General features: G+C 40.6%; 1 protein-coding gene and 2 non-coding genes across 11 annotated transcripts; all 3 read right to left on the bottom strand.

Annotated features, from left to right (window-relative positions):
• Positions 1-257: 257 nt before the first annotated feature.
• On the bottom strand, positions 258-109,092 carry UBAP2 (ubiquitin associated protein 2). Of its 9 annotated transcripts, none has more exons than XM_053205001.1 (29): positions 109,068-109,092; positions 79,749-79,888; positions 73,411-73,488; positions 70,299-70,409; positions 64,882-65,035; positions 62,955-63,032; positions 49,739-49,793; positions 47,092-47,195; positions 41,039-41,104; positions 35,729-35,784; positions 30,739-30,806; positions 28,234-28,423; positions 24,687-24,900; positions 21,344-21,618; positions 20,568-20,737; positions 18,968-19,181; positions 14,681-14,720; positions 12,356-12,539; positions 11,116-11,185; positions 6,521-6,716; positions 5,585-5,676; positions 5,257-5,304; positions 2,836-2,914; positions 2,410-2,615; positions 2,012-2,111; positions 1,820-1,927; positions 1,596-1,663; positions 1,319-1,510; positions 258-1,237 (listed from the first exon to the last, which is right to left on the bottom strand). In XM_053205001.1, the coding sequence occupies exons 2-29, from the start codon at positions 79,845-79,847 to the stop codon at positions 1,142-1,144; spliced, it is 3,411 nt and encodes a 1,136-aa protein (XP_053060976.1). In that variant the 5' UTR covers positions 79,848-79,888; positions 109,068-109,092; the 3' UTR covers positions 258-1,141. The 9 variants fall into 9 exon arrangements, with proteins under 9 accessions (XP_053060976.1, XP_026895096.2, XP_014928763.3 ...); XM_027039295.2 differs by lacking the exon at positions 109,068-109,092 and adding an exon at positions 108,744-108,886; XM_015073277.3 differs by lacking the exon at positions 109,068-109,092 and adding an exon at positions 108,744-108,886 and having other exon boundaries at positions 35,729-35,781.
• Positions 13,160-13,242, bottom strand: LOC113593718 (small nucleolar RNA SNORD121A). Its single transcript, XR_003414026.1, has one exon. It is a non-coding gene; the product is annotated as a small nucleolar RNA SNORD121A (small nucleolar RNA).
• Positions 28,033-28,115, bottom strand: LOC113593717 (small nucleolar RNA SNORD121A). The gene has a single exon (XR_003414025.2). It is a non-coding gene; the product is annotated as a small nucleolar RNA SNORD121A (small nucleolar RNA).
• Positions 109,093-109,417: the final 325 nt, after the last annotated feature.

Here is a 109,417-nt window from a genome sequence, read left to right as displayed (position 1 = left end):
GAGAATCACTGCCCCTGCCCGGTCAGGAGGGTTAGCAGTATTTTCAGCCTTATCATTTACCTTTACACCCTCTGGATGCTGACCTGGCCGAGGCGAGAGAAGGAATACCAATTTAAGCCTTTACACCCTATCGTCAGAAGACTGACTACACGGGCTATACTTCAGCCCCAGCCCTATGAAGTCCAGGCTGCCCAGAATAATAATGAAGACAGCCTCCACCCTAAGCTGCCCTTGAGTCACACCACACAGAGACTGTGCATGCTCTCAGAACTTTATTAGGTGGAGATCGGGCAGAAGAGAAAACCCCTGAAACAGTCGCCCACCTGGTTCAGGACAACTGGCATAGAGGAGCCTTTGCTTGGAGACATGTTCTCACTGAGGTGACAGCGTATCTTTGATTTGATTTCTAAAGGGAGCAGACTGACAACATCTCTGAGTGCAACTTCAGACTGTTTTTAAAAAACGGTCAGCCAGAGGAAGGCAAGTCTCTTGGGGACAAGACCAGAAGCAGAAGCCTCTGCTCTATATGCAGACAAACAGGTGCCACTTTCACGCTGGGCAGGAAGGATATCTCTGCTATTCCCAGATCAAGATTTGGCAGGAGAGGAACAGGGCAAATGACAAAAGGACCAGTTTCTCAGAAAGCGAGGGCTAAAGTAATTACACAGGGAAGGAAACCTCAAATAATGGCTTACAAGGGAGCAAAGTAAGTCGTGATTCTTCATTGGTACCTGACCCCAAAACCCAAACTGCCTTCAACCAGCCCTTCCACACACTGCTCCCAGCTGCCCGCTGGCTGGGAGGCTATACAGAAGGCCTAAAGGCAGAAGTGGAAAGAGGGGGTTATTTGCTACAGTGAAAAGGGGCTGTAGTTGGGAGAGCAGGCCTGGCTAAGAGTAGCAGCTGTACCACCCCCCCCCCCCCACTCTCCCAAGACTTCTATCACATTTACAAATACATACATAAATACATTACATACAAGAGCGAGTCTGGGAGGCAGGCTCCCCACAGAGGCTCGGCTGACACAGTTACACGTCTCAGGAATTCTAGGAAAGGGTGCTGGGCTCCCAGAGCAATGGGCTCCGCATGTTCTCTCCTGCCCAGGGTAAGCCCCGCCCTAGCCCACCCCTCTCTTCAGGGTTCAGTTTGTCCAGTATGGAGAGTTGCCGTAGGCAGGCTTGGAGGCTTGCGACTTGGGCTGCAGGGAGCTGGGCTGGCTGCGCTGACCCGAGCCACTCTGAGGAGGAGAGAAGGCTGTAAGGGGTGGAACAGAACCCCCAGTCCAGGGCAGGTTGGCTGCCTCCATCACTGGGCTCACCTGGGCATCCTGTGGAAGGTGGTGGTGGAGCAGCTGTGAGTGAGGCTGCTGGTGGGCAGGCAGAATGTGTAAGAACGGTGGGGGCGCATAACCAGGGGCTGCTCCAGCAGCCAGGGGCCCGGTGGAGCCCAAGGCCGAGGGCAGGCTGAACGGTGGAGGAGTCCCTGCATGAAATCCCTGCTTATCAAAAGTCTGCAGGGTAAAGAAACAAAGGTAAGGGCCAACTCGGGCTGTACCTCCCAGCCACCCCCTTGTCCACCTGAATCCTTCCCCTCACCTGAGTCTTGCTGTAGACCGAGCCAGTCATATCAGGCAGGCCGGTGGTGCTTGAAGACACAGACACTCCTAGGAGGGAAAGCAATTGTTTTTCACACCAATTGGGCCCAGGCTCTAGCCTCCCCCACACCTCCAAGGACTCTCTGGGACAGCCTTGCCTGAGAAAGAGTCAGTAGAAGACAACTACTCTGGGCCTCAATCCTGGAAAGGAGGGGTAGACGCTACCTTTGCCAGGCCCAGAACCTGCAGACTTGTTTTGTGCCTGCGATGATCCACCATAGCCACCCTTGGTGTAGTCTCCCGCTGCTGTCCCCTGGGTCAGGTCATCATAACCTAGCGTGGCAGGGTACAAGAGGTACGTGTGAGCTAGGCAAGCCTGTCCCATCTGCAGCTCTCCGTGCTGGGAGCACCCCTCACCTGTGCTGTAGCTGTGCTGGCCATAACCACTGGCCTGCTGGAAAGGGGTGGTGGGGGTGCTGAGGTTCACACCATGCTGCTTGGCTGAGGCGGGAGGGACCTGGTGGGGAAGCAGGAGAGGTATCAGTGAAGGGCCAGGGCAGGGGGAGCAGGTCAGGTACCCACCAGCTTATTAGCCCTAGGCAGCAGGTAGCACAACCACAAGGGACCTGTCTGTGGTCACTAGTACAACACGTGCTAGCAGCTATAAAAATAGACGGGAAAGTAGCTTTGGCTTCAGCCTAAAACATTCCTGAAGGCCAAGTGAGACTGAGTAGGGTCATGTCCCTCTCTCCCTGCTTCTCCCCAGAGCTGGAATACCACCACCACCACCACCACCCACACACACAAATACTCACAAACATGGTGGGCCCATACTGGAAGGCACTAGGCACGCCTGTGTAGTAGGGGAGGCCAGTGTAGCTGTAGCCGGGTGGCAGCGCAGGATTCAGAAAGGGCTGCTGGGCTGTGTGGTGGGCTTGGGATTGGCTCTGCTGAGGCTGAGCCAGCGTGGTGGGAGGCGCGGGGGATGCAGAGTCACCTCGGCCAAACTTGGTGACATCACCTAGGAGAAGAGGAATCATGAACTACAATCACTGCCCCCACTCCCTCCTTATCCAACCAGGAAAAAAGCCAGACTGTCTCCTGCAAACAGGAACAGGTCTGGCTGCCACCTCAACAACAGGAAGCTCACAGGCCTCTCTCAGCCCTTCTGCTTCTGCTTCCAGATTCCTAGGATTAGCTACAGTCCCATGCCCCACTCCCCACCCCCTGAACAGACTAACCTGAATATGGGTTATTAGCTAGGCTCCCATCTCGGCTGGCCAAAGCTGTGGGTGTAGCGAAGGGAATTCCATAGTAATCCTAGGAGAGACCAGGGAGGCTCGATCAGCAGAATGGCCTTGTCCCAGGCCCAGGAGAGCAGGGCAAGCAGGCAGCACAGGCCATCCAGGCAATGCCATGCTCCGCGGACAGGCCAGACTGCAGCAACACATGCATACCTCCAGCGGGCAGCACTCAAAGAGAATTCAAAGTAAATGGTGTCCTTCGGAGTTGTGCAATGTGGCAGCCACAAGTGTGCAGACACACTGACAAGGCCGTCAGCCTTCACCAGGCAGAGCCACTGGAGGCCCAATCTCACGTGTAATTTACAGCACAGATGGAAGCTGGTAAATGCCACCGGCAAACTCAAGTGGCTTTTCCTATGTGACAGATTCTATGAGGAGCTAGGAAAGCACCCTGAAAAGGAACCAGCAGGAGAGGAGCTATCTGACGGTTTAACAGGGGTCAGAACCGTAAAGCCAGGTAAGTACAGGTACAAAAGATCCCAGATAAGGTCCTGAATTGGCCCCTCACCACCCACTCCGTCCTGACAGCACTGAAAACAGAGGAGTTGGGGCAAGTGTAGATGCCAAGAGCACAAAACATTGGAGCTCTATGGAGAAGGGGAGGTCTGACCTGGCCCTTATTCGCCACCCAGGGCTTTGCCAGTCCTAGACATATTGTACCCTGGCCCCTAAACCTCAGAGGAAAGCCTTCCTGCTTTCTTTGTGGCCAACAGTGCCTGGTCACAACCAGATGGGAGCCATCCTGGCAAGGAATGACACTTACATCCTCCTTCGGCCTCCTCTCCACCTAACTTTCAGGAAACCCATAGCTTCCTCAGCCCTGAACCCCAGAAGGAGGCAGGACCGGGAAGTCACAGACCTAGCAAGTCACAACTGGAGGCAGGCCTAGAGAAAGCCCAGGAGGGGGAGCTCTTTCAAAGAAAAAAGAAAAACCAAAGGCTGGAACTAGACACAAAAGTACCAGAGGCTAATAAATGAACAAAGGGGAAAGTGAACACAACGTATCTCAAAAGTAGGCTCAGAGGGGATTTCTTTTAGGGCACAAAATGATACAAAGACTACGAGGCAGGATCCCAGAGCTGGGATCCCAATGACACACTTCTAAGGACTCCACCACGACACCCTCTTATATTCCACCTCTGATGCCTGGAGATCCTGGGTCAGATGGCTGTAAGGGGGCCAGGGCCACTTCTAGCTCCTCTGCAAAGTCCTAAGCCTCAGGCAACCCCCAGACACCCTAAGTTCTGTTGACCACCTTAGAAATCTGCTATCACGTCTTCAACACCCTTTCTGGGTCCTTCGAGGACACAGGCAGCAGCTGGAGAGTCCAGCAGGCCCTTGGGCAGCAGTGTGATGGACTGCTGGTTTGCACCCAAGCGGAAGAGCTGCCCAGCTACCCCAACTCCACCTCCAAAAATACTTCAGAAGCTGGAGAAGCATTCTCCTGAAAGACAGGAGCTTCATCCACCAGGCCTGGGAGGTGGAGGAGACACCTGCAGGACCCTGAGCTCTTTGTGGGCAGGTAGAGCAGGAGGCAGTCCAGTGGGGAAGAGGCTGAGGGAGGACACCTCACTGGGGAAAAACCTCCTCCTCAGGGAACAGGAAACACCACATTCAGCAGAGGCATCTGCATAACTTTCTACTTCCCAACAATGTAACAGGCGCCCTAGGCTGCTGAAAATTCTCAGGAGTCTGGGAAATGCCAGACCAAGGAGGGAGAGGCACCGCTGCAGCCTGTAGGCTGGTCAGTCAGGAAACACCTGCCCCACTGTGGTGATGTGCCTGAAGGCCAGGAACCTCATCCTGGGAGTGAAGGTCACATTCAAGAAACTGCCCTGGCCTCAGAGTGAGGCTGCAGCAACCAGGGACATCCTGGGGCCAGTATTCTTACAAGCAAGCAGTGATGGCAGGTCAGACCCACACAGGCCCTTAGTGTCAGCTCCAGTGGGTGATTCAGCTGGGGACAGACAAGCAAAGCTGCTATCACAAAGCATCACTGATGGCCACTTAAGAGGCACTTCTAAGAGGAGGACTTGATAAAAACTCTAGAGGCAGTCAAGCACCCCCACCTTGTGTCATATGTTTTGTCTTTTTAAAAAGAGTTAGGGGGAGCTGGGGGGAGATGAAGGAAGAGAAGGACTCACATTCAGTAGGAGACACTGCCTACTGGGACCCAAGGTCCCAATGGTTTTCAAGTTCCCACGCAGTAAGCACAGGACACTCATGCCCAAGCGACAGTGGCACTAGGCACCACCCCCAGATGCAAGCAGCTTTCTCAGCAGGTGGCAGTGAAGGCCTAGGGAGGGAGGACCTGTGAAAGAGCCTAAAGCCCCCCATCCCCTGCTACATCCCACTCACCATTGGCAGCCGTGACTGTAGCATCTGGAGCTCATCATAGCCATAGATCTGTATGAGAACCAAAAAGGGTGTTAGGGTTCACATCCCATCCCCTGGGAAGCCCAGACCCATATGGGGGCCCAAAACAAGGTTGAGGAGCTAGGACATGTTCTGGAAGGGGAACCAGATCATCTGCTGTGGAAAGACACCTTTCCTTGGAGACTAGATGAGAGAGAAATAGCAGGGAAGGAGCTGCAGCAACCCAAGGCCCACCTCACCAGGTCCTGCCAGGTGTCAGCCGCTAAGGCCAAAGGAATCAGGCAGCCAGGAGCTATAACCATGCACTCACGGGATAGGCAGGAAGCAGTCCTCCCGGGCCCACGAGGTACTGGTTGTGCAGCAGGGGAGGTACTCCCTGGGGCAGGTTAGGGGGTGCTTTGCCTGTAAAAGCAAAAATCACAGGAGTGAAGACGCCACCACAAAGAATGAGATGCCTCAGCTACTGTGGGGGATGGGGGAGTTGAGCTCACTGTCATAGTGCTGCCCCCCCATGGGGCCACTGCGAGAGGGGAGGGCAGCAGCTGAAAAATACAGAGGGCTGTGCCAGGAAGTGGGGGAGACCGAAAGCTCGTGATACCACATTCAGTCTCTTTCCACATCAGAGGGTATCCATGCCTAGACAGAAAACACCACCCCTCCACACTCCTGACCATCACTCTGCACCGAGCAAACCTGCACATAAGGATGATCTGCCTCCTCAGAACAGAAGGAAGGCTGAGCGGTCCCAGGAGAGGGGGACAGGCTATGTCAAAGGTAGCTTTTAGCAGTTTCTACCAAACCACAGTTTGCTTGGCCCACACAGACCGCCTAGGTCTGGCTGATTAGGAATCAATCATACTAAGTGGCCACAAGGAGCCCAAGATAGCTGTTCCCTGGTCCCTCCATGTCACCAGGCCATCTCAGCTCCAGGAAAGAGTGAGGATAGAAAAGACAGGGGAGCTAGAAGCAAAAAGGCTACCAGGAATCCTGCCCAGGGGGGAGTCTACCCAGAAGACTGATTTTACCCATCCCACATCATCGCTGGAAGGACTGGGCCTCAAGAGGTCAGTGGAACAAAGAGGACAAGGGAGCAATGGCAGGGCTGGAGGGAGACCAGGATGTTCCTAGGCTTTTAGCTACCCAGAATGCCTTGCAGCCACCTCTAGGCATCCTCCCTGGGAAGCCTGGGATGTGGAAAGTGCATCTTCTAGGGGCAGGGGATAGGAAAAGTCTGTAGAGCACACACCTGAGGTCACCAAGGGCGTGGCCCTGGTACTGCTGCTGGGGGCACTCACAGTGGTCCCACCCAGGCAGAGGCTGTTCACTGTGTTCATGCTGCTCGGCAGGCTGAGCCCTGAGGACGTGGCACCCGAGGCAGAGGTTGCTGCCGTTGAGAAGGTGGCTGAGGACTGGAGGGAAGGGGTGCTCTCCACGCTGGCATGCTGGCAAAACAAAAAAGCCAGGACACATGGATCTGGGGGTAAAACACAAGAGTGCAGGAGAACCTGGTCTGGCACTGGGGCCTGCACTCTGAAGACCAGTGTGAGGGGCTCCGTGCTTGGTGCTCAATGTGGGCCCCCACACTGCAGCTAGAGGAGGCCATCAGGACACAACTCATAAGCTGAATATCAAGTTACTGAAATTGAGCTTTGTGAGCAACACCCTCTTAAAAATTGTTAAAGTTGCTCAAGCTAAGGTATCTGAAATAAGGCACAGAAACTCCACCTAAACCACATATGAACTAAGACCATCTGACTGTGAGGTGAGAGCCCACCTCACAGAAAAGTGGTCTCAGGAGAGACTAATATTTGATAACAACGGCACCACAGGCAGCCCAGCCCAAGTCAGAGAGGTCTGGGAATAGCTGCCTTCTACTGGGCTTCCTAACTACTCTGATAAGGAAGTCACAGGGAGCCCTTTGCTCCAGAACCTGGGAGCACTGTGCAGGCCACCAGGACCTACCTAGAAGAGCATGGCCTGTGCTTCTGCCCGTTTGACAGGATCCACCTAGGAAAGAAGGGTGAAACCCACAAAAGCTCTGCAGAATTCTAGGAAGCCTGCCCTGCTGCTCAGCTCCAGGAAGGAACAAGGTACCAGAAAGGGCTTTAAGGGCTGTGTGGGGAGTGGGTGGAAAAGATACATCTGGGTGGGCAAAACAAGGCCCAAAGAGGGAAGAATTGGCTCTGTAATACTGAGACCAGCCTCCAAACCAGAACGTGTGCAGAAAACAGTAGTCTGAAAACTCCTGGAGAAGCCTCAGGAATAAGAAATCCCAGAAGGGGGACAACCATGCACCGTGCTTTCCACCACACAGACACTTCTGTGTAGATCCCAGCCTCAAAGGCTGCCCTACCCATCTGAGCACTGATCTTAGAGCCCTGACATCCAGAATCAGTTCAGCAAGGTAAAGACAGCTAAAGCCGTGGTCTCCTGGGACACCCCAGGACTCCGCCCCCTCAGCCTAGACTGACAGAAGCAGGGTAAGGACAGCCCCAGCACCTGCTCCACAGTCCTTTGCACACAGCCAAGCTGACCACCTGCTGCAGAATGAGGAACAGCTCTGACCACTGTGCCTAGGTATCACCGGTCATAGAACTGAAAGCTCTCTTAACCACAGGACAAAAAATTACTATTCCCTAGTCTGGGGAGAGAAAAGCAGCTTGCTAAAAAACTAGTTCTTAATTTGCTGAAAGGAACTCATCCAGCAAGCCTTTCCTACCTCCAACTGAACCTGACTGGGCTCCTGTCTCTGTTCCTCACCTCTCAAATCTGCAAGGGCCACAAAGGGCTGGCATAAATGGCTTCCCCTCCATTTAAACTGCTCGCACAGTGTCTCCAATGGGGCGGTGCAGCCAGCTCCTCAGAAAGAGCCCAGAAAAGCACAGCTGCACCAAACCTTCCATAAGGACACGAAGGGCAAGAGAAAACCGTGAGATTTCCTTTATAACCTTCAAGTGGGAAAGACCTACTTATAACAACTATGAAAAGACTGATGTATCTGACTATACAAAAGTCAAAAATGAAATGACAAACCTGGAAAAGTATGTGCACCTCCCATCACAAAGGGCTACTTACTAGTTTCCTGAACAGGGGTTCCTAGAAACAGACACCAAGGACCTGACAGAAAAATGAACAATATGAAGAGCTCACTGAAAAGGAAATTAAATGGCTTTCTAATATATGAAAGATGATGTTCAAGCTCACTCAGTTAAAAGCTGTACTGACAGGGGCACCTGGGTGGCTGAGTCAGTTAAGTGTCTTGATGCTTGATTTTTCCTCAGGTCATGATCTCACAGTTCATGGGTTTGAGCACTGCATTGGGCTCTAAGCTGACAACATGGAGCCGGCTTGGGATTCTGTCTTCTTCTCTCTCTGTTCCTCCCCCATATGCTATCTCTTTCTCAAAATAAATAGAAATTAACTGGGGGAAAAAAAAAAACTGCACTGACAGGCCATTTTTTGAATTAACACACTGGAAACATAAAAATATTTGATAACATGATTTCAGGAGGCAGTGGGGAAATAGTACATTTCATTCATTACCAGTAAGAGGTAAATAGGTTAAAATCACTGTACAGAGCAATTTGGCAATTTGTATAAAATGTTAAATGCCTGGGGGGCGTCTGGGGAGTTCAGTGGGTTAAGCTTCCTGACTCTTGATTTCGACTCAGGTCATGATCGCACGGTCCTGAGATTGAGCCCACATAGGTCATGGGATCGAGCTCTGTGTAGGGCTCAGCACTGGGAATGGAACCTGCTTTAAGATTCCTTCCTTCTCTCTCTCTGCCCCTCCCCCACTCTCACTCTCTCAAAAAAAAAAAAAGTCAAATGCCTGGGAATTCGACTTCCAGGATATACCCTGCAAACATAGCTATACATGTGAAGCAGTATGTGTAGAAGGTTATCGAATGCAATACTGTTTTGTATTCAAGACAGAAAATGGCCCTGAAGCTCCATCACTAAAAGACTGAGGGAGTAATGTGGTGCCGTAGAGCTATGGAAAAAGAAAGAATCTAGGTTTCAACACAAACATCTCAAAGATGCACTGTTAATGGGGAAAACACTGAAGGATACTATGTAGGGAATACTCCCATTTATGTTATTAATGAAAAAGGGCAAGAGGTAGGGGGAAAAGGACTTTGCATATGAATTTCCCATTTCATGTGTTAAAAAAAATCCAACTCCAGTGGGTCAAGAAAAGAGTAGGAAAAGGGGCAGGACCTAGCAGAATAAATACAGAAAAACATTTCAGTATGTACCTCTTCATACTATTCATTATTATATTAGCAATGTGGCAATTGTGTCACCTGACAGAGTATGGGACTCCCTGATGGGGCAATTCTGGTTGTGGCTATTTGGGCTACAGGATTTGGAGTTTCATACTAAAACACAGAGTACAGCTAATCCATGGAAGCAAGAGCACTGGCTCCAACGCACCAGGGCCAGGGAAGCAGGGACCACTCACAGCTCCCATCGGTCAAACAGGGGTACAGGCACTTACTCCGTAGTTACACTCTGCTTTAAATATGGTGATCTATGTGTTTTATGACAAAGAATTATGTCCAAGATTTCACTAGGAAAACGAGTTTGAAAAGCTCGATGATAGTCACTTCCTAATGGAAGGATAGAGCCAACCCTTCACCATCATCCCATTCTGCAGCAAATGACCTCGTCAGAGGAAACAAATTTCCCTGATTTATAACAACTCCTACTGATCTGTACCCCAAATGTCCTTCCCTGTTTGGAGACCTCTCTCTTCTTATCTCCCAGTGAGGGACTTCGTGGTCAATCTAGGTACCTCTTGTAGACCCCTATGCTCCAGTGTCCCCTAGCCTTGAGTTAAACACCCCACCACCACCCTGCCTCCTCACCATTTCAGCAACGTTCGTTCTTCTGCTCACCACAAGCTACACACACCCAGCATTGAAACTGCTGCCAAGAAACCACCTCAAGAAGCCACACTTCAATAACCGTCACCTAGGGTTGCTCCTTGACACATCAGGACCCTCGCCAGCTGGCACCCCACTTATACTTCCATTCCTGCCCTCCATACCCCAGACTTCCCTCTTCAAAGTCTGCCTCTGAGCTGGGGAAGGTGGTCTGCAATGGCATGAGTTAAGTGGAAAGAATACCTAAGCCACAAAAAGGAAAGTCCTCATGACCACCAACAAACTGAAATGTGGTTCCACTGACTGGGCTAAGAGCCAGGACTGTCAGAGAGAGAGAGAGAGAGAGAGAGAGAGAGAGAGAGAGAGAGAGAGAGATGCATGTGCCAAAAGATGGCTAGTCCTCACACGAGCTCTTTTTCCTCTAAGCATTCTCTCTACAATGGCATTTACAAAGTAACAGAAGGTTATCTAGAACAATGCTCTTGATTCAACGTGACTTTTGGTGGAGTCCAAGCTGAAGTTAGCAATGAGCCTACTTTCCTTGCAATGAGCCTTTTTCCTCAAAAAAGTCTGCAAATACCTCAACATGACTAATCCCAGACTAGGTCCAAAAGTCTCCCCTAACAAACAGGGAGCTCAGTAAATGCTCAGGAACAAATCCACCCCAAGAGCCCTGCCCATCACAGATCAGCTCTGGAGAGGCAAATCCTTCATGGAAGTCCCAATTTAAGAATCAAGATGTTCTCTGTGGTGCTTAAGAAAAGCAACAGCTCAAACCACATACCTAGATTGAGATAACACACCTGAGGAATTTGAGGTTATTTCAGACATTCAAAACACACGTATTAAAACCCCACCTGCAAGTGACTAAACTCCAATCACCACGTGACTAAGCTCTGTGCTCGAGTTCGCTGAGCAGGGAAGGCGATGAGGGAGCCCAGAGGACACTTACTGTGTGTGACGTGCTGGAGGAGAGTGCCGCATGTGCAGAGGAGAGGCTGCTCTGATGGCTGGAGAGGGAACTAGAAGACAAAAAAGAGCACCACATGTCCACCACACTGAGTCAACCCACAGGAGAGGCCCACATGTCCAGGTGGGCCAGATATTAAGCTTGCCCCATCCCTCCAAGGGTAGCCCCAGCTTCACATCCCTCATTCCTCATCACCTTGGGGACCAGAACAGGTTTTCTGATGTTTAGAAATGATCTAAAGGGTCATTCACCATGAGGATCTGGGACACCCTGGCCTGGGAAGGCTTCAGGGACAACTTCAGTCAACTAAAATCATTTGCGCTTTACACCATAAAAAGTTAGAACAGGAGTGCACTAACACTGCCAGTCATGGAGACACCCATTTCAACTGTATGCAAGGAAAGAAAGTTCCTATGTTCAACCCCACGTGACAGAGCCAGAGCCCAACTTCCCATCAAATCCAGAATTCAAATCAAACACTTTTATTCCTGGCTAAAGAGGGAAAGAGGCATACTCCAAAGATATAGGATGAGGACCAAACAAAACCCATTCTCCTACACCCTATTCTAGTAATTGAATCTCTGAAGCCACAACAGGAGCAAGTAAAAGACCTGCTCAGAAACCAAACATCATTCCCGGGGAACCTGGGTGGCTGAGTCGGTTGGGCATCTGACTTTAGCTCAGGTCATGATCTCACAGCCTGCAAGTTCGAGCGCCACGTCCTCTGTGCTGATGGCTCAGAGTCTGGAGCCTGCTTTGGATTCTGTGTCTTGCCCTGTCTCTGCCCCCTCTCCTGCTTGCACGCATGCGCATGCATGCTCTCTCTCTCTCTCAAAAATAAACATTTAAAAAACAAAAACAAACAAAAAACATCATTCTCACTTCACATCACTGTGACTCGAGCCCAGAGTGGGAAAGGCCAGGCCAGGTTCAAGGCACACTCCTGAGAGGTGGAGGAAAAGTAGCAGCAGCAACACCCTAGCTCCACCATTCCCAGGGACCCCAGTGCTCTGTGACAGCAGGGGCATTACATGTTGTTACACAGCTGCTGATGCTTCTGAGATAGTGTCCAGCCAAAATGAATGAGCTAAAACATTATTACAAAAGGCCAGGACATCATGCTAGAGGCAACAGGAGTTTTGTTCGTTGGAAGAGCTTTCTATAAGGGTTCAGGACATCGCACCATTGTGCCTCTCACTGTGAGCTCATATTTTCCCCATACCTGCTAAGCTGAGAGAGGGGGTTGCTTGACAGGTCACCAGGCTGGGACATGGAGGGCAAAGTGGCAGTGTGCTGGGATGCAGAGGGTAGAAGCGTAGTGCAGGAAGTGGTGCTGGGCAGTGAGCCCACAGATGGGAGGGCAGAGGGAGGGTCCGTTGTCTTTGGAGCTGGAACGGATGAAGTAGCTGTAAGAAACATATCGGTTTAGCTCCAGAACCATCTGTAAGTATGTACAATATGTTCAATATCTTGTGACAGGTCAGGGTCGGTTTGAGACACATACAAAGTTACATTCCCCAGGGAAAATGCCCAAGCATTTTCTGTCAGATATAACTAATAAAAATGACATGTGAAGGTAAGACGAACAGGATTTGGCAGAGAATAGGAAATGACAGCTTTATAATCATCAACTAGCCTATGCCATGGATATACTTCTCCTAACTAAAGGAACCTGACCCAGAGCTGCACCCCCAAAGAGCAACAGGCTAGGAGGTAAATTTTTCTGAAAAGGCTCAACAAAGGATGATGGTACAAATCTGGTAGGCAAGACCATCAAAAGGTTAGGTTTTTGCTTGTATCAGGCTGACTTGTGAAAGCTCATAGCCAATTGAGGGCACATGGGGGTTGAGAGCCCAGGGTACATATACTGTGGAGAGTTACATATGCCTAAAATCCACTGTCCAACACCCACATTCACATGCATAGTGAACATTTCCGTAAACAAACAAACAAACAAACCAAACCCTCAGAGCACATAAAGGAGCTTATTAGGCTTCCAGAAGATCATAAATGTGATCCATCCTAGCTGTAGAAAGACTCAGTTTCAGTTCTATCCACACATACAACTCAGATATGTGCTTGGAAATAAAGCATCATTGTCTTTCCCAGTTAGGAAGGAAAAGCAATCTTGACCCATCTGCAGAACTCCCTGGGAGTCTGAGGGAAAACATGCTAGTCTCTCAAAAAGACAATTTGAAAACAAACACAGTAGCAACAGGGTCAACACAGAACATGACCCATACTTAAGAGTGGTCCTTACAATCTTGAGACTTGCTTTTGACTGACGGTCTATTCCAAACATGACACCTGTTACAGAAGCCAGATAAAAGCACCACAGATGTCCCTGACCCAAAACTCAGACCTTGTAAGTTACCTACGTAGATCGTAGGTCACATTATAACAAGTTCACAAGAAGCCTCTGAAAGAATGGCAGTGGAGAGACAGATGGAGATAAAAACCTATCTAAAATGCATGCTATGTTTTCCAGACATTTCATATCTCATGATTTTATTCATAATCTCTAAATAATAATTGGGGCGCCTGGCTGGCTCAGTTGGTAGAGTGTGCAACTCTTGATCTCAGGGTTGTGGGTACGAAGCCTCATCTCCAAATGATCTAGGACACCTTGATATGTTCTCAATCTCAAGCCTGCAGAGAGGAAACTTGCCACCAAGGTTTGTGAAATGAGAATGTCCTCTGACATCCCAAGTTCTCAGAGCTACCAATGTACCTCCAAACAGTTCCGGCAGCCCAGCAATATCAAAACCAACTCTGGGTAATCACATGTGTCATTTCAATTCCAACTGAGGCCCCCTCTTGGACTGAAAAAAATCCCATGTCCACATTCCAAAAATCCTAAATAAAAGGAAAGTCTTTCTGGCTTCTATAATGGATACCCATTTGTGTTAGTGAAAAATGAATGAAAATCATCATAACCAATCACAGATAAGCCAAGAGCACCTAACAGGGATTTACCTGCAACCATCATCTCCAGGGAACACTGAGCTTACTAGAATTAATAGAATCTTATCCCCATTTTTTCCCAAGTGTTCACAGAGAGCATCATTTTATCTCTCTTCCGCACAATAGCTCATCGAATCTAGAAGGCAAAGAGCATGCCTTTCCTGAACTAGCACACCAATTTCTGCTTTAAAAGTCCTTTACAGTATTGGAATGAGAGCCCTCTGACTACACCAGAACCTGTGCCTCTAAGCAAAGCATCTTTTAAATCCATGCTACACTCTACACTTGGGGTGTGGTCTGACTAGAACAGAATTATATGAGGCTATCAATTCCTTCTTGCTGTAGCTAACATTTCTCATAATACCATCAGCAACAATCTACTCACAGGAATCTCTAGCTGAACTTGTAAACCCTACCAAAGAAATGATGCCAACAGATAAGAAGTAGCTATCAGAAAAATGCAAAAGGATTAGTTTTGCAGAATTAGTCACTAGCCTATTGTTTTCCCCATCATATTAGCAGCTATACTCTTTTTGTTTGATTTCCACCACACAAAATGAGAATAGTCAGCTTATATACTTACTGTCTATAGTCTGCTGACTTCGACCACCACCATGTCCATTCTATAAGGAAGAGAAAAGAAAGTAAGCATACCACAAAAATCAAACGATAACCTAGCTGACTTTCTATTGGGATTTAGTCAGAAATACATGAATCATAGATTGATCAAGAAATGATGTGGGGCACTGGGGTGGCTCAGTGGATTAAGCATCCAATTCTTAACTTCGGCTCAAGTCATGATCTCACAGTCCATGACAGTAAGCCTGCATCAGGCTCTACACTGCCTGCTTGGGATTCTCTCCCTCTCTCTCTGCTCCCCCCACCTAAATAAATAAAAAACATTACGGGGGGGGGGGGGGGAGATGGCTTGTTTTATTTTGTTTCTTAATAAAAGGAGAGGTAATTAACACATTCTTTAAAAATCCTAAGGAGCTGACATTTTTGAAAAACAGACTGGGTATTTAGGGAAGTAACAAGACAGACTCTAATCACAGGAAGCAAAGAAACTGTCCTAAAAATTATTAAGCAGTACAAAGAACTCGGGAACTTATACTGAAATCACCACATCTTTGTATCTCACATGGTCTCCTCAGTACCACTCAGGCAAGAAAAAAAGTTTCCAAATTAAATGGAAAATAGTTCTCAAATAAAATGAGAGGTTACTGTGAAACATGGCTTTTCTTAACTGGGTAGGGCAATAGCAGGTTAGCAGAGTGTGGTAGTACCAAAAAGAGCGGAATCTGAAAACAATTAGTTTGCATTAACCATAAGGCATTTCATTGGAAACTAGACACACAAAAGGAGGTATCCTCACAAGGAAAATTTCCACAGATTGACCAAAGCATACGGTGAATGATAGTGGGGCCTACAAGGCCCAGACACTATCCCTGGATGGGAAAAGGAAGCTGACAGAGATTTCCTTCTTACAAATGTGAAAACTTAAACTAAAGAAAAAAGACAAGCCTTTAGATGTTGCTTCTGCATTTAACCCAAATCCTGTTGTGTTATTGATAATATGTTTTTTCCTTTTTTTTAAACATTTTTTAAAGTTTACTTATTTTGAGAGAGAGACAGAAAGAGAGAAAGAGGGAACATGTGCACATGCATGGGGGAGGGGCAGAGAGAGAAAGAGAGAGCAAGAAAATATCAAGCAGACTCCACACTGCCAGCAGGGAGCTCGATGCAGGGCTCAAACCCAAGAACGGTGATGTCATGACCTGAGCTGAAAACAAGAGTTGGATGTTCGACTGAGCCACCCAGATGTCCCTAACGTGTTTTTTTCCTGAAAAAAAATTTTTGAGATTATTTACAAGAAATGTAGACAATAAAAGATTAGAACTTCAAGGAGGGGAAAAAATGAGTTAAAATGTAAGACTGAGGTCAGGGAAAGGAAAATACAATACACCTTACCAGTATATATACAGATAGGTTAGAAAGCAATCAAAATTGTACTCTCTGCCTCTCTTAAACTAGAGTTCACTATGCACTAGGGGCACCTGGGTGGCTCAGTCAAGCATCCAACTCTTGATTTCAGCTCAGGTAAAGATCCCAGGGTCATGGGAACGAGGCCCACCCTGGGCTCCACGCTGAGCATGGAGCCTGCTTAAGATTCTCTTTCTCTTTCTGCCTCTCCCCCATTTATGCACGCTCTCTCTCTCTTAAAACAAAATAAAAATTTTAAAAACATATATGCACTAAATTCACACACATGATACCAAGCATGTACCTCAAAACAGCACAAATGGTGACAAAGAAATGTTCTCAAAACCACATCATACAGAAAGAATTAAAAGGGGGAATAGAAAAGAACAGCCATCAGACCTTAGGAGTATTTTATTCCACCTTGAAAATCACGCATAGACAATGGGGGCACCTGGGTGCCTCGGTGGGTTAAGCATCAGACTCTACTGATTTCAGCTCAGATGATGATCTCACAGTCATGAGATGGAGCCTTGTGTAAGGCTCCCACCAGGCGTGGAGACTAAGATTCTCTCTCTCTCTCTCTCTCTCTCTCTCTCTCTCTCTCTCTCTCTCTCTCCCTCCCTCCCTCCCTCCCTCCCTGAGGCCTTCCCCAACTAGTACTCTCTCCTTCTCTCAAAAAAACAATGGACAAACTGATTCAACACAGAAGCCACATTATTTGGGGTGGAGGTAATTCTAGGCAGAAGAATGGTGGGAATAAAAGTAAAGAAGTGCCAAATGGTCATGAGAGATCAAAAGTCTGCAGGGTCTTAGTTCAACTAGTCAAGCAAGGAATGAGGTGGGTAATGATCTGAGCAAGCAGCATACCAGGTGAAATTAGAGCTGGAATTCAGAAGTCGAGCAGACAATAGGGATTTAAGCTTAGACAGCACAGAGTCTGATTTCTCTTTTGGAAATTATACCAATACTATACAAGGAAATGTTCAGCAATAAAGGGAATATTCTATATGCACATGAGCATGTTCCTATATTATAGCCACCATAGATACTGAACATTTAAAATTTGGTTAGGGGGCACCTGGGTGGCTTAGTTGGTTAAGCATCTGACTCCTGGTTTTGGTTCAGGTCACGATCTCACTGTTTTGTGAGTTTGAGCCCCGTGTCTGGCTCCGTGCTGACAGTGGGGAGCCTGCTTGAGATTCTCTGCTCCCTCTCTCTGCCCCTCCCCACTTGCACCCTCTGTCTCTCTCAAAATAAATAAACTTAAATAAACTTAAATAAATTAAACTAAACTAAAATTTGGTTGGTATGTCTGAGGAGCTAAAATTCTGTTTACTTAAATGAACTACTGCATGTGGCACGCCTGGGTGGCCCAGTCGGTTGTGTGTCTGGCTCTTGGTTTCGGTTCACGGTTTGTGAGTTAGAACCCCAAGTCAGGCTCTGCACTGTGCAGGTGCAGACCCTGCTTAGGATTCTATCTCTGCCCCTCACCGACTCTCCCTTGTGCTCTCTCTCAAGATAAATACATAAATTTTAATAGATAAAATAAAATGAACTGCTACCTGTGGTTAGTTGCATATTGAAAAATACAAGAATAAACTTCTTGTTAAAGATGATAGATCAGAGTATATGGCTTATAAAAAATATGTAAACCCAGTAAGACAAATACAGGTGAAACAATGATAACAAAATTCTGTAGACTAGAAAGCATAGACAGAATGGGAACTGACTTAGTTCACATGGTAAAGCCAAATCCAAAGGTAGTGTTAGGCAAATCCAGAAAATAAGGCAACTAAATCAAAGAGCCATACCAAGCAACTCAGTATTTATCTGCACCAGATAACTTTGAAAGTGGGAGTGGAGGTACAGCTAAATGTAGAAGGATTTCTTTAAAGACTGCACAGACCAGATCCCTTCCCCTCTCTCTCCATTTGCACAGCAAGGTAACTGCCCCCTCCCACCTTCTCTCTGAGGCCCTAAACATCATCAAAAGGGTTAACACATGGTCAGACGTAGTGTTAATGAAAATGATTAACACAGACAAAACAAGTATTCTGACAATAGACTTCTCTTTCCGCTAGGCTCTTAAGACACTGACAGATAGACATAGGCCCTATAGGGAAGTGACAAGAAGAGTATCTGAAAAATCTAAACAAGCTCAACAGAACGGGTCAAAGGAGCTGACAAAGGAGGTGTCCACACGGGGGGTGTGTCCACCCGCCCCCCCCCCCAAAGAAATGGCCTGCCCATGCTGTTCCACATCAAAGCCCACATTCCACTATCTACCCCACAAGCCAAAGCCCATAGTTAACCTTTTAGTGTCAAGTAGGCAGCCTGAAATCATCAGACATTTAAGGAAAACATCTAACATAAAAGAAGGAAAACAAAGAAAGGGAGGGAAAAAAATTCCTATGTTGAGATGTACAATATATCCTGAGAGTCTTAGAAGGAAACTTAAGAAAATGAACCCAAATTTCTGCTACGCCAATTCAACTATTTCCCTTATTTTCATGTTCTTGTCCACTCTTCGAAGTAGCTCTAGTAATGTTTGAACACCTTTGCCTTACAGGAAACTAAAATGTTACAAATAAGACTAGAGTACCCCCACCCCCACCCCATCCAAAATACTATGAACTTGGAGTATATCCTTATGCTTTCTGTATACTAAGTTTCTGAGGTCCATTCACACATTCCTGTGCATGGGTACCTGAAAAGCAGATTTCACACCAGATACCCACTATTAGAAAACTCAACAGACTACAAGAATTGTATTCAAAAGGTTAACTAATTTCTTAAAGAAAATGTCATCTAAAACCCTCATTTCCCAAACTAAACATGGACCTCTAAATAGGATTTTGTACAAGAAGAAACTTGAAAGACCAATTACCGTGACGGTTCCTGGAGCTGACTCCGATGGACTCACAGAGCTTTGGTATGCAATTCTGTTATGCACAGAACTCTGGTCATAGGAGGAAGACGTTGTTACTGGACTAGTGGAGCTCAGCGATGAGCTGGTCAGACTGGAGGAGGTAATGACTGAAGTTGTATAGGTGGAATTCTGTACTGCACTGGTCATCGGTAGAGAGGTATTCAAAGAATCACTAGAGAATAAAAAGATTTTGACATAAATTTATGTCGTGTTACATGGTTTCATTGAGTAGAACTATTTCATCACTTTACTGTCATACTATAAACAAACATGTCTGTACCTACACATTTACACTACATCATTCTTTAACTGTATTAAAGACGCAAATTTAAAACACCCCTCCTTTCCAAATCAGACCCACCATTTTTTAAATGTTTATTTATTTTGAGAGGGGGCAGGGGGACAGAGAGAGGGGGAAAAAGAGAATCCCAAGCAGGCTTGGCGCTGTCAGAGCAGAGCCTGATGAGGGACTAAATCTCAAGAAATGTGATATCATGACCTGAGCCGAAATCAAGAGCCAGATGCTCAACTAACTGAGCCACCCAGGCGCTGCAGACCCACCTAATTTAAATGACAGGCAGAAGGACATTTTAAAGAATCCTTAAGAATCTTTAAGGAATCCAGATGTCTGGGACCACTTGTAGAAAGAGAACCCAAACAAACATCAGGTTTTAGCACTAGAGAGCAGAAAAATTAATAAAATCTAAAATCAGGGATTCTCTACTTATAAAACAAATATTCAATTGAAGAAAAATAAGAGTTGGCAAAGATATACAAGAATTGCATCCCTCAAGGAGCCTGGGTGACTCAGCTGGTTAAGCATCCGACTATAGCTCAGGTCATGATCTCGCGATTGGCTGGTTCAAGCCACATGTCAGGTTCTGTGCTGACGACTCAGATTCTGTCTCCCTCTCTCTATCTCTGTCCGTCCCCCATTCACTCTGTCTCTCAAAAATAAATAAACATTGGAAAAAAAATTGTTTTTAATATTGCATCCCTCATAGATTATTGGTAGGAATGTAAAATGCTACAGCCACATGAAAGAAGTTTGCTGGTTCTTCAAATAGGTAATATACGGGTTACCATATGACCTAGCAATTATTAGGTCTAAATCCAAAAGAACTAAAAGGAGACAAATCTGTAAATGAATGTCCATTGCAGCATGATTCCTAATAGCCGAAAAGTGGAAACAATCCAAATGTCCGTCAACTAATGAATGGATAGACAAAATGTGATATATCTGCATAATGAAATACTATTCAGAAATAAAATGCACACATGCTACAACATAAATGATCCTTGTTATATGAAGTATCTGGAATAGGCATATCCGGAGACAGATGATTAGTTGCCAAAGGGAAAGGGGAGGGAGAAACTGGGAGTGACTGCTAACAGGCACAAGGTTCTTTTTAGGGTTATGGAAGAAAAGTTCTGCAATTAGGTACTAATAATGGCTGTACAAACCCAGCACCACATGGTGTATTGCCTCCACCAGGTGATCTCTTAGACTCCATTACTTTGCCAACAAAGGACTTAAGCCGCAGAAGAAGTTGTGTACCTTAATGACTTTGAATACAAGCTGATGGGAATCTGGTTACTATTTTCACTGCTTGCAGCTGATCCAAATTCAGAGAGAGAAGGTTCTGATCCAAATTCCAAGGCGCCAAACTGAACGTTTAATCCTGTGACATCTGCTGAACCAGGCATTTCCACTGCAGAAGCTGGGATCTGAAAAAGCAGAGCCATCACGTCAGGAATAGAGATCCCAAGTCCCAGAGGCCTGTAATACAGCCAGTGAGTACTGGCTTCCCAAAGCACTACAGGCACACTTGAGGAACATGGGGTGAGAAGCCCAGTAGTAGGAAAAAGGAACAGAATATTGCAAAAAAAAACAAAGACAAGAGAAAAAAGAGAAAAGAAAAATTAAAAGTTAACAGCAGAATGATCAATGCCACCAACTGCTTCTTACAGCAAAGGCCGAAGAAAGGGGGAGTTGGTGGTGGGTGAGCGGAGGAAGAGAGCGGGCCTCCTCTGAAAGCATCATCTGGTCAAAGAACCACTTATTCTCTATCTATGTGACACAGCTAAATACACAAGACCAGCAAATTCTCTGAGCCAGGTCCAGTAATTTGAATTACCATTCTCTAACAAAAAGCCATTCCCTCTAATATTAGCCCAGGCACTCAGAAATGGCCAATTCTCATAAAGCAGGAAGCTATGTGCATGAAAAACAAATACGATGTCACCTCTTCTGAGGCTTACTAACCCAGCCCTTGAGCTAAATGTTAAATTATATCCACTGTTGGGATTGTGACTTCTGGATGGAGAACACACCTTAGAAGCTGGGGGTATCCGCCGCTTCGGTAGTTTGACGTGTTTAGGCTGTGGCTGGTGGGCAGTCACAGCAATGTTTTCTACAGTCATGCTGGGAAGCTGCAGAAGTTTGTTCACAGTGGAGGTACTGTCCCTGGGTGTTGACTCTCGCAGTTTTACCTGGGAAGGAAAGGACTCCAACCCAGGAGGAGGAACAGCAACAGGCTGAGTGTGGTGCTGCTGTCGCTGGCTCAGTTGACTAAGAACCGGGGATGGTTCAGGTTGAGATTTGAAGTCTATTAAATATGTGAAGGGGGAGGGAAGGAAAGTAAGCAACAATCAATTATTTAGGCACACGAGCTTAGAGCTCCCTCTTCCGCCATGACTGAGAAAGAAAGGTTGTAGTTATCACTGGTTTCTCCCAACAACCATCTAGCTGAATCCCCTAAGTGGGGGGTGTGTGATATATTATAGCTAGCATATGATAAAAGAAAAGGATGACTGTATGGGCTTATAGATAAATTCTTATGCAGACAGGAGATGCAGTTTATGTTAAGTTATACTGGTTGAAAAGTGGATAAGAAAGGCAAGGAGTTGCTACACACATCTGGCCTTTAGCGAATAGCGAATTATATTTTGTTGCTTTATGAATTTTGTAACTAAATTGTTAAAAATTATTTTCCAGTAACTAATAATGTGATAGCACAAAATCCAGAAAGCAAAAAAAAAGTGTCTATGTTAACATAAATCACCCTTCCAACACTATCTGTAGATTCAGTCTACAAAGGCAGACACTGCACCCAGGTATATGAGTATCTTCAGAGACACTGTTTCAAAATACAAACATATACAGACACACACACACATACATTATATAGTTTCCTCACAAACCATTTAGTTTTCAGAAACTGTTCCACATTAATGTGTGAAGAGCTACTTCATTTTTGTGGCCACATAGTAATCCAGTGTACATAGGCATCAAGTTTTAAAACCAGTACTATATTAAAGGGCTTTTAGATTTCCCAACTCTTGCTATGAAAAACAATGCTGTAATGCACGGTTTTTTATGTAAGACATTTTGCTCAAGTGCAAGTATACCTGTAGAAGAGTTATTGGTTCAAAGAACAACTCTGAATTTTGACAAATACTTCAAGATTCTTTTCCTAATTTGAATAATGGAAAATAGCATAAAAGATGCAAATAAAAATAAGTTGGATGAAGCATCATTTCATACACTCCAATATACCTTGCCTATGAACTCTGACCATACCCTGTTGACCATTTTTTTACTTTGTTGTTCATCTCCTTGATTTTTACTCTTTTTTTTTTTAATGTTTAGAGACAGAGAGAGACAGAGCATGAGTGGGGAAGGGGCAGAGAGAGAGACACAGAATCTAAAGCAGGCTCCACGCTCTGAGCTGTCAGCACAGAGCCCGACACGGGGCTTGAACTCACAAACTGCGAGATCATGACCTGAGCTGAAGACAGACGCTCAACTGACGGAGCCACCCAGGCGCCCCTTTAGTTACTCTTTTCTATAAGGAAGTTACCCTTTGTCTACATGATTTTCAAGTCATACACGATAGAAGTTGGTAATTTTTTTCAGCAAAGAACCAGGTAGTAAATATTTTAGGCTGTGAAGGCCATCTGTTAGCAACTACTCAACTCTCCCTCTATAGACTGCAAGTAGTGCTAAGACAACACATAATGGGCACCTGGGTGGCTGAGCTGGTTAAGCATCAGAATCTTGATTTCGGCTCAGGTCATGGTATTGTGGTTCATGATTTCAAGCCCCACATCAGGCTTTGCACTGACAGTGTGAAGCCTGCTTTGAATTCTGTCTCCCTCTCTCTCTGTGCTCCCCTGCTCATGTTTGCGCCCGCGCGCTCTCTCTCTAAAATAAACATTAAAAAAAAAACATAATGAGTGGTCATGGCTGTGTTCCAATAAAACCGTATTTGCAAAAAGAGGTGACAAATCTAGTTGAAGGTTTGCCAACCCATGACTTAATGTATTTCCATCTTAGATAAATCTATTTTTGGACTTTATATTAGAGGCATGTAGGAAAAAGACAGAATTTATAAGGAACATGGGAATACCATGTGCAAATCTAAAAACCCTTATCACCCACTGCAGTGGGTCTGCAGAAGAAGATTAACACAGCACTATAGCTGCCATCAAAAATGCCACCTTGTTTAACTGGCTCTTGGCTAGTGTCTGGGAACATAGACTTTTGATATGTTCCAGGCAAAGGCTGCCAGCATTCTTAACAGTTAAAAGTGACTCTGTGCCTTTAATGTTTGTACAATGTGGTTTATAGCATACAGTTACTTTCCTTCTGGGAATGTGGACTTTTAGTATGTATTCAGCAGACGGTAAACAACTTTGGGCAATGAGGCTCTAATGAATAGATACGCCTCATTCTGAAGCCTGGTGGACATCACTTCAAACATGGGAGTGGTCTCAAGTACTTCCATTACAAAGAACTATTTCTTTGAGTAGAGAAATGTACTTCTATCTCTTTGAATAAGTCCTAAACATAAACCTGCCCAGGAAACCAACCCTATGGTTAATACAATCCTCTGCTGTTCCTTAATGCAGTGTGGCATGCGTATGTTAATAGGAAATGGGTGTTTTAACATCACAAAGTCTACAGCAGTATAGATTAGAAATTATCAAACTTACACATGGTGCCTTTATGTTACAAACCACTGACAGTAAGCCTGGCACAAATCATGATAGATACATACGAATGTTAGAATGAGAAAGCAATCCATAGGGTGTGATTTAAAATGTTGTCCAGGGGTGCCTGGGTAGCGCTGTCTGTTAAGTGTCTGACTCTTGATCTCGGCTCAGGTCCATGATCTCAGAGTTCATGAGTTTGAGCCCCGCACTGACGGCACAGAGCCTGCTTAGGATTCTGTCTCTCCTTCTCTCTGCCCCTCCCCTGCTTGTTGCTCGCTTGTGCTCTCTCTCTCAAAATAAATAAACATTAAAAAAAAATTTTTTTTTTAATGTCCACATCCCTGACTCGGTCCCCACCCTACTGTAATACAGCTTAGAAAATTCTGTTTCGGCCTTTACTTACAAAGTGTTGTTTCCATATATTTGCATGGCTTTCCCATGCTTTTGCACATCTCTTCAAAGTATGTTCTAATATTACTTCTACCACTACTACTACTACTAACTAAATACAGATATTTACACAATACAAAGCTAACGGAATTAATTCAGAAATGCTATAGAAATTCTACTAAATAGTACCTCTGGATAAATTCCACATTAGCGTTACAAGTCAACACACTCTACTAATGTTCAGCATGTCCTCACTAGGGGCAAACCACCACAGAACATGTGTACTTACCAAAATGACTAAGGACTGAGGACTGGGAAGTTGAGGACTTGAGGTCCCAAGAAGTAGTAGTTGTGGGGGGACTTGTACTATTCTGTTGTGAACTTGGGGTAGTGGTAAACTGGCCCAAACTTGGAGCTTTCAATTGGTCCAAAATCTGGGAGCTGGTGATGTTTGCCATTTTGGAAGGTGCAAGCTCTCCAAATCCTGAACCAAGGACGGATGACTTTAAAGAGAAAGAAAAAGAAAAACCTTCAGCAATACAAATTTCTATCCCAGAGTTAAAACATACCAAGTATTTTCACAAGGATTTTAAAATCTATAACCCAGAACATGGAATCAACAAGACTCACCTGAGCAAATACTACAGGAAAATATTACCCAAAAAGATCTGATTAAATCCAAGAATCAGTCCTGATTCTGATGAGAGGTTAAAGGAAGAGGACTATTTTCCCTGGATTTTAGGATAAAAGTGATGTCACAAGTTCACAAACAAAATAGTTTTCTAAAGAGAAATATCATGAATTAAATGACAAAGACAAGCTAGAGAAATAAAAATATAGTACTTTCTCAAAATATGGAACAACAATAATCATCTTTAAGTTTGGTCACAGAAAGGCTCAGCCATGTAATCCTACAATATTAAATGCAGTTTGCAGTACCGGTCTAAAAAGTTAATATTCTAAAATCAGACAATGATTTACACATGAAGTATCTGTGTACTGGACAGATACCCTGGACACTGCTGTGCTTATTTCGAGCTATTTTGATGACTAAGAACACCAAAAATGCTCCACAAGTATACAAAAGAAAATGTTACACCTCCCCCATCTATCCTGTCAGGTCACATACCAAGATCCAAAGAGAATGATATATGTAAAAGACCACTTTATAACCACTTTCTAACACCATACACAAAAATAAACTCAAAGTGGGTTAAAGACCTAAATATGAGACCTGAAACCATAAAAATCCGAGAAGAGAACAAAAACAATAATTTCTTTGACATCAGCCATAGCAACATTTTTTAGATACATCTCCTAAGGCAAGGGAAACCAAAGCAAAAATAAACTATTGGGAAAATATCCAAGGAGAATGAGACCCTAGGACTAGTGAACACAACAGCAGATCAACTTCATTTTTACCCATCAAGATCATTCAGTTTCTGAAAAAGATAAGTTGTCAAAAAATAGCTTTTCAAGGGGTGTCTGTGTGGCTCAGTCCAACTCTTGATTTTGTCATGATCTCATGGTTTGTGCAAGCCCCTCATTGGGCTCTGCACTGACACACGGAGCCTGTTTGGGATTCTCTCCCCCGTCTCTGTGCCATCTATGCTCTGAGCGCTCGCTCTCAAGCCCCCCTCCAAGAAAAACCTTTCAAAACCATTTAAAAGTTCACAAATAGAAATGACTTGCATTCTCTTAAGAGATCAGATGTAGAAAGCTGAAATAATTGTTTCTGTTAACAATATCCAAAGGCATGGAGTATCCCAGTTGTTCTAAGGAAGACCAAATTCTCCAATTTGAGTAAAACATTTAAGTTGTAGGAAGTTACTGCATATCGCACAATCTACTAACATTATTTATCACTACTTTAGAATCCTTGCTATTTCATGCTGCCAAAACACCTGTCTTATGTGGCTACAAATCCAAAAACCCAGTTCAAGCCCACTTGTTCAGTAAAGGCTTCCAGAATGATGCTTTTGGTCTTCCTCTTTTCCTACCTAATTTCTATCCTGCATTAGCCAATACTATCAAATGCAGTTTCTGTGTGTTTTACAACATAATGAAATCACGGAGTCAAGGAATAGCACCTTGCTTCAGGTTAACATTTAGCACAGGACTTCTCAATTTCACCTACACTTCAATAGATGGGGGCTTTAAAAATGTGTATTAATACACAAGTATGCCTGCACTCACATATACACAAATACACACAAATGCCCAACTCGCAATCCCAAGATTCTGACTTATTTGGTTTGTGCAGACTCTGGCATTATTTTATTATCCTTACTACTGTTGTTATTTACTGAAGTTCCCCAGTGATTATGAAAGTACAGTAGGTTGAGCACCACTCCTCTAATATGCTAAACATTACTTGTTCCAGTTTCTCAAGGTATTGTTCATTACAAAAGGCAACACACCTGAAGGCACTGTTAAAAAAAAAACACAACAAAACAAAAAACACATGTCCTAAAAAGAAAAAAACAAAATAATAAAACAAACAAAACTCATGTCCTACCTATGCTCTGAGTGGCCTGGCTAAGATTCCAACAGTTCGCATAGACATTACATCAGCAGACCAGTAGCAGATAGAAAGGCATCGGAGGAAGAAAGGACAGGGATGGTTCACCTCAAACCATGAGGGTACTGGGGCACCTGGCTTGCTCAGTTGGTGAAGCATACAGCTCTTGATCTTGGGGTTATAAATTCGAGCCCATATTGGGGGTAGAGATTACGTAAAATAAAATCTTTATAAAAAAAAAGAAAAACTTGAGACCCCCTCAAAATAGAGATAGTATCATGCCTTGGGCTGTCCCACTTCAAGCACTCACATTCTCTCGTACACAATCATCAGTGGTACTAAAAATGCCAAATTCTCAACCCAGTTATACATGACATAACGTGGCTGTGCAGAGTAGAACACCACAATGAAAAGTTTACATATTAAATTCTCCATTTTATGAAGTGGTTCAGCAAATGATTTTTGAGTCAAGTAGGAGAGAAAGATTATTATCATATTTATAAATTCTGTTTCTCAACCGTGGATTTCAGGTAAAACACAACAAAGAATGAACAAAAATAATTACCACTAGTGAAAGCTGTGGATCTATATTTGGAGGTGTTCCAACTGAGAATACCTCAGTGCCAACTGAGCAGTACCTACAGTTAGGGCCTTCAGTTCACCATTATTCTGCAACTACATTCTTTGGTTATCTTCATATCCTTCACAGTTCCTGAAGTCCTTTCTGATAGGAGCTAAATTCTCATAGGAAGTTAGAGTCAGATATGCAAGCGGCAGATGACCCTTATTTTAAGGAAAACACATCCACATTAAAAGGGCTTCTGCTACAAAGTGATGTTTTAAGGAAAGATACACTAATTTTATGAATAACAATTAAAAATGCAAAAAATAAAAGCCTTCCTAGACTTAGAACTGTTTTAGCATGATTTTAGCAAGCCAATACTGACAAACATTTGCATTTTACTACACTGGAAAACAAATGAAAATTTTAATGTCTTAAGTACAGACTTTCAAAGAAAATACAAGAAAAAAATTACTAATAAGAAGGATGCCTCAGTGATTATGACTTAAAAGATTTCAACTAATCATAAAGAAGCATTTTTTAAAAATCATTGTCCAGGAAACTCAGAGTAGTTGAATTCCACATGGAATCATCAGATATGTGCTGGGAAAGTATCACATCATTGTTTTCTGGACTGAGATCATCTAAATATTTTTGTATTTAGAAAATAATTATCAGGCATGTGTCATTCTAGAATACATTTGTTCATGGGTACAGTCCTTCAAATCCCATACTAAAACAAAAGTGAGTTACCAGACTCTGAGGAGAATAGGAGTTGACAGCAGTGGAGCTGCCAGTCCCTGGTGCCATCTGATTGTTGTGCTGAGAATTTGTGAAGACAAGGGCTTGGCCAAAGCCCTGTTGTTGGGAAGTTTCAAAGGAGTTGACTTCTGAGGCTTGACTGGGAGGAACAGGCTTCTGGAGCAAGGCTACCAGATCAATGCTAAGCAGACAAAAAGCAAATGAGGAATGAGTCAAAAGCACATCTTACCAACAATGAATTTGAGAAGTGAATCAATATAAAGTAAATTCATGTTAAAAATAATAAGTGAGGTGATCTCAGAGTCATAAGTCAAGCCCCATGCTGAATGCAGAGATTATTTAAATAAATAAAGTTTTTAAAAAGTTATAATTTAAGTGAGGAAAACTTTTGGAAACGGTAGTTTAAAGGAGCCAAAAGAACAGCATCAATGACAAAAAAAAAAAAAAAGCATACGAAGCCACAGAGACTAAAGCAGGGCTTTGCAGAGAAGAGAAATGAAAAGGTACATTGAGATAGTTCCACAGAAATAGCACAATAACAATTCATTTGAAAACCTGGAGCAAATGAGTAAATAGTATTCTGAAGTTTGGCTCATTTTCTTTAGAATACTTTGCCCCATTCATTACTTGGAACCAGTGTCTCTTCAACTTGCCTCAAAGAGGGTGAATCTCTATTTTGAGGGATTGAGAACCACAGCCATAGTAGACAATCCAAACAGTCATAAATATTTCTAAGTTCTACGTTCTACGGTATAAGATATTTAAGCTTATATAAATCTCCAATAATTTTCTCTCTTAAACATTCGGGGGAAAACACAGTAACAAATCCTCTCTAGAACACTTGTAATGTCCCCAGAAAAACAGATATTCCAACTTAAAACTTATGGCCTGAAAACCTAAAAGCCTGAGGAAGAAATGATCTTCAAGATATATATAACCTGACATGTGAGCGAACTAGCTACTAACTCCTCCACAGAAACTGCAAGGTGCTCAGAATTTACTAACAAGGTAATTTGCTCCCTTAAACCATTTCAAAGGCCAGTTCCCACTCAGTTCTCCTGTCTGAAACGCTCACCATGCCAGTGAGGCAGATTCTGGGAGGTCAAATAATTCAAGGCCCACTACTATCTAATAAAGATCAAAGTTCCTAGGCCTGTATTCCTCTCCTTATGCACTACCCACACTTACTCTCCTATAATCAGGTTAAAGTACCAGACTAGTATTTTGGATCTCCAGGTGATGTTATACTTATGATATCCTAACTCCAAGGATATAAATACAGGGTAGTTATATTACATATAACCCATCTCAAAAGATACATTATCTCTCTCTCTCTCTCTCTCACACACACACACACACACACACACACACAAAATACAGCAAGTTCTATTCCAAAAAGTTGGTAAGATGTATTAATATAGTATAGCACTATTAACCATTAAATAAGTATATTTCTTTTTTTTTTCTTTAAATCTCCTCCCATGCCCAACTGTGACCTCTGAACCCATCCTTTCCTCTGCTTCAGTGAATAGAGAAGGGGCTTCATATATTTTTTAATGTTTATTTATTTTTAGGAGTGGGAGAGAGAGAGAGAGAGAGAGAGAGAGAGAGAGAGAGAGAGAGAGAGAGAGGAGAGAATCCCAAGCAGGCTCTGTACTGTCAGTGCAGATCCTGGACACAGAGATCAGTCTAACCAACCGTGAGGTCATGACCCAAGCCATTATCAAGTATCGGACGTTTTTGTTGTTGTTGTTTTTCTTAAATAAAAATGATCCTGGGGCACCTGAGTGGCTGAGTCGGTTGAGCGTCCAACTCTTGTTTTCAGCTCAAGTCATGATCCCAAGGTCATAAGATTGAGCCCCATGTCAGGCTGCATGCTGACAGTGCAGAGAGCCTGCTTAGGAGTCTCTCTCTCCATCTCTCTCTGCCCCTTCCCGGCTTGCTCTCTCTCCTTCTAAAAATGAATAAACATTTGAAGAACAAGAGGAGAGGGGAGGGGGAGGAGGGAGGGGAAGAGGGGAAGGGGACAAGGGAGAAGGGGAAAGGGGAGGAGAGGAAAGAAATAGAAGAGCCCACATAAAATGAGAAATTTGTATTAGTATGAGAATGCCTAAATAAATGGTATTACACACAGAAAACCAAAGGTATTTTGTATTAAGTTTATCTGTCAAACAATATACTGCATTTACCAAAGTAAAAAAGAACCACCATAAATAGGCTTAATATAATCTCTATCACAAATGATAACAAATCACACACATAATTGCTATTTTAATTCATTAGTGGATACAACTAAGTAGATAATGATGTAGGCTATGTCAGTTCACAAGGAAGGTTAAGGATAAAAGAAATTCTTAGAAGAAAATAGTAAAAACAGGAAGAGATTCAAGAAAAGGAAAAAAACAGAAAGAGACCTGAGACCCAAAACAAATTTCTGGAGTAAGAAATTTAAATTATGCTTTGAATAACAAACAAAAGGGGACAAAAAGTGTTTACCTTTGCCCAGGTGTGACATGATTCTCTGCTGGAACAGCTGAGGCAGTGAAGACTTTTGTTTCAGAAAGCTGTATGGAAACGAATAAAAAAAATACTTTGCTCTTATTTTACGTAACATAGAACCCAAAATGTATCCAATTTCTGACAATTTTGGGGCACCTGGGTGGCTCGTCGGTTAAGCGTCTGACTTTGGCTCAGGTCATGATCTCACAGTTCTTGAGTTCAAGCTCCACGTCAGGCTCTGTGCTGACAGCTCAGAGCTGGTAGCCTACTTTAGATTGTGTTTCCCTCTCTCTCTGCCCCACCCCCTCTCATAATGTCTCTGTGTCTCAAAAAAGTAAATAAAAATGATAAAAAAAAATTTTCATCAAATTTCTGACAATTTTTAGTCACCAGTACTCTCATTACACTTCACCCAAAAAGTAGTCTAAAACGGAGGAAATACACAAGTGATCATAACAATTTTGTTAGGGGGAAGGTAATTTTTAGACTGACAAACCCGAAAAAAGGACTTCACATCAGAGAAACAATGAAGTCAGACCAGGGTTCAAGTCCTAGTCACGCTATTCTATTTGACATTATACAAAATGAAAACACCAGTAAAACCACCACAAATGCCAAAAGTTTGAAAGAGCAAAAAACTGATGTTTCTTCTCCCCCCAAACAGATGGTTTTAGTATTTCATTTATTAGTAATCTGTATTTCTTTTTTATTAAGTCATAGGTTTCCTTGTTTTTATAAAAACAACTTTATTGGGGGTATATCACATCCAATAAACTGCAAATATTCAAAGCAAATAACTGGGTTTTGTCATATTTATATGCCCATGAAATCATCACAAAATCATGACAATGAACATATTTATTACCCTAAAAGTTTGCTCCTGTCCCTATGTAATCAATCCCTCCCACCACTCACCTTAGTCCCCAGGAAACCACCAATGTGTTTTCTGTGACTACAGATTAGGGTTCTATTTTCTAGAATTTTAAAATATGCAATCTTGAGGCACCTGGATGGATCAGCCTATTGACCATCTGACTCTTGATCCCAGATCAGGTCATGATCTCATGGTTCGTGAGACCAAACTCCACATCAGGCTCTGTGTTGAAAGCATGGAGCCTGCTTGGGATTGTCTACCTCTCTCTGCCCTTCTCCCACTCTTGCTCTTACTCTCTCAAAATAAACAAACTTTAAAAATAAATAAGGGGCGCCTGGGTGGCTCAGTAGTTTAAGCGTCTGACTTCTGCTCAGGTCATGATCTCACAGTTTTTGAGTTCAAGCCCCGTGTCCGGCTCTGTGCTGACAGCTGAGATTTGGATTCTGTCTCCTTCTCTCTCTACACCTCCCCACTTGGGTTCTGTCTCTCAAAAATAAATTAAAATATTAAATAAGTAAATAAATAAGCAAACAATCTTTTTGTCTAACTTTTTTCATTGAACATAATTATTTTCAATTCATGCGTATCGTTTAAATGCCATTTGAAGTTTTGCGGGATTTTTTTTTTTTTTCAGAGAGAGAACATGGGAGGGGCAGAGAGAGAGACAGAGAGACAGAGAGAATGAATCTCAAGTAGTCTGTACACTGACAGTGCAGAGCCCAATGTGGGGCTAAAACCCATGAACCCTGAGATCACCTGAGCCCAAATCAAGAGTCGGATACTTAACCAACTGAGCCACTGAGGCACCCTCCACCTTTTGATGTTTTAAGGCACCCAGGATAAAATTTTTTGAAACCTTAACTGACATTATTGAAAGGTAGGCTCTTTTCACATTTTCAAAGTGGGGCATGAGCATTTAAAGGCTAAAAAGTTGATATAATGAGATAATGTAACTGCAGGAAATATTTCTCAAAGACTTCTATAATACATATTAACTCTAAATGTCTCAGAACTCTGAAATACTGGATAAAAATCAGATTGCCCTCACAAATTAAAACTCTGATAGGGGCAGAACAGGCAGTAGGTGTTCATTTTCTAGAAAAACAAATAAAAAGTGCTGAATAGATTACTGCTTGAACAAGAAGAGCTTACACCCTATTTCAAAGTAGTATCTTGAAGAGTACCAAGGAATCTATTTTTGCCTCAACTCTATCTACCATGTAAGATTCTGTAAGACACAGAGAAAAGCAATAAAGGAATAACTCTGTGAAATGCAATGACAGAGAAGATCTAAAGCCATAAAAATTTTAGTTCAAATCAAATTAGAACCACCATTAATCACTAACATCCTATCTGACCCTGGCAGAAAACAGAAAAATTAAATTCTTTCCTCCTTCTTTTTTTAAAAAAAAGGATTTGACTGGCTGTCAGTAAAACATGTGACTCTTGATCTTGAGGTCATGAGTTCAAGCGTCATGTTCGGTGTAGAGGTTACTTTAAAATAAAAATACTATCTTTGTGCGCATCTGTCTGGCTCAGTGAGTTAAGCATCCAACTCTTGGTTTCACCTCAGGTCATGACTGACACTGCAGCGGCCCGCTGGGAGCACAGAGCCTGCTGGGGATTTTGTCTCCCTCTCTCTGCCCCTCACCTGCTCATTCTCTGTATCTCTCTCTCTCAAAAATAAATAAACATTTAAATAAAATAAAATAGTTTAAAGAAAGTATTACGTAAAATGGAAGCATTCTCAGATTTCAAAAGACACAAGCCGTAATTTAATATTTAGGAAAAGAAAAAGACTAGAAAGAAATATGTAAAAATTATTTAAAGTGGATGCGGCTTTGAGCCCCATGCTGGGCAAAGCTTACTTAAAAGAAAATTTTAAAAAGGAGTAGGAAGGGAAAGGTTAATAATTCAAGTAATTTTAGATTGGCACCTTAGATTACTCATGTTTCAATAACCATGATTTTTTTTTAATATTGAGAGAGAGAGAGAGAGAGAGAGAGAGAGAGAGAGAGAGAAAGAGCGCGCGTGCACAAACGAGCATGAGCAGGGGAGGGGCAAAGAGAGGGAGACATAATCTGAAGCAGGCTCCAGGCTTCTGTCAGCACACAACCTGACGAGGGCAAGCCCACGAACCATGAGATCATGAGCTGAACCAACTCAATGAGCCACGCAGGCACCCCTGTTTTTTTAATTTTTTAGATCGGTATCAAGCCCCATGTGGAGCTCTGCACTGATAGCACAGAGCAGGCTTGGGATTCTCTTTCTCTGACCACCTCCCCCCCGCCCCGCCAAAATAATATAAGTAAACTCTTAAATAAATAAATAAATAAATAAATAAATAAATAAATAAATATCAATAAATAAAAATTTAAAGATATACTTGTGAGTACAGAATGATAAGACGGGGAAAAATAATCTCAACAATTTCAAAGACTGGGTCACTTTATATTAAAGATCGATACTTCTAGGGCCTTTACTCTCCATCATGATGTCTGCTCTACCAGTCTATCACATACATATATGTTCTGGACTTTGAGGGTCAAACAGAAAAATGATATAAAATATGGCATAGGGCTATTAGTTCAGTTACATTTTTTAAAATTATATCTTTTTTTATCAAAGAGCATGTTATGCTGAGCCCAGAGTTATAGATCAACACTGAGAAGCTAGTGTAGTACACTCGAAAATGGTTATCAAATAAATGAATATAAAAAGCTAGTCTAGTTTTAAGAAGAAGGGGTTGGGCCTAGAACCAGAATTTCAACTGTGACCCAAACACTATCTCCTTTAATTAAAATGTTATAAAAAATAAACATTCACAGGCCAGGGCAATAGTTATCAGAACAAAACAGGGGCTCCTGGGTGGTTAAGCGTCTGACTTTGGCTCAGGTCATGATCTCACAGCTCCTGAGTTCAAGCTCTGCATTGGGTTCTGTGCTGACAGCTCAGACCTGGAGCCTGCTTTGGATTCTGTGTCTCCCTCTCTCTCTGCTCCTCCTTTGTTCATGCTCGCTGTTTCTCTCTCAAAAATAAATGAACATTAAAAAAATTTGAAAACAGGGGTGCCTGGGTGGCTCACTCGGTTAAGCATCCAACTTCGGCTCAGGTCATGATCTCACCGTCCATGAGTTCGAGCCCCGCGTCGGCCTCTGTGCTGACAGCTCGGAGCCTGGAGCCTGCTTCAGATTCTGTGTCTCCCTCTCTCTGACCCTCCCCCTGTTCATGCTCTGTCGCTCTCTGTCTCAAAAATAAATAAACACTGGGGCGCCTGGGTGGCTCAGTCGGTTGGGCGTCCAACTTCAGCTCAGGTCACGATCTCACGGTCCGTGAGTTCGAGCCCCGCGTCAGGCTCTGGGCTGATGGCTCAGAGCCTGGAGCCTGCTTCCGATTCTGTGTCTCCCTCTCTCTCTGCCCCTCCCCCGTTCATGCTGTGTCTCTCTCTGTCTCAAAAATAAATGAACGTTAAAAAAAAAAAATATGTTAAAAAAATAAACATTAAAAAAAATTTTTTAACATTTAAAAACAAAAGATAAGCTAAAAAATGATTTTTAGGCCTACTTAACACCTGATCCTTTTTTTTTTTTAAGTTTATGTTTTAGTAATCTCTACACCCAATATGGGGACCGAACTCATGACCCCCAGTTCAAGAGTCCCATGTTCTTCAGACTGAGCCAGTCAGGCATCCCTAACACCTTGTCAATTTTTTGTTAGTCAGTCAGTCAGTCAGTCAGTCAGTCAGTCTGTCTGTCTATCTATCTAATCTATCTATCTATCTATCTATCTATCTATCTATCTATCTATCTATCTATCTGCAGGGCAGGCAGGCGAACATGAGCAGGGGAGGGGCAGAGTGAGAGAGGCAGAGAGAGAATTCCAAGCAGGCTCCTCACTGTCAGCACAGAGCCCTACAGCAGGACTGGATCTCACAAACCATGAGATCATGACCTGAATCAAAACCAAGTTTCTTAAAAATCTTAAAAACACGATAATCACATGTCTGAAAAAGAGCCATGGGCAACCACAAGATGTTTCCAGCTTTTTCAAAGAATGCATGCCCTTACCAGAAAACAAGAGGAAGACAGATCTAATCTGATGCTAAGTACTTACATCTTCAGTCCAGTCGTCTGTTGTCCACTCTTCCACCGAATTCTTCCAGGCCCCTGCTGACAATAATCATAGTTTACATCACAAAGTCAAATATCATCTCACTCCAACTAATTCTCTATCATATACTGTATAAAGTGTCATAAATCTTATTAGTAATTTAGTTTACAATCTAATATGAAGCTCCTGATCTATTCTCAATAAAATGCCATGTAGTCAAATTCAACTTAGCTAGATACTATCCACATAAACTGAAAGCAAAGTCTCACACTAATTTTGCTTCAGTGTAGATCATATCCAAGCAATTCTGCCATGATTAATAAAGTATGAGCATAGCACAAATACACATATTTCACCATGAGACCCTTATGATATGTAGCATTTAAAACAGAGCAAAATTCTTTATGAAGCTGGCTTGGCTGGATCTTAATTTCAGGTAGATTACTGAACTACTGAATTTATAGATGCATCCTCTTTGTAAGATATTAAAGGGGTGCCTGGGATGGCTCAGTAGAAAGTGTTCAACTCGGATTCAGCTCAGGCCATGATCTCACGGTCCTGGGTTGGAGACCCATGTCAGGCTCAACGCTAAGAGTGCAGAGCCTACTTAGAATTCTTGCTCTCTCTCTCTCTCTCTCTCTCTGCCCCTCCCCTGCTCATGCTTTCTCTATCAAAATAAATAAACTTAAAAAAGATATTAGGTCCATTCTATGGTTCCCTAATAGATCTCCAGCAAAGCTGAGCATTAGTCCTGCTCACATAAATTCTGGTGCTATATATTAATTCCTGATGAGCAGATGCAGAAGATCTGCTCAAACAATTCTTACAGAATAAATATTTAAAAAAATTTTTTTTCAACATTTATTTATTTTTGGGACAGAGAGAGACAGAGCATGAACGGGGGAGGGGCAGAGAGAGAGGGAGACACAGAATCGGAAACAGGCTCCAGGCTCTGAGCCATCAGCCCAGAGCCTGACGCGGGGCTCGAACTCACGGACCGCGAGATCGTGACCTGGCTGAAGTCGGACGCTTAACCGACTGCGCCACCCAGGCGCCCCCAGAATAAATATTTAAAGGGAAGCATTTGTATTCAGAAATGCTGAACTACATGCAAATACATACGTGCAAAAATCAGAGAAAATGATTTCATAAGAAAATACACAAAGATATCAACTATAACCACCCCCAGGAAGTAAGACTGTGCATGTTTTCATTCCTTCAACAGGGAAGAAATGAGCTGGGCATCTGACCTACGATGAGGTTTGTGTATGCAAAGGACAAAAGGAAGAGAAGAAGGGGAAAACAATTGAGAAAAGGGCAGGTAACCAGATCTAACTTCCTTAGAACTAGGTCTATAACCTAATAACCAACTGTTTCATGAATAAACAGAAGGTGTTACCTATGAAAAGAGTCCTTCCTAATGGAATTCTTTCAGGTGGATGTCCCTTGTTTAGGACTGGTTATGACAAACATAGAATTGATGAATGTATGCAGTATGGCGCTCTGTAAAACGTCCCCCAAGATATGCTACTATATAGGAGATATTTCAAACCTAAAAAACATTCCCTCCTGTGTGAGAACCCTACACACATCACTGAGAGACGTCATCTATCATCATGGATCATAGGACATATACATTAAAGGAAGGAAGAACATGGATACAGGCACTGTTTGTTCTTCTGTGCCTCTCAACTGCATGTATCCTTGAAATAATCATAAACATTAATACAGAATGTTCTGAACTGACAGTGTGATCCTTTCTACTGGTTCACTCATCATACCTTTTAATGGTTTCCACAACTTTTCCAGAAATATCATAAAACAATTAGGAATTTAAGTGGACCCAAATATCTCTTTGAATTAAAACTTTTTTAAGGTTTTTATTTTTGATAGAGACAAAGAGAGTGTGAGTGGGGGAGGGTCACAGAGAGAGGGAGACTCAGAATCCAAAGCAGACTCTAGGCTCCAGGCTCCAAGCTGTCAGCACAGAGTCTGATGTGAGGCTCGAACTCACAAACCACGAGCTTATGATCTGAGCCGAAGTCGAAAGCGCAACTGACTGAGCCACCCATTCACTCCCAATTCAAACAGCCTCTTAAAACTAGGAAGAGGTCCTAGTTTAAGTGAAAAAACACAAGTTGCAATTAGTCCCAGTCAGAAATCAGTAGTGAAAATTTGTTGTCTAGACCTCTGCCTAGGCTTCTTAGAGATCACCCTGTATGCAAAGCTAAATATATCTAAGGCAAACCATCTACCTACTCTCCACTCTTATATTCCTTCTGCAATGTGATTTTCTTCAAGGCAGTGATACATAATCCCCCATGTTTTAATAGATCTCCATCAAGACTTTTCTCTAAGTAGATATATAGTTTTAAAAACTCACAACTAGGGGTGCCTGGGTGGCTTGGTTGGTTAAGTGTCCAACTTTGGCTCAGGTCATGATCTCCAGGCCTATGAGTTCAAGCCCCGAGTCGTACTCTGTGCTGATAGTTCAGAGCCTGGAGCCCGTTTGGATTCTGTGTCTCCCCCTCTCTCTGCACCTCCCCCGTTCCCACTCTTTCTCTCTCAAAAATAAACAAACAGTAAAATAATTTTTAACTCACAAGGAGACTAACTTAAAGGGCAGCCAGTACACAGTGTTCCTGGTGCTACCTCGATCCAACCTACCCTATGGTTCATGCTGTCAAATTTATCATAGGAGACAGTACTCTAAAGATTAAGGAATCCTACAAAAAGCTGGGGTTCAACGTAAGCAGTTTTAGGAGCATTCTAATCAAGAAAAAGAAAACAACTGCAGAGGCTCGAAAATCACTCCTAAAACATTCATCTTCAAGGCCTTTAAGACTCTTAGTAGGAAACAATTTATGGTGGAATTTTTCTCAGAAACCCTTCATCATCAATCATCAACCAACCAATACTGGGTTAAAAGCCTACATGTTTGGGGCGCCTGGGTGGCTCAGCCGTCCACCTCTTGATTTTGGCTCAGGTCATGATCTCAGGATTCATGATTTCAAGTCCTTCATCAGGCTCCATGCTGGCAGTGTGGGGCCTGCTTCACATTAACACTTTCTCCTCTCTTTGCCCCTCCCCTGCTCAAGCTTTCATTCTCTCAAAATAAATAAATAAAAACTGGAAAGAAAAAAAAAAAGACTACATGTTTAGCATGATGTTAAATACCAAAGTCCTATTTCACTGGAAAGACAAAAATGTTGTGGGTGATCATGGTGTATATTTTTAAACAATAAATCACCCAGAGCTGATTAATAATTGGAAATGTGGAGGACAAAAAAAAGTTAATGAAAGCTAGAAAGGGAAGAGAAATTTTATGGGGAAAACAAAGTATAGCAAAACTCTTAGAGTTGGGGGGGGGCCTGGCTGGGTCAGTTGGAAGAACATGCAACTCTTGATCTCGGGGTTAAGTTCAAGCTCCACGTTTGATACAGAAATTACTTTAAAATAAAATGTTAAAAAAAAAATCAGGGCAGCTGGCAAGGCTCAGTCGGTTGAACATCCAACTCCTGATTTCAGCTAAGGTCGTGATCTCACAGTCTGAGAGATCAAGCACATGTTGGGCTCCATGATGACATTTCTGAGCCTGCTTGCAATTTTCCCTCTCTCTCTCACTCTGTCCCTCCCCCACCCTCCCTCTCACTCAAAATAAACAAAAACTTAACAAATCCTGAAAGCTGGAAAACAGCTGGGAAGATCCATCGATTGGCCGATCGATCTAGATTGAGAAGGGATACTCCAAAGGAGAAAAACAATGACGAGGCATTACAAAACCCTCTATATAAAATATCGAAAGTATCCTGAAATTTACAAAATACTGGGGCACTGGGTGGCTCAGCTGGTTAAGCATCCAACTGTGGGTTTTGGCTCAGGTCATGATCTCACGGTTTCATGGGTTCTAGTGCCACATCAGGCTCTACGCTCATGGTGCAGTCTACTTGGGATTCTCTCTCGCCCTCTCTCTCTCTGCCCCTCCCCAACACACACTGCCTCTCTCTCAAAAAGAAACTTATAAGGTTACAAAATATTTTTCCAAAAATTGTTGTGATAAAATACTCATAAAATTTACTATTGTGATTTTTAAATGTCCAGTTCAGTGGTATTCAGTTAAAGCACACTTTCATATATGTATATGTAAAGAGACTGACCTAACACTTAGAAGGGTCTTATGAAAATAATCACAAATTTAGACATGGAGATTATAGTTAGAATTTGAGTACATTTAATAAGAAGACAATATACGTAGTCACAACCAAGTGCAACAAGTGGTTATGTCAGACCACAGAGGAGGCAACCCCTTATCAGAAACCAGGGCCAGGGTGCCTGGGTGGCTCAGTCAGTTAAGCTTCTGACTTCGGCTCAGGTCTTGATCTCACAGTTCAAAAGATTGAGCCCTGGATCAGGCTTTGTGCTGACAGTGCAGAGCCTGCTTGGGATCCTCTCTTCCTCTCTCTCTGCCCCTCCCCTGCTTGTGCTCACTCGCTCTGTCTCTCAAAAATAAATAAGCTAAAAACCCACCTTAAATATACAGACTATAAAAATTACAAGATATTACATGTAAAACAACACAGGCTCTGATCCTAATACTATTGTGAAATATTAGGCTTTTACAATAAGACTTTGTTCCCCATTACTCACCTATAAACCTACACCTCAAACGTGGGAAAACATCAATGATATTGATTTATTTTCAGCTTAAAACAATAAATTTGAGGTGCATGCTTTATGTTGCATTTAACTTGATGTTAGCATTCTATCAAAAGCACATTAAGGTAGCCATGTAGGAAAAACGAGATAAAAATCTGTGCTGCCTTGAAGGCCAATCTGTAAAACAATTCCATAATCAAAAGTTGGTATTTAAGGGGCATGCGGGTGGCTGAGTTGGTTCATCACCTGACTTCAGCTCAGGTCATGATATAGTGCTTGGGTTCCAGCCCCATGTCCAGCTTTGCACTGACAGCATGGAGCCTGCTTCAGATTCTCTGTCTCGCTCTCTCCGCCCCTCCCCCACTCACATTTTTTCTCTCAAAAATAAACATTAAAAAACATTTAAGTTGATATTTAATCAAGCAGGTGTAAAAATATACTTTTTACAAATATTCACTTGATGAATTCTACTTAACTAGCCTTGATTAAAATGGCAGACACTGTAAGCATTTTGAAAGATTCTTTTTATTTCAACTAAGTTCTATGTCCAACAGGCAGCTTGAACTTACAGCCCCAAGATCAAAAGTTGCATGTTGTACTAACTGAGCCAGACAGCCACCCCGAAGATTTTTAACTAAAGAATTAAGAAAACCATACCTTTGAGTCCATAGGAATTTTTGTGTGGCAGATCCTGAGCTACATTATGAGCATTTGATGCCAGTTCTGCAGATCAATGTAAAATGGAAGGTTTTCACATATCAAAATAATGAAGGTATTCATCAGAAGAGAAACTGTTTAGCAACTTAACAAAATTAAAGCATCAAAGCTGATCTAGGCTGTGCATCCGAGGAGGGGGAAACGTACTGCAATCAATACTGTGACAGCCCGGGGCACCTGAGTGACTCAGTTGGTTGAGCGTCCAACTTCGGCTCAGGTCATGATCTCACAGTTTGTGGGTTCGAGCCCCACATCAGGCTCTGTGCTGACAGCTCGGAGCCTGGAGCCTGCTTCGGATTCTGTGCCTCCCTCTCTCTGCCCCTCCCCCACTCCCACTGTCTCTTTCAAAAATGAATAAACGTTAAAAAAATAAAAATAAAGAAAATACTGTGACAGCCCACTGTACCTCAACTATAAATCCTATTAGCCAGACAGCCTTTGAACATTCAATTGCATCAACTACACTTGTTCTCATCCCCATGTTCACCAAACTCCCTTCCCACTTGTTAAAACCATTACAATGTTTTACAAATATGTTTAGTATGTTTCGACTTATAAATCATTATTGTAACTATCCTTCAGTCATTCCATTTTCCATAATGGAGGGTCTGCCTCTAAAGAATGGATTTGATTACAATCCTGTCAAAAGTCATGTTTCTGAGCCTATAATTATGGTTGAGGTCCACACGCAGAACTGTATGTTTTCATTAAGAAAATGCCATTCTGTGAGGCCCCTAGAGAAACAGCCCCAGCACTCTTATCAACTGACATCCTTTAACTGTATTCTGCATTAAACACATTTCCTTGTTTTTCAGCAAGGAATCTACTACTCTAAATGCGAATCGGGGGAAAAAGGGGAAAGAGAAGAGCCCAGAGAAGACAGGTGAAGGGAAAAGAAGAGGACGTGGAGAGAAAAAAGAAAAATAACAGTTAAACAACTAATTCAACATTGTTTCGAAACCTGATTTAAAAATCAGTAAGAATTATGAATAAAACCACTTAAAAATACCATGTACAGGTTTCTGTATGGATGTTTTCTTTCATTTCAATAAAAAACAAGGGCTGGAATTTTAAGATGGGTATGACCTAAACTTTGTTGATCTTTTTCAAAATTCGTATGGGTTATACGCCAGTATCTGTACTTTTCTATAAAAACTTTAAAATCAGGGAGACTGGCTGGCTTGGCTCAGCCAGAAGCACAGGTAACTTTGATCTCAGGGTTTTAAGTTCGAGCTCTAGACTGGGTATAGAGACGAATTCTAAAAAATTTTTTTTACAGTTTTTTTTTTTTTTAATTTTTTTTTAACATTTAATTTTTTTGAGACAGAGAGAGGCAGAGCATGAACGGGGGAGGGTCAGAGAGAGGGAGACACAGAATCCGAAACCAGCTCCAGGCTCCGAGCTGTCAGCACATAGCCTGACGCGGGGCTCGAACTCACAGACCATGAGATCATGACCCAGGCCGAAGTCGGGACGCTCATCCAACTGAGCCACCCAGGAGCCCCTAACGTATTTTATTTTGGAGAGAGAGAGAGAGAGAGGGAGACAGAATCCGAAGCAGGCTCCACGCTCTGAGCTGTCAGCACAGAGCCCAACGCAGGGCTCAAATCCATGAACTACAAGATCATTACCTGAGCCCAAGTCGGATGCCTAACCAACTGAGCCATCCAGGCACCCACCCCTAGGTGTAGAGATTTCTTAAAAACTTAAAACAAAATACAAATTTCTTTAAATAAAAATTAAAAAAAAATTTTTAAATATTTGAGGGAAACAGAGCATGAGTCAGGGAAGAGCAGAGAGAGAGGGAGACACAGAATCTGAAACAAGCGAACTCACAAACCGCCAAGATCATGAACTGAGCCAAAGTCGGACATTTAACCAACTGAGCCACCCAGGCACCCTAAAATGAAAATTTTTAAATCAAATTTTCAATTTACACCAAAAAAAAATCTGCTAGGATTCTGATTAAACATACACTTCACGTAAACATCAATTTGAGGAAAAATATAACTTTTTAATAACATACTGAATCTTCAGTTCATAAGTACTGAGTATCTCTCTCTCCATTTTGGGATCTTGGTATTTCTCATCAGGTTGCATAATTTTCAGCATACAAATATTAGACATACTTTATCAGATTTAATATAAATATTGCATGTTTTTGTGTGAACTATAAACGGTACCTTTTTTTCCTTTTTAATTATTTGCAATTGTTGACAGCTCATACAGAAAGTCTTGATTTTAGGGTTGGTCACACAACTACATGCATTTGTTAGAATTCACCTACTTATAGCCCTTCAAAAGGGTAAATATTACTGCATATATAGCATATCTCAATAAACCTGACATTTAAAAAAATCAGCAAGGAAAATTTTCATGAGGTAGACTACCATTAATAAGTCCAAAGAGAGTCAGTAAAAACTAAGTTTCACAACAACCAGACATGAAATATATAAATACGGTATATTCTTTCCATTCATTTCTTCTTAAAACATATATATACAAATATGTATACGTGTGTATACACACACACATATATACATATACACACATACATACATATATATAAATTTTTTTTTTTTTTTAATTTTACAACACGGAGAGAGAAAGAAAGAATGAGAATCTTAAGCAGGCTGCAGGCTCCAGGTTCAGTGTGCAGCCAAGGCACAACTGTGGGATCAAAAACTTGAACCCAAATCAGAAGACGGACTTTCAACTGATTGAGCTTCAATTTTATATTTTAAAATAAAATTTTATATTTTACGTTTTCACAGGTAGAAGGCTGATGATCTGGCATATCGTTACACTGCCAGGCATTTGAAATTTTTTGAGGCTACAGATTTTTTTTTCCATTTTCTCTCTGTTGATGGTCTATAGAAATACATCTATTGAACTTCTATCTAGCACCTTTTAAAACTCCCTTATTAATTTTAATATTTTATCTATAGATTTTTATATCATTTCAAGAAATGACAGGTTTTTACTCTTTCAAACCCTTCGACTTTTTTCAGTCCTTATTGCAATGATTAGGACCTCTAGTACATTGGTATAAAGAAAGAGTAAGAGGAAGCCCCTTTACCTCCTTCCAGAGAAAAAACATTCAACAACACATCATCATTTACTGTAATGCTTGCTGTATGTTTTGTAGATATCCCCTGTCTAAGATTTCTTTCTATTCCAGATTTGCCAGTTTTTTAAAAAATCAGAAATGGATGTTAGGTTTTGTCAAATGCATTTCTTTAATAAGGAATTTTAAGCTTTAATCGGTTAAAAGTATAAATAATTATTTTTGTTATTGAGATATAACTCACACAAGCATACAATCCATCCTCTTAAAGTACACATTTGAATAATGTCTAGTATATTCACAAGTTATGAAACAATCATGACTATTCCAGAATTTTTAAAAAAATTGTTTTTAACATTTATTCATTTGAGAGATGGAGACAGAGCACAGGCAGGGGTGGGGCAGAGAGGGAGAGACACAGAATCTGAAGCAGGATCCAGCCCAACACAAACCACTCACAAACTGTGAGATCATGACCTGAACCGAAGTCTGATGCTCAACCAACTGAGTCATCCAGGCATCCCCTATTCCAAAATATTTTCATCACTCCAAGAAGAAATCTTTTTATTTTTAAGATTTTATTTTTAAGTAATCTCTATACTCAACATGTGGCTCAAACTTACAACTCTAGAGATCAAGTCACATGCTCTACTGAAAGAGCCAGCCAAGCACCCCATTCCAGGCAGAAATCTTGAAACCATTAGTAGTCATTCCCCATTTTTCCCCAAATGTTTCCAACCCTCAGCAACCAACAATCTACTGCTTTTTTTTTTTTTTTCTTCCTGATCTGGACATTTCCTACAAGTAAAATCATATACTATAAAATATGTGATCCTTTATAACTGACTTCCTTCATTAAGCATGATTTTTTTTTTCAAGTTAGTTAATTAATAACATACAGTGCAGTCCTAGCTTCAGGAGTAGAACGGAGTGATTCATCTCATATATGACACTCAGTGTTCATCCCAAAAGTGCCCTCCTTAATACCCATCACACATTTAACTCACCACCACCACCACCCACCCCCACCAACCTTCAGTTTGTTCTCTGTATGGTTTGGGGTGCCTGGGTGGTTCAGCCAGTAAGGCATCTGACTTCAGCTCAGGTCCTAACCTCACGGTTTGTGGGTTTGAGCCCCACATCGGGCTCTGTGCTGACAGCTCAGAGCCCGGAGCCTGCTTCAGATTCTGTGTCTCCCTCTCTCTCTGCCCCTCCCCTGCTCACATTCTGTCTCTGTCTCTCAAAAATGAATAAACGTTAAAAAATATTTAATTACAAAAAGAGTCTCTTATGGTTTGCCTCCGTTTTTATCTTATTTTTCCGTCCCTTCCCCTATGTTCATCTGTTAACTTTCTCAAATTCCACGAGTGAAATCCTATCTCTCTCATTGCGCTTAGCATAACAGCCTCCAGTTACGTCCATGTTGTTGCATATGGCAAGATTTTACTTTTTCATCATGAAGTAGTATTCCATTGTACTACACTCCATGTAGTATTCAATTCCATACATTCCACTGTGTGTGTGTGTGTGTATATACACACACACATATACATATACACACCACATCTTAATACATTTATCAGTTGATGGACATTTGGGCTCTCAGCATGTTTTTAAGATTCATTCATGTTGCAGCATACATCAGCACTTCATTCCTTTGTATGGTAGAATGAATATTCCATTGTATGGATGATACACAACAATTTACTCCTCCATTCATCCACTGAAAGGCATTTGGTTTGTTTCTACATTTCAGCCATTATGAATTATGCCTCTATGAACATCTGTATACAAGGTTTTATGTAAAGCCGTGTCTTCCATTCTCTTGAGTATATGTATCTGGGAAATGATTGATTTTTTAATGTGAAAGAACCTTGATTACCAAGTATAAATTTAACATGGTCATGATGTATTATTCTTTTCTATCTTACCAAATGGTTTTCCAATATTTTGGCTTAAGATTTCTACATTTTTGTTGAAGAGTGAGATTAGTCTGTAATTTCAAATGTTAGCACAAAATTTACTGACATGAAGTATACTTTAATGCCTGATATTAATTACAATTGTGATTATATTAAACCATCAATTATACATAATATATTTTAATTATACCTATAATATCAATATCCCTTTTCTCATTCCTATAACCAATTATGTATGCTGTTTCTCCTTCCCTTGATCAGTCTCACAGTAAGCTTATCAATTTTACTAGTGTTTTCAAATAACCATTTTTATACCTTTTGTTGATCCTTTCTATAGTATCCTTGATTTCTAGTTCATTGATGGTGTTTCTGTGGTGATGGCACAGTCCTGTTTTTTGACCAGAATCGGTGTTATATGGGTGGTTTGCTTTTACATTATTTATTGAACTACACTTTTATATTTTCAGTTATAATTCATGAATTGCCAAATTATGTTTTTATAAATATAACTGCAGTAGTTAATGATGTATTATCATGAACAAATCCTAGAAGCTCCAATTAACACGTATTTGTCCATGAGTTTCCAAAAAGAAATAATCCAAAAACATCAGGATACAGAAAAAAATCTACAAAAGCAATTGATGCCCAAACCTACTAGTCACCTACCACTCTATCTGGCCAAATTTGTGTCCATCATCAGGAATGATACTTTTCAGTAACAAACCTACCCGTAAGAAATTACATATATCCCTGACACACTGAGATTTGAGTGTGAATTTGTACTGACTTACACAGATTGATAAAAGCCTCTTCCTCAGAGTGTACAAGGGAAAAATCAAATACCTTATGGTCAATGAGATTTTTAAATGAGACCCTGGAGGTAAGAACCAGCTAATAGTCTCAGAGGTAGGACAGCAGCCTGCTTTTCATTCTTCTCCATCAGCACATCTCTGTATGTTAAGAACTCAAACATTTAAAACACATCTTTGACAATAGACACTTACCAGTCCCCTCATCTGCACCATTCTGAGCAGCTTCCCAAACTATTGGCTTTGTCCCACACCCATCTATAGATGGAGAATCTGAATAGTCCGCAGGATTAAATGTCCTTGTGTTTGAAAAAAAAAAAAAAAAAAAAAAGAATTAAAGTGCAACAATTACCAAAATCACAACATTAACCATATATCATCTTCTTCCTCTCCAAATACCCTGTCCTTCTAAAAGCCAATATAATAAAATTCACACTGGGGCAACTGGAACCCCTTAGATGGTCAGTTGACTCAGGTCAGATCTGGATGATTTGGCTCAGATCATGATCTTACAGCTTTGGGCTATGCATTGTCAGCAGAGAGCCTGCCTGGGATTCTCCTCCCTCTCTCTCTGCCCTCTCCCCTCCCTCTCTCAAAAATAGGTAAATAGGGGCAGCGTCTGGGTGGCTCAGTGGGTTAGGCATCTGACTCCTGATTTTGGCTCAGGTGGTGACCTCACTGTTTCTGAGTTTGAACCCTGAGTTGGAGTGTTCACTGGCAGTGCCCCTCCCTCACTCTCTTTCAAAATAAGCTTTAAAAACAGGTAAACAAACATTAAAATTTTTTTTTTCCTAACTTCACCATCTTTCCCCTATTTAATTATAGCTAACTCTTCTTGACTATCAGGATGTAGATTTTCTAAAAAGCAGAGGTTGCCTAGGGAACCTTCCATATGTTCTTGTATGATGTCCTTATTTCCCTAAGTTGCTGCACTCCACATTCTAAAGCAGATGTACACAACTATAACTGTATTAGGAAGAATAAGGGTTCTCACGGAAAACTTCCCTTAAAACTAAGACTAGACTTAACACAAAGTGTTTATTTCCCAGAGTAAGAATCCAGATCCTTTTTGTATAAAAACAGTGAATATAAAGAAAATGTTTCATCAAGGTTTTTTTTCCGTTAAAATTCTAAACACCCATATTCAGAAGTCTAACTAGGGCCAAATTAATACTATCTCTAAAATTTTCAGAATAGAATTTAAAATTTTTTTCCAGCTTTACTGAGGTATCTGACAAATAAAAAAATCACAAGAGTATTTTTTAATGTAAACTGAAAAAACCACAAAAGAGTTTAAAAAGCTGGTCTGGGCACACAAGGTATGTATTCCAGCCAATATGCTCCCTGTGTATCCATCTTTCCTTTATCCACAATGAGCTCAAGCAGGAAACAGAAATGGCAAGAGGTATCACCTGAAGGCAATGACCCTCCCCTGCTACAGTGCTACCCTGGAGTTAAGGGTTTTCCTGGAACCAATTCCCTTCCTTTCTCAGTTGTCATCCATATACAGATGGCTTCTATAAGCTTAAAAACTTTTCCTAAAAACCTAAGGGGAGCTAAGGCTTTAAAAGAAAAAAAAAATTTTTTTTAATCTTATTTTTAAAAAAAAATTTTTTTTAAACGTTTATTTATTTTTGAGACAGAGAGAGAGCATGAACGGGGGAGGGTCAGAGAGAGAGGAGACACAGAATCCGAAACAGGCTCCAGGCTCTGAGCAGTCAGCACAGAGCCTGACGCGGGGCTTGAACTCACGGACCGCGAGATCATGACCTGAGCCGAAGTCAGACGCTCAACCGACTGAGCCACCCAGGCGCCCCTTAATCTTATTTTTAAGAGAGAGATACAGAGTACGAGTGGGGGCAGAACAAAGAGAGAGGGAGACACAGAATCCAAAGCAGGCTCCAGACTCTGAGCTATCAGCACAGAACCCAATGCAGGGCTTGAACTCATGAGGTGTGAGTTCATGACCTGAAATAAAGTTGGACACTTAATCAACTGAGCCACCCAGGCACCCCAAAGGGGAGCTAACGTTTTAGAAGAAGGAAAAAGTAAAAGAACAACCAGAAATTATGAACAATTGATTATATCACCTGTTTAGTAATAGTATGTTCACTGTTTAGAAAAAAATAAAATAAAAATACTAACATGTTTATATAAACATTGCATTAACTCACCATTCAAGACAATTGCTGGATTTATCAACCTAACTCTTATGCAGTGGTTTTCAACAAGGGGTGATTATGCCCACCCCCCACCAGGTAATATCTGGCAATATCTGAAGATTTTTTTTGATTGTCACAACTTGAGAAAGGATGCTACTGGCATGTAATGGGGAGAGGCCACGGATGTAAAGGATACCCCACTACTTCAACAAACTATTATTCAATCCAAAATGTCAAAAAAAAGCCAAGGACAGAAAGCCTATTACAATACAATTTTATTTGCATTTCACTTTTTCACAATTTTCTTTTTTTGTGGCACTTAAAAAAATTTTTTTAGTTTTTATTTGAGAGAGACAGAGACAGAGACAGAGAGAGAGATGGGAGATGGTGAGATGGTGAGAGGGGCGGGGAGGGAATAAGAATATCTTAATCAGGCTCCACACTCAGCTCAGCTCTCAGACCCACAGTGTCTCCATCTCACAACCACAAGATCCAGACCTGAGCCAAAATCAAGAGTAAGACACTTAACTGACTGAGCCACCCAGGAGCCCTTTCTCTTTTTAATAATTAACATCTGATTCACCAGGATAAATAAATTGGGAACAGGACAGAGGCAGAAAAACCCTTGAGTAATACCTAAAGAGAGTAATAACTATAAAAATAGGATGGCTCAGACTTACCCCATGCCGTGTGTTGTGAATCTTCCTGCCCCTCTCCCTCTTCCACGTCCAAATCCTGAAAACGAAAATAGTACTATTAAATAGTATTTATACCCTACAAAATTATAATTCTACCAATGTCATTCTCTACACACCCCAAACAACACTATCACTGTTCCTAACAGCACCAACATTATTCCCATCTGGTGCACCCAACCTGCTGGTCACTACTGAAACAACTATCTACACAGTTATTTATTTTAAAGGATAGAAGGGATTTCATTCTGCTTATATAGTACTTGTGATATGTTGCAACTTAACACAGGCAGCTTATATTAAAAACTATCCTGGGGTTGCCTGGCTGGCACAGTTGGTAGAGCACCAACTCTTGGTCTCAGGGTCATGAGTTCTAGCTCTGCGCTAGGCAGGGAGCCTACTTAAAAAAAAAAAAAAAAACCTATTCTAGATGTTTTAAAATCAGTTACTGCAAATACCGTAACATTTTAAACTTCTACTATAAAATCAAATGAGAAAGAGGAAAACTGCTATGTAAGCTGAAGGTACTATTACACACTGTTTTTTATACTAGAACTTTGGTCAATAACCAAAATGGCAGCAGCAAGCGAGCAAGCAAAAAGAGATTTTATTCAGTGACTCTAGTTTTTCATAACATCCTCCACTATGGACTGAAGACCTAAATTCAGGAGCTAAAACTATACAACTCACAGAAGAAAATATAGAGCAAAAGCTTCACAACACTGAATTTGGTAATGATTTCTTAAATATGACACCAAAGGCACAGACAAAACAAACAACCAGTTGTTAGATTTGTGCATCAAAAGACAACTATACGGGGCACCTGACAGGTTGAGTCGGTAGAGCATGCAACTCTTGATCTTGGGGTTGTAAGTTCAACCACCATGGTGGGTGTAGAGATTACTTAAAAACAAAACAAAAAAAAGACACCTATATCAGCAGAATAAAAAGGCAACCCACAGAATATGTGCCCATGATACATTTGATAAAGGAATAATGTCAAGAATGTGTGAAGAACTTCTACAGCTCAACAACAGAACCTAATTCAAAAATGGCAAAGGATCTGAATAGACATTTCTCCAAAGAAGATATGCAAATGGTCAATAAGCACATGAAAAGATTCTCAATATCACTAATCATTAGGGAAACCAGTTACCATTATGATGCTTACTATCAAAAAGAGAGAAAGAGAGAGAGAGAAAGAGAACAGAAAATAACAAGTTTTGGCAAGAATGCAGGGAAACTAAAACCCTAGCACACTTTGCTGGGAATCTAAAATGGTACAGCCACCATGGTGAATAGTACAGCAGTGCCCCCAAAGAGTAAAACAGAATTATCATATGATCCTGGAATTGCACCTCTGGATATATACCAAAGAGAATTTGAAAAGAGTCTTAAAGGTATATATTTAATATTACTCAGCCTTAAAAAAAGATAATTCTTTTATTTAATATTTATCTTTATTTGAGAGAGAGAATGTATGCGCACACGGGGCAGGGGAAGAATCTTAAGGAGGCTCTATGCTCAGCACAGAGCCCGACATGGGGCTTGATCCCACAACCGTGAGATCATGACCTGGGCAGAAATCAAGAGGTGGACGCTTAATCAACTAAGCCACCCAGGTGTCCCAAGGGGAAGGAAATTCAGACACATGCTACAACATGAATGAACCTTGAGAACACTGCACTGAATGAAATAGGTCAGTCACAGAAGGACAAATATTTTATGATTCCACATATATGAGGTACATAAGAGTAGAAATCAGAGAAGGATGCTTGCCAAGGGCTTTATTAGCCATACTAATATAACTAAAATGTGTATTAATTACATATGGTTAACTTACCCCACAGTTCAAGTTAAATTATTAAAAACATGGTCTTAACCAAAATCTACTATATTCCCAGAGATGGGAGAATAGAGAGAAATGTCCTAAAAAAACAAAGAATCTTAATAATGCATATCAGTAGCTACTGCCTCTTGTAACACTGTCAAAAGGCAAAGGTAAGACTCACACACAACCACTTCCACAGCCTACAGGAAAGTCAAAACTCAGGCAGAAAGAAAACTAGCTCTAAGAAGAAAGCTTTCAAGCTACACGTTTTTGGCCAAGAATATAATCCAAAATTTAGGAAAAGGATAACTTTTAAAAAAGAAAGTCTCATAGAAGAAAAGCAATTCTCAGGAAATAGAACACTTTATTGTAAAAAACAAAACAAAAACAAAACAAAAACACAAAAAACTGACAAGGGTTGCCTGGGTGAATCAATTGGTTGAGCATCTGACTCTTGATTTCAGCTCAGGTCATGATCCCACGGCTGTGATCGAGCCCCACTTTGGGCTCTGTGCTGAGCATGGAGCCTGCTTAAGATTCTCTTTCTCTTTCTCTCTCTCTTTGCCCCTTGCCCCCGCTAAAACTCTCTCTCTCCAAAAAACAAAGCAAAGCAAAACAAAACAACAACAGCAAACAAAACCAAACAAAACTAACTAAAAACTTGTGGTATATCCATCCATACAATGGCATATTATTTGGCCATAAAAAGAAATGAATAAAAACAGCAGAATAACAAACAGAATAAAAACAGCAGAATACTGGGGTGCCCCGGTAGCTCAGTCAGTTAAGCATCTGACTTTGGCTCAGGTCATGATCTCATAGTTTGTGGGCATGACCCCTGCATCCAGCTTTCTGCTGTCAACACAGAGCCCACTTTGGATCTTCTGTCCCTACCCCTCTTTACTCTCTTTCTCTCAAAAATAAACATTAGGGGGAAAAAAAAAAGGAATGGCATACTGCTGCATGCTACAATATTGTACTGAATCCTGATACAACACTGATGAAACCTTGAAACATTAAGCTATGTGAAAAAAGCCAGGCACAAAAGACCACATATTATAAAATTTCCTTTTAAATGGGAGTGTCCAGAATAGGTCAATTTATAGACTAGTAGTTGTTTACTGCTGGGAAGGGGGTGAAAAAGATGGAGGAATTGGAAATTGATAGTTAAAGGGGACAGGGTTTCTTTCTGAGATAATAAACAATGTTCTGAAATTGATCATGTTGACAGTTGGATACAGTATATTCTATGAATATACTAAAAACCATTGAATTTTACAATTTAAGTGAGTGAACTATATGGTACATGAATTATATCTCAAGAACTTACTTTTGCTATAATGAATAGTTACCAATAAAGAAAGCAAAAGAAAAAACCACAACTGCTCTTGACAGGTGAGTTCATGTGTACCCTTTGTAACAAAAGAAATTTCATTTCATTGGTATACATGTGAAAAAAGGAACTTAACAGTAAATATTAAGACAGTGGCACGATTTTAAAAGGGGATCCTGCTCAGAAATTTTTTTTAATTTATTTGAGAAAGAGAGCGCGTACAAGGGGATGGGTGGAGGGAGGAGGAAGTGCCGGCAGCCAGGGAGAGAGAGAATCCCAAGCAGGCTCCACATACCATCTGCACAGAGCTGCATGGGAGGGACTCAAACTCACCTCAGGAATCATGACCTGAGGTGAAACCAACAGTTGAAAACTTAACCTATTGAGCCACCTGGGCACCCCTCCACTCAAAAATTATTAAACAATAATTGGAATACTTGAGCCAGAAAGCAAGATGTTAATGAAAAAGAGACAAAGGAATTTATAAAAGAAATGCATAGCCTTAGGCAAAAATTCAAGAAATTTTAGGCAAAAAATTCAAGAAATCTTCCCAAGTACCCTGGAAAAAGTATCAACTACATATATCTCCCATCTCTAGAGATCAGAAGCTGTGCCCAACTATTAACTACAAACACAACAAATATCGGAACCACATTTAAAAAAAAAATCAAACCCATTATTCCCATACATTTTTGCAAAATAACAAAACTGATCTTTCCTATTCACCTGGCTAGTAACACTACCAGTAACATTGTTTTCTCCCTACATTGTTATCTGGTACACATAGATATTTTTATCCAGCAGCTCATAATAAAGACGGGGTCTTTTAATAGAGAAAACACAAGATTAAATAAGATTATCATAAAGAATAAGCCCATATGATAATAAATGCTATTTTTTTACCCAAGAGGCCTCTCTGATGGTATCTATGTTGAATGACTGCTCAAGTTTTCAGCTGTTTAATATTTATGTTTTTTCTGCACTGAGAGCCAGAATAGAAAAGCCACTCATTTCCCTTGAAAAAGCCCAAACATAGAAAACAGCCAAACACCTCTAGTGGAAGTGGATCCTAACTATAGACATTCCCTGACCCTCCCAGTGCCAAGCATGTGTACCCTAAATAGAAACAAGTAAGGAGAATGATCCTAAGATGACAGAAAGTAATCCCTTTCCCTCAACCCCAGGAGACTATATGGAGGGCTTTGATAACAGCCAAATGTACCAGAAACTCTGTGATCTCAAATATCTCACTGCACACTCTAGGTCATGACATGAAAGATCTTTAAAGTCCTGACTAGTTCTAAGGTTCTTTGTACTGACAAAAATTCACAAAATTTCAGGGCTGGTTCAGTGATAAAAGTAGTTGCAGTGTTGACTATGAGCTGCTTCCATCCCCAGAGATTTATCCAGTCCTCACACAGAACAGGGCATCTCTGGAGCTTGCATGGATCAGAGTCTTGGGAATCCAGCAAATTGTCTCTGTTCATGGGTTAAGGTATATTCTCAGACACAAATACGACTTCCCAAACCTAAAGCAGTATGAACAAGTCAAATGACAATAGCAAACTCCCTCTGGGATTCAGGGAGGAATAAAGCTTAGAATCTACCCTCATATCCCATATATTAGTTTATCCTTAGTAAAGAAGTCTGATTATAAACGTGTTGTGGCAATTGTTTCGGGAATTAATGGATTCTCAAACTAGCAAGTATAAGTCTGATTAAAAAAAAAAAAAAGATATTTAGGGAATTCTCTGAGCTAGTTGCCCAACCCCTGGGGTGCTCTACCCCACTACGCCACCGGCTGAAGGTGTCAGTACACTGGAGAGCCATACCCTATATGCCATGCATTCTGCCTGGCAGGGGCTGACCAGGTTCCAGGTCCTTCCACCCCAGAACCATTAGAAGACTGACCCCCTTCTGGACTAGTAAACCTCCCCACTTATGGTGACAATTTGAGGAATTCCCAAGTGGAAAATAATTTCTCCTAAGCCCCATTTCAAGTAGGGCTCTTCAGGATGCTTGAAGGAAAAACCCAATTCGAATTAGTTAATTCAAAACAGACAATTTTAATTGTACGCAACTGGGGTAGTTTGGGTTTAGGCATGACTGGACGAGGACAAATACACACATACAAAAAAGGGTATTCATATATTCTCAGAGTACTTCCCTGAGAAAGTATGTATTAATTATAAAGTGTAGAGTAGTACCTTCACATAGGAGAAACTTGTCAGAAACCACCATTCCTAAATTTAATCAAAACTAACATTACTAGTAAGGGATACACTGGTATCATGTGCCCTCTAATATGATGCACTGAGAAGGTCAGTGATCATCACTTTGTGGTATTCCTATCAAAAACAAATAACAAGTTAACTTTACTGGAATTAAAACACCAGATAGTAAGAATCTATTCATGAGTAAGCTTCTCAGACTGATATAAAAGGATATTCTACAAATGCTTCTAAAGCATTAAGGCCATGAAAGACAAAGTTTATTCCAGACTGATGAACTGTTTTAGAATGAAGGACACTAAACAGACAAAGTAACTACATACAATGTGTGATCCTGGATTGGATCCTAAACTAGAATTTTTTTCTTTTTTTTTTTTTTTTTTTTGCTCTGAAGAACATTACAGGATAACTAGAATTTTTTAGATAAGGCCTATAGATTGCATCAATAGTAATTTCCTGATTTTATTATTCTAAGCTCCCTAAGACAATCTTTTTTCTTAGAGGAGATATACACTAAAATGTTAAGGGGCAAAATGGCCATTATATTGGAATTTATATTCAAAGGTTTCAGAAAACACAATAGGATGTAACATAAACAGAGAAAATGATAAAACAAATGTAAAATACTAACTTTCAGGAAATCTGAGTAAACATTATGCAAAATTCCATTGTACTTTTTAATTTCAAGGTAAAATGTTCAAACCAAACCCTGAGCACTTTTATGTATATTTTATTTTCCAGCAGGTAACTTTTAAGTCTGTAAAAAAAGATCCAAGTTCTTTTCCACATTTACATTATCAACTGCTTTTATATAGAATGTTCCTACCCAAATTTTCCCATGGCTTTCTTCCTCCTCAGCTTAAATCCCACCTCCGCTGAGAACTTCCCAAGCCACTCAATTTATAGACCCTACTGGTGTATCTGGCTGGCTCTATTGGTAGACCATGTGACTCTTGGTCTAGGGTTTGTAACTTCAAGCCCCACACTGGACATCTAGCTTTATTACTTTAAGGAAAAAAAAAAAAAAAAAAAAGGAAGGGAGAGAAGGAGGAAGAAGCCCCTTACTGACAGTTGACCACATCAACAATCAATTTCTTAAGTAAGTCAAAAAGTGATTTTACTTGACAGTCTCTTCTCCTTTCCCACCCAGAGTATGAGCAATCATGTCTTATTCACAGCTTTATCTGCAGCAATACAACAGGTATTTAAATATTAGTTGTTGCATTTAAGACTGATATGTAAGTCCAATTACATACACATGGAACTTTCTCATAAACTAAACTACCGGGGTGCCTGGCTGGCTCAGTCAGTGGAACATATGACCCTTCATCTTGGGGTTATGAATTTGAGTCCCACAGAGTGTAGAGATTACTTAAAAATATAAAAATATTCCCCCCAAAAACCCTAAACTCTTATTTTAAAAGATAATATAACATCACTATTCATTTATAGGAAACAACCCAGCGATTCATTAATACATTTAAGAACACCACATTTTGTCAAATACTTTTTGTACCAGAACCCAAGAAGCCATATAAAACAATGCAAAAATTTTTTAAATACTATGTTAGCGCACAATAGGTAGTCAATAATTACTTTCCAAGTATATTATATAGAGCATATTCATGTATTAATTTGTTTTAAAATACAGGAGCTAGGGGGTGCCTGGGTGGCTCAGTTGAATGTCCAACTCTTGATTTCAGCTCAAGTCATGATCCTAACCAAGAGGCGTGCTCTGCAGGGAGCCTGCATAACATTCGCTCACTCTCTCCCTCTGCCCCTCTCTGGCTCTCTCTCACTCTCTAAAATTAAATAAGTAAATAATGAAAACTTATTCCTAAAGATATACAATACTAATAAGCAGCATTGGCTCCTGGAACACAGAATTAGTTTCTACTAATTACTATATGTCACATGACAAAGACCTTTACCCAGAATACTCCAAATCTCAGATATTTAACATGATCTTCAATCTGAACTCAGGATTAAGTCAGTATCATTGAGGAAAACTTCCAGTCATGCAGTAGATATTTAATATATATCAGCTAAATTCCACATTTTGTACACAAAACACAACTATTATTTGATGGCCAGGTTACCTTTGAATGGTCAACATTTATATAGTTCCAAACATTTTGACACCAAAAACCAAAGACCAGGATACTTAGGACAGTGCCAGGCACAACTGCTATTTCCCTCCTCTAAAGAAGCTGTTGTTTCCTCACAAAAACACACAACTCACAAGATACTACTCTACAAACATTTAAACACATTATAGTAAAATACATTTTACAAGTGTCACAATCATTCTTGCTACTCTGAGCAAACATTCAGCAAATGGTACAGAAACACTAGGCATATAAAGGGAATTTATTTTTACTTCATTTGCTAGAGAGCTCATACTTTTCATGCTATAAAATATACTCCCATATTATACGTATGATTTTTCATTTAACACAGATACCAGATACGTTTTTGATTTTATTTTTTTAATTTACATCCAAATTAGTTAGCATATAGTGCAACAATGATTTCAGGAGTAGATTCCTTAATACCCCTTACCCATTTAGTTCATCCCCACCTCCCACAACCCCTCCAGATTTAAGAGTCTCTTATGTTTTGACCCCTCCCTGTTTTATATTATTTTTGCTTCCCTTCGTGTTCATCTGTTCTGTGTCTTAAACTCCTCGTATAAGTGAAGTCATAGTCATACGATATTTGTCTTTCTCTAATTTCACTTGGCATAATACCCTACAATTCCATCCACATAGTTGCAAATGGCAAGATTTCATTCTTTTTGATTGCTGAGTAATACTCCATTGTATATATATACCACATATTCTTTATCCATTCATCCATTGATGGACATTTGGGTCAAATTCTTAACATAAGGTATCCCAGAAATTATAGGTTACCATATTGAATCCATGCTGTTTTACAATATTTTTTTAAGCCAATACTATACAGATAAAGCAATAAATAAGTAAGACAAGTTTTATTAGCACTTTGAAATTTTAGCAAATTTAGTCACAAATGTAGATTAGTATGCTGAGCGGGAGTCAATGTGAAGTCAGCAAGAGGAGCTCACAAGTACTGTCGAAATCAAAAAATAAATGCAGGGGCGCTGGGTGGCTCAGTCAGTTGAGCATCCAACATCGGTTGAGCATCCAACATCAGCTCAGGTCATGATCTTGTGGTTTATAAGTTCAAGCCTACACATTGGGTCTCTGCTGCCATCGCAGAGCCTGCTTCAGATCTTCTGGTCCCCCTCTCTCTCTGCCCCTCCCCTGTTTGCACACACACTCTCTCAAAAATTAAAAAAAAAAAAAAAAAAAAAAAAAGACGGGGTGCCTGGGTGACTCAGCCAGTTAAGTTTCTGACTTCGGCTCAGGTCATGATCTTGCAGTTCGTGAGTTCAAGCCCCGCATTGGGCTCTGTGCTGACAGCTCAGAGCCTGGAACCTCCTTTGGATTATGTGTCTCCCTCTCTCTCTGCCCCTCCCCTGCTTGCGCTCTCTCTCTCAAAAATAAACATTAAAAAAAAAAAAAGAAAAAAAGGCAATGGAGACCGTAAAGAACCGTTTTTAAGTACACACTATACAGCTTATACTTGTTTTTAAGTATACACTGTATTTTGTAAAGTTTATTTATTTATTTTGAGAAAGATAGTGAGTATGAGCAGGGGAAGGGGCAGAGAAAGAAGAGAGACAGAATCCCAAGCAGGGTAGAGCTCAACGTGGGGCTAAAGCCACGAGATCATGACCTGAGCAGAAATCAAGAGCTGGACACAACAAATTTAGCCATGAAAGTGCCCCTAAGTACACACTCTAAAATCTGCATACTACACAACAAACCAAAAATAACTGCAAAACGACAGAAGAATGAATGGTTTCAAAAGACTAATTAAACAGACCATAAGAAAGTAAATTAAGATATTAAATGACTTACAAGTGAATTTCTGGGTTACATAAAACAAAAGACATTTATCCCTTAATTATTGAAGTGACAATTGCACCACAATTAACTATCAAACTGTACTAATATTCACTAAGCAAAATAATTGTGTTTTTGTGTATATAGGGTACTGTTTTCCCCCTCTTGCCATGTGCTGGATGTGGGAGTCAAAGCAATTGAAAGAAATCTCCAGACACAGACCACTACCATTCCAAGAACTTGCTTAAATATGTTTAAATATAGGTGTTAGGATATACAAATTTTAACTCACGTTTACACGTGGGGTATATGGTAGGCTGATTTCTTTTAAGTATAATCTGATTTATAGGGGCACGTGGGTGGCTCAGTCAGTTAAGCATCCGGCTTCAGCACAGGTCATGATTTCACAGCTCCTAGGTTTGTACTGACAGCTCAGGGCCTGTGGAGACTGCTTTGGATTATGTGTCTCCCTCTCTCTCTGCCACTCTCCTGCCTATGCTCTCTCTCCCTCTCAAAAGTAAATAATAAGAAAAAATTAAGTCCAATTTGATTTATAGAAGGTCAATCTGAATCCCTCACTCCCACTTTACATCCTTTTTTTTTTTTAAAGATTTTTTTTTTTTAACATTTATTCATTTTTGAAAGTGAGAGAGACAGAGCATGAGCAGGGGCGGGGCAGAGAGAGAGGGAGACACAGAATCTGAAGCAGGCTCCAGGCTCCGAGCTGTCAGCACAGGGCCTGACGCGGGGCTTGAATTCACAGACTGCGAGATCATGACCAGAGCTGAAGTCGGACGCTCAACCAACTGAGCCACCCACGTGCCCCTTTACATCCTTTCTTAAAAAGGATTAGGTACTGGGGCGCCTAGCTGGCTCAGTCCATAGAGCATGTGGTTCTTGATCTCTGGGCTGTGAATTCAAACTCCATTTTGAATTCCCAAATGCATAGATTACTTACAAAATAAAATCTTTCAGAGAGCTTAGGTAACTCACTCTTGATTTTGGCTCAGGTTATGATCCCAGGGTCATAGGACCAAGCACCAAGTCAGGCTCCGCAATGAGCATGGAGACTGCTTAAGATTCTCTCTTTCCCTCTGCCCCTCTACCCAGTTCGCGCGCGCGCGCGCTCGCGCGCTCTCTCTCTCTCTCTCTCTCTCTAATAAAAAAAATTAAATAGGGTTGCCTGGGTAGCTCAGTCGATTGGGCAACCGACTCTTGATTTCAGCTCAGGTCATGATCTCACAGTTCACGGAATCAAGCCCTGCATGGGGCTCTTGAGCTGTCAGCACAGAGCTAGCTTGGAATATTCCCTCTCTTACTCTCTCTGACTCTCCCCCACTGATTTTCTTGTGCATTTATGTTCATGCCCTCTCTCAAAAATAAATTTTAATGTTTATTAATGTTCCTTTTAATAGGAGCATCTGGGTGGCTCAGTCGGTTAAGAGTCCAACTCTCAGTTTCACCTCAGGTCATGACCTCATGATTTGTGAGATCAAGCCCTACACTGGGCTCTGTGCTGACAGCCCAGTGCTTGCTTAGCATTCTTTCTGTATGATGTGAAACATGACATCCTAAAAGGACAAATGACAGAGTTCTGATAGCAAATCAATGGTAAAGAGAAAAAAGAGGTGGTACAGAGATGTTAGGAAGAAAAATATTCTAGATTAAAAAGAACATGCAATGTATAAACCTTGTTTCAATCCTGCCTCAAAGAAATCAACTGTGAAAAGACATTTAAAAAAAATTTTTTTTAATGTTTATTTATTTTTGACAGAGACAGAGACAGAGTGTGAGCAGGGCAGGGGCAGAGAGAAAGGCAGACAGAATCCGGAGCAGGCTCCAGGCTCTGAGCAAGCTGTCAGCACAGAGTCCGACGTGGGGCTCGAACTCACCAACTGCGAGATCATGACCTCAGCCAAAGTTGGATGCTTAACCAACTGAGCCACCCAGGCGCCCCAAAATTTTTTACATAGTCATAAAATTTTGTAAAAAATCAGACTATTAGATGATACCAAAAGTTTACTATGACTTAAAAATTTCTGCAGACAAGGTAGGAAAGAGACATATAAAGCCAATATGGACAAAAATCTTTAGTTATTGTTGACTAAGAGGGAGTATACATATGGTTCATTTAACTACTCTCTCCACTTTTGTCTAAGTTTGAAATTGATCATAATTTTATTTTATTAAGATTTTATTTTTAAGTAATCTCTATACCCAACACGGGGCTCAAACTGACAATCTTGAGATCAAGAGTCACGCACTCCACCAACTGAGCCAGCCAGGCACTTCCGAAATTGATCATAATTTTAAAAGGCTAGAAAAGGGAATTATAATTAAAATCTGTTAGATAATTCCAATCTTATTTTGACTGTGCCTGGCAAATCAGTACACAGTTTTGCCCTTCTCTGATCTCTGGATATCATTTACCTTTGGCGTATATAGTATTTTAGTGAGTGACAGTTTAATGAACAGCCAAGGTAGTTGGTGGTAGGATATATAGTGTCTACATTATTTTCGTGCTTAATAACACTAATGATCAAAAATTCTGTCAATACGCAGTGTTTATATGGAGAACAGTCACAACTGCATGTAACAATGTATCAAACAGTGGCATCTGGCCAGGTGGCAGACCTGTAACTCTTGACTAGGAGTTGAGAGTTTGAGATCCATGTTGGGTGTAGAGATTATGTAAAAATAAAAGCTTAAAGAAAAACAAGAGGTACCTGGGTGGCTTAGTTGGTTAAGCATTTGACTTCGGCTCAAGCCATGATCTCATGGTTCACGGGTTCGAGCCCCATACGGGGCTCTGTGATGACAGCTCAGAACCCAGATCCTGCTTAAGATTCTCTGTCTCCCTCTCTCTCTGCCCCTCCCCCGCGCTCGCTCGCACTCTCTCTCTCAAAAACAAACATAAAAGAAAAGAAAAGAAAAAGAATAGGGGCACCTGGGTGGCTCAGTCGATTTCAGCTCAGGTCTCACAGTCCTTGAGTCAGAGCCTCGTGTCAGGCTCTGCAATGACAGTTCAGAGCCTTGGAGCCTGCTTTGGATTCTGTGTTTCCCTCTCTGCTCCTCCCTCACTCATGCTTTCTCTCTCAAAAATAAGCATTAAAAAAAAAAAAAACACAATTAAAAAAATGGATCAAGCAAAATGTCAATTCTGGGAGGTCATCCACTGAACCAAAGTAACATCGGCATATTACACTGTGTATCTTGATTTTAGAACCCTGGGAAAATTCAGTCACATCTCTAAAGAATATGAAATTATGTTATTAAAGTGGCTTAATGACATGCCAGATTAATGAATGTTGAGAAATGATCACTAACATAGGGTGCCTGAGTGACTCAGTCGATTGAGAACCTGACTCTTGATTTCAGCTCAGGTTATGATCTCACAGTTCATGAGACTGGGCCCCACGTCAAGACAGAGCCTGTCAGGCTCTCCACTGGCAGCAGGGAGCCTGCTTGGGATCCTTTCTCTGCCCCTCCCCTTCTCTCTCTCTTGAGCTCACTCACTATCTCAATATAAATAAACTGAAAAAAAAAATTAAATAAAACCAGTATCATATGAGTAAAACACATCTGTTAAAGTCCAACATAGAAGAATTTAGTAACTTTTTGATCAGAACTTCAAGTTTTATATTATTCATTTAAAGGGCTTTCTTGGCTTATTTGAAAACAACCACAAAATTTCCTCAAAATTACATGAATTCAAACAATTCATTCATAGCCATCAGTAAACAAATCAAAAAACTACACAAGATCAACCATTCTTTCAGAGTACACTGCCATGCCTTAGTGGAGAAGTAAGTATACCAATAGCTTGATCCTTCTTCCAAACACAACCATCTCCTTCCCTGTTATTCTGTCTTACCTCTGCCACGGGTTCGCTTGCCACGGTCTGAATGCTTGTCCCCTTGACTGCAATCAATTCCATTCTCTTCGCCTCTAACTATGGAAGAAAAGAGCACCTCTTGTATATAATCGTACGTATGAATTATCAAAGGCAAGGACAAAAGAGTTTCACCAAATGGATCAGAAAACAGGAAAAAACAAAACCAAATAAAAGTGGATCAAAAACTGCAGACAGTGGGGCACCTGGGTGGCTCAGTTAAGCGCCTGATTCTTGCTTTCGGCTCAGGTCATGATCTCAAGGTTCATAAGATCCTCACGTCAGACTCTGTGTGCTTGGGATTCTCGCTCTCCCTCTCTCTCTACCCCTTCCCCATTCGTGCTCTCTCTCAAATTAAACATTTAAAAGAAATTTTTAAAGACTGATGACAACACATCTTGTAAATTCATAACTGAAAATTCTGTTGGGAAATTAAAATGATGTACCACTTTTTCTTTGTTCTAGTTGAACTTGGCCCTCCCCTAAAGCAAGTTTGCTTCAAAAAAATGCTTATCCAGCTACATAACACACCAACATTGGCCCACTGTTTATGTTCAAAGCCTAGAAAGTCACAGAATAGTGAAACAGCAATACCAAAGAAATACTGAGTTGCTAGAAAAATTACGTTGCAGACCAGTTTTCTTAGGATGCTATCCAGAATATGTCAACATGGTCTTGTCTTCTCCTCATCCCTTTATTGGCATTAATGACTGTATAGAATACAGAAATTTCATGAGCAGTACTGGCACAGCTTTCTCTCATCTCTTTTCCCATGAGTCATTGGTGTTGTCCCGAGTGCCTTTTTTGGCTACTCCATTTAAATTTGCCAAACAACTCCCTGAGGCACCTAGGTGGTCTGGCTCAGGTCATGATCTCACAGTTCATGGGTTCGAGAGCCTCACATTTGTGCTTCACCACAGATCCCACTTGGAATTCTCTCTGTCCCTCCCCTGCTTGTTTTCTCTTTCTCTCTAAATAAACAAACTTAAAAATAAATAAATAAATAAATTTGCCAAATACCTCCCTCAAATCCCGATCTTGATGCCTTTGTTCTTCCCCATAATTTCCACATATAACATCATTAAAATGCAATATTCCTGCAAAACATGTTACTTCTCACTCCACCTACATTACAAGTTTTAGGAGAGCAAAATTTGTTTTATTCATTGCCCTATGCCTATTAGAGTACCTGCCACATTGTAGGTAAACATCTGTGGAGTAAATAAACTAGCAAACGTCTCTAAGATGATAATATTAAGTATTTACCTTTTATTCACTCAAAATTCAGCTATTTTGGTATGGCTGCACAGCAGGTAGTGTTGTTATGGGTAAATAATTACAAACTATGGATCAAATGAAAGAACAGTGAAAATCTTTCCTATTTGACAAACTTTTTATCAAACCCTTGCTTATATGAGTGTGTGTTAAGTGGGAAGAATAAACAGCATCATCTATCAGGGAATGAAAAACCTAGTTTAAAATTAGAAGGTACACCTGGGGCGCCTGGGTGGTTCAGTTGGTTAAGTGCCCGACTCTTGATTTCAGCTCAGGTCATGATCTCACATTTTCTGAGTGTGAGCCCCAAGTCAGGCTCTGCACTGAGCCGGCTTGGGATTTTCTCTCTCTCTTAAATATTAAAAAAAAAAAAAAATTAAAGGGTTCAATTGATACATAACAGAAAGCAGTCTTAAGAGACAACACAATTGCCTACAGCTCAGGTTAAGGGCTAACATAGAATTGCATCAGTTAAAATTCTAATGAACTACTTAGTTGTAGCTCATTAAGTGTTAACTATAATAATAAACACTGCATTGAGGAACTAGATTTATGGGCATTCACTGGATCACTTTCAGCTTTACGGTGTGCATAAAAATTTTCATAATGAAAAACTGAGAAGAAATGTACTTACACTCTCTCCCACGATTGCCACCTCTTCCTTTACGGTTGTTATTTCCACGTCCACGATTTATTTCTCTCTCATTTCTCTTCTCTCTATTCTCTTTGTTCTCTGAACTTTCTTTTCCAAAATTCTTCTTCTTCCCCCCTACAGTCTCCCATGAAGTCTACCAAAGATAAGAATGGTCAGAGTTGTCGTTCAAAGTGTATACACTCATTAAGGGTATGCACATGTATTTTTCAGACCTAATTACCCATGCCTTGCAACTCACTTGCCTAACATTTTAAATCTTATCCTCTGATGATAAAGACAACAAACCTCTTGCTAGGCTCCTATTGCTATATACAGCATATATATATATATACACACACACATACATATACATATATAAATATTTATGCTATATATGACAGCAACTAGCTGAATTAACATACTGTGTATTGTCCCCCCACAGAGCCTTTTCCTGTGCTTTAAGGCTTTTACCTGTGATTTAAGACTAAAGTAACTGATGTTTCCCCAATTTCCCACACAATGCCATCCTCACCTTTATCCGTAAGCCTTAAACCTATTAATAAATGGATTTGCTCAAAGAATACAAAATTACTTTTAAATACTCGATAAAATCTCAGAAAAACAACTTGCTCTATTCAGTTAACCAAAATGACCATCTAAAAAAATTTAATGGTAGGCCAAAAAAAAAAAAAAAAAAAAAAAATTTTTTTTTTCAAAGTACCCAAAGATAGTGTGGAGCCCGAGCCTGATTCAGAGCCAGTCTGTCTTTCTGCCCCTCCCCCACATGCAACTGTGTGCGCATGTGCACGCTCTCAAAAATAATTAAACATTAAAAAAAAGTAAACTACCCAAAAGTTCAACCTCAAAGACCTGTTCTAATGAGAAGTCAAATTATTTATATAACCTCCCTTCTCTGCCTCTCCTCTAATAGTACAGAAATCAGGGGCGCCTGGGTGGCTTAGTCGGTTGAGCGTCCGACTTCAGCTCGGGTCATGATCTCACAGTCTGTGAGTTCGAGCCCCGCGTCGGGCTCTGTTCTGACAGCTCAGAGCCCGGAGCCTGTTTCAGATTCTGTGTCTCCCTCTCTCTCTGACCCTCCCCCGTTCATGCTCTGTCTCAAAAATAAATAAACGTTAAAAAAATTTTTTTAAATAATAAAAAAAAATAATAGTACAGAAATCAAATCAATCATATATATGTAAATCACTGAGAAAAGAACGCTATGTTCTTGTGAAAGTGAGTATTAGGATATCAATAAAGGTATTTTACTGAGAAATCCCAAAACTGGCCCATTTGTTTCTATTTACTTTGTCATTATTTAACTCATTCTCAAGAGATTTGAAGTGATTCAATCCCAAAATAAGAGCATAACTTTATTAAGCTTAAAAAAAACTTAGCAATAAAAGGAAATTACTAACAATGTATATCCAAATAAACAAAAGCACTAGAAATTAATCAACTAAAATTAAAGAAACATAGAGGTGAATTATTTCCAAAATGGTGGAGGCCAGAATTAAAACCTTTTTTTTAGAAGGAATTTTTCTAACATCTAGAAACCTCTGCTGAACCTATGTATACTTAAATATAAAATCACTGGATATGGAAAAAATACATATTAAAACAAGTAATTTTCTGCATTTAAGCTTTGATAAATATTTTTAAAAATCAACAACAATTTCAGCATGATAATAATCAGGTATATTCACTTCTGATGAGTATGCAGCTATTTTAACCTTCCTGCAAGTCTATCTGGGAATAATACTCAAACTTTAATTAGTTCACAGCTTTTGACCCAGCAAATTTAGTTCCAGGCCTTTATTCACGGGAAATAATTTTTTAATTGTGCAAACATTTATATGCAACAGTACAAAATGGCGGGGGGGGAGGGCACAAATATCTAGCTTAAGAGACTATCTACCCTAGAACATCTATAAAGGGAAGCCACTTAAAGAGTAGCCACTTAATGTAGCCACTTAAAGAGTTATCCAGGTGTACACAGAAAGAGATCCATGACACAACTGTAGCCAGCTATCCAACAAACTGTATAAAATAGGATTACATTTTTTGTTCAAATGGAAGCCCATGCATATACTGAAGAAAGTTAGGAACAGTTATTTAAATGAGGGCATTAATCTGATTTAATTTCTTATTCTGCATTGCTTTTTTAAGTAAACAATAAAGCTTATTTAGTCCAGAAAATAATTCTGCATTGTACAAACTCAATTTATTATGTTTGCTAATATGAATAAACAAGATACATACACACACACACACACACACACACACACACACACACATATAAGGTAGAATCCTGTCCTCTTAGGTTAACAAGAGAAAAAGTAAATTACAGAGGTCCTAGAAAATTATACACAATAGAGTCAGCACAAGTTGCATACGTATACAATTTATAATGTCTTTACATGGCCAGACCTAAAGGTACTCAATCATTATAAAGGGGCATACTTTGTATATAAAACATTTGAGAAAAACATCTGAGCCCATTTCATTCAGCAAAAGATACCCATAAGCAAGTCTTGGCTTGTGAACTCTACAGAGACTGACAAGAACTTATTTGTGAGGCAAAGTAAGGAAAGCAAACTTAAGGGGCAACTGACCTAACACCACCATAAATGCTAAAAAGAAAATCTCTCATTTGACACAACAGTCCATGAGCATGCACACAAGCTTTCAACACGAACCAAATGATTATAAAAGATTTCAACAGAACTTCTGACAACCTTTGTTATCTGTATTTTGCCACTACTTGTAGAATAGATCTGAAGAAACTCTAAGAGGGATGGCCCTCCCAGACACATTTACAAATCAGAAAAGCAACTTCCCAGGCCAGCTAATTAAAATTCACTCTCCCACCTCCTATTTGCCAGGAACTACACAACAAACAAATTACGTGGAAAAGAAAAATACATTAATGCAAAAGACTGATTATTTCAAAAATATTCTGTCACTCAAAATAGCATTATAATGAAACGAAAGGTTTAGTACTTATGATCATGTTTAATGTTTTCTTTTGCAACAGCTACTCTTCCGTGAGAAAGACACTCTTCCTTAAGAAAAGCATGGACATTTCCACTTAACATTTTTTTCAGAGAAAAAATTTGGATTCAGAAGATCCTGGCCCAAAATAAGGTTAGCCAATAGGACAAATAGATTTGTTTGCATTCATGATTTAAAAAAATTTTTAATGTTTATTCATTTTTGAGAGAAAGAGAGAGAGCACAAGCAGGAGAGAGAGGGAGACACAGAATCTGAAGCAGGCTCCAGGCTCCAGCTGTCAGCACAGAGCCCGAGGCGGGGCTCATGAACCACGAGATCATGACCTGAGCCAAAGTCAGTAACTTAACCGACTGAGCCACCCAGGCGGCCTTTAGTGGTTTATTTTAAATGTTCTTGCTCCTACCAACCCTACAGTGTTTACACTGTCTAGCACCCCAGTCCAATAAATTCTACCCCAGTCAGGGGAAGATATTCCTTACAGCTGGTTAGCCATGGCTGCTGCAGACAGCAACCAGGTAGGTAGGTTCTACTATCAAAGAAAAGATGTACCACAGCATGATCCTAAACAAACCAGGGTTTCAAAAGGACTTTCCCTCTGCCTCTTCTCTCAACAGCCTTCTCATCTCTCAACAAGCATAGACCTTTTGTGTCTGTATTCAGGCCCTAATTTTGCTATTTTCTGATATGTGAAGAAATCAAACCAGATCTGACCCCACTTCATGATTTTCAGGTTCAAGATAACCAAAGATATATTCTTTATCACTCACCCCAGTACTAACTCCTTTGGGTTCAGTGCCAAATGAGCAGAGGAAGTAAAACTAACTAAAACAGAGAACTGGACATTTAAGATTTAAAAATTCACCCAACTACCACAGAAAAGGAATAAAGTCTGCTGGAGCTAACGGAAAGGCAACACAAAGTAGTCTCCTGGACTACCTGTACCATAAAAAAGAAAACAGGCCCTCCAATTAACAATTTGGAAATATTACCTTTATTCAGAGTAATTTTTTAAATATGTAAATAGGAGGACAGTTTAGCCCTTCAGCTCATTTTGAAAATAATAGAGATGGGGCACCAGCATGGCTCAGATGGTTGAGCATCTCAATCTACATTTCAGCCCAGGTCTTTATCTCACAGTTCATAGGACTGAGTCCCCCGTTGGGCTCTGTGCTGACAGATGGGAGCCTACTTGGGATTCTCATTCTCTCTCTCTCTCTCTCTCTCCCCCCCCCCTTGCCCCACTCACGTGGTCTCTCAAAATAAACATTAAAAAAAAAAGAGGAAAGGAAATTAACAGAGAGCCATTCTACACTGCAACCATTAGCAATGTGGTAAACACACTCTCTAGAAAACATAGGCCTAAGTGTCAGCAAACAAAAACTATTCAAAATTTTATTTCATCACTTAACATGATGTATTTTCCCAACAAACTGACATATTTGGTAGCTCATCATGTTGACTAGTGTTATCTTAAATGGAATTTTACTCACAGATATTGCTATACTCAAATAGTGAAATATTTTCCCAATTATCTGATTTTTATAATTACAAAAAACTCATTCTGCTTATTTTATATTAAAGATAACATGTTTTACTTTCAAACAGTTCATTTTTACATAGCCTATCCTTAAAAATGAGAACCTGACTAAACTTGAACAGACAAGGAAGGCATTTCTGGTTGCATTCATTTTTATACCCCTTTTAAGGTGCATCATTATTTGTTTTAATCTGCTCTGAAATGGTTTCAATTCCAAATACAAATGAAATATTGTGCAATCTCCATGTAGAAATCAAAAGATTAGGGCTAACAACTGCCTACTGTGGCTTTAGTTATATCCTTCCTAAAATAAAAGGGATGAGCTTTAGTGTGCTTACACATCCTCAAACTTTACTAAACAACAACAACAAAAACAACAACAACAACAAAAAAAACCACACTTTGTTTTTTCCTTATTTTATCTATCTGTCAAAATTTGTCTATAGAATATTCACACATAAGCAAATAGATATACCAGCAAATCCTGGTTTTCTGTTAGTCTAGAGATATAAGAAGTAGTAAGAGGTGACGACTGAGATGAAGAAACATGAGCAGTGAAGCCAAGAGAAGTTTTTCAGGTGGTGAAAATGTCCACAGGCCCAGAGAATTTGGAAACTGTGTAAGGCTGGAGTAGATGACCAAGTTCTCTTTCGAGTCTTCAGATTCTACAACTTCATGAAGAAACCATATATAACAAAAACAGTCATTTCAGGTTAGTGTTCTTTCTGGTCTTAAAACAAATATGGAATGGAACCCATAACCTTCTCCACCCCCACCCCCAAAAAGGTGAAGTTCAAAATGCAATATGGAATTGGAGACAAATCTTGGCACTGCAAAACAATTAATAATAATTAGTAATACTTACCGTGTCTGAATTCCCTTCCAGCAATATATTGATAGCTTTGTTCACATCTCCATTACAGTCATGTAGAGCCACTATGCACTCATCCTGATTTTTCCCCGTCACTTCCATAAGCTATCAAAATTATAAGGAAATAGTTAAAGGGACCCCAAAATGGCACTTAATATTAATTTTAAGATTCTTCTAGGGGCACTTGGGTGGCTTAGTCAGTTAAGTGTCTTGGTTTCAGGTCAGTTCGTAATCTCATGGTTCATGGGTTCAAGACCCTTGTCAGGCTCTGTGCTGACAGGGTGGACCCTGCTTGGTAATCTCTCACCCTCTCTTTCGGCCCCTTCACTGTGTGCACGTGAGCTCTATTATAAACAAATAAACATTAAAAAAAAAAAAGATTCTGGGGAGCCTGGGTGGCTCAGTCAGTTAAGCATCCTACTTCAGTTCACATCATGATCTGACAATTGAGTTCGAGCCCCAAGTCAGGCTCTGTGCTGAAAGCTCAGAGCCTAGAGCCTACTTCAGATTCTGTTTCTCCCTCTCTCTGCCCCTCCCCTGCTCACGCTCTGTCTCTCCTCTCTCAAAAATAAACATTAAAAAAAAAAGTTTTAAATAAAATAAATTTTAAAAAGATTCTTCTATATAAAAATAAAAACTACACAGTCCATCCACATGAAGATGCCCTCCTTCCAAACTCTGAGCTTATAATCCAAGGATAGGTTTACCTGCTTTTTGTAGCCATTCATTGTCTTTTTATAAGTACAGAAGAGCCAAACTACTAATTAACCCTCCTTCAAACTGACCAAGTATCAGATTATTAATCAGCAGCGCACACATACATATATACCAACATTCTCAGCATATTCAGAGTCAGCTGACTACTCTCTTAGTTCAATGGCCTGGGATTTGCAAAATTCTGAACCAAACAGTAAGTGGACTATACATTTCCCAAAGACCAGCTGTACGTGGCTACATTAACAGAACATCCAGTCCAACTATTTTATACAGAGAAAACATTCCCTATGTGGTCTATCACCCCTTGGATTAGAACACTCCATATACATACTAAGTTGCAACACCTAAAGTTCTCACAAATGAAATTCTATAGCTATGACCAACTCACTTCTAGACACAGTACTTTCACAAGCAGCTTCAACAGGGCACTATGTTTGAAGTAATCAAAGAAATCCCCTGATACATTCTCTGTAACAAGGCAGATTAAGCTAGTTAACATTTTCATCACCAAGTATAATCACAGATTAGGCACAAGACAGGTTTCTTAATTACAACTGAAATGTATAATTTACATATCTGTTGTGTTTTACATACATATAACTGTTTTAGTGTGTACTACCTGTTCAAAATGGTATGACCCCAACATCTGAAGTGCTTTCTCTAGGGTCAAAAAACTAATTGATAGCAAAGCCTACCTGGAATCTAGGTATCTTGATCTCATAAATACAGCTCTTTGCACTATACCCTCTCTCTCTCTGATTTCCTCTCTGCTTTACACAGCTAAAGTTCTACGCACTTTACAGCTTTCCAGTGCTTTGGTCTTTGGATATCTACTAGTGTCAGTTTTAATCAATGATCTGTTTTGTTGTTTTTAATGTTTACTTATTTCTGGGAAATAGAGAAAGAAAGCACGCCCATGGGAAGGGAAGAGCAGAGAGAGAGATAGGGACACATCATCTGAAGTGGGCTCTGTGCTGACAGCAGAGATCCAGATGCGGGACTTGAACCCATGAACTGTGAGATCATGACCTGAGCCATAGTTGGATACTTAACCAACTAAGAGACCGAGACGCCCCATCAGTGATCTGTATTAACACAATACCTGCAATATGCCTGTGTTAAGATGAATATTAAGTATCAAAATTACCCCCAGTGATTGAATTAGTAACAGACTGAAATTTAAACTTCTAACTCTGAACTCCTGGACCAGTGCTCTTTTTTTATGTATCTACTATGCTATTCATATAAAATGCAATATAATATGGAGCAGTATGTCTCAAACTGTACATAAATCTCCTTCCAGAAAAAGAGTTCTATAATTTTTAATAAATTTTTTGTGGCCTTCTAAAAATATTACCAACAGTCTAACAACAGCAACTATAAGTAAAAGCAAAGAGTTTACATAGTAAAGGGCAAAATAGTTTGTTAGGCAGGAAGGTAGGCATGAGCAACCTTAGATGTCCAGATGGAGAACTCTAACTGAGAAGAGTCAGGGGACCACCCCATTCCACCTATCTAGCAGTGGGTTTGTGGTTAAACATCCCAGCAGAAGAAGATTCAAGTCTGTTGTGCTTGTTGCACTTGTGTAGAAAGCAGATGTTTGTCCTTATCTGACCTATGTCTCTAGAATACAAATAATGTCATGGTTTCCTACAGGTGCAGGCTTCAAATACATCTTGGGAAAGGACCTGCATAGTTGGATAATTATTATATAATCCAGGTCTGTCACTCAAATGTTGCAACCTTAGGATTTGCCAAAAATAAAAAAATTGATGTTAAGTCCACACCCCGAGTTTCCAAGGCCAACGTCTCTCTTGACTGGTCTGTTCCTCCATGGGAGTATACTTTACTAAAATTTTGTTTTGGTTTTTTTGTTTTGTTTGCTCTTCTGTAATTCTTTACCGTGGCTGCAAAAAGAACTGAGACTTCTTTCTTTTTCCATCTAACTTTCAGTAACAAGTTCACTATGGGACATTCACTCCAAGAAACAATTACTGGTAGACCTCTACCAAGGGATGGAACAAGAGAAGTGTTACAGCTTGATTCTAGAATCTTGAAAGAAAAAGAAGTCTTATCAGGAAAGAAGATTTTGAGATTAAGATTTTATTACCAAAATGGTCTCTCAAAGTTCTAAGTGAAAACATCACCCTAAAATTTAATGTTATATTTTTCCAGCCTATGTTTGGAAGCACAACCATGTTGAAAGAGGCAATTCAGTTCTTCTTAAACAAAATTTTCTGAAAACCTGCCAAATACTAAATGTACCTTCTATTCACAGGTATAGACAATGTCAATGTGCCTTTTCACAAATGTCTACCTCATCGTTGACAACACTAGTAACTATGAAGACTCTACTGCCAAAATAACAGTATAATTTGCCAAAACATACCTGTTTAACTTTCGCTTCAAACTCTGAATCATTTTTATCGAAGATCACTTGAGCAAGACGCATCTGTTCAGCTGTTGCCTGAAAAGCACACACACAACTTTTAAAGAGCTGAGCACACAAAATAGAAGTTAGATGCCAAAATATGCTGCAAAAAGAAAAAAAGCTCTCAAGCACTACAGCACTATGTAACAGAAATACTGATTAACTAAAAAAAATAAAAAAAAGGACTCTGAATTTAGAGCTCTAAAATCTATACAATCTGTTTCCATAAGCCAAATTAGCATCAAATTAAATGGCATAAAGGTCCCATTCCTTTGGCCAAATGACAAAGTTATTATTCATCTCAACTGGCCACGTGACTCATTTAAATTTTCTTTCCCTTGAGGAAAGGGAGTGACAAGTACTAGAGAAAACTGGAAGAACAAGAAGCCATGGCAACTGCTAGACACAGGCTTAGAACCAGACTGGCTGTCAAAAAAGAAAAAGAACTCTGCTGTCAACTCTTAAAAGGTATCTTGGTCAGTACTGAAGAGAAGGGCTATATTTATCTAAATAAAAATTATGTGCAAGGGGGACGGGGGAAATGCCTGTGTGGCTCAGTCAGTTAAGTATCTGACTCTTGATTACATCTCAGATCTTGATCTCAGGGTCATGAGTTCAAGACCCACGTTGGGCTCCATGCTGAGTGGGAAGCCTACGTGGCGGGGGGCGGGGGAAGAACAGCGCCTGAGTGGCTCAGTTGGTTGAGCATCTGACTCTTGATTTCAGCTCAGGTCACGATCTCCCAGTTCATGGGATCAAGCCTTGAGTCAGGCTCTGTACTGGGAGTTTGAAGCCTGCTTGGGATTCTCTCTCCCTCCCTCTCTGCTCCTACTCCACTCTCACTCTCTCTAAATAATAAATACAGAGAAGAGAAAAGAGAAAAAGAAAAATAGAATAAGGAGCAAAACCGATGAAAACACACACACAAAAAAACCTAGAGAACAAAGCACAATTGCTATCTTGTTTCAAAACTAAAAGGCACAGAGCACAAAGAAAATGATACAATACATAAAACAACACCTAAGTTTTTCTAACTCAGAAATAAAAATGAAGACTATACACAAAGAAGAAACATAATAATAAATGTTTAACAGTTAATGTTTCAAGAGAACTAGAAGGTGAAAGGGGAAAATATTTTAAGTAAAAATTTAGGGGTGCCTGGGTGGCTCAGTCAGTTAAGCATATAACTCTTGATTTCTGTTCAGGTCATGATCTCACAGTTTGAGTTCAAGTCCCACATGGGGCTTGGCACTGGCAGTGAGGAGCCTGCTTGGGATTCTCCCTCTTTCCATGCCCTCCCCTGGCTCACTCACCCTCTCAAAATAAATAAACTTAAAAAAAAAAAAAAACAAAAAACAAAAAAAAAACTCATTTTATACTCAAGTGTGAAGGGCATAAATTGTTACCAGCACCTAATCACAAGGGAATATTATTCCCATGAGCCTTTCCTCAGGAATCAACAACAGTATTGTCCTTAGACAACCAAAATGACTACAGACATTGACATAAGTATTTTCTTAATTGTTCTTAATGTTTATTCATTTTTGAGAGATGGGGGGGGGGGGGGGTGAGGAGGGGCAGAGAGAGGGAGTCACAGAATCTGAACCAGGCTCCAGGCTCTGAGATATAAGCACAGAGCCTGTTGTGGGATTCAAACTCATGAACTGCAAAATCATGACCTGAGCTGAAGTCAGATGCTTAACCAACTGAGCCACCCAGGTGCTCCTGACTAAGTATTAATGGTGACTGCTGAGCATATACTCACTGTAAAAAAAAAAAAGGGGGGGGGAGGGCAAATGATATCGCAAAGGGAGAAAATATGCTGCACAACAGGCAACGAACAGAGTATATAGATACAGTATAACTAAAAAGAAGACGACTGGGGAATCTCTGCAACTTCCAGATGTGGCTTGTCAGCTGATTTAGGTCCCAAGGGTCCCAAAGGCTGTACCCTGAAGCAATGGATGCACCAACCTATCCTTCAGGCTGGCACTGGCTGCCATATTATCATATTTACACTTGAGGGCCACCTCTATCAAGTAAAATATGATTGTAGGGATATTGGGGTGGCCTTGTATTAGGCCTGTCGTATGGAAAAAACATGTAGTAACTGTCACATAGAACAGAGAGGCTAAGTCCTGTCACCTTTATGATAGGGACTGCCTGTATTAACCTGTACTAAATGTTGTTGTTGGGAGACAGAACTTGGCTTTGTTTTGGGAGCCTCCCATCTCCTTCAGATACCCTGCCAACATCCTATATTTTCAACCCAACATGGGGCTTGATCCCACAACTCTAGGATCATGACATGAGCCAAAAATCAAGTGTCGGATGCTCTACAAACTGAGCCACTCAGGCACCCCAATTTCTTGATTCTTATTAAGCAGTCCTGTGATTATTTTTTGTTTTGTTTTAAGGTTTTTAAAAAAAATACACTCGGTTGAGGAGTCAACTTCGGCTCAAGTCATGATCTCAAGATTTGAGTTCAAGCCCCACATTGGGCTCGCTGCTGTCCATGCAGAGCCCACTTCTGTCTTCTATCTTCTGTCCATCTCTCTCTCTGCCCCTCCCCATCTCATGAGCTCTCTCTCAAAAATAAATACACATTAAAAAAGAAAATACACAATAAAAGTATTCAGATACCACAATCTACAACTTACTCTGAAAAGGTTCAGGGGAAACGCTATGTGTAGTTTCTCCTTTGTAAGAAGGAGAAAAAGATAAAGTAAACATGGTAAAAATGTTAGCATCTAGGAGATCTGGATGCAGGATATTCAGGAATTAGGTGTACTACTCTTGCAACTTTTCTCTAACTCTCAAAGCATATTTTTTGTTTTGTTCGTTTGTTTTTTAAAGTGAGATTCAAAGAGACTGAAGTAATTCATCTAACTGGTAAAGTGGCAGGCCCACTCATGGTCTTCTCTCTTATCTCCCTCTAGTTTGATAGGTTATCTCAGAACACCTCTACCTTTGGACATTTAAAATTGAGTAATAAACATCTTACAGAATAAAGTTTTCCCCCCACCCTAGGTTGCTTCCCTAGGAAATACTTCCTAGAATGGGAGAATGGGATTAATGGATAAATGAACATGAACACAATTTTATTCACACTGCTTTGCGAAATTCTCAAACACATTTTTATTTTTTATTTTTCTCACCCCTCCCAACCCTCATCACAAGTTTTTAGAAAGGAAAATTAGGAATTTAAGGGCCTAAGAATCTTTCCTACAGCTCAGTATGCAGTTTTTTCATCGCATTGCATAAAATGAGCCATCCCCAAAAGGCCCATGGAGAAACTAATGACAACTCTTGAGAGGAAGAGAGTCCCCTCCCCTAGTCTGGAGACTGATTCACTGGATATCAGCCCAAGAAGGTTACTTGGGTCTAAGATGAAAACAATTTATAATCCTGACATTTCATGTGGCCCTCCTTTAAAAGATTACACTTTTATCAAGTTTTTCTTCTTTTTAGTTTAAGAGAGAGAAAGAGAGAGAAAGAGCACAAGCGAAGAAAAGGGCAGAGGGAAACAGAATCTCAAGCAGGCTCCATGCTCAGCAAGAAGCCTGAGGCAGGGCTCAATACCACGTTCCTAAAATCACAACCCGAGCAAAAGTCAAGAGTCAGACACTCAACCAACTGAGCCATCCAGGCATCCCTTAAGATTTTATTTTTGGAGCACCTGAGTGGCTCCGTCAGTTAAGCACCCAACTCTTGATTTCAGCTCAGGTTATGATCTCACAGTTCATAGATTCAAGCCCTGCATCGGGCCCTGCATTGACAGTGTGGAACCTGCTTGGGATTCTCCCTCTCTCTCTGCCCCTCCCCTGCTGGCATGCTCACACTCTTGCTCTCTCTCCCTTAAAAATACACATAAAATTTTTTTTAATTGTTTATTTTTGAGAGAGAGAGAGAGAGAGAGAGAGAGAGAGAGAGAGAGAAACACAAGATCTGAAGCAGGCTCTTTACTGACAGACAGCAGAAACCCTGATGCGTGGCTCAAACTCACAAACCACAAGATCATGACCTGAGTCAAAGTTGGATGCTTAACTGACTGAGCCACCCAGGTGTCCCAAAAGATTTTATTTTTAAATAATCTCTATACCCAATGTGGGGCTCAAACTTACATCCCCAAGATCAAGAGTCACATGCTCCATCGACTAAGCCAGCCAGGCATCCCTAAAAGATAACACTTTTAATCTTGACTGATTTAATAAACAAAAACAAAAAAATATTGTTTTCATCTATTTTTTTTTATTATTAGCAGGGTTGCACCTATGCTTACTTATAACTTGTATTCCTTCTTTGATAAGAGGCTGTTGATAAAATATTTTCTTAAGCATTCACCTATAAAGGGAGGGCCTATTCCAAAAAGTCCAAATTTTTCCAAAAATAGGTAGTTTTTCTTGATTATTTGTGAGGAAGTATCAGGGTAAATATATTTAGGAGTAAGCACTGTATAGATGTAGGTCTGTTGACAGAAGCAAAATACAAGGCTAAAGTTATACTGAAAAATGTAAAACAACAATTAAGTAGAGTCTACGTTCTGTGTCTCTCTTTTTTATATTTTTTAATGTTTATTTATTAATTTTTTCAGCTTTGCAAGACATAGGGTTTTTTTTTTTTAATATGAAATTTATTGTCAAATTGATTTCCATACAACACCCAGGGCTCAATGTTTATTTATTTTTGAGAGAGAGGCAATGAGAGTATGAGCTGGAGGGGGGGTTGGGGTGGGGGTGGGCAGGGAGAGAGGGAGACACAGAAACTGAAGCAGGCTCCAGGCTCTGAGCTGTCAGCACAGGGCCCGATGCGGGGTTCGAACTCACGAACCGTAAGAGAAATCATAACCTGAGCCAAAGTCAGACACTTAACCGACTGAGCCACACAGGCGCCCCTACTTTCTGTGTCTCTTAATATCAATAGGGCACTTGGGTATGAATGACTATTTAAAAAGTACCTGTAATTAGCTATCAAAGTATAGTCAAGTATCAATCTGAAATTTATGATGGGTCTCTAGAAAAAGGTTTGCAAAACTAGTCAATAACATGTATAAAATGCTCTATTTTGTACCAGGTACTGTAGTTAGCATTTTATTTAAATTGTCTCACTTCATTTAAAATAATAATATAGGGGACAGGCTCTGTGCTGACAGCTCAGAGCCTGGAGCCTGCTTCAGATCCTTTGTCTCCCTCTCTCTGCTCCTCCCTTGCTTGCTCTCTCTCAAAAATAAACATTAAAAAAAATTTTTTTTTAAAGGTTGGGGGCACCTGGGTGGCTCAGTGGGTTGAGTGTCTGACTTCAGCTCAGATCATGAGTTCATGGTTTATGGGTTCGGGTCCCGTGTCTGGCTCTGTGCTGACAGCCTGGAGCCTGCTTCAGATCCTGTGTCTCCCTCTCTCTCTGCTCCTCCCCTGCTTGCGTGCTCTCTCCCACTCTCAAAAATAAACACTTAAAAAAAATTTTTTTTAAATAATAATATAGGGGTGTCTGGATGGCTCGGTCAGGGTAAGTGTCTGACGTCGGCTCGGGTCATGATCTCATGGTTCGTGAGTTTGAGCCCCGCGTCAGGCTCTCTGACGGCTCAGAGCCTGAGCTTGCTTTGGATTCTGCGTCTCCCTCTCTCTCTGCCCCTCTCCCACTCACAGTCTGTCTCTTTCTCTCTCAAAAATAAAATAAACATTCAAAAAAATTTTAATAATATAAATAAATCTAAGGTAGAACTATTTATTTCTATTAAATAGAAATTAAATATTTTATACACATGGGCCTTATTAACTAAAAGCCATATAATATTAAAGGACTCTTTCCAGCTAACAATGCTTGAAAGTAAAGGCAGCTTTTTATAAGTGTCTTATAATTCATTCATTTCTCTACTTCAGAGTATTACTTCTCCATATATTCTGGATTCTCCAAATATATTCCAAGCACATACCTAGATTAATAATAAAGAAAAGGAGGAGCACCTGGCTAATTCAATCAGTAGAGTATGCGACTCCTGATCTTACGGTTTTAAGTTCGAGCCCCATGTTGGGTGTAGAGATTACTTAAAAATAAAATCTTACCAAGAAAAAAAAGAAAAGAAGAAAAAGGAGATAGCTAGATGCTAACAGTAGCAGAAAAATGTTCAGAATCAAGTAGTTGACAGTGTCTATGAATCACTGCTTCTCTTTCCCATTATGTAAAATCTACTTTATAAAAACAAGATTCAAAATCCTAAGGTTTCCTACAAAAGACATATGTGCTTCCTACTTAACGTAACTCTAAACAAAGCAAACAAGAGTTTCACAAAAACTTACCTGTACTACTTGTTTCTGTAGTTGTGATGCCTGTGTTCCTGAAATCTGTGTTTTTTCCCGAGAACCTCGGGAACGGTCACTGCTCACCGAAGTCATCATATACAGTATATACAAAATAACGTATGTACAAAATAGAAAATCTGCAAGAAAGCAGGCATGGTAAGCAGACATTCCAAATTACAGTATGAGGCAAGAAAAAAATCCAGGGATAAGGAGGAAACATGAGACAAAACATAAAAGTTCTCTAAAACACAAATTCTCAAGAAATAATACATTAAGGTTTTACATTTTCCTAGCAACAAGTAGACCAATTTTACTAACTAATGCAATCTCAAAGTTTAGGGAAAAATAAATTTAAAAAATGGGGCGCCTGGGTGGCTTAGTTGGTTAAGTGTCCGACTTCAGCTCAGGTCATGATCTCATGGTTCTTGAGTTCGAGCTCCATGTAGAGCTCTGTGCTGATAGCTGGGAGCCTGGAGCCTACTTCGGATTCGGTTTCCTTCTCTCTGTCCCTCCCCTGCTCATGCTCTGTCTCTGTCTCTCAAAAATGAATAAACATTAAAAAAAAATTTTTTTTAACGAAAATCTATAGTTTAAAATTATAGCAATTCTAAACAAAAATCTCAAGAGCTCCTAGGATGCTTAGTCAGTAGAGCTGACTATTTAGTTCACTTGGACAAGAGGGATCCCTCTCTGAAGGCCAGCAGAGTGAAGGAGAGGTACTACAACAGCTAAATTTTTATGATTAGGAGACAGTCAACAGTTTGTTGTATCAGTCTTTACTTTTTTTAGTAAAATAGGCAAGAACATCTGCAGAGAATGGGATGGGTAAGGAATGTTAAGAAAATGGATTCTCTCAGAATAAACTTAAAAAGGGGGGAGAAGGGCTGGGGGCCTACATGGCTCTTGATTTTGGCTCAGGTCATGATCTCATGGTTCATGAGATCGAGCCCACTGGGCTCAGTGCTGACAGTGAGAAGCTTCCTTGGGATTCTCTTTCTTCCTCTCTGTCTGCCCCTCCCTGACTTGTGCTCACTCTCTCAAAAATAAATAAACAAAACTTTTTTTTAAAAAAAAAAAGGGGGGGTCGGGGAGCACCTGGGTGGCTTAGTCAGTTAAGCGTCCGACTTCGGCTCAGGTCATGAGCTCACGGTCAGTGGATTAGAGCCCTGTGTCGGGCTCTGTGCTGACACTTCAGAGCCTGTAGCCTGATTCAGATTCTGTCTCCCCTGCCCCTTCCCCACTTGCATGCTGTCTCTCTTTCAAATATAAATAAAACATTTAAAAAAAAACTTGTTTTTTAAAGCGGGGGGGGGGGTCCAGGGGGGTCTCCTGGGTGGCTCAGTCAGTTAGGCGTCCAGCTCTTGATTTCAGCTCAGGTCATGATCTCATGGTTTGTGGGATCAAGCCCTGTGTCCGGCTCTGCACTGACAGCGAGAAGCCTGCTTGGGATTCTCTCTCTCCCTTCCTGTGCTTCCCTCACTCAAGCTCTGTCTCAAAATACATTAACTGATTAAAAAAGAAAGAAAGAAAGAAAATGACAAAAGCTTGTAATAGCTACTAAGGGAAATACAAGGGGAAGTTGATAGAAAACAAGTAGAAAGAATTGAAGAGCGACACTGAGGATCCCAAATGAAAGCAGAAATCCCAAATATATAGGTGGCATTAATCCACATATTACCATGAAAGCAAAGCTAATGTCAGAAATTGAGAATTGCAACTGAATAATCAAGGGAGATGTGGGTTAAGATGAATAAACCCCTTGTTGAATTATCTCACAAAAGAATTTTAAACCAGAAAGAGTCCATTTATTCAAGGCACAGATGACATCACCAGGTGAAGAGCTGCTCTTATCTACCTCTAACACTGGGGCCTTTCCCAGAATACGTATTTGAAAACATCCCTTCCTAAAGAATACTCTCCAGCTTATTACGATCCTGGCTGCGAGATTCACAACCTCACTGAAGGCAAAGAATAACACTTTTAAATAATGTTTTCCAGGGGTGCCTGGGGCTCAGTCAGTTAAGCATCCGACTTCGGCTCAGGTCATGACCTCATGGTCCAGGGGTTCAAGTCCCGCGTAGGACTCTGTGCTGGCAGCTCAGAGCCTGGAGCCTGCTTCAGATTCTGTCTCCCTCTCACTCTGCCCCTCCTCAGTTCACATTCGGTCTCTCTCGCTCTCAAAAAGAAATAAACATAAAAAAAATGTTATGTTTTCCATTAAAACTGTATTTTATTCTAGTATGATTGACTTACAGCCTTCTGGGTCATTAAGTACTCAATTTGATGAAAAGTATGGACTCTCCCCTCAGAAAAATGCATAGCCACATACAATGCTGCCTGAAACTTCAGGTTTACATCTCCCATTCCCTTCCCCAAAGCAATGGGCAACCCCACTCCACCCCCTCAATGCCCACAAACAGCCAGGCAAAAAGCCATGCTACAAGAATTTACAACAGCTCTCAGGGCACCTGGCTGGCTCAGTCTGAAGAACATGTGACTGTTGATCTCTGAGTCATGAGTTCAAGCCCTACACTGGATATTTTTTAATAAATAAACAAACATTTTTAAAAATTTTTGGAAAAGTTCAAAAATATAAACTATTAGGGCCCTTATTCTTAAGGGTATCCTTGATCAGGCCAATATTAAATATAACTGCTGGGGCACGTGACTGGCTCAGTCAGTAGAGCATGGAGACTCTTAATCTCAGGGTTGTTAAGTTCGAGTCCCAAGTTGAGTGTATAGATTACTTAAAATATAACTGCTCATTTGGTCATGAATCAAAATCTCATAATTATCACACTTTTTAAAGGGGTTCTCTTCTCTGCTTCCCTAAAAACCAAAAGCACCTGCTTTGCTCCAAAAGAAACAAGGGAAAACTCATATCCTCTTACATTCAATAAACATATACTTAAGTCTTAATACTTAATCATCATACTACTACCTATGTCCTCTCTAGAGAAACTGGCTATTATCAAGATCTGTGGAAATGTTACAAATATACTCGATTAATGGTAATGTTAAAAGTCATGATTTATCTAAATATCTTAGACAAATATAATTAGTGGGAAAACCTATATATCCTTCCCTCCAAATCACATTTAAGAGCATCAACTGGAACTAGACTAACCCTCTATGACTTACAAATATCTGCTTGAATCAATATGCTAAATAGGAAACATGAAACAATGTACTTCATATCAAATTTTTTTTCAATGTTGGGCCTACGTGACTAAAAATTAAAACTGGAACTTAACAGTTTACACCACTTGGGGCACCTGGGTGGCTCAGTCAGCTAAGCGTCCAACTTCGGCTCAGGTCATGATCTCACAGTTTGTGAGTTCAAGCCCCGCATCGGGGCTGACCATTCAGAGCCCGGAGCCTGCTTTGGATTCTGTGTCTCCCTCTCTCTCTGCCCCCTCTCTCTCATGTACGCACTCTCTCAAAAATAAGCATTAAAAAAATTAAAAACACTGTGTACCACTTATAAGATGATTTCATGGTGAGATGTCCAGGAAAGAGGCATTTTACACTGCCCTAATTGGTCCAACCTATCTCGGATAAGCTGTAACCTATCCATCCCCTTAAGGAAGCCTAGAAGAAGTTCATTATCTGCCATCTCAAGGTCCTCTTTTTTTTTTTTTTTTTTTTTTTTAATGTTTATTTGGTGGGGGGGGGAGGCAGGAGCAGAGAGGGAGACAGAGTATCTGACGCAGGCTCCTTGTTGACAGCAGAGAGCCTGACACAGGGCTTAAACTCAGGAACCCTGAGATCATGACCTGAGCTGAAATCAAGAGTTGGACACTTAACTGAGCTACCCAAACACCCCTAAGAATCCATTTTCGTAACATCCTATTTTTAGTTTACAAAGTATCCTATTTTTTATCTTATTGTACACCACAACAGTCTTAAGGAATAGATAGATATTATTGCTATCCCCATTCGTACATGCTGAATCAGCATGCACAAAATATTCTTTGGGAAAAAAAATGTATGAGTTGTCTCAGCCCTCAAAATTCTATGCTAGAGCTTGTAGCAAAACTTCTAAATACAAATGTGTGTGTGCAAAACAATGTACAAAAATTAAGTATATGTACCTATATGCCAGCTAAAGGGAAAAAAATAAGTCAATTTCTTAAGAAATTGTCTATGACTCCTTCTGCACTACAATGGCAGTACTGAATAGTTGTAACAGAAGCAAGGCAGAAAATATTTACTACCTGGCCCTTTACAGAAAGTGTTCTAACCCTTTTTTAGAGTTAGAGTGGTAATTCTCCCTCAACTACAGATTCAATTTAATTCTCATCAAATTTCTAACAAGGATTTTTTTTGAAGTTTTTTTTTGTTTTGTTTTTTGTTTTTGTTTTTGTTTTTTTTTAATAATCTCTACACCCAACATGGGGCTTGAATTCATGACTCGGAGATCAAGAATCATACGCTCCTCCAACTGAGCCAGCCAGGCGCCCCTCTAACAAGGTTTTATTGCCTAAAACCTTACTAGCCTGATTCTAAATTTACATGGGAAGCAAATAGTCAAGAACAGCCAAGATATTCCTTCAAAACGAAACAAAACCAAAAAGCAAAGGAACAATACTTACCTTACAGGTACCAAGGATTATAATGCTTCAGTAATTACAACAGTACAGGGATAGAAAAGCTGGCCAATGGATCAGAACAAGAAGCCCAGAAAGAGACCCAAGCATATACAACTATGGTTTCTAACAGAGATGGCATTGCATGTGATGAGAAAAGATAAATTCTTAAAGAAGTGAGGTTGAAAGAAGTGGTTGATTATACTTAAAAAAAATTTTTTTATTAGACCATACATTAAAAAAGTCAAATTAGGGGTGCCTGGCTGGCTCAATCAGAAGAGCATGCAACTCTTGATCTCGGGGTCATGAGTTCGAGCCCCACTTGGTATAAAAATCTGGCCTTATCCAATAAAGGTGAACATGTATATACCCTATGACTTACATGCTATAGAAGCTGGTAACTTTTAGAGATTAAGAATGACCTAAGACCAAATCATAGCAGAGCCAATGATTCCAAAAAGAACAATAAATGGAATTCTATTTTCTAGAACAAGCAGTTACAGAGACCTCAAAGCAAGCATTCACATGATGTGGAATAATGTTCCCCTATTTATAAATCTTCTACATCTCAAGTTAATGAAATGACACTATGTATACTAGCATTTCTAAGTATCTTTTGGACCTGTGTATACAAAAGATACTCAGAGGAGACTAACCAAAATTCAACATACCAGTTCAGGCATCACAAGAAAATTATATCCCTGAAAGTCTGACCAGCTTTTTCTGAGTTACCTATCCTAATATCATTTACTTATGTTCCCAGTAGGTCCTCTGTTAACTGGGATACTAGATAAAGGCCACAGACATATTACTGCACTGACTTTTACATCAACTATAATAGCAAATAACCAATTAACCAGAGTATTTCACATGCCAAATATGCTGGTTTAAAACTCACTATATTTCAGGGGCACCTGGAAGGCTCAGACAATTGAGCATTTGACTCTTAACCTCAGTGCAGGTCATGATCTCAGTCTGTGGGTTCGAGCCCTGTGTCGGGCTTCACACTGAAAGCATGGAGGCTGCTTGGGATTCTCTCTCTGCCCCTCCCAGCTTGCATGCACTCACACACACACTCTCTCCCTCAAAATAAACAAACTTAAAAAAACTTACTATATTTGAATCTGCCTCTCAGTAACAGTACACACTTTGAAATTTTTTTTTTTTTTTGAGTTTAACCATTTTGATATTTTGTTGGTTTGGGTTTATTGTTTTAGTTATATTACATGGAACACAGTTAATTGTTCTGTCATAATGATTTTTACAGCTTTCTCCGAGTTTAGTGTTCTCCAAAATGAATAAATACACATGAACAAATACACTTTTTTAAACTATAAAGCACCACACAAATGTTAAAACACATTAGTATTTCCCAGGGCACCTAGATGGCTCAGTCAGTTAAGCATCCAACTCTTGATTTCAGCTCAGGTCACGATCTCAAAGTTTGAGAGATCAAGCCCACATCAGGCTCTGTGCTGACAGAGCCTGCTTGGGATTCTCTCTCTCCTCTCTTTGCCCTTCCCCTGCTCAGGCACATGCTCTCCAAAATAAATAAAAACTTGGGGCGCCTGGGTGGCTCAGTCGTATAAACGTCCAACTTCAGCTCAGGTCATGATCTGGCAGTCTGTGAGTTCGAGCCCCGCATCGGGCTCTGTGCTGACAGCTCAGAGCCTGGAGCCTGTTTCAGATTCTGTGTCTCCCTCTCTCTGACCCTCCCCTGTTCATGCTCTGTCTCTGTCTCAAAAATAAATAAACGTTAAAAAAAAATTTTTTTTAATAAAAACTTTTAAAAAGTTATTTCTGAAGTAAAAGGATTTACTTGATTATTTCTAAAATCACCTCTAAGCATGATTATTCTGTAATTTTACCTTATGTATCTAAAGTTAAACATCCAATCAAAATCTTAGTGGTATTCCTAAAGTTAAAAAAAAAAATTTTTTTTTTAGTTTACTTACAGATTTCCAAACAGTTGCTTTTGTACTGAATTATGTGACCCTTTATTCACTCATCTTTTCAACTGTTTATCACTCTATGCTCTCATTTATGAAAATAATCTAGATACATTAAATATAACAAAGTAAGAATTTCTTCTTACAGGAGTGCCATCTGCTGATAAAAATCTGCATGTACAGAAATAAACATAAGCTAAGTTGAATGGATGCTAAGACTGACCTTTCTGATTTACCAAAAGAGACTTTTGTCTTCTTATTACAGCCAAACATTTTCATATAATGTACTTGAATCCCTACTTGTCAATCAGGAAAGCAACAGAAGTTTTTTATGTTTCAAACTATTACAGTTTTACTAATTCACTGTATCAGTATAAATATTAAGACTTCTATCTCCACTGCAATCATCAATCCTCAATCCACATTCCAAGTAGGTGTTTAGACTATAAATAATGTCCCCAGTTCCATGGCTGAATCAGAATTATATTGCCTTGTGAAACATGAGAAGTACACTGCTTACTTTATGTTACATACTTTTGTTTGGAAATAACCATTTTTATCCTTTAATTAAAGTTTACTCCTCTGGGTTATATATACATAAACTGTTACCACCAAACACAAATACAATCCTTGCAAAAAAAAAAAAAAACTCAAAGAAGAAAAACGATGGCCCCAGCATTTGCTTCTGAGGATGCTTAAACCAATTCAGATTAGCTTATTTTCTGTCAATATAGCTACCCATACTAACTGAAATGTCAGAATAGCTGTATTTCCACTTAATTAAAAAAAAAAAGTCTTGAGGTGCCTGACTAGCTCAGTCCGTAGAGCATGTGACCGTTGATCTCAGGGTCTCAGTTTGAGCCCACAATGGATGTAGACTTTACTTTAAAAAATTCAAAAACTGGGGCACCTGGGTGGCTCAGTCGGTTGAGCAGCCGGCTTCGGCTCAGGTCATGATCTCGCAGTCTGTGAGTTCGAGCCCCGCGTAGGGCTCTGTGCTGACAGCTCAGAGCCTGGAGCCTGCTTCAGATTCTGTGTCCCCCTCTCTCTCTGCCCCTCCCCCACTCATGCTCTGTCTCTGTCTCAGAAATAAACATTAAAATTTTTTTAAAAAAAATTCAAAAACTGAAGTCTTTTTTTTAATGTTTATATTTGAGAGACACAGAGACAGAGCATGAGCAGGAACGGGCAGAGAGAGAGAGGGAGGGAGGGAGACACAGAATCCGAAGCAGGCTCCCAGGTGCCCTTCAAAAAATAAGTCTTAATGCTTAAAATGTCCAGTGAAAAACTTCCAAAGATAAAACTGGGAATTTACAGAGCAAGCACAGAGGAAAAAATTAAAAAGTGTTACTGAAATTTTCTGGAAAAACAAACTTTCTTATATTAATTTTATATATAACTTCTGGGGGTGCCTGGGTAGCTCAGTTGGTTAAGTGTCCAACTTCAGGCTCAGGTCATGATCTCAAGGTTTTTGAGTTTGAGCCCCGCGTTGGGCTGTGCTGACAACTCAGAGCCTGGAGCCTACTTCGGATTCTGTGTCTCTTGCTCTCGCTTGCTCTCGCTCTCTCTGCCCTCCCCCTCTCGTGCTCGCTCTCTCAAAAATAAATAAGCATTTAAAAAAATTCTGGAGATAGTGAATTCATGGAACAAAGTAAAAGCATAAGTTATTAAAAAACTTATCAACCACCAATCAATTGTGAAAATGAATAAGGCAAGGAAACTAGACTATAAAAAGCAACAACTTTAACTAACATACTGTCACATGGGGAAATTCTATGTTGTCTCTTCTGGAAACAGAGCTATGTGTAGTAAATCGGAATGCTTCTGCAATAAGCACCCAGTTGCCAGGCCAAAGGAATTCAGTTTACACTTGTGTTCCATTCCCTCTATCACTCTCCACCCACAAGAACTACTACTCTCCAACAGGTTCCAAGAGAATTCTTAGAATAGAAACAGACAAGAGCAAGAGATTCTAAAAATAATCCAGCAGAAACTCAAACATACATATCTCAGGTTCTTGAACTGAAGGAAAGACGAGGTTATTTCAATCTATCCAACCAAATTTTAAAACCCATATTTACCTCACTTCATCCAAAGTAAATTAAAGATGGGATAGATTAATATCAGGTTAGAACTGCTACATTTTTAACTTCTTTAAAAACAGTATCAGCAAAATACCATATAAAACGTCCTACCTAGATTATCTCAAGTGCAGGAATAGTCTAAATTACTTGTTATATAAGGAAAGTAAGCCAGGAGAATAAACTAACTTGATTAAACTACACATTTTGTCTGTAGAAGGGATATTTTTAGAAAATGTTTTATTAACTGCTATTTTTTTCAAGGACTTTTTTAAAGATAAGATACCTCAGTGAAACAGTGGCATTTTCGAGTGAGTCTAGAGTTTAGAATTAACTGAAAACGGCTACAAGCCACTTGTACTTCTATTAAAGCTTAAGTAAATACCACAAATTCATCTTAAGAGGACGCTATCTTTAGGCCAAACAAAAAAAAAGTGGCTGGAACTTTATCTAAAAACCACATAATATCATACCCTAACAGAAAAAATAAGGGCACACTTGATCTTTCTAAAAATTTACAGAACACTTTTTGATAACATGCTAAAAACTATGAAGATGTTGCTGAAAGCACCAACCACCAAAGTACTTTATTTAAGATGGCATCACAAAGTGTCAGCATTGGAAGGTAATTCTAAAACCAGAAGGCTCACAAAACTGTAGAGTAGCTCATCTACTACATCAAAAAAATCTATATTCCAGACACAGCAAAAATACATGTTTCTTTTTCAAAGAGAATGTAATTATTCAAACAACATGAATTAGTCAGCTAAGGGCTCAACTACTATAAACAGAATATACAGTTTATGTCCAAGAAGCAAGTTTCTATCAAGAATGCTTAGAGATGCTATTCACTCAGTCCTGAGACTAACGGTGCCAGGACTATCTTAGACTGGCAAGGAAAGGGGATCCTTCATCTATATGAAGGATTTGATTTATTCACTCATTCCCAAAAGCCTAAAACCCATAAGTAGAATAATACCAGCAGCAAACACATACTGTTTAATATGTGCCAGACACTATCATACACACAGTATTAAGTCATTAAACTTCCCAACAACACTGAGGTATATGCTAATTATTACTCCCATTTTTTACAGACGGGAAACTGAGACAGATTCACAGCTAGTCAGTGGTAAAGCCAAGATTCAAACCCAGGTCATCTAGGCCCACAGTCTGTGTCCTTAACCACCATGCTATGCTGTAAGGCTAATTGCTCAATTGTAGATACACAACAAGACTCCAAGTCAGCTTCCTCTTTAAGGCAGCATAACTACAGTTGGTATCACCTGATGTGACAGATTGGGTTCTAGGTCAGAATCTCAGCTATCTTCCTAACCTTTCAGACATTCACTGGTGCTCCCCTTGCTCTATATCGTTACAGTTTTGTTACCAGTTCTGTTTCACTATGTGTATTTAACTTCCAATTTGCGTTCTTGCTTTTCCTATTAAGAAAATACCCACTGGGGCACCTGCGTGGCTCAGTCAGTTGGGTATCCAACTCTTGATTTTGGCTCAGGTCATTATCTCATGGTTCATGGGATGAAGGCCCATGTAGGGTTCTGCACTGGCAATGAGGAGCCTACTTGGGTTTCTCTCTCCCTCTCTCTACCCCTCTCCCACTCATACTCTCCCTCTCAAACATTTTTTTAAATACCCATTAAGAAAAAGAGAGAAAAAATACCCATTTATTCTCAACTGTTTTCCAGAGAAGAAATTCATTTGTTCATTTCTGCAAAGAACAGGATTGGTTTAGATTAAGAACTTCAAGGGGGTGCCTGGCTGGCTCAGTTGGGAGAGCATGACTCTTGATCTCAGGGTCATGAGTTCAAGTCCCACACTGGGTGTAGAGATTAGAAAAAGATACAATAAAATTTAAAAAAATATTTTGGGGCACCTGGCTGCCTCAGCTGGTGGAGTTTGTGACTCAATCTCAGGGCTGTGAGTTTGAGCCCTACATAAGGTACAAAGATTACTTAAAATCATGGGGCACCTGTGTGGCATAGCTGGTTAAGCATCTGACTCTTGATCTCAGCTCAGGTCATGATCTCACAGTTTGTGACTTCAAGCCCCACACTGGGTTCTGCACTGATGGTGTAGAGGCTACTTGGGACTGTCTCTCCTTCTCTCTGACCCTCCCCCACTTGTGCGCACGCTCTCTCTCAAAATAAATAAAAATTTTTTTTAATAAATAAAATCTTAAAAACAAACAAACAAAAACTTCAACTGATCTGGGAAACCCAGAGTAGCTAGCAAGAGGAACTCTATATCCCCCACCCAGGAGACAATAAGGCAGGCTAGGGTGCCAAAAAACTCTAGTATGAGATGCAATTCCATGCAACTAAACTGCTTGTGCCCTACATGCCAGAAGCTGACCAAGCTGAAACTTTTATTCTCCACAGCTGCTGAGGGCAGAGTCAAGCCTCCAGCAGCTGGTGAACAAGGTTAACTCCCCTACACCCAAGGTTGGCTGACAGAAGAGCCACAACATTATTTACTATTCTGTGCATATAACATGCCCATGGAAAAGATAAGTGCTGGTAAACTCTGAACATTACAAAAATTATTTAAGTCATATTTCCTCTTTCAGGTTACTTAAGGTCAAGGAGGAAAAAGTATTTAATTTTATCTATGGCTGCTTGCATACATCTGTCCCACTCCTACGTTGCTAATTTCTTGGCTATAAACCATCTTTTACCCAGAACTCCAGCTCAGCAGCTACCTTATTCTTATCCCCTGAAAAGCCTCTCATTATTCATGACTAGTCTTACCCCCCCTTTTTTTAATAGCCTTTTCTCTCTCCCCACCCCCTCAAAAAAAGGCCTATACTATACAGGATTTCACAAGACCTATAAACTTATAATACTATACTCTTAAAAAAAAGAATACTGGGGCACCTGGATGGCTCAGTCAGTTAAGCATCCGACTCTTGATTTCAGCTCAGATCAAGATCTGCAGTTTGTGAGTTTGAGCCCCGCACTGCGCTCTGCACTAACAGGGCAGAGCATGTTTGGGATTCTTTCTCTCTCTCTACCCCTCCCCGCTCATCTCTCTCTCTCTCTCTCAAAATAAATAAACATTAAAAAATGTTTTAGGGGCACCTGGGTGGCTCAGTCGGTTGAGCATCCGACTTCGGCTCAGGTCATGATCTCATGGTTCATGAGTTCAAGCCCTACGTCAGGCTCTGGGCTGATGGCTCAGAGCCTGGAGCCTGCTTCGGATTCTGTGTCTCCCTCTCTCTCTGCCCCGTCCCCGCTCATGCTCTGTCTCTCTCTCCCTCAAGAATAAATAAAACATTAAAATTAAAAAAAAAATGTTTTAAATACTATACTCTTAATTTAGATTACATTCAAATAAGCACCCCCCAAATACCAAAAGGATACCTTTATTAGAGGTTTACTACTCCATAGCCAAGGACTTTTAAAGGGTCTATTTTACGAAGTAAAAAAAAAAAAAAAGCTTAATTATAAAAGACCAAATTAAAATAGAATTTCTATAAACCATTCCTTTACCAGAACATATTAATACCTTCCTCATAAATCCAGTAAAAATTCTTACACAGATACATACTCTTCCCCCCCACCCTTGCTCTACTTATATCATATTCTGTTCACCTTCCTATGTATTTTTCTCTAGTCTTGCCTGCCCGCCGCCTGAATTTGTATGTATCCACATATACAGCGGCACATCTACAGTCTGCTTTCAATTTCCATTTCTGAAAGCTTCCAAGTTCCTCACAGGCGCTAGCAACAAGGAATTACTGGATGCTAGGATCTCCTACCATGTTCTGACCCTGTAGTTACACTGGGCCTGGGTAACCAGTAGAATGAGAAAACAAGGAGGAACCCAGGAGTGCCTGGGTGGTTCAATGGGTTAAGCGTCCGACTTCAACTCAGGTCATGATCTCACAGTTCATGAGTTCGAGCCCCATGTTGGGCTCTCTGCTGTCAGCACAGAGCCCACCTTGGATCCTCTGTCCCCGCCCCCCCTGACCTCCCCTGCAGACACACACTCTCTCTCAAAAATAAACATTTAAAAACAAAAAAGAGGGTGCCTGGGTGGCTCATATATTAAGCATATGACTTCAGCTCTGGTCATGATTGAGCACGAGTCCCACTTTTCTTTCTCTCTCTCTGCCCCCTCCCTCACTTGTGCCCTCTTTCTCTCAAAAACAAAACATATCTTTCAAATAAAATTTTTTTCCAGGGGCACCTGGCTGGCTCAGTCAGTGGAGCATGCGACTCTTGGTCTTAAGTCTGTGAATTCAAACTGCATGTTGGGTGTAGAGATTACTTAAAACTAGAATCTTAAAAAAAAAAAAAATTTCCCCAGGTTTCCAATGTGTAACTGGGATGTCAAACTACTACTCTGTAAATTAGTGGTTCTCAAAGTATGATGTCCAGACAGGCAACAGCATCACCTGAGAACCTCTCACAAACGAAAATTCTCAAGGTCATCCCAGACCTACAGAACCAGTAATTATGTTTAGAAAGTCAGTTTGTTTTTTAGGTCATCTCTACTCTCAATGTGGAGCTTGAACACACATCCCTGAGATTAAGAGTCACATGCTACACTGACTGAGCCAGTCAGGTGCCCCAGAAATTATGTTTAAACAAGACCTAATGGCACACTAAAGTTTGAGAATTACTGCTCTTAAAGAAACTTAGATAAGAATTTTGATCCAGCATAGGGGTGCCTGGGTGGCTCAGTCGGTTAAGCCTCCGACTTCAGCTCAGGTCATGATCTCGTGGTTCGTGAGTTAGAGCCCCGCGTCGGGCTCAGTGCTGACAGCTCAGAGCCTGGAGCCTGCTTCCAATTCTGTCTCCCTCTCTCTCTCTGCCCTTCCCCTACTCACACTCGTGTCTCTCTCTCTCTCTCTCTCAAAAATGAATAAACGTTAAAAAAAAAAAAATTCAAAAAAAGCGGGGGGGGGGGGGCGCCTGGGTGGCTCATTCGATTAAGTGCCCGACTTCAGCTCAGGTCATGATGATCTTGCAGTCCGTGAGTTTGAGCCCCGTGTCAGCGTCGGGCTCTGTGCTGACAGCTCAGAGCCTGGACCCTGTTTCAGTTTCTGTGTCTCCCTCTCTCTCTGACCCTCCCCCATTCATGCTTTGTCTCAAAAATAAACAAACGTTAAAAAAAAAAAAAAAAAGGTTCCTATGTGATTTAAACTGAAAGATGAGAAAACTAAAAAAAAAACCACGATTTCACTTTTCTTATTTCACCTATATAAGAATCATACAGTCTTACAAAATTCCAAAAAATACTGACCAATAGAAGAAAATAAAACCACCACCCAAAAATACTTTCAATCGTTAATTTATTAAGTATCCTTCCAGTGTTTTCTATTTGAGTGCATCACTGTCATCCACTAGAAATGGCTATATCATACTTTTATCACAGCACATTGGCAATATAAACTACTATGTAAAAGCAAGGCAGCATTGTAGTTACAGCACCTCAATTATCCTATTCAGCTGAGGAATCCAGCATTATGGAGCTATGAAAGAAAACTCTTCAGGGGCTAAAATGGTTTTGGTTCCAATCCTTTTTGATAGACATGCCTCCTAAAATGCAATATATACTTCCCTTCCTTGAGAAATACAGTACACAACAAACATGATTTAACTTTTGTTGATTCTACATCGTTATTATACCCATGTGATGAGTAACGTGGGGAATTGGTCTGAATCTTTTTTTTTTTTTTAAACTCTTCGCCCAACATTGAGTTCAAACTCATGACCCAAGATCAAGAGCAGTGTGCTCTACCAACTAAGCCAACCAGGCGCCCCAGTCTGAAAATATTCTAACTCCAGGGCACTTGGGTGGTTCAACTCTGATTTGGGATCAAGTCATAATCCCAGCATCATGGGATCGAGCCCCACATTATGCTCTGTGCTGAGCATGGAGCCTGCTTGGGATTCATTCCCTTCCTCCCTCTCCCTCTCTTTCCCTCCCCTTCCCCGCCCCCTCCCCTGCTCACACTCAAAAAATAATAAAATATTCTAACTCCAAGACATAGCTAGGAACTTGCTTTCCTAAATAAATTCATTTTATCATTGTCTTACTTATCCTTGGCCTCTTTCTCAAAAGTGGCACCATTTACGTATCTGCAAAACTTCTGGGCCCCATAGTATGGCTACTTTTCAAAAATAGTTTCTGAACTCAAGGACAATGCAGTTTCAAATGGTTATTCATTTATTTTAAAATCATCTGCACTGGGCACCTGAGTGGCTCAATCAGTTGAGCATCTGACTCTTGATTCCCAGGATCATGATCCCATGATCCTCCCGAGTGTGGAGACTGCTTAAGATTCTCTCTCTCCCTGCTCCTCTCCCTAGCTCACACTCTCCTAAACAAAAAACAAAAAAAAAAAAAATCTGCATTATTTTTACACTGATTTGTTGTCTTTTGGGGGATAGAGGGCGACTTTCCACCAAGCCTTATACAGAGTAAGCCCTCAAACCTTGATTTTCAGCAGATTGCAGAAGGACTTCTAGGACTTCTAGCTTGAGTGATTAAGAGACAACCTTACCACCTGCCAGCATGCACTTAGGTCAACATGCCTTTTACCAAAGAGGGAGGGAGAGATGGAGGAAGGAAAGAAAGAAGAGGGCAAATTTATTTCTTGGGTATTAACAAAAATTGGTAATAAATTCCAAGTGAATGTTCCCATCTCAAATCCTCCTGTCCCTAACCCTACTCTAATGTTGCTCTTCCCCAACCATGTTCAGCTGCATTAGTCCCACCTATCCTCTCTGGACAGAATCAAGTGAAGTCTCAGAGTCATTAGAACAGGGCAGACTTAATGCCAACAAGTCTTAGTCTGTAATACAGACATGTTTTTTGTTGTTGTTGTTGTTGTTTTCTTTAGTAGGCTCCACACCCAATGTGGGGTGTAAACTCACAACCCTGAGATCAAGAGTCACACACATGCTCTACCAACTGAGCCAGCCAGGCACCCTGAGACAGACATGTTTTTATAAATTTTTTGTCTTCACATCCTCACTTCCATTCCATCCCCACCCCCACCCTCCACCTCTGCATCCATCAGATCAAGATTAACTTCTCATTAGTAACTCTGTCCCAAGGCCTTCTGAGGGAAAGAATATGCAGGGGAGTTGCCTTCTCCTTTTGGCCTATTTCCTCTTCCTAAGACCCCCTCAGAAAGGGGAAGGAAGAAGGTGTCAAATTGTAGGCTAATCTACCTCATCATCCTTGGGGAGACAAGTTTAATAAGCCAAATGTTTCTTTTAGTCAAGTCCTACTAACCAGTTACATAAACCAAGAATCGTTATTCTTGATACTCTAAGCCAAAACAGTATTAATCAAAATTATCAACTTAACTCCTATCTTATTTTCAAGCATAGGAAAGCCTTAACAATAGTTAATGCAGGAAAACCTCCAAACTCCAAAGTGTGAAAAGGACTTCAAGAAATCTCCCATATACAACAACACTCAAAAATGTTACCTGGTTCAACTCATAATCACTTGATAGCCACTTCAAAGTTATAGTCTTCATCTCACATTATTTTCTTGTTTTGATTTTTGGGTAAAGTGGCATCTCTGCTAACCATTCTCATATAGTAAACTGGATATTAATGCTAAAAATGATTACATCCCAACCATACTTTCACAAGAGACAGAACTTTACAAATCTCCAATTCTTACTGAAGAGAGATGAGTAAGAATACTTCAAGTTATTCTTTTTCACAGCTCTGCATGAGCCGTTTAAACACCTGGCACTCAATTGTTATAAATACACAAATATTTCACAACTGATTTATACAAGTTCAGTATATCCATTATGAAGCTAGTCCACAACAGTAATATCATCTCTAGCTGTTACTGTAAGCCAGAAATATAAACACTGATTTAAGTACTTCAGACTCAGTTTTTCATTACCCTTCTCCAACCTCCCTAATGAATCCAAGACATACTCGAGTTGTTTAAAAAAAAAAAAAAAAATTGTGTTTCATTGTAATGGTGACTTTATTACCATTTCACTCATGCCAAAAGCAACTTTTTAAAAAATGTCAGTTACATGAAGAATGTACCTATCAAAACACAGATGTTTTGATTCAAATGTTAACATATCTGACACACACTAGGCTTGGTTTTCATTCATATACCAAAAATAAAATTCCTTAATAAGGAAATCTCCTACCACTACTATTGAGAAAGTATTCCCTACCTTTTTCCTTCTGACAAGTATGTGTTTAAAAACCGGCTCAACTATTCCCCACATCCACATTAATCTCAAGAACAAAGGGTTACAAAAATTACCCTCCAACACTCTGGGAAACTGCACGTTCTACTAGGTAAGCAATGACTACTTAAACTGTGTATCTCAAAAAGGATACACACTGACTCCAGTTCCTCACCAAACATCTCCTTAACTTGTAGTCTGGTTTCTATCACTCTATTACTCCAACATTAAGAAAAATGCTATTTCCCAGGTCACCACTGAATTAACTGTCAAATCTTTTTTCTATTCTCATTCTTTCACCGGTCTCTGGCATTCAACACATTTCATAATTTTATTCCTGTGGCTTTTCAGACACCACATCCTGGTTCTTTTTTTTTCCCCCTCAAATCCTCAGCAGCATCACATCCTTCCCCGAGCCCTGACATGTAAAAAATTTCAATTCTTGAGCACACTCTCCCTTCCCACAGAAATTTTATGCTCTACTAGCATCAATAATTACCTCCAACTTCAAAGCAAAAGACCTCATGTCTCTCCAAAGATTCAGCCCACATCTAACTGCCTACTAGGTATCTAACCTATAAAGAAATTCATCCAAATGCATCTCATTCGAAGACTTGCACAATTTTCCAAGTGACCAATATTTTTCAGTGTTCCAGAGCTCAAAACTTTTTAATTTTTGTCAATGTTTATTCATTTTTAAGAGAGAGAGAGAGAGAGAGAGAGAGAGAACGAACAGAGGAGGAGCAGAGAGAGAGGGAGACAGACTCCAGGCTCTGAGCTGTCAGCACAGAGCCCGACGCGGGGCTCCAACTCACAAGCCGCGAGATCATTACCCGAGATCATGACCCGAGCCGAAGTCGGACACCCAATGGACTGCAGAGCTCAAAACCTTTAAACCATTCTTTTAACGCCACCATTTCTTTAAGGCCTATACCTATACCTTCCTTTACAATTCTGCCATCAACTTAGTATAGATACCTGAATTAAGGGTCATTGTATTTAAAGCCTCCTCCTGTCTTCTAAGAATAAATTAGGTAGCTCAGTCTAGTACTAGTTTTGATGTCAGTGTTACATACATAAACCAGCAGTTACAAGATACCTTTATCAATTATAATATCAATAACTGCCTCCTGGTTCACTGAAACTTCATACCCTTATTTACCTGTCTGAACTAGCTTAACGGTAAAACTGATTACACAGTGATCTGTTTCGTCTTTCAGAATACCACTAAAATCCATCATCTTCTGTTCACAAATCAACTCCTTGATAAAATACAAGCTCTTTATTCCTTTCTGATCCATACACTTTGGTCAAAATGGCCTTGCAATTCTCCCAAATTGCACCTACTTTTTTGCCTCCACCTTCCATTGGCATGGTTTCTCAACATCATACCGAGCATATCCCCCCATTTTCTTATTTTCTGTCCCTCAGCATAAACAGCAATTACTCTCTACTCGATGTCCACAACTCCACAGCATTTTAGGGCCACTTAACAATATATTAAACAGCCCTACTTGACAGCAGTTTGAGTTCTTAAGTGTAATTTTCATGCAACCACATGGCTTTCTTCCAACTGTTCTCACAGTGTGCTATCAATTGCCACTTCTCAGTGTTATGTGCCTGACCTCCTCCTAGAATGCACCTAAAATTGGCAGAGGGCTTAGAGATCAGCTCACCTTGCTGATTAGAACAGCTAGTAAAATCAGAATGAAAAATGAAAGCAAAGGCAGTTTTAAACTACAGAAATCAAATCTAAACATCTCACTAAACGCCAACATATAAAAACAGAAGTGGGGCACCTTGCTAGCTCAGTTGGTAGAGTATATGATGCTTGATCTTGGGGATGTGAGTTCAAGCCCCATGCTGCGCATAAAGCTTACATAATTAATTAGATAAGTAAATAAATAGATAAAAGTGAAATGGAGCCTAGCGGAACCAGACCCAGGAGTTCAAGGACCACACCTACATCTTCATCCTCTTATTCCCCATGAAGTGCAAAACCCCAGGTTTATGCACCACAAATGTGGACACTGACTCATCATCTAGCACTTGGCTACATTCCCTGAGAGCATTATTTCAGACAGGTACAGTAGTACAGTATTTGTGATTAAGATTTGGAAGTCACACAGACCTGCACTCTACAAATTACATGATTAAGTAACCTTGACCCAGTACTTTACTCTTTCTCAAACCTGGAAGGAGCACCAAACAAAATAATGTACCTCAAATGCTTAGTCTAGATCCTAATAGCTACCATAAATAATAACTATATTATTAATGTACTTTGGCCACTTCTGTTTCTGATTTAATTTCAAAATACTGCCTATTTATTCAAAACTATTCAAATAATTTTACTGAGTTATAGAAAATATCATAAAGTTCACCCTTTTTAAGTGTAAAATTCAATGACTTTTAGTATTTACCAACTGCACAACTATCACTGCAGGCCAACTATCACTCCAATAAAACCCTTTGCGACACTGGTCATTTCTTTCTCCCACAGATCGCTAGATTGTCAGAGTATATGAACTGGTTCATGGTATGCTATATATCCCATTACAGCTGGGATCTTTTGGTAAAGCACGATAAACATTAGAACAATTAAACAGCTCAAAATGCCTTAAAAAAAAAAAGACTTGGGGTGCCTGGGTGGCTCAGTTGGTTAAGTGTCCGACTTTGGCTCCGGTCATGATCTCACGGTTCGTGAGTTGGAGCCCCGCTTCCAATTCTGTCTCTCGCTCTCTCTCTCTGCCCCTCCCCTGCTTGCAGTCTACATCTCTAAAAAATAAACACTAAAAAAAATTAAAAATAAATTTAAAAACTCTTCTATGGTAAATAATTGTAAATGGCCTATATTAACAAGGTTTTTATTGCTGTAACCACCATCTGGATTGTTCTGTAATATACAGGGGTATTCTCCCACCATTACCTTAGTACTCCCAATCACAAGGAATTAAAAAAATAGTAAATAAACTGAAGTACCAGAGGTAAGAATTCTGAAGAGGTCATATGGTCTCCAGCAATTCAAAGAAGGGTTTCATCAACTCATTGATATACCAAGAAACTTTTAATCACAATAAAATGAAATCCTGAGGGAAAAACTTAAACATTCAGTAAGTTACTATGAAAAGCGAACCCAAAGAAAATGTCTAATGTGACTAACTTATATCAAAAATAACTTAGTCTCTCTTGCGGCACCTGGCTGGCTAAGTCCATAGAGCGTGAGACTTTTGATCTTGTGGTTGTGAGTTCGAGCCCCACATACTGGGTGTAGAGATTACTTAAAAATAAAAAAAATTAATAAATTTAACAAACAGAGTAACTTAAATTTCCTTTACTAGCTGCTGCAAATAAACTGCCAATCAAGGCCAAACAAAAGATACAATAACATAGTAATCAAAATAGCAAATTATAATAAAACTGAATTATAAACATTAAATTCTCAGTTTTTTTTTTTTTTTTTTTACATTTCAAAGATTTTTTTTAATGTAATCTCTACACTCAGCATGGGGCTCGAATTCACAACCCTGAGATCAAGAGTGGCAAGCTCCATCAACTGAGCCAGGCAGATGCCCCTAAAATTCTAAATGTCTTAACAAAAGAGACAATTATAACTATAGGAATTTGTCTACTATTGATCCTATAGGAAGAATACAGGAAAAATAAGGCTCAGTTTCCCACTGGTTCAAGGAAGCCTCTCTAATATCCAGACTCAAATGACAATGCTTTCCTGTCACTCCCAAAACGATTCTGGCTCCTAACTGCATTGTTCTATTTCAGTCTTCCCATCAGAATGCAAGCACCTAGAAAACAGGAACAGTGCATTATTCTTCTGTATCCCCAACACTTAACAGTTGCTGACAAGTAGCAACATTCAATCTAAGTGAAAACCTGTATAGTAGCACATATCACTAACAGCAACAAAAACTATTACTCAGGCCTAATCTGGGTTAACCTACATTCTGAGCATTTCACAGAAGTAAAATGCCGTAAGAATTTACCATCTAAAGTTTTTATTTATGTAAGCATTTACCCTTATTCCCATGCATCAAGAAGACTTTTCATCACTGTTTCAAAAAATCTGAAGTCTGCACAGATTAGCAAGATACATAGAACATTTTTAGTCTTTCTATCAGCCCAAGAAAGTTACACTTATCCTACAATAAATTGCAATTTACTTAACACTAGCAAGAATTATCTAAACTAGGGTCGCCTGGGTGACTCAGTCCATTGAATGCCCAACTCTTGATTTTGGCTCAGGTCATGATCCCTGGGTCATGGTATCAAGCCCTGAGGCAGGCGGGGGCTGGGCACCAAGCCTGCTTAAGATTCTTTCTCTCCCAAGGGGCGCCTGCGTGGCTCAGTTGGTTGAGCATCTGACTTCGGCTCAGGTCACAATCTCAGGGTTCATGAGTTCAGCCCCACATTCGGCTATCAGTGAAGAGCCCTCTTCTGAATCCTTTATCCTCTTCTCTCTGCCCCTCCCCCACTCGTGCTCATGCACTCTCAAAAATAAATATTAAAAAAAAGATTCTCTTCCTGTGCCCCTCTCCCACCCATACTCATGCTCTAAAAATAAACCTTTCCTTAAAAAAATAAAAAATAAAAACAAAAGAATTATCTAACCTAAGTAACAGTAGTTATCTTGCTTATCAGATGTGACTGGCCATTATGCCTGATAATGAACAAAATAATTGCTTAAGTGGATTGTCATTATTCTACTTCAATACATACATAGGGTAAAGCAAAAACTGAGTTAGAAAAGATTTTGTGAACTGGGAAATCTAAATATGAATTTTTATCAGATATTATTAGATTACTCTTTATATATATTAAATATTCATTTCCTAGGTATGATTATGTTACTATGATTATTTGTAAGAGAAGCTCTTTATTGTAAAGAGATATTTGCTTAGGAGGGGCACCTGGGTGGCTCAGTTAAGCGTTAAACTCTGGTCATGATCTCAGTTTGTGAGTTGGAGCCCCACATTCGGCTCTGTACTGGTTAGAGCAGAGCCTGCTTTGGATCCTGTCTCCCTGTCTCTCTGCCCCTGCTCCGCGCATGCACTTTCTTTCTCAAAAATAAATAAATACTTGGGGCATCTGGGTGGCTCAGTCAGTTAAGCGTTCGATTCTTCATCTTGGCTCAAGTCATGATCTCATGGTTCGTGAGATCAAGCCCCACGCTGAGCTCCCCATGCTGCCAACACAGCACCTGCTTGGGATTTCTCTCTGCCCCTCCCCCCCCAAAATAAATAAACTTAAAGAAGTAAACATTTAAAAAGAGAAAGAGACACTTGCTTAGGAAATACTCAAGCATAAACGTCATGATTTTTCACCTTACTTTCAAATCAGCCTCAAAAGATGTACAAGATAGAGAAAAAAGTCAATGTAGCAAAATATTAAGTACTGACTCCAAGTCAAAGGTATAGTATGCTCTGGGGCGCCTGGGTGGCTCAGTTGGTTGGGCGTACAACTTCAGCTCAGGTAGTGACCTCTCAGTTTGTGAGTTCAAGCCCCACATAGGGCTCTGTGCTGACAGCTCAGAGCCTGGAGCCTGCTTCGGATTCTGTGCCTCTCTCTCTCTCTGCCACTCCCCAACTCGTGCTCTCTCACCTCAGGTCATAATCTCAGGGTTTTGTGGGCTCAAGTCCCATGTCGGGCCCCACTGCTTGGGATTCTCAGCCTCCCCCTCTCTCTCTCTGGCCCTCCCTGACTCATGCTGTCTCTCTCAAAATAAATAAATAAACTTAAAAAAAAAAAAAAAAGCTGAAGGAAACCAAACAGAAGAATGAGAACTACAAAAAGGTCAGAAAAACAGTAATGACCAGGCATGTAGAAGACTTTGATGGCAGAAATATATACAAAATATCCTCAATTATAATTAACATTGACAGTTCCCACACTCCAGTTAAAAGAGAAATCTGCAGGATATATTAGCAAAGCAAAATCCAGCTGTGTGATGTTCATAAAAGATGTATCTAAAACATACCACTAGAATTGCCTAACGCATTTAAAAATTAAAGCAGTATCAAATGTAAGTAAGGATGTGGAATTCTTATCAATTCAGTCTTGGGAATTAAATTCTGATATCTAAGATATCCATTATATGTATGCATTAAGCATCTTCCCGAGGTTTCTTGGCATCAGATGTTTAACACCCTCAAGAGAACTGAAAAAATAATCACACAATTTTCTGTGTTCTGCAGTTCAGGTGTAGAGCCTAATAAAAAATGACCATACAACACAGTTTGAGATCACCTAGTAAAGTTACACATACTCCACACAACCCAAAACTCCACTCCCAATTACAGTCTTGAGAAATCTGTTTATTTTAGGGGGAGGGTTGGGTTGTACAAATGTTCACATAGAAGTAAAATTTCTAATCATAAAAAAATGGAAATGACACAAACATTCATCACAATAGAGTAAGATGTGGCATATCCTTTTTTTTTTTTTTTCATGTTTACTTATTTATTTTGAGAGACTAGAGCCAGCAAGGGAGGGGCAGAGAGGGAGAGAGAGAATCCTAAGCAGACTGGCCACAATCAGGGCAGAGCCCAAGGCTGGGCTTCAGGCTTGATCTCAGGAAATGTGGTATCATGGCCTGAACCCGAAATCAAGAGTCTGACACTTAACTCACTCAGTCATCCAGGACCCCCAGATGTGGCACATTCTTACAGTGGAGTACCATACTACTGAAAATTATCAAATTGGTAAAAACCAATATGAATGAATCTAAAACATGTAAGAGAAAAAGTATCAGAATCTCATAAATTCCACTTAACTCAAGATTGATGGGACACCTGACTGGCTCAGTTGGTAGAGCATGGGACACTCGATCTCAGGGTCCTGAGTTCAAGCCCCATGTCAGGGGGTATAGTTTACTATGAATGAATGAATGAATGAATGAATGAAGCAAGCTTGAAAATGGGCAACAACAGACCATGTATTAGTTATGGGTTATATGGAATAAAAATTATTCTAAAAAATAAACAACAACAAAGTAGGATAATGGATACCTCTGGGAAAGAGGGAAAGGAATGCCTTGGGAGATGACAGGCTTTCAGGTAACAATGCTCTATTTCATGAGTAGTCATTTTATTTTTGTTTTTGAAAACTCTACATGTGTTTTTATATCTCATATACCTTGCCCAATATGTATCTTTTATTTCTCAATAAAAATCCTTAAGTATAAAAGTATTATTCCAGGGGCACCTGGGTGACTCAGTTAAGCTTCCAACTCTTGATTTAGGCTCAGGTCATAATCTCATGGTTCAGGCTCTATCCTGACAGTGGGGAGCCTGCTTGGGATTCTTTCTCCCTCTCTCTCTGCCACTTCGCTGCTCACATTTTTTCTCTCAAATATAAATAAAAATATTTTTTAGGGGCGCCTAGATGGCTCAGTTGGTTGAGTGTCCAACTTTGGCTCAGGTCATACTCTCACGATTTGTGAGTTAGACTCTGTCAGACTCTGTGCTGACAGGTCAGAGTGTGGAGCCTGGTTCTGATTCTATATCTCCCTCTCTGCCCCTCACTCCCCTCAGAAATAAATAAAATTTTTAAAAATTAAAAATAAAAATATTTAAAAAGCATTATTCCACTTTAAGTATGCATTACTTAACATAAAAAAAGGATTTATAATGAAATGTTAAACCATGATTAAGTCCTTTTTATCTTTTTTTTTTTTAAGTAATCTGCACCCAACGTGAGGCTCGAACTCACAACTCTGAGATCAAGAGTTGCATGCTCTTCCAACTGAGTCAGCCAGGCGCCCCATAATTTTTATCTTTTAATTTTCTCAAATTTTCTAAAATGTATTTTCTTAGTCTGATCCTGAAACATTCTGTAAGATGAAATTTTGAGAAAAGAGGAGGAAAAAAAATTAATTTGGGTCTAAAAATTATGTAATATTAGGCTTATCAAATCAATCCTAAAGCTAGTCTTTTCCTAAACCCTGTTTCAGCTAAACCTGTATTTTTTTAAGCCCACTTTACTCTCTTGTTTAATGATTTGGCAATGCTAAACACCGTTATCAAATGAAAAATCCCACACTTCAAAGAGCACACATTCCAGCCAGGCAGACACACAATACAGGTAGCACTATACACCTTGCCCAAGCCCATGAGGTTGTGAAGATATTTTAGGTTTTCATCTGCCTAACCTGGAAAGCAGCATGTTATGGTGCCAAGAACAATCAGTCAGAAGGCCTACAACCTCCTCAGTTGAGACTGAGTGTTCAGAGTGTTTTTGTATGGGGATGAAAGGGCACAAGGAGGCAGAAAAAATAAAATGGAGAGAAAACACAGGGAAGAGAAATAAAAGGGTGTGGAGACAATTAAAAGACACAGGGAGAAAAACACCATCAACAAGAAGCAACTCCGAGCTTCCGAAAGTCTTCACACAATATCTAGGACTGATCTGATCAGAAAACTAAGACTACATGTAAAAAAAAATGAGTAAAGAGTAACATTGTTAAGTATTATTGGACTGTGTGCATACACTATAACTTTAAATGAGATAGTTCCTATGTGATATTTTACTTAAAAACAAGTTAATAATAACACTACACCAATAGCAAGAAACAAAGTTACAGCAACAGTAAGCTTGGAACTAAATCCAAATGAAATTCCCTCCTCTTTAAATCCTTAAAAATCTTTAAAATGAATTTTAAGTTTGAGACCCAATCAAATATATGTTCCATTACTTTTCATATTCCAAATGAAGAAAAACAGAGCTACATATTCCTAACAACTTTTCAAAGAACCCCATGTAGTTTTAAATGAAACACCTACTCCTTTATCCAAGTCCGGTTTCATAAATTAACTCCATGGGGCTTAAACTCCCAATCCCGAGATCAAGAGTGGCATACTCCATCAACTGAGCCAGCCAGGCATCCCTAATTTACTTTCTTTAAAAAAAAATCCAGGACATGGGCTCCAGGGTGGCTCAACTGGCTAAGTGTCCTACTCTTTTTTTTTTTTTATGTTTTTAATTTATTTTTGAGAGCATGAACTGGGGAGGGACAGAGACTGGGGGGAAGGGGGAAGGATCCAAAGTGGGCTCTGTGCTGACAGCAGCAAGCCTGATGCAGGGTTCAACCTCATGAACCACGACCTGAGCCAAAGTCAGAGGCTCGAGCATGGAGCCTGCTTGGGATTCTCTCAGTCCCTCTCTCTCTCTGACCTCCCTGCTCTCTCGTACGTGCACTGCTCTCTCAAAATAAATTAATAAAAATCTCTCTCTACCCCTCCCCAACTCTCTCAAATTAAAAAATACAATATATAAGAGGCGCCTGAGTGTCTCAATCAGTTAAGCTTCCAACTCTTGGTATTGGTCAGGTAATATCTCAGGATTTGTGAGATCAAGCCCTGCATGGGGTTCTGTGCTGACAGCGCAGAGCCTGCTTGGGATTCTCTCTCTCCTCTCTCTCTTCTCTCCCTCTCTCTCTCTCTCTGCCCCTCCCTCACTTGTGTGCATGATCTCTCTCTCAAAATAAACATTAAAACAATGTTTTAAATATACATATATAAGAAAAAATATAGGACATGCAGCATCTTTGAGAGAAACACTAAAGAAATCTCAAAAAAAAAAAAGCCACAGTAGAAAATATCAATATATGCAGTGTGTGTATCTGTAAAAACAAACCTGTTAAATTTGATTCTTGGACTTTAGAATGAAAAAAAGGATTTCATTCCTAAATATTCGACAGTTGGGTCAAAATTATTTCAAAACCAGCTACAGGCTTATATGGTTGATATTCCCTGTCAGTCTTCCCTCTCTTTGCCTTCCTTCAAGTTACATCTCCAATCTCCTTTGGGGCAGAGGTAGGGGGAGACAACTGCTTCCAAGACCTATCAGTGATCCACACCATCTTACCAGTCAACACCACCAGTACAATACGCCCCACTTTTAAAGGGCATTCCATTTACTCAAATTAATTAAGGGCTAACGGGTATTTGCTGACCTCGTAAAGATTAATAAACAAAATAAGACAGATTTAACAACAGGAACTTCACAGTCTGTGAATTCATGCAGGCTCCTTTTGAGCAGGCATTTGCTTACACCAAAAAAAAGTGCCTAATAACAACAAAAACTTAATCATTTTTAAAAAAGACTGGAGGATCAATACTTGAAGACTAATACTTTCAAAGAAAACGCTCCACTTCAGACCAGTTCAAAACTTCAAGATTGGTTTATACCCTCTACATACAGTATATGATTAAAGGAGTAGAGAAAGCAACCAGTTCCCACTATAATTAACCCACAGGGCATAAGGCATATTGAAATTAACCCATTCTTCTCCATGTTCTCCTACCATTTCTCCCTCAACAATAAGTCACTAACACTGACACCGCTGTTGAGCACTGCACAGGCTGCATCAGTTACCAGGAAAGGGAAGCAGAGTTGTTATTGTTGTTCTAGCCTTGTTCTAAGGCAGCTCCATGTGACTGCTGCTGGTCCAGCCCACATTTAAAGACAGAGGCCAGAGGAAACCAGAACGGCAGGAAATAGGCAGGAGAGGCAATTACCACAACCTTTTCCCATGGCCTCACTGCTATGCCAACACTTCCAGCCATATTTCAATTGTAACAGAACCCCCCCCCCCCCGAATTAATTTGTGAGGGTCAGAAGCAACAAGGAAGCAAACAATGAAAATCACAGCTGTGGAAAACAAGCAGGACAGTGGCGGGGGAAATTTTCATCACACATGTGAACTAGGCATAAAAAACAAAAATCAGATGGAACATATGGGAAGTAAGCAGAAGAGTAGTGTGGGAAACTAATCACTTCTGCCTAATAAGAGAAGTGTTCACAGCAATGGGAGGATGATAGCTTGAGCCCTGCAGGCAGGTAAGAGATATTGGTGGACAGGACAACTCTATCCTCTCCATAGAGGGGAATTTATTCCCCTTCCTGAAACAGATAGGTATCATCCCAATCTAGGCACCTAACACCTAGGATACAGGAGAGCTTCCTTCCATCTCCATTAGACAAACTGACACTAAAAATTAGTATATACAATTCGTGACAAAAAGTGAGGAACACACTAACTACTGACATAACTCTTGGTTTAAAGAGGTATACCATAATTGAAGAGAAAATAAAAAAGGCCTGGGTTCACCCAAGTTAATTGTATATGCCCTTCAAATAAAAGATGTTTGGATACCTTATAAAGACCTTCAAAAGCTCTCAACTGTTAGGACACACAGGGGCTAAAGACAATAAGCCTAAATACTGACAGACCATATACATCAAATAGAAGTATAAACCAATATCCAACAGAGAAAGTAGTAAACTAAAAGATTATTTCAAACAGGAAATAACAGGAATGATGACAGGATTAACTCCTACAGAGAAAAGAATATGAGACCAGAGTGGTAGGTCTTGAGATGCCCGGGCAAATAATCAGATTGAAAACCTAGGGGAAAAGGTGGAAAAGCCAAGTGGGAAAAGTGATTCAGAGGCAAAGAAGACAGATATAACACACTAAAGAAAGAATAACATTTTAAATACGTATTACAATAAAGCTTTAGTTTACAATGCGTTCTCAAAACTACATTAAAAAAAAAAAAAACTCTGATACAACCAGGCTAGAGGAACCGAGACTGAGGAGGAAAACTGAGTCCCCAGAGTCTAACACCAAAACGAAAAAGGGTAGAACCTAACTATCCCTCCGAGTATGCCGGGAAAGGCTACAGAGCGCAGAAGTTGGGGTTTAAGACGTCTAGTCCCAAGACTAGTGACAGGCGTGAAAACGGAAAGGTGGTCTGTGGTCAGGATGGGGACCATCAGCATTGAGCGGGAGCTCCAGCGGATAGGCAGGGAGGGAGAGGTGGGAGAAAAACCACACCCTCCAGGGCAGAAACCCGAAGCGGGGGAGGGGAAGGCGCCCCCTGGGGTTGGGTGGGGCCAGGCCGACTAGGACAGGGGTAGGCAGGAAGAAGCACAGGACGACCACGGGCGAGAAGGAAGGAAGGCGTCCGGGCCTGGGCATACTGAGGACGCAAGAAGCTGGCGAGGGAACCTTGGCCCGGTCTTCATGAGTGGGCGCTGGGGCAGCACGAAGAGGGTTAGGAGAAAGAAGAGCTGAACCAGGACGAGAGAGCGCACGCTGCCACGCTCAGGGCTCTGGAACAGGGAAGGAAAAAGAGGGTGCCAATTACCGCTGCTGTTCTCGCTGGACTCGGGACCAGCTGCCGCCGCCACCGCCGCTCGTTACCTGCCAATGTGCCTCTTACAAAGCGGCGGCGGCGGCAGAGGCGGCCCGGCCCGTCACGTGACCTCCGCGTCACGGGGGCAGGAGGAGCCACCACACGTAGCTAGCGCGCCGCTCATCAGCCCGCCCACAGAGCGCGTTGCTTCGCCTAGCCTCCCCCAAGCCTAGTAGGAGAGGCCAACAGCGCCGCGGCGGAGGCAGGCACGGGAAGGAATAAGGGAAATTTTATAGGATGTATCGTACTCGGAGTTGTCAGGAGGGTACTACATACCGCACCCAAGATGCCAACAACTGCAGCGTGTAGTCGCGGTGTGATGATCTCACAAGACACCAGGAGTCGCTCCCCTGCGACCGCCTTCCTCCCATCACGTGATGTGGGCCAACCACTCAAAGCAGGCCTAGCTCCCCAAACCCTGGGAATACTCTTCCTAGACCTCCGCACAGCAGAGAGATATTCGCCACCGCCCCGTTTCCCTCGCGAGTTCAAAGACCATGCGTTTATGACTTAGTGCTGAGGGAAGGTGGAGGCGGGAAACGGTCAGCGCTGGCTTCCGAGACTAACACCAGTCGGCTCCGCTTGCCAGGTAGCTGAGCGTGGTTCCTGCTGGGAGATGTAGTCCC

This window comes from Acinonyx jubatus, chromosome D4 (assembly GCF_027475565.1).
Source record: "Acinonyx jubatus isolate Ajub_Pintada_27869175 chromosome D4, VMU_Ajub_asm_v1.0, whole genome shotgun sequence".
Taxonomy (NCBI): Eukaryota; Metazoa; Chordata; class Mammalia; order Carnivora; family Felidae; genus Acinonyx; species Acinonyx jubatus.
Note: the sequence above shows the minus strand (reverse complement) of the source record. Positions and strands in the feature narration are given on the sequence as shown.

Coding starts and splice junctions, on each gene's coding strand:
- UBAP2 (XM_053205001.1), bottom strand. CDS start 79,847: ATGATGACTTCGGTGAGCAGTGACCGTTCCCGAGGTTCTCGGGAAAAA. Junction 65,036..70,298: donor TGGAAGGGAATTCAGACACG/GTAAGTATTACT, acceptor TATCTTTGGTAG/ACTTCATGGGAGACTGTAGG. Junction 14,721..18,967: donor CAGCTCCAGGAACCGTCACG/GTAATTGGTCTT, acceptor TCTTCCTTATAG/AATGGACATGGTGGTGGTCG.